Genomic DNA, 144,179 nt, shown 5'->3' on the forward strand with positions numbered 1-144,179 from the left:
CTTAAACATGCGTTGAGTGTAATTTCAGTTAACCAGCTCTTTAAACATACATACAGGTTTGTTCTGTACAGAGAGTGACTCATATGATGAACTGCTCTCATTATCATGCCAGTTTTTTTTTAAACGGGGCTCGGAGCACCGGGAGGCCTTTTAGTCGCCATGGCAATTGATTTACCACTGTTCCTTCATGCTGTGTGTAGAACAGCTAAAGCGAAGGAAACCAGAGACCTGATTAATATCCGCTTGTTGTGACGATTCTGCTATAAGACATGATTCACTTTGCAGCAATGAGGTTTTTTTTCAGTTTCTTGTATACTGAAGCTTTTACAGGAACTGTTGTGTAGAAACATTTAGTTTCAAAAGCTGGCCTTTTTTTCTTTTTGGTACCAGAAATGGCACTTTTAGCTTTAACAAAATTCTGAGTAGTCTAAAAATGACTCCATAGTAATCTCTGGAAAAAAAAAAAATCTTGTTTCAAAATCAAAATGGGACTTTAGACATCTGAATCTGAAATACATGAACCCCAGCAGCATTAAAGTAACCATTGTTCCTTATTTTTGTGCGAAGTGAGCATTTATAATGTCTTAGGCACAGCAGCAAAAATGGCATTATATGACTGCTTAAAGACGTATTCCTTTTGCATAATTTAGTAGATTCCAGAAATGCTGTTATTTGAGGGGGAAAAAAAATGGATATTAAATGCCCACTGCCTCTTTGGATAATCTTTTATACGGACAGTGAGAGCAAACTGATGGTGCTACTGTATATGACCAGTCCTCACAGCCTGCACACCTCTCTCTCTCTCTCTCTCTCTCTCTCTCTCTCTCTCTCCTTTTTTTGTCATTTAGCCTCAAGCTTTTATGCCAACAAGTCCTTCCATCTCCTTACCTGACATTTAAATGTTAGCGCCAGCTCAGATCTAAATAAAAACCCCATGATGCTCTGTGGCAATTCTTAAGCATTTGGCTTTGCACTCACATCTCTGCTCAAGGGTCTCCTAGTTCACCTGTCCCTTTAAAGCACACTTCTAGGTATCTGTGTCCCATTGATGTTTGGTTTAGTGTTGCACACCGACCATAATACATGATACCACATGTAAGATACTGTTTGCTGTTTGTGCATCTGTGGGTACTTCCTGTGGTTCAGTCTTATAACACTGATAAGCAGTAAGGTCTCTCTCTCTCCGTTTCCTTATTTTTCTCTCTGTTGGTAGTACCTTGTGTACTAATAAAGCCAAAGAGTTGCATTTTGCCTTTGGCATATTGTTGTTTGCAATATTCAACATTTAATTCAACATATCTGTTGCCCTTTGTCATCTCTCTCATCCTCCCATTTTAATTTCTGTCTCTGTGCTCCAGTAAGCCTGATGGAGTCATTGTCATGTTGCCTTCCTGTTTCTATGGTGACAAAGAATGGGCTGTATCCAGTGTGGTTTACGTTTCAACACTATCACTCGCTCACACATTCAAACATGTGCACATACGCTCTTATCCCTAAAATCCCTAAAATATGAAATGTGCAAATTGTGAGAGTGTCTTCTGCCAACCGTAACACACTAAACGTTCACACAAACTAATTTGAGATAACACTATGGCTGGGCACTTCCCCTGCAGACCTAAATCACAGGCTTCAATTTTAAACCTGACTTTGCATTCATACCTATTTCCCAAGACATTAAACAGCAATCTAAGCTCTTTTCCCACTTTTTTTCCCCAGTCAAGCAGAAGATGGTCCACAGATCTGTTATATACCAGTTCTGCTTTGTCACAACTGGCATTTGTTGAACTTGTGCATATGTTTTTTTATGCCTGTAAATTGTAACATTTGGGGTTTGGAATATTATGAGAAATTTGAGAAATTTGAAAAAAAAAAGTCAGTCTTTTTATATATTTGAAATAAATCACTTGAACTAATCACCAGTAAAACAGTAAAAACAGTAACATTTTTAAATAGTACTACAATTTAATATAACTATTCTTTTTGAGTATATTTTAAAATGTAACTTTTAAATTTTATATATATATATATATATATATATATATAATATTATTATTATTATTATTATATATATATATATATATATTTTTTTTCGTTATATATATATAACAAGAAAAAAATATATAATAATAATATAATATAATATATAATATTCTTATTATTAATGTTAATGTTGAAATCACTTGTGCCATTTATTTATTTGTGCCACTTAATATTTTTGTTGAAACAGTGATGCAGTTTTTAAAGGATTCTTTGATGAATAGCAAATTCCCAAGAACAGCATTTATTTGAAATTTTTTTTTTTTTTTGTAAACTATGTAAAAGTCATTACTCTAATTTTCCTATATAATTATATATTAAATGTTTTGTTATTATTATTCTGATTTTATTTATTTTTTCAGTAATTCGTGTTTTTCATTATCAAGTATTTTTTGGTAAACTGTGTCCCACTATCAGCCCAGATTGTTAAACTTGACTTTGATTCCAGGTCAACTGGTAAAGTTGAGTAAACTCTTACTTCATGCAATTGTATAAGATCAGCCAATCAGATTAGAGCTTGTCATATCTAAAAAGTAATTTCCAGTTTTGTTAGCACAGAGCAGTATGCATGATCATATGGACAGTCAGGGGATTGTGGGCAGTCCGTGGGTGCACTGTATAATTCTGAAACTAAACCCAAGCTGACTAGCATCTGTGGAAACATACAAATGGATTTTCTGAAGGTCTGTGGGTGCAATTCATGGAAATCAGAGTGCTGTCACTCATGGCTCAGACTATCATCTCTCTGTCCAAATGTAAGGATAACTGACACTCGTTTTTCCCTTGTTATATTAGGTTTAATTTGTAACTCAGTGTGCTCAAATCTTTTCTCATCAACTAATATTTCTTAAGTGTAGATTTTTGTGGGGTTTTTCAGAGACTACTTTTATAGAAAGCTTGGTGGTTTCAGCTATAACACTAAAACAAAAAGCGTCTCCCTCTAGCTACTTTTCATCATAGACAGTGAACTGATGGCTAATGGTACCCGAACCCTTTTATTCAGATATTCTTAGGACATCAGTGTCTTCTGAGGACACGTTCATGTTTTGACTTAAAAGGTCATAGGTCAGAAAGATTACGTGATTTTTGTGTGAGCATGTGAAAAATATTTCCAGACATTTAGATTTTTCAATTGCAATTAGTGTTAGTGTATATACAGTGTATATATATATATATATATATATATATATATTTGTATGTGTGTGTGTGTGTGTGTGTCATTAATATTAATTATATATAAAATTAAGGGATAATAATATTAATTATATAGATTATATTAAAAAAAAACTGTAAAATGTGTGCCAAAAGTTTGGATTAGGATCAGTAGAGCATGTCCAAAATCAGGAGGTAAAAGTCTGAAACTTCTAGAATTCTATATTCACATCCCTGTGGTATACCTTTCCTCATACGCATGTATGAGATACATATGCACATGAATGTCACTTTTCATGATGAAGTTGCGTGGCAGGGTATGGGGAGAGGCAACTCTTCTGTTGTGCTATTATAGTGATGTGGTGGTTTACCATTGTTTTTTTGTAATGAAAATATGTTCCTCCATCTGTGTGTTGGCGGGTGGCAGTGTGTGTCTGTTGGTTAATTACGTGGCAACTTTGACCCTCTGCATTAGGTGCCTTTGGCCAGCGATGATGAGTTCTTTCAGGTCCAGTTCCTCCAGAGAATAGACTGCACAGAGATTAAGACTAAGAGACAGCAGAAAGCTGTTCTGTGATGCTTTTGTGTGTGTGTGGGCATCAGAAAGATATAGAAATGAATGAAATCATAAACAGTACATACAGTCATACAAGCATTCAAATGTTATCTGCAGTATTGCAAACATGGATTATTTTTTAGCAGAAATAAGCAATTTAAAATGATTTTTCCCTTTACTTTACAACGTGCCTTGCTGTTCCCCTGATAAAAACCTTAATGGTGCATATCCAAATGTTTTTTTCTCTCATGAAAGAAATGTTAATGGCTGTTGTATTTGTAGAAGGAGCGATCTGTGTCAGTAGACTATCTGACAGACAGTGGGCCAGTTGGAGAAAAACTACCCTTCTGGCAGGAGTGTGAATGAATGCAGCTTTCCAGGCAGAATCTGGCTTTTTTCTACTTGATTTACTGCAGCTTTGAGGCATTAAACCTCACGTCTGCTCTGATGATTGAGGATCTGTTCCATCTACCTACATCCCACCAGCAATATCTGTATCAAGGAGCATAAAACGACTTCCTTATCTGACCATAAAAACTTCAATTCCTTCTCTACGGATGAGCTTCCAGAGACAAATTGGGCCAGGATCACATTGGCACCTTGATACCTGCTAGTGTTACATGCCAGTTACATTGTGGTGCCTGATCATAGTGTGAAATGATGTGGTTGACCTAGTTCAGGAGCATGAGTTTCTTGAGTTTTCATTGTGCGGTGGAATGGACTCCAGAGTATTTATTTGTTCCAGGTTAAATATAAGCCGAAAATAATTTAAACATAGCATTCAGTTTGTAGAAACTGTGTTTACTGTGCTAAGCTAAGAGAAGCAAACCACCTTAGTCTGTTTTATGATTCCCAAAATGGTTTAAAGTCACTTTTCCAAATGTTTTATTATCCAGGCATTCAATTCTTGGCTGTATAATGAGTGACAGCTTGAAATGAAGCGGAGGCTAAATGAAATGCCAACACAAGTTTACATGGTCAACCCAAAAGCTTATTACTTTACCATTAACTATAAATTTGATGGAGAACGTCCCATCTATTTATCCAGTGAGAGTATACAAAGATTAAAGTAAGTTTTCTGAGGGGAGATTTGCGAGGGCACTGCTGAAAATGAATTGTGTACTAAAACACTAAGTCAAGCTAGGCCATCAAACCCAGCTCTCACCATGACAAAGTTTCCCAAAGCAATCAACGTCAAATTAAACTGGGTCTAATTCATCCCCGTCAGAGCGCTGATGAGCACTGGATTACGCCTCCTCCTTTAGCGGAGAACATCGGAAGGGTATTCATCAGCCGCCAAGACGTCTGTTCCAATCACCTCCCTCTCATTCCCATCATCATCGGCATAAATAAATAATGATCCATCCATTGTGGAGAATAATTATTTTCATTATGCTTAAATATGTTTTCTCAAACGTAGGGCCCTGGGGCCTCTCAGTGCTTTATTGACCTGAGACTTGAATGAGACGCATAGGGTCACTGAATGGAATGGAAATGGAAGCTTGACAAAGATTAAAGCTCCCTGAGAGCAGATGGGTTTAAAATAAGATAATGATACCCCAGGGGAGGATTTGTCTACACTATTTTGCACATCGTCTCCTGTGTGTTTGTTATAATACTGCAAATTTGACAAATGAGCACAGTCATCATTATCTTACAAATAAACCCTGACTGGGTGATCAGGACCCCAACAAGCTACACGAGGGGTTTTGCATCATTTTGAAGGTGTTTTTTCTGACAATGACTGTCTGACTGTACAATATTACAGGTATTAGAATTCTATATATCCAATAAATAAATATATGGACATGAAATACTGATTTAAATATTGTAACGGACCAATCAGAATCAAGTATTCCAGCATTGCGTCTTGACTTTCCTGATTTTCTTCTCAAAGGTGGCAATTTAACACATGAAGAAATAATTAACTTCCATTTTATTTGAAACACTGGGCTGTATAATGCACTTGCAGACTGTCAACCACCTGTAGTGTACCCCTTCTGTTAAGGAGAGAGCTAAACATCTGACAGGAAGACGGAGTGAGTAATACATCTGTACTAGACGTTTGTTGTGACCTGCACCACAGGAAATGAAATGTGGACTTTATCTCGGCTGTTAGGGGCTCCCAATATGAGTTTGTAGAAAGTGAACAGAAGTGGGCTTTTGGAAACCGTAGACCTTCTGTATTAAAGGATGGTTGCACAGTGTTGTATGTTGTCGTCTGCATTAGGATTAAAAGTCTTTTTAAATCCTCTTATACTCCCTGAAAATATGGGGAGGATTTGTTTAATTAATCATGTTTAATTTAGTTTCTCAGGGAAGAACACTTTTCTTGGAAAAAGCAAATGGAGCAGCAAGGTACAGCATCCCCTATAAATGATATAAAAAATAAAAACAGACAAAATGAAACTGTTTTCAACTTTACTAATAACTGGAATGTTTCTGGAGCACCAAAGGCTGAAGTAATGGCTATAGAAAATTCAGCTTCGCCATCACAAATAAATAGAATTTCAAAACATGTTAAAGTAGAAAAGTTGTTTTGAATTGTACAAAAATGTTTTGAAATATTTGTTTTGTGCTGTATTTGATCAAATAAATGCAGCCTCCAAGCTTCTGAACAGTAATTGGTTTCTGTGGTCTGAAAAGCCACATGAAGAATAATGTTTGCAGTTTTCATTTGTTATTAAATCATTAAAATGTCCAGCTGAACTGCATGAGGAAACAGTTCTTTGTGTGTAAGTGTGTCTTTCCTCTCTCTGGATGTGTGAGTACCCAGCTGCCTGGCCAGTACAAATAATGAGGTATACTTGTCTTGGTGAAATGAGGGTCTATTTGGTGACTCGTTCTCAAAGTGTCTTCTCACTTGCAGCACTGAACTATGTCCTCATTTCAAATAGCTGCAACTTTGATGTCTTCCTTCTTTGTTTAATACCAGACTCTTTTTTTTTCTTTAAAAGCATGCTTTTTAAAATGTACAGTATATTTCATCTGAATACTGTATAATCACCCATTTTAGACTTCATGAGCAGCTTTTCTCTGGCTGTTTTTAAGTGCTGTGACAAATTGAGCTCAAAATGAAAACGGCTCTGAGGAGCACAGCTGGGGGAACACATTCTGGCCGATCAGTGGGCTCTCTATTCGGCACTTTGAGGGTTGTGTAATTAAACAGATGCTTTCCGGATCTGGTGTATGTTTGTGCAAGTGTATGGTCGTCTGTGAGGTCTGGAAATGCTTGACCCCCATTTCTAAAAATGATCTGTAATTTTCTTCAAACACTTTTTTGCTTCAGGACACAAATTTTGCCTTGAATATATATTGTTGACACACTAATATAAATTTAAATGAAATAATTCAGTAGATAGACATTAGTCTGGGGGAAAAAAAACAAAAATATAAAACTTTTGAAAATTGTTGTGAGATGTGAAAATTACATGATCTAGGACCTTGTAAATATTGTAAGTCTGTGCCTCAGCATCTTTTTCATCTGTGTTGTATTTGACATCTAAACTAATTTTTCTGTTATCTCTGTTCAGTTTAGTTTTGGTTGTGTATTATTTTACCTTGTGTTGTTTTTTAAGAATGAGGACATAAATGGTGTTGTGTCACCACAAACCTTTAAGCACATTGTCTGCACATTTTTTACTTTTATTTTTTTGTAGAGAATTAATATTTTTGGCTCCAGTACCAAACATCAAAGGGAATTGAAAGAGAATGGCCAAGTTTGAGAAGTTTGAGCAATGTTTTTAATTATTTTGCACATATTCAAGCTTCCTGTACTGGATCCAATGTCTATTGGCAATATCTCAGCAATTTATCAAAAGTGACAGTGAAGACTTTGACATTGCTAATAAGCTGGTCTTGTGAACTTTCAGTTCATTAAAGAATCCTAAATATCCCTAAATATAAAAAAATGCCACAACTATTTGATGATAATAAGAAATGTTTCCTGAGCAGCAAATCAGCATTTTAGAATGATTTCTGAAGGATCATTGACACTGAAGACTAGAATAATGGCTCAAGTGAAATACTTGCCTTTAGACTTTATTTCAATATGTACAGTAAAAGAAACTTGTTCTGCTGACATCTCGGTCCTGTGCTAGTCGACAGGTCATTGCTTTTCCAGGGTGACATGGTCAGCCAATGCTTTTAATTTCCTCTCATCCTGTCCTCCTTGGCAGAGCACTGGGGTCTGTAATGAGGTAATGATGCTCACTGTGCCTCCCCCAAGGCCATGGCATCGCTTTACCACAAATGTGTTTAATATCATGGGACCTGCAATAACCAACAGACTCTTAAAAAAAAAAAACACTAGTTGCCTATGTCTAGTGCTGAGCAGTAAACCATGAATACGTCTTTAATTTAACCAAGCTGAGTGCTCCAGTTCTTTTGTGTTTCAAATCAATTCTGGTTCATTTTGATTTGGATGTGACCGTAAGTGATGATGTCTGAGTGGCTGAGTTGTTTAATTTTTAATCACTACTTTTTTCACCAGTTTGAGCCTTGTCTGTGGATTTACGGACAGATTGCAAACATAAAAGGTGGGCATTATCGCACATTTGTTCAACAGATACTGACTCCTCTCACTGACTTTTTCCCCAATTCACATCATCCGTTTAGTATCTCAGTGAGAATGTAATAATGTTAAAGAGAAGCATTCAGTGGTGTTGCTGTTAGACAGTGCTACATCAGAAATATAGTTATAATGTTTTTTTTGTTTTGTTTTTTTTTGCTCTGTTGGTTATTTTCTCATAAAAAATGTTGAGGAAGCTCTTTTGCCATTGCATCCTTGAAGAAAAGGTTCATGCAAAATGCTAATTTTCCACTCAGTATGATATGCTATTATATAGAAATATATCATACTGAATAATTGTATGCTTCTGTTTTTTTTATAGCTTGTTTTAAATAAATCCATATAAAACTCATTACACACATTAACTGAATTGATGAGTGCATGTTTCCCCCTTCTTTTGACAGAAAGGATATAATCTGCCCTAGTGACCTGTCTGATAGAAATTACTGGCTGATGCATCAGGGCAACCCTAGTCATGACTGAGTAACCAGGTTAAAACAGAAATAATTGTTGTTTCTTTGCATCTAAACACTTCGTTTTTCACAAGAGCAATGGTCTGGCTCAAGTGGATTGAGACCTAGTAATGGTCATTGCTGGAAGTTTGACATTCCTGTGTCCTCTGCATCCAGTTTATTCCAGTCTTGGCAGCCATTTTCATCTCCTTTTGTTCATGCAAGCTGGATGTGACTAATGGTGGAGGGGAATATAGAGATGAGTTTATTTTTTAAGGCATGGTTGTTGGAGTTGAATCAGGGGAACATTAAAGGAGCAGCATTAATTAAAGCCATTTAAGCAGAAATGGATGATGAGAAGAATAACAGGAAGGACTGATTGTGCTACGCACTCTTAGTTTGCTCTTTTAATCATGGCAATTCGGTGCACATGGGAGGTTTTAGCAGCAGTCGCCGATGAAGTGCCAGGAAGACAAATCAACAGAGACAAGGCCTCAGAGGACAAAAACACCTTCCTTTTTTTAGGTTTGTGTGTGTGTTTTATGTGTAATCTGTAGGGCGTGGGTGACGACAGGCTGCTTTTAATGTGTGTGGGCATGTGCGTAGGAGTGTGTGCTTTTGAGCAAGTGTCACATTCGAGTGGATAGAGTGCATCAGTATACAAGTGTGATTCAGTGTGACTATTAACTGCAAATCATTTGAAGCTCACTGTGTGATGCTGGTGCCTCGTGGAAGGCCAGATGACTTCATTAGTGCACTCTTCATGGCCAATCATGGCAATGCAACCCCTGTTTGGCACCCTAAAATGCCCATCTTTGTTGGTCATGTGCCTCCGGACATCTCCACATCAAATGTCTAATGCTGTGACCTTTGACCTCTTCTATTTTGAGCATGGTGCAGTGACGACTTAATGTGAGCTAAGGAAGGTGAAATTGTTGCGGGTAATTCAGAGAGACATGGCAGATGCCAACACTGGCTCTGGAAGTGATCTATGACTAATTGATAGCAGAAGGGCTGTGTGGCTACACTCATTTTTCTACATTAGAGCAATCAGTTGTGGTTGACATTCTTCAAATAATCACTGGAACTTCAGCAGGACATTGAATTATAGAGATTTAGTTTCATACAACATCTTTTTATGCCATCTCCAGAGGATCATTTTGTTGCTCATAGGTTTCATAGCTCATTTATTATATCGTTATAGTGTAATTTCTGTGCTGCTAGCATCAACAAATGGGATTTTAAAAATAATGACTTTTTAAATATGTTTCCCAGTTATCCCAGCTTTAAACAACTAAAAAATATCTGTCTGTCTTCTAATTTACTAGGAGAAATAGAAACTTTACTGTCATACACTAACATTTAAAAGTAAGCATTTTTCTTTAGAAAGAAATCAATACGTTCATTCAGCAAGGATGAATTTAAATAGATCAGAAGCAACAGGAAAAAATTCTACGCGTCTGATCCATAGTCTGATCACGTTTTTGCATTGACTTTGTATGTAACGTTAATCTACTCGCGCAAATCGCTGAACTCGCGTTTGCTATGTATTTAGTTGTGAACCTTCCATTACTCGGATCTAATTCAACTTAATAAAACTATGACAACAAACACAACATTTATAAAACTTTATCTCATCTGGTAAATCCATGATTTATCTTTCCGTCTGATTGATGGCGGTCAGCGGTTGGGTAGAAGACAACAAATCCCATCATTTCACGCTCTTTCTTAGCGTCATCAAACCGCGTGATTATTATTGTTTAGGTAGTGCGCCCTCTAGTGGCATAAGAGAGTCCAAACTTTTCTTGCCAACTCCAAAAGTTTGAATAATAGTGTCAAAAATGGTTGAGTGATATTATTGTCTTCTGACCTAATGTCATTCCTCCAAAACAAGGATTTCAACTTTGCAGGTTAGGTACGGCTCCAACAGAAAGCAACTGTATGAGTGCAACATTCGAAAGCCTGGAATTATACATGCACAGGATTTCACAGAACTGCAACTCAGATCATGTAATGCACACATCCGAGTTTCAGTTATGATTGGGTAAAATAACACGGGACATTCTGCTTGAAACGTAATAAAATGCAAAGATTATTCTGAAATAAAAGTTAAAATTTTGACTTTGCTCTGAGATTAAAATTTTGCTATCTTTGGCGCAACGATGACATTTTCTTTAGTTCTTTTTCTTAACTCTCCATTGGTCTATAGAAGAAAATGTAAACATTAAAGTCATTGAAGGGATCTCATTTGTGATTTGCCTTTACAACAGGTTGTCTAGACTCTTGTGAAGGTGTTCGACTCATAAAATTATAATTTGCTGACAAGTCTTCTGCTTGTGACATCTTCCAGAAACATTTCCCTTTGGATTCTGCTCAGGTTGTTCTCTAGTCTTGAGGTCTCAGTTTTTCTGTTGAGGTTGTAAGGTCACTGTGTGCCCAAGGCTGACTGACAGTTCTCATCTGACACTGGATGATCATCCGAAAGGGATAAGTCTCTTTCTAAAACGTGTGAAAAACCCAATTCTAGCATCGTGCAACAGTAATTACATCACAGCACCCCCACTGAGGGTGAGATTCTCACTCTCCACCGCTGTCTTTTCATCCTGTCTTTCAGTTTGTAGCACTGCTAAATGCAGCGTGACTTTAGCGGCTCATTCAGTCGAGTGCCACAGAAGTCAGCTGCCCCTTCGCCTCCGGAGTGGAAAAAATTAGCAGCTGTCAATCACAAGTGTGCATTAGTTATGAACTGCTGTTATAGTTTCAGTTTTCATGAACAATCAGCCCATAACAGCTTTTCCTGGTTCATCGTCTGACTGCTGTCTTTTGTTAAACTGCTGTAAGTGTTCATTCTGTACTTCTATTGTCTATGGACTGATTGTGTGCAGGGCTAAATATGCCAGTAGCTCATTTAATTGTTTATTTTAGCTTGGGATAATGCAAAGCAGGAGTTGATTGCCAATTTCTCAGGACAGCTTCATATTTTAAAGTTGGAGTTTTGCTTCAGGTTCTAGATTTTACATTGGACTCAAATAGGGTTATTATAGTAAACTACACACACACACACAAAAAAGGTCAGTTTAAGGACAGTTAAATTTGTAAATAAAGTAAATGTTGATTGAAACCTGTGAATTAACAGTTAAGGTAAACCTTAATCAAACATCCCCCTGCTTTTTAAAATGATGTATGTTTGTTTGTATATATTTATTTACTTTCTTGCTTTCTTTCTCTATTGCTTTCTTGCATTCTTTCTTTCTTTCTTTTTTTGCATTTTTTCTTCCTTGCTTGCTTTCTTTATTTCTTGATATTTTGACTTTGGTAGTAAGGCTAAGGTAATAAGGCTAAGGTCAATCATTTTAGTTTATACATATGTTATTGTGGATGTGGCTTTGTGTCTTCATGTGAGGGTGTTTCTCTTTGACCAATAGCAGATATTGTTCCCCGCCATATTTCCTGTGCCCGAGCTTAGTGCCCTCATGTAGAGATTTATTCTGTCATCGATAAGCGGGATATTAAGAATCTCTCCTTTTTGCTGCTAGCTACCCTGCTACATTCAATATAAAAGTTTTTTTTTCTAATAGTCTCTCTCCACCACAGGCACTTATCTTATCTTACCACAAAAATCCTATAAAATTATTATTTAGAAAGCTTATAAAAAGTGAAATCTTATAAGTTCATACTAAGTAATTTTTCCCAATAAAAAGTGAATTAATGTATATTGCTGTAAAGCCCATTCTTGCAGGTTTCCTACTTCAAAAGCGTGAAACATGTTAAAGATACAAAAATGACTTTCAAAAATGTTCAATCCGAAATTGCTAGTACATTTCACAAATAATTAAACAAGACAAGTAACACATTGAAATTAACTCAATAAATAGATTTTTTTAAGTAAAAAGACTGAACGTGTATTTTTTTTTGTTTGTAAAATGTAGTCCAATTATCTTTTATTTACAACTTCTAAAAATAGTTTTTAAATTATTAAACAAGTTATTCATATGTTATTCATATTTATTATACATTTTTTATTCATATTATAAGAGAATCTGCTTATTATAGCAACTATTTATTTTTTGTTACAGTTTTTTTCAATTGCTAACAAGTGCTTAACCACACTTCACATACTTTTTCTAAACTCTTAACACAGACTAACACCTACAAAACACAATTGGCCAAATGGATAATTTTCTTCTCAAAAACACATTTTGTTAAATGTATAGTAAATCTTATTTTCAAAATAGAACACATCTTTCTCGGCACACACCAACTTTACCAAAACACTGGAAATCTGACTCAAAATTAAATTATTCTGTCAAAGAATAACACTTGTTTTCACCTCAAAAGGTACATGCAGTCAATCAAAGTACACCAGGTTTCAAAATACTGGCTATTGTTGACATTACACAAACTGCATAGACTTGGATGTTTCAGTTTTACAGGTATTTGCATGCAAAACATGCAATTCACTGTTTTACACTAAATTTCTTGGTTAGGAACTGTATGTCCAAATGTACAGTAATGTTCACATTCAAAAGCATTCCAGTAAAAAACATTTTTTTTCCTTTACTGTTTACTGCAGGAGGTACAACAATCTCTCACTGCTCCTCTCACTGCTCCTGCACCCCTCACTGCTCCTGCTCCTCTCACTGCTCCTGCTCCTCTCACTGCTCCTGCTCCTCTCACTGCTCCTGCATCTCTCACTGCTCCTGCATCTCTCACTGCTCCTCTCACTGCTCCTGCATCTCTCACTGCTCCTCTCACTGCTCCTGCATCTCTCACTGCTCCTGCATCTCTCACTGCTCCTCTCACTGCTCCTGCATCTCTCACTGCTCCTCTCACTGCTCCTGCATCTCTCACTGCTCCTGCATCTCTCACTGCTCATCTCACTGCTCCTGCTCCTCTCACTGCTCCTGCTCCTCTCACTGCTCCTGCTCCTCTCACTGCTCCTGCTCATCTCACTGCTCCTGCTCCTCTCACTGCTCCTGCATCTCTCACTGCTCCTGCATCTCTCACTGCTCCTCTCACTGCTCCTGCATCTCTCACTGCTCCTCTCACTGCTCCTGCATCTCTCACTGCTCCTGCATCTCTCACTGCTCCTCTCAATGCTCCTGCATCTTTCACTACTCCTGCATCTCTCACTCCTCCTCTCAATGCTCCTGCATCTCTCACTGCTCCTGCACCTCTCACTGCTCCCCTCACTGCATCTCTCACTGCACCCCTCACTGCTCCTGCACCCCTCACTGCTCCTGCTCCTCTCACTGCTCCTGCTCCTCTCACTGCACCCCTCACTGCTCCTGCACCCCTCACTGCTCCTGCTCCTCTCACTGCTCCTGCTCCTCTCACTGCTCCTGCATCTCTCACTGCTCCTCTCACTGCTCCTGCATCTCTCACTGCTCCTCTCACTGCTCCTGCATCTCTCACTGCTCCTGCTCCTCTCACTGCTCCTGCATCTCTCACTGCTCCTGCTTCTCTCACTGCTCCTGCATCTCTCACTGCTCCTCTCAATGCTCCTGCATCTCTCACTACTCCTGCTTCTCTCACTGCTCCTGCACCTCTCACTGCTCCCCTCACTGCATCTCTCACTGCACCCCTCACTGCTCCTGCTCCTCTCACTGCTCCTGCTCCTCTCACTGCTCCTGCATCTCTCACTGTTCCTCTCAATGCTCCTGCTCCTCTCACTGCTCCTGCTTCTCTCACTGCTCCTCTCAATGCTCCTGCTCCTCTCACTGCTCCTGCTCCTCTCACTACTCCTGCTCCTCTCACTGCTCCTGCTCCTCTCAATGCTCCTGCTCCTCTCACTGCTCCTGCTCCTCTCACTACTCCTGCTCCTCTCACTGCTCCTGCTCCTCTCACTGCTCCTGCTCCTCTCACTGCTCCTGTTCCTCTCACTGCTCCTGCTCCTCTCACTGCTCCTGTTCCTCTCACTGCTCCTCTCACTGCTCCTGTTCCTCTCACTGCTCCTGCTCCTCTCACTGCTCCTCTCACTGCTCCTGTTCCTCTCACTGCTCCTGCTCCTCTCACTGCTCCTGCATCTCTCACTGCTCCTGCTCCTCTCACTGCTCCTGTTCCTCTCACTACTCCTGCTCCTCTCACTGCTCCTCTCACTGCTCCTGTTCCTCTCACTGCTCCTGCATCTCTCTCTGCTCCTTCTCCTCTCACTGCTCCTGTTCCTCTCACTGCTCCTGCTCCTCTCACTGCTCCTCTCACTGCTCCTGTTCCTCTCACTACTCCTGCTCCTCTCACTGCTCCTGCACCTCTCACTGCTCCTGCATCTCTCAATGCTCCTGCTCCTCTCACTGCTCCTGCTCCTCTCACTGCTCCTGCTCCTCTCACTGCTCCTGATCCTCTCACTGCTCCTGCTCCTCTCACTGCTCCTGCATCTCTCACTGCTCCTGCATCTCTCACTGCTCCTCTCACTGCTCCTGCATCTCTCACTGCTCCTCTCACTGCTCCTGCATCTCTCACTGCTCCTCTCACTGCTCCTGCTCCTCTCACTGCTCCTCTCACTGCTCCTGTTCCTCTCACTACTCCTGCTCCTCTCACTGCTCCTGCACCTCTCACTGCTCCTGCTCCTCTCACTGCTCCTGCTCCTCTCACTGCTCCTGCTCCTCTCACTGCTCCTGCTCCTCTCACTGCTCCTGCTCCTCTCACTGCTCCTGTTCCTCTCACTGCTCCTGCACCCCTCACTGCTCCTCTCACTGCTCCTGCTCCTCTCACTGCTCCTCTCACTGCTCCTGTTCCTCTCACTACTCCTGCTCCTCTCACTGCTCCTGCACCTCTCACTGCTCCTGCATCTCTCACTGCTCCTGCTCCTCTCACTGCTCCTGCTCCTCTCACTGCTCCTGCTCCTCTCACTGCTCCTGCTCCTCTCACTGCTCCTGTTCCTCTCACTACTCCTGCTCCTCTCACTGCTCCTGCATCTCTCAATGCTCCTGCTCCTCTCACTGCTCCTGCTCCTCTCACTGCTCCTGCACCCCTCACTGCTCCTGCTCCTCTCACTGCTCCTGCTCCTCTCACTGCTCCTGCATCTCTCACTGCTCCTGCTCCTCTCACTGCTCCTGCTCCTCTCACTGCTCCTGTTCCTCTCACTGCTCCTGCACCCCTCACTGCTCCTCTCACTGCTCCTCTCACTGCACCCCTCACTGCTCCTGCTCCTCTCACTACTCCTGCTCCTCTCACTGCTCCTGCTCCTCTCACTGCTCCTGCTCATCTCACTGCTCCTGCTCCTCTCACTGCTCCTGCATCTCTCACTGCTCCTGCATCTCTCACTGCTCCTCTCAATGCTCCTGCATCTCTCACTACTCCTGCTTCTCTCACTGCTCCTGCACCTCTCACTGCTCCTGCTCCTCTCACTGCTCCTCTCACTGCTCCTGCACCTCTCACTGCTCCTGTTCCCCTCACTGCTCCTGCTCCTCTCACTGCTCCTGCATCTCTCACTGCTCCTGCTCCTCTCACTGCTCCTGCTCCTCTCACTGCTCCTGCTCCTCTCGCTGGGCCTGCTCTTCTCCCTGGGCCCCTTGCTCATACTCTTCCTCGTCCATACATTACAGTGTTTGTCTTTTTCTGTTTCTGTTTCCAAAAATATCACTCTTCAAAGTCCTCCTTTTATTGTATAAGTGTCAATGTAATAGAAACAAATAACCCCTGCCATTGAGTCTAAGCCAGATTGGAATCAGCTGTGGTTGGCCCAATTTACACAACATAAATCAGCTAAGATATATTGTTTTTTAACTGATATCATTGCAGAAGCAGAGGTTTTTATACTGTATCTAAGGTTTGGAACATTGTTTTTGCTATTGTGGGATGTTGTGTGTTAACATTTGTAAATACTGCAAAAACGATCTATAAATTTGTTGGGAGGTATAGCTTGTCTGTTCAGAAAATGTAAGCATTGTGGAAATGTGTTCAATGACTCCATATTGTGTGAAAACGACATGAAATGTGTGAATGGTATGGCCACAATAGACAGATGCTGTGCTAATTGTGTTTAGAGTTTTGAAAATGTGACAACTGCTTGGACAAATGCTTGTTAGCGACTGAAAAAAACTGTAAATAAATGTCACCATACCATATATCTAAAAACTAAAATCTTCAGCTCCAACATACATGCATGTATACAGTACACATATATATATATATATATATATATATATATATATATATATATATATACACACACACACACACACACACACACACAAACCTTTTCCTAATATTTTGGGTAGTTTTTTCAACAGCAGCAGTGAAAATATTCACTGTGACATGCTGATTGAAGCAATAACTAACGTTAACGATGTAACACATTCACTATGTCACAGTTTATTTCACAGTTTGCTTTAATGAGATTTTCTGTTTCTCTGGAGTATCTTGGCTGTCCCTAGCATGTATTGCCTGTGAATAATATCTCTGACTGCACCGCTCCAGCAGAGGGCACTGTTGTTGCCACACAAGACTTTGCTTTTCTGTAAAGGTCAGCTTTGTTTAAAAAGAATGTTGAAAACTTTGCTAACTCTTCCTCCTCCTCCTCCTCACTGTTTGGGTAGTGATTTAGATGGATTGTGGGGGTGTTATGCCAGCTCTATCATATTTAATGGGGCATGTCTGCACAGCCTCACAGTACTCTGCATGATCCCTCCACCCCAACCCTGCTGCTACCCTCTCCTCCCTATTCGCTGACATCCATCTTTCTTTCCCTCTCTCATCCTCTTATTCTTCCTTGTCTTATGGGTGAGTCAGATCATATGTCAGTGAAGAAAGACACTCCTCTGCCAAACATAAGAACTGTTACTTTTGTATAAGCCTTCCCAGTCTGCCTGCTGGAAGTGGATGATTGTGATTTAATGGGAAGATCTTATTCACAGCCACATTTGCACACATGACGTGTGGCTGGTTCCACTCCAGTGCTCCTGAGGACACATGGGCTCATGTGTGCTACACCAGCCAGCCACATTGCCTTGGCAACATCTAATGGTTGTCATCTCAGCGGTGTCACTGTGATGATGGGATTAGATTAGATTAGGTTAGGTTATGAATGTTATGAATCTTGATTATGTAACCATTCATGATGATTATCATTCATGCATTATAACCAGATACAGAAAATAATATACAGAAAATAATAATATTATTTATATTATATATAAGATATAGAATAACCTACTATTCATATTGTTTTATGTACTATTTTATTTGATAATGATTTATTAAAATTAATTATCGAATAAAAAAATATAATAATATTGATTAAATAATATTATTTATATTATAAGATAAATATTTCAATTTAATATTTAATGCATAGTATAAATTAATAAAAAGTAAAACATGAATATTATAAAATGTGATCATTATAACAATTATTATTATTAATTCATTAATTTTGAATTAAAAATGGTACATAAAATAATATAAAATACAGTAAATATTATTAGATTGTTATTTTATATACTATTTTATTTGATAATAATTTTAAATAAAACAGTAAATGATTAATAATACTAATACTAATACTAATACTACTACTACTACTAATAATAATAATGTTGAATTGAGATCTTGGGCCCTATTTTAACGATCTGAAACGCAAGTGTCAAAGCGCGAAGCGCAAGTAACTTTGTGGGCGGGTCTCGGCGCTGTTGCTATTTTCCCGGCGGGATAAATGGCTCTTGCGCCTGGCGCAAATCTAAAATGGGTTGGTCTGAAGTAGCTTCATTATTCATAGGTGTGGTTTGGGCGTTACGTGAAATAAACCAATCAGAACTTCATCCAACATTCCCTTTAAAAGCAGGTGCGCAAGTTCCATTATGGATTGCTATTATTATGGCGTATTTACCAGGCGCACGCCAGGAGCGGTTCACAGCCGAGGAGACTGATGTTCTTGTAAGAGCAGTGAAAGACAGAGAAGTTGTGTTGTATGGGGATGGGAGAAACCCACCCAAAATAGCGTCGGTTAAACAGGCGTGGGAGGAAATAGCCACAATTTGTCAGATGTCCTTATATACACATATGTCTTGCCACTATTTGGCCAACAGGTCTGATCCTTAATTACTACAATTAGCCTGAATAATTTGTAAGCTAGATTTATGCCTATTTTTTCTCAACTTGGTGGCACACCACAATGATTTCCGTCATCTCATGTGTTAATATTTTTTTTAGTGTAACAATTTATGATTTGCAAAAATAACTGTTGCATCTGTGTAGATTACATGAGCAAAGTGTATGCGCGTTGTGCACGCTATACATTATGGTCAAGCATGCGCCCTTAAAATAGCATAATGAACAACGCGCAATGCGCCACTGACTTTAGACTAGGTTTTTTCTGGTCAGTGGCGCAATTGTTTAATGGAACAGCAAAATAGCACCAGGGATCGTTTGCGCCAGAACACGCCTCCTTTTTTGCGCTGAACCGCCCAGGGAGCGCAAGTTCATTCACTAGTTTAGCGACGTGCTTCTGTGGAGGGAAAAGCGCGCTTTGCGCGGGTGCAAAATAGGAATGACACATGCGTCGGTGTACAAAGTCAATTGAGCTGGGTGCAAGATAGGGCCCTATTTCTATCAAAGATGCAACTAAATATACAAGATTGGAGCAGGCCAAATGGAATAATTTAAGAATTAAACAACCTGTATTGCTAGGCCACTAATCTGGACTAATCATGTCTTTGGTGGTCCCTGCTTTCTATTGACTTTAGCATGTTTGTGTGTTTGTGACAGGATTTTAACCACATTGGGTTCCCAGTTTGATTTAAGGACATTACGGGCCGTCAGAGTGCTGAGACCCCTCAAACTGGTGTCTGGAATCCCAAGTAAGTGTCTGGCTGTACAGTACACTTCCATTTAAAAATGCCTTATCAGACTTTCAGACATTAGAAATTGTAGACATTAATGGCTATGTGATTAATGTAACCAAATCTGTTTCTCTCTTTAGGTCTTCAAGTAGTATTAAAGTCCATTATGAAGGCCATGGTCCCCCTTCTTCAGATTGGACTGCTGCTCTTCTTTGCCATTGTTATGTTTGCCATCATCGGTGTCGAGTTCTACATGGGCAAATTCCACTTCACCTGCTTTAAAGAGGATAAAGGTTAGTTCCTGTTTTGCAAACACAAAGCTTCTTTGAGAGCACCAAGGAAATAAATCTTACAGTCAGAGATATTTCAAAGCACACAGTCTCAAACAGCCCTTTGTAACACAGAGAGTCCTTATCAGTTCATACTAAAGATAATAACAACACTAGCCGAAAGAAACCTACACTGGTATCATAAGATAAAAACTAAATGTGAACACATAAAGCCTTTAGCCTGACAAAACCTGTTATTTATAGAGAGAGAGAGAGAGAGAGAGAGTATGTTAAATAGAGACAACTCTGGAAGTTTTTTGCAGAGCTCTGTTTGGATCAGAGTTCATCTCAGGCTCTTTCTTGTGTTTATGCAAATACATTTATGTAATTATACTAAATATAAGTTAATTATGCTATTTGCATTTATAGTTTTTAAATATTTCTATTTGTAGAAAGTATTCTACACTATATATTTTTTAGCTGTATTAACACTAGTATCATATCCCAGATATCTATATAATAAATCACCATGTCGCTTTTGATTCCCACTGTGTCCGTGGTGTGAGGGATCTTGACAGGTTGTTAATTTTATATGTGTGTGCTATTTCAGTTCAACATAGTGCATGTAATTAGCTTGTGTTGGTAATGAGTTTTCCAATAAGAAACTGAGTTGCTAACATGTGCTCAGCTGCTGCTTGCTTCACCCCTCAATCAGCAACATCGGCGGCTGATATACCTTAGAGAGAAAAAGACTGTGTGTGTGTGTGTGTGTGTGTGTGTTTGTGTTTGAACAGTTTGGTGAGGGGGTGTGGGCTAATTTACCCTCCAGATGTGTAATGATTATTATTGTAACGTACTAGGTAAACGCCTATAAATATTTATTTTCTGTTTGCTTGTGTGTGCAGGAGAAAAAGTTAGTGAGAACCCATGTGGAACCGAACCTCCCGCAAGATTATGTCCCAATGGAACAGTATGCGGTCATTGGACAGGTCCCAACTTCGGCATCACAAATTTCGATAACATCCTCTTTGCCATCCTCACAGTCTTCCAGTGCATCACCATGGAAGGATGGACCGATGTATTATACCATGTGAGTTGCTAGTAAAATTCCTCCAAAATGTTTGTGCAAGGAATGGCAATGATGACCACCACGTCATTACAAACCTTCATCATTCTCTTTCTTCTCTATACCAAACATAAAATGAGATGCAATGCTGAACATCAGATCAGCTCTTTTCCACAAAACAGTTTATATGCCAAATAACAAAAAAAAATTTAACCAACTTGTTTTTTTGAAGTGAACCTGTTACTGAACCTGTTACTTTACTGCCCTATAAGCCATTGACTTCTCTAGGCTCCGTTTGTATTCAAAGCTACATCTTGAAATCTTAATGGGTGTTACAATGTGTATGTATTTGGTCTTGGAGGACTAGATCTGCTACACAGACTGCTCTAGAGCAAGTATGGACTTGCTACTGCCAATAGATATCTCACAGCAGCATATTTGTAAATGACATATGAGTAGCCATTCATAAATCTAGCAGATAGCAGATCTAGACAGGTGGTGCTGGGGGAGGTGGAGGGTTTTAGAAGAACTCTAATTGCACGCTGCAGCCAGCTTATAGCAAACATTGAACCAGGCTATTAAAATATTGACCAAACAAGTTCACTGGCTGCAGAATTAGCAATTACATTATGTGATTGCTAGCAGATTGCAGGTAAAGGACCTGTTAGCCCACGCAATCCAACTGATTGCCAGAGGTAACTTTCAGATGGCAGTTTTTTCACTTCATCAAAACTTTCACAGATTTGCATGTCATTTTGGAACTTGGCAGCAATCACGATCACATGACATATAAGATAAATGTTAGCTATATTTTCGATACACTAATAAAAGTACTGTATATACTTCCCAGAAGAAAGAATGTTATAAAGCATTGTTAGGCATTCATAGTCTTGAATATGGATGCGGGATATTGTTTGTGCAATCTCAGTGGATTTTCTTTGTTTTTCTAAAAATGTCGTGTTGTGTTTTAGAACATCTGACAGTCTGCGTGCGTTCTGCTTGTCTGAGTGTTGAGCTCAGGAGACTTTCTGTAGAGGTGCTAGAATCTGTGTGTGTGTGCGTGGCGATGTGAATACAAAGTGGTAAAGTGGAAAGAAGTTTGCTTAGTTTAGTTGAAGATAGGTACTTTTATGATACTGTATGCAGGAATTCCGCAGCTATGGAAAACCCTACTGTGGTCATGTGTTTTTATCACAGGTCAGGCAGTCATTATAGAGACATGACGTTCAGAATAAACACTGGCATGGACAGTATACGTAACGCTTCCAGGGAGTGTAGTATAAACCCTGCTGAGTGACAGAAAGGACAGACTGCTGTAGTTTCACCTGATCCCCTTCTCCTCACAGTTTACAAATGTGTACAGAGCATCAAGCTGCCAGAACATGGTGTGGGGGAGCATATGCCACCCTGTTCCCACACCGCTCCCCCTCCCGCCACAGACTGAGACACAAATTATGCTAAGCTGAACTCAAACTGTACGCTGCCAACCTGTTTCTGTCATGTGTGGAGGACTGCTGGTTATGCTGATACCCTCTCTCACTTTCACCCAGCCACCCACTTTTTAACACATGAGCTCTGTTCCAAAACCCAGCGAGCCACATTGCGGTCTACTTCATTCTAGCATCCTAACCATGATGGAACCTCTCAAATATTACACAAATATTAGGTTAAATAATTGTTTTTTAATCATCCTCAACGTTTTTCATTGAAATATAATCTTAATTGTGGGGCTCAACTGTAAGGATGATTTCTGCTTGCTATATTTACAAAAAAATTAAAATAAATTACAAATATATGCTTTATATACATTTATGTAATTATACTAAATAGAAGTTAATTATGTTTTAATTTGCATTTATAGTTTTTAAATATTTCTAAATATTATTTCTACTCTTCTAAATGTTAAATTATTACATTGAATTATGTTCAGTATTATTACTTTAAATATTATCATTTTCCTAAACTTATAAAAAAGTTTTTTATTTTTTCTTTAAATGTTATATTTTCCTTGCAAAGAACATTTTTAATTCACATGTAAACGATACAGTTATTGTAATGATGAACACATTTGTTTTATACACAAAATGATGGCATACATGGCTAATTATCACTAAATAGTTTGTAATTCACAACAGATTCTTACTGATGCTACCATGATATTCACAAATATCTGTCAGCAATTTTATTTAAAATAAAAATAACATTTTGTAAATGTTTTTTAAATGTCAAAGAAAAACTGTCAATTGTGCATTTATTGTACCAAGACTGTGACAAATCTTGCAATTTGGACAAAACCTCATCTGTGTCGGACAGTTTGATAATTTTATGAAGCAGACCAGCTGAATTAATGTTAAAGAGCAGTTTCTCTACCAAGGTACAAAAAACCTTTTTCACAAGGCAAATTTAGCAAAGCTAAAATGTGTGAGTATCTTATTAGAATTGACTTAAGGGCCTCATAACCTCTCGAACTGCATCGGTGGCCCTTCTGGCATCCTACAGGGCCTTTCAAAACAACTTTTGTTCCCAGAATACTGTAAAAACCTGTCTCTGGGAGACCATAGCCAACTTCATAATTGTATTGCCAATTTGTAACTACTGGAGCTTGCAGTTAAACCCTTCCTTTTAGCCCAGGGGCTTCAATCCTATTTCTCAGACACTGACTCGTTTATAAAAGAAGCTCAGTGCACTTTTTAATCCCACTGCATTGACAAGCAAAGACCTATAATTGGTGACAAATAGAGAGTAAATCAATATATACAGTGGGTATTGAAGAGACTTTAAAATAATCACATTTTGTTACTTTGCAGTCTGAAATGAAAATGGGCCAGTTTTTGTTTTAGCCTGGAATATTAATCAGTACAACTTATAACATTTTAATTAAAAAAAAAAAAAAAAAAAAAAACAGAATCAATGAGTTGGTTTAACCACCTTTTGCTTTACTTAAATGTACAGCCTAAATAAATACAGCTGGATAAAACAAAACTGTGTGCATCTTCATTTCATGTTGCAAAGCAAAAACAAGTTATTATTTTAAAGGGGGGGCGATTTCTTGTAAAGAAGTAACCTGTATGAGTGACATTTCTCAACGGCGAGCCAGAAGCAAGTTTAAAGTTTTCTTCCATCTTTAAGATGAATAGAAAACCTCTTGTATCATGCTTTTGTTTTTACATTTAGTACAGACATAAATGACATTTTATATATAAAATTTGCCACTGTAATTAAGTTAATTTAGAGAAAAACGTCAAAGTCTATAATCAGCCTTTCTGTTAGTAAGTCATAGAAACTGGTTTTCTGAATATATTTTTAAGGCCAAATGCTATGGAAGACATTGTGTGATATGCTGCTATTTGAGATGTTATTTATACTTGGAATCCAGGATGTATCACATCATGAAATAAGAAAAATAACAGCATTCTATTTTGTAGATTGCAGTCTCAGAGTAGCTGGATAGTGACTCATTGGATTGATATCTTTATGGTGCTGGGATGGAATTGCACAATGGAATAATGGGATTGTCTGTAATATATTATATGCATATTTTTTTTTTCTTTCATATCCCATATGTTCATCCAATGCAGAAAATCTGTGATACTCTGATATAGATCCACATTCTATGATTCAAATCCCACCTAAACACAACCGGTTGTGTTTACGGTAAATTGAAAAATATTTTCTCTGTTGAGCATCACATTGTAGCTCAATAAATGATAGACAGGCAGAGGGCCAGAGGTTAGTGTAAGTTTCTCAACCTAAGGCGCTCCACTGGTACACTATCCCCACCCAAAATGAGCTCTGGCCCACAAAAGTTGGCTAGGGCGGAGTACTCTGCTAATGACATAGCAGTCCTCATTTCATGCCTGTTAGTTTTATTACTCTCTCGCTGTGCAAGAGATTAATCGCTTTCTGCTTAATTACCACTGCTGTGTCATGCTTGTTTGGGGATTCTGGTCAGATCCCCTCTGATGGAGCAACACTACCTGTTTGATGAATGTTGCTGTTGTTGCTAAGAATAAAATTATTGATTTATTGAAAATTATTGAAAAATTTTAATATTGAGAAAATTGCCTTTAAATTTGTCAAAATTAAGTTTGTAGCAATGCAAATTACTAATCAAAATTAGTAAAAAGTTTTAATATATTTACGGTAAGAAATTTACAAAATAACTTCATGGAACATGATATTAACTTAATATCCTAATAATTTTTGGCATAAAAGAAAAATCAATAATTTTGACACATACAATGTTTTTTTGACTATTGATACAAATATACCCCAGTGACTTAAGACTGGTTTTGTGGTCCAAGGTCACATATAAAAACATGCTTGCTGCCCAAGATGAGATATTATGTGTTCTGTACCCCTGTGTGACCATCAGTTAATTATTATGTTACACTAAAATGTATAGTCAGACAGTCAGCAGCTGTCATGCTATTCTAGTAGGCAGTGTGTGTGTGTGTGTATGTGTCGGTGTAATCAGTGTTTTTGGTCTTGTTACTGCGGGTTGAGTCACCAGGCCTCTGTGCACCTTGACCCTGTCAGCCGGCCGTCCTGGGCTGTCAGACCCATGCCTGAGCTCATTAAACATCTTTAAAAATAGCCCATTGTGAGCAGGATAGAGTACAGCCATATCTGAATGCATGCAACATTGACTCTATTTTTTTTCCTTCTTTCTCCCTTCCCCTTTTTGGATATAACTTATTACAGTGCCAGTGAAAAATATTCACAGATGGAAATAAAGCTGTGCAATTAATCGAAATGCAGTTCTGATTTCAATTTTGGCCTCCAATGGTTATAAAAATGCTAGATAAAACGATTATTGCATCTCATTCCGCACCTGTTTTAGTGGTGCCCTTTTGCTCCTCTATAAAAACTCAATTGTTCATGCACATCAGTAAAATCATGAAACATGACTTCTGCAAAATGGGACATAAGTTATTTTTTTTGTTACTGACTGGACTTTTTTTGTTATTGTTGTTATTTTTGCTATTATTAGTTACCCTAGTATTCTGGTATTCAGAATTGTGATATTTCTCTAAATCTCTAAATGTTTCAAAAATGTAGATGTCATAGCAACCTTATTTACAGAATATGTATTTTCGATATATATCGCTATTAAATCACTCATATAAAGTTTTGGTCATGTGACTCACTCATAATCATGTTAGGTAATCATGATTACAGTATTGATCAAAATAATCATGATTATCATTTTTGCAATAATCGAACAGCCCTAGATGAAAATGCATGTCTTTTTCGATCTGCAGTCCAGTTGAACCAGGAGTCCAGTGCAGTTAAATAATAACATACTTGTGTGCCCAAAAAAGGTGCAGCTGCAATAAACATTGAACAATGATCAAATGATGGAGAAAAACATATCTAAGCATACATCCGGACCCACAGTGCAGTCAGAACAACTTTCAGCCTTTTAAAGAGTGCTGTGCAATGCTGTGTAGTTTCAGTAAAGTACACCACATTATTCATTTAATGAATTAGATGCTAAATCAAATAAATGATGCAATTCATTCTTAAATTCTGAATGCATGCCACAGCTGGGAATGATCTTGAAATGAGAGGAAGCGAAAGAAAAATATATATTGTCATCATGATATCAGAATAGCTTAGCTTATAATATAGTTTGTCCTTCTAAGGACTAAATGTTCATCTTAGTCTGAAATCAGTTGATCTAACACTTTATTCAGTGAATATAGCTTTATGATAATAAATGTTGAAAGTCTGAGTAGAAGATGTATGTCTGTGTGCTGTGTTTTAAGGAGGTGTTATAAAAGCATTTAAGGATGGAGTAGATTAAAAAAGATAAAGTACAATGTCACATTAAAACAGATTATGGGGAATATGATTTGTGTGATTTGTGATTTGTGTTTTTTTTTTTTTTTTTTTTGCTTTTTCAGTAAGTCTACCTGCTTGGCTGCTTTTCCTCCCTGCTGCTGTTTGTTAAGTAGCTCTGGACTATGAGCATATGTTGTTATTGGCCTATCTCAGATATGCTTCATCTAGCAGAAATGATTGACTTCTATTTTCAAAACTGCCTTGGCTGGAGTTTACATAAACTTTCGAATCCAGTGTTGTCTCTTTCACAGTCGTTTCATAACCCCTAGGGTTTGCTCTGCCTGATTTCTCTGCAGAACCGCACTTTAACCAGACGAGACATCTGTCAAAGGCAGATGCTTTAGTTTTACCGCATGGGCTGCTGGTAAATACCTGTTCCCATTGTTTGAAACAGAAAACTAGAATACCTAACTAGAATATTCTTTTTCCTCTCTCCTTCTGGATAGTATAGTATATAAATAAAACAATGCAGTTGTTGAAATACTGTTATGTACCTCAATATTTGATTGCATAGCATATGATAAATAAATATTCTGGTTTGTTCTTGTTCATAATGTCTCTCCTGTTTATTCTGTTTATAGATACTAAGCCACTTATATTCTGTCTTGTAACTCTGCATTGATGAAATGCTTTGACATTCCTGAGAAATGTAGTTCTCTGAGTAGTTCCTTCTCGAGTACAAGTGAGTATAGGCGGGCTCATCTGGGTACTGAGCATTAACTAAGAGACTGTTTCACACAAGGTTCCCATCCTCCCCTCATGGGAGCTTTTACCTCACTGTTGCTTAATGAGGAGTGAAATGACTGAGTGTAGGTCTCAAAACACCAGCATGCAGCAATACTGAGAGAATCTGATGGTGAAGGAGAAAGAGTATGTATCCTAACAAAAGACATCTGGTCATTCTTTTCTTTAATGTAAAATCAGGTTTCTTTGTCCTTCCAATAGCTGACTTCTATACCTGATGGATGATGATGCAAGTTTTTAGTAGAATTATTTTGTGGAGGACACACACACTTGCTTAATCAAGCTACTTCGCCAATGAGCACACCAAAGTTGAAGTTAAGATCTCAAATTGTCATATGGCTTTAGAAGATTTGAATAAGCGTCTCACGCAGGCAGTCTGCAAGCTCTAACCTATTAACATGTGAGCCAAATTAAAAACGGACACAACACACTGCTTAGACGCTTGCGCCACGCATCCAATGTGTCGCCGGCCTTAGAATCAGCTGCAGGACGGGATTTGCGCTGAACGCGGAGACTTCAGCCACTTTATGTGTTCGTTTGGAAACACGACAATGAACCTACATTCCGCATACAAAATATTGCATTCAGTCATTCGGTACACCCATGCACCGTACCGAAAGCCCTGTACCGAAACGGTCCGGTACGAATACACATAATGTTACACCCCTAATGAACATGTTTCCTATTGCATTTTGTTAAAGAAGGAAAAGTAAAATAATGCAGAATTTTGAGTTTTGATTGAATCAGCTATTGTTTGTTGGATAGTATTGATTGTGGAACTCTAAAATACTCCTTTACAATACTCACTGTATATGTTTACACACAGGCCAATGATGCCTCGGGGAACACCTGGAACTGGCTGTACTTCATCCCTCTCATCATCATTGGCTCCTTCTTTATGCTTAACCTCGTCCTGGGAGTCTTATCAGGGTATGTATGCATTTGTTCTTTTTCTCTCTATTCTCTTTTGTTTATTGTTAAAATCTAGTTTTGTAACAAATATTACTGAACTTTTGTATTCTAGAAATGCCTGGCATTTCACAGTAATATTATTGTGGTTTATTTAATATAATCTTTTCTTTCGTTTCCTTACAGTATGCTACTTAAAATAATTGTTTCATAATGTAAAAAGTGCATTATTGTCTTTGCTCTCAGGGAGTTTGCCAAAGAAAGAGAGCGAGTGGAGAAGAGGCAGGAATTCTTGAAGCTTCGCAGACAGCAGCAGATTGAGAGAGAGCTCACTGGCTACCTGGAATGGATATGCAAAGCAGGTATGTCTACACTCCACTGTATTCATATTTTTGAATTCTTTTGATATACTTCTGATTCTGACTAGTTTTCGACTGTTATACCTACATTTCCTGGGATTTACTTTATAACAGACAGGATTAAGAAAATCTGGAATCTTCAAACCATATGATAATTCTCAGCATTTCCTTTTATTTTTGCAGAGAATGGTGCAACATGGATTGTGAATAAATTTTGTGCCAAAAAAGTGTACTTTTTTTATTTTTGTCGATGTTGTTGCATTAGACTTGTACATGAACAAGCCTTACATATTTACAAAATACTGCATAAAGGTTTTACTGACACTCTTGCTGATACTTATTCTTTTCAGAGGAGGTGCTGTTGGCGGAAGAGGATCAGAAAGCTGAGGAGAAATCCCCTCTGGATGGTGCGTGGTACAGGAAGAAACAGAACAACTCAGGTGAAAAGAGGTTTAGAGGGCTATGTCCCTGAGGCTGGTTTACCATAGTATCCTATGATAAACCAGGCCCTTATATGTGATCATGATTTTGTGTGTGTGTGTGTGTGTGTGTGTGTGTGTGTGTGTGCACATATTTTGTTTTCAGTCCTGAAAAGAACGAAGAGCAGGAAGGGTAGGAATGACCTCATCAGTGCCGAAGAGGGAGAGGAACGTTTCACAGACATCTCCTCTGTTGGTAAGCATTGACCTTTGACCTTCAGGTTATCAGGTGACTTAAAAGCAGTTAAGCTTGAGAAGATACTTCCTTCTATTTGAAATGTAAAAGGCTGATAATCCTAAACACTTATGTGTCTTAGACTAACTCTTTGATGAATAAAAAATGCATCACCACTGAGCTGTATAAAATACCGTTCATATTCTTGTCTGTATTATGCATTGTTAGATTAAAGATGAAGTTACAGTAGTAGCTGTGTGATCACAGTTTGGATATCTTCCCTTGTGTTTTGAATGTATTTTTCATTTTTCTAGCACCACCTGGATCGCCTTTTGCCCGAGCTAGCCTGAAGAGCTCTAAGAACGATAGCTCCTCGTATTTTCGGCGAAAAGAAAAGAGGATACGCTTTTTCATTCGGCGGATGGTGAAGGCGCAAAGTTTCTACTGGATCGTTTTGTGTTTGGTGGGATTGAACACAATGTGTGTGGCCATGGTTCATTACGACCAGCCAGAGTGGCTCACCAGGGCCCTGTGTAAGCAAAGCAAATACAACATTTATTCATATACTGTGTAAAAATGTTAGAATTTTGGGGGTATTTAGTTTGGCTTTTTAGCATGTCAGTTTTTCATGCAGCATTACTTGCAAACATGAAAGATTTGAGATAGACGTTTAATAGTGTCTCATTTCAGTTTCTCAAACATAAAACTACTTGGTCAGTTTAATTAATTTCTGTGTGTAGTTTAAAGTAGTTGAAACTGTCAGTTTCAGTGAATAAATTCAAAACTGATTCACTGTGATGTGTTTGCAGCATCACTCAAAACGTAGTACAGTATGTGACATTTTTGTATATTTAGTGTTATTCATTTCCTTTTTTTTAAATTTGCTTTTATTTTTAAGATTTTGCTTCATTTTAATTTTAGTTTATTTATACATTTTATTAAGTGTTTTGTCATTTTTATATTCTTTTTAGATATATTATATTTATTTATTTTATTGTTATTTTAGATTTACTTTGAGTGATTTCAGTACTTTAGCTTATTTATTTTTTATATAATATTTAATTTAATTAATTTATAAGTAAATAGTTTAAATCAATAGCAGCAACACTGCATGTATTAAAATGCTTTAAAAGTATTGTAAAAGTTTAAATATATGCCGGTAAACATTGATGTTCATTATTGTGTATTTTTGAATTGTAATAAATTGAAGATTTAATTAAATATTTAAACCATAATCAAATAAGATTACATTTGTATTAATATTCATTGGTATAATAATAGATCCTCTGAACATATTCGTTTTTTTTATTAATTTAAAATCATATGATGTAAATAAATATTTAGATGTAAATGCATTTCAATAAATATTACTTTAAATTTTGAACCTATATATAATTTATTTAATAATAAAAGCTTATACTGAAGATGACAAAAGGCTGAAAAATATTGATATATTTTTTTTTTAGCTGTGTTGTCCAGCTCTGCCTTGTAAGAGCATTAGTTTTGAAGGTTTGTGTGGGAAAAGCTTGGGTGTTGACAGATAACCTAATCTCTCCTTTCATTTCTGTGGGCTGTTAGACCTGGCAGAGTTTGTATTCCTGGGTCTGTTTCTGACAGAGATGACTCTGAAGATGTATGGCCTGGGGCCCAGAAACTACTTTCACTCCTCGTTCAACTGTTTTGACTTTGGGGTGAGTCACAGCACTCATGATTCAGACGGACCTGTGCGGTTGCATCCAGTCAGTCATTATCAGCCACTGTGATACTTATGTCTACACTGAATCACCACAAGGCCGTTCATGAGTTGTAGCCAGCTTACTCACATTCACTCCAACTGTGATTTTCTTTATATATTTTATGTGTATTCTAGTTACCTTTTAAGATACCGTATTTTCCGGACTATAAGTCACACTTTTTTTTCATAGTTTGGCTGGTCCTGCGACTTATAGTCAGGTGCAACTTATTTATCAAAATTAATTTGACATGAACTAAGATAAAACATTACCGTCTCCAGCCGCCAGAGGGCGCTCTATGCTGCTCAGTGCTCCTGTAGTCTACACTGAAAGCATAGAGTGCCCTCTCGTGGCTGTAGACGGTAATGTTTTCTCTTGGTTCTAAATAAATGTGACTTAAAGTCCAGTGCGACTTATATATGTTTTTTTCCTCATCATGACATATTTTTGGACTGATGCGACTTATACTCAGATGCGACTTGTAGTCCGAAAAATACGGTATATATTTTATTTCTGGTTAATATTTTAATACATTTTATTTAAATGAGACGCTACACGAAATAAACTTGTTTAACTGAGAGATCCTTGGTGATTTTTGATGTCTCAGGTAATTGTGGGGAGTATATTTGAGGTGGTGTGGGCAGCGATCCAGCCTGGTGCATCTTTTGGGATCAGTGTTCTGAGAGCCCTGCGCCTGCTCCGTATTTTTAAAGTAACCAAGTAAGTAGATGAATACACTCCTGTATTGTGAATGCTTTCAAACCTGGGTTAGGTCAAAACAATCACACATCTAAATATTGCAACTGATATTGCACTGATAATTAAGATCAGGAATTCCTGGTGGTTTAGAATAAACCACATGACCAACATTTTTAACATAAAGTTTAATAATACCTATAATAAATCTTGACATGATATCCATCACAAATGTGTAAAACTAATGAGTACTATTTTAATATTATTGATTTTATTAATAAAAAATAGAAAATCAATAATATTATAATAGTATTCATTACTTTTAAACATTTGTGTGTGTGTGTGTATATTTATATATTTAAAACATACAACATTTTTTTAAAGTTAATTCTATGTGTTAATTTTCTCTCTCTCTCTCTGTAGGTATTGGAACTCTTTGCGGAATCTTGTGGTTTCACTGTTAAACTCCATGAAGTCCATCATTAGCTTGCTCTTCCTCCTCTTCCTCTTCATCGTAGTGTTTGCCCTGCTAGGCATGCAACTCTTCGGGGGCCAGTGAGTGATTTCTAAAATTTTCCTCCATTTTTCCAGCCATTTCTGTCCATTTCCCCCTCTGGAATTAAGAACAAAAAGTTATTTTACATGCCCAATATTCTTCACCAAACAGTGTGCAGATTAAAAGGTATAGACAACCTGGGCCATGCACTTTTTAAATAATTAATAGGCATAACCTTTTAAAATGCTTATGGTTCATATAACTACAATCACTAAGTGACTGTGCTTGAGCAGAGTCTGTAAAGATGCTGGAATTGTAAATCTGCATGCATCCTTATGCCTTATGACCACAGCAGGCCTACCATGAAGCTCTGATAGAAGTTTCCATAACACCCCTGTGGCATCTGCTGCAGAGCAGTTTTCTGGAGCTGATCTATAGTCTAACAGCGTGTCTGATGTGTTCTTCTGTTGGACTGAGATCAGCCTAGGCTCCATCTGCTGGGGTACTGCTGATTTATCCATGAACAAAACTGGTCACAACATGTGCTTAACTGTGCAGCCTCATTTATGTAATGGGGTTGTAAAATGTCTCCTACTGTCAAGTGCAGTTTTGGGGACACGTTTTAATAATCTTACATTTGAGTCGTTGTTGAGAAGAGAAGCTCTGGAGAGATTAGTATTTTCCTCAGACTTCCTGGATACTGGCTGCATCAAAAATCTGAAAATTCTTTTAAAGAAGTGATTACTGCTTTCCCATAAAAAAAATAATAATAATAATAACAAGAGATTTTTTTTCACATTCATTCTTTATAGAATGAATGTGTGTAGTTTGAATGTATTCTGGATTTACTACATTCGTCATTTTTCATTGTCAAGTGACCTACCAGCATCATTTGTGTCACTTCACTGCTATTCCCAAATCCTCTCCCGTAGCCTCCTGGAATAGTAAAGTGTCCATCAGATGCACAGTAATTCATCTGGGTACTTTTTGCCTCCCATTTTATGAATACTCTGAAAATAGATGCTAAATTGATTATACACATAGCCACTAAAAGCATTTTTGGTATTATAATACATTTTTTATTTAGTGTGTTTCTGTTGCCATCTTACATCAATTAATTCTAACGGAAGCATTTTCAGAATATCAGTACTTCCATCCATCATCTTCTCCCTCCTTTCTGCAATCCTTCTGCCCTCGTGCCAGCTCTTGTGAACAGAGAGAGTGATTCAGCGTGCCAACAGGGATTTAAATCTACGCTCAGAGAATTGCCGAGCTGATTATGCAGCGTGTCTGCTTGCTTTAATGAAGGGCACCCCGCTGACAAGCAGTGTGATGAATGAAAGCTTTAGTCATCATCCTTCCTCTTTCTCTCCCTTTTTTTTTTGGCATTGGGCTACACATAACCAATAAAGTGTAGCTAGCAGTCAGTTATAAACTGTATCTGTTTAATACATTTTGCTGACCAGCCAAACCTCTTGAGCACAATGGATTGATGTGACTGGATGAATCTGGAGTATAGTGGTAGTGTTAATTTTAGCATTGCAGTATGGATGTTCAGCGACTTATAAGTGTGAGTTCTGCACAATTCTGTTGCGCTCCATGCAGCTGCTTTTAACGCCAGAACGCGTTCTGTGTGAATGGCTGTTAGTCATCAGAGCCAGACCCTGTGTCTTAAGGAAGAAATGCATATTCAAGAGTCAGAAATCGTACTCATGAGTCACCTCTGCCCTTCCAAATAAAGATCACTTGCACTAGTAGAACTATTTTTAATTTGACAGCATTTTTGATCTTCATTCTTGTTGATGTGTTCTGATAGGTGGTCATCTTGTGCATGTTGTGACGTCAGTGTACATGCACATCTCCCATTCCTATTTAAAGCCCACAGGGTCTGTTGGCATTAGCTCACCTGTCTGTGTTTGTCGGCTGTGTTTTTAAAGTCTTGTCAAATGCCTTCAAATTTGTTAAATTACTGTCACGCAGATTACCAGTGAAAGGGCTGAACATAAATATTAAAGTGATTTAAAGAGACTTTCTAATTTAGTCTTTGCTCACTAAGTTTTCTGACCGTCTGTGCCTGTTAAAATGCTTTAAGTGAAGTTGATTTTTTAATTCTTGTGGTTCAGAGAAATGTCTACGGTTGATATAACCAACTTGGTTATGTAAATTGGAAGAAGTGTTTGAGATCTTACCCTCCAGCAGAACATCCTGTCAAATGAGCCTCTGTCAGCATTTTCATCTTTTTTTTTTTTCTTTAATTTTAAGGGCCCAAGAGCACTGAGGCACAGAGTTGCTCAGGTTTGTTCTCTGACGTGTTTGCATGTGTAGGTATGAAATACATTTGCAAAAAACTGTTAGACGCTTCACTGGCAATTACTAAATCAGTTTTATTCTTTGTTAATTTTAGCTTTTGCAGTTCTGTGTGATCAAGCACATTTTAAGCTTCGTATACTCTACGAGTGTACAGCCTTTTGTTTGTGCGAGGATGCAATAATGCATCTACTGCAGATTCTGTTGGAAACCTCTTTATGTTTAAGATGTAAGGCTAGTTCGCACATCCCATGACAAGCCAGGACTGAATGATAAATCCTTTCCACCATCATTCACTGTTGTGAAATCAAGCGTGCTCTGAATCTCCTTTATGAATGGATGAGTCACCAATGTGTTCTCGTGTTTCCCTTGAAGACCAGACTGTGAAAGGCAATTTGGAGAGAGTTAAAGATGGCAGGACTGAAAGAGAACTCTGAAATCTAAAAATAAAATGCTAGAAAGAGGAAGAGAATGATAGGGATGGATCAAAAAAAGAAGAAAACTGATCCTCATGGTCATTTCATCTGAGGCAAGGACAAATATTTCTTGCCTCACGTGCAAGAGGTCGTGAATCTGAGCCTGGCTTGAATGACAGTTTGTCATTATATCAGAAATGGAGGCATTTGGCTGAATTTTATTTGACTTCAATGGAATTATGGGTGTGAGAGCCTCCATTTTTGTATGACATCTATGCTATTAAAGTTTTTATGGGGATGAGATGAAAGACAGGGGTGCCAAAGCCCTCCTAGATAGAGATTAGGGTCTCTGTGTTTAACGTTTTCATCCAGAAGGTGAATAAGAAATTAAAATAAATCTAAAAACAAGCCGTATATTATTTGAGTATGATTGTTACACTGTTCTTAACATTTAAGCCCACAAGTAAATGAAGATAAGTGCTGTGCTCAAGGGTACAAGTGATGGGAAAAAATATTTTTGATCCTAGTAACTCAGTATCTTTGTTTTGACAACCCTGCACTTAAAGGAAACTAGAAGTGACATAAAAAATTTCAGTGTACCTCTGAAGCCTGTTTTACACCGAATGCACTGAAGCTCTCTCTCTCTCTTTTGTCCCAACCAGGTTTAACTTTGAAGATGAAACTCCCACTACAAACTTTGACAGCTTTCCTGCAGCCATAATGACAGTCTTCCAGGTATACTTTATTTTAATTTTTCCTTGTGAATGTTAATGTGTTTTTTCATGTATTTAAAGTGTTTGGTGTGCTTGATCTGTTTATGCCTCTTGCAGATTTTGACAGGAGAGGACTGGAATGCAGTGATGTATCATGGGATAGAGTCCCAGGGTGGCGTTCGGGGTGGAATGTTCTCCTCTGTCTACTTCATTGTTCTCACACTGTTTGGAAACTGTATCCTGTTCTACATGTGTTCACATTGTTGGAGCATCAGGAACAAGACTATTTACAATGCATCTAGATTAAAGAGTCCAACATATGGAAAACCAAATAGTGAATATTGTCTGAGGCAAAGAAAATTGTTCAAATTAATATTGTATATTCATTTCAGTCCATTTATTCAAGAAAGAAAAATGTTTTAGACATTTTAATGGAAGAAAGTAGATAAAAATTTGTCAAATTTCTTGGAATTATTGATAAAATGTAATCAATTTTTAATGCAACTTGAATTTATATCGAATGAAATGCGATATGAAATACAAACAGTTCTCTAACCTGATAACTAGACACACTTCTCAATGTATTCTTGGCCATCGCTGTGGATAACCTTGCCAATGCACAGGAGCTGACAAAGGTAACCTGGCCTTAATAAAAGCTCCCTGTCGCCTGATTTATGATCATTTTATTTAGTTTTTTTGGTTATCATGCTTACATTGTCACAAAACACCCTGAGGATGTAGGTTTCTTTTATCCTAATCTTTTATTTCTGCAATGTCTATGCTTTTAGGATGAAGAGGAACAAGAGGAGGCAGCGAAGAAGAGCATCGCTCTTCAGAAGGCCATGGAGGTGAAGGAGGTCAGCCCCATGTCTGCTGCCAACATCTCTATAGCAGCGTAAGTGTCTTGACTTTTTTAATAGGCTATGGGACTTTTCCTCTAATGTGCACTGTAGCTGTTATTTGTAACTTCTCTATTAAGTTTTGTGATCGCTTGATTGTTTGTCCAGTCAATGTCAGTGTGACCCTGACCTCCCCTTAAACCTGCTCTGTGTAGTCTGTTCTTCATAAATGTGTTGCTTTAGGGTAATGAGTTATACCAAATCAATGTTGTTATAGTTTAATTATGTCATCTGCAGAGATTATTATGGTGCCATATGTGTTTTACATATGCTAATTTTGCCTGCAAGCTTCTGCAAGGTTAAAAACCCACATTGCTGACAGGTGGACAGACAGAGTGACATCACCCTGACTGCCATCTGCGCCCTCTGCACTTCTTTAATTTGTGTTTGTGTCTCATTCTTTTTTTTTTTTTTTTGTTTCACATGTGCAGTTTTGTAAAGCAAAATCGAGATGCAATCTCTCGCAGGTCTTCAGTCTGCAGCGTTCACTCACCGTGAGTTTTGCTCTCACTTACAATATTCCTCTCCTCTCCTCTTTCTTTTCCTATATTCCTGTTCCTATTCCTATATCTCTACCTATTCCAGTCACTTTCACCTTCAGCTTTAATCCTCTTATTGTTTTTCCTCCTCTGTCTTTTTGGTTGTAGCTCATCTCATTGGTTTTGGGGGATGATCATAGCATCAATTGTAATAGTAAACAAACATATGATTCATACAGAATCATATACATGTCTATATGGCTGGTGTTAGTATGGTTAGTAGTTGATTAGTTTAGTGCTCTTTAAAGAAAACAAAACTCTTGAAGTTAGAACTAGAAAAGGAATTTTTGTCAAGGCAAACTTTGAATGTCGGCTTGACAGATTGTGTGAAAAAAATGTTGTCTGTTCTGTTGTTTAAAAAAAAAAACTTGTGCAAAAAAGATTTAGGGTTTATATAGTTATATATATAGTTGATATTTGCTAGCATGCTAAACAGAGCAGTCTGGGTGTGCTGTCTGCAAGCTTCAGTGACTATTTGGATCAACGGCCTTTGTACTGTGTGGGTTTGTTCTTTTGTGTGTGTTTGTGTGTGTGTCTGTGTGCATGCAAGGGATAGAATGTCACTTTTTTCACCAAGAATGTCACTTTTTTCACCAAGAAACAGCATAATCATTTGGTGCATTGAAAGTATATTTAAATCTGTTCATGTTGTTTGTCTGTGTTACGTTTTCCTTTCTCTCTAGTTGTTCTTTCCTTCTCTCTTGACCTCTTTTCATATAGTGTGTTTGTCTTTAACATGTCTGTCGTTTTTGTGTTGTGCCACCCTGAATGTATCTCTAAGGAGTTATGTCTACACTCCATGTCGTCGCTTTGTGAGGTATAGTGACACGACTCAGGATGCTTTTATTATTTTTGTTCGACTTTAGTTGTTTTTCTCATTATCACATGCTATTAGCACATCATTAGGGCTTCTGAGTCACTGTAGTCCCATGATGCTCTTTGTCCTCTCTTAGCAATGGAACAATGGTGTTGGACATAAGTGAAATGCATGAGTCACAGAGCATGACATACAGATTATGCTGAAACTGTATTGTTTATAGAAAAACCTCTATGCCAACCACTGTTTCACTCGAATGCTTGAGAACAACCAATAAGAATTTCTCCTTATGTGTTCCATACATTAGAAGAAATAAAGGTTACAGGCTTGAAACAGCATGAAGTGGAATAACCGTGTGACAGCACTCTCATTATTGGGTGAACTTTCATTTTAAAGTTGCCATAACTTACAAAGTTTAGTTAAGCTTAGTCATTTATGTTTATTATTTTATCCCTTTGAAGTCCCTTTTTTGTTATTATTATTTTATCCCTTTGAAGTATACTATAGCTTTAAGAATTAAAGAATGACCCGTCCCTTTAAGATGTACAACCTATATTTAGATCGGTATTACTATTATAGTATGTATTAATGTTTTAAATTAACATTTTATTTTTGTAATTTTATGTGCTTTATCATTTATATTGGTTTGTGTTTAAATATTTCTATAAAGCTTTATTTATTTGTATTTCTATTTTAGTACTTTTTAATACTGCAATAGCAACAAGTTGTAGTCTAATGTAAAACTCTCATGATGTCATGAAGTTTAAAGAGACAGTCCACCCAAAATGGAAAATTCTGTCATAATTTAGTCATATAAGTAATAAAAGAAGATATTTTGAAGAAAGTTGGTAACCAAATGGTTTCGGTTCCCATTGACTTCCGTTGTACGGGCAAAAAATGCATTACATTTCTATAAGAATTCATATGGTTACCAAAGTTCTTCAGAACATCATCTTTTTTACTCAGGAAAAAAAGTAAGTCAAGTTTGGAACAACATGAGGATGAGTGACATAATTTTCATTTCTGTGGGTGTATTATCCCTTTAACCATGATCAGTGTGATTTAGAGTGGTCAACAGTGGTGGGCTCGTGGATGTGGGTGTTATCGGAGGTAATACCAAGTTACGTGCGTAATTCAGGTGAATATTCTCCCGTCCCTCAGTAAAGAGCAGCAGAGGTCACTGCAGAAGTTGTCCATATGGGAGCAGCGCACCACCCAGCTGCGTAGACACAACCTGCGTAACAGCAGCGAGGCCCTTTACAATGAACTAGAGCCTGAAGAGCGTCAGCGCATGTCTTCAGCGCTGCATCTGCGGCCCGACATGAAGACCCACCACGATCGACCGCTTGTAGTGGAGCACAGAGACGGCACAGTGGACAATTCCAGGACTGACACAGATGGAGACACTCCAGACGTTCAGCTCTCCTCTAGCCACCCAAGAAAGCATCATCAATTTCGAGGAGAGAACGGAGATGCTGGAGAGGGGAGGCACCATAGACACCACAGCCAAAATAGGGAGCACCAGGACACCCTGGAGCACAGCAGCAATCAGGATGGAGGACACAGGAACCACCACACAGCTGGTTCTCCTGAGGAGGGCATAGGGTTGGAGGAAAGAGAACGCAGACACCACCATTCTCGCCGATCCAGAGAGGTCAACGGGAATGGCAATGGCACGATTGGTAATGGTGGCAGAGGCGAAGATAGGATACGAGATCACAGAGATGGCGAAGGAGGGAATGGAGAAAGGAGGAGACACCGGCCACGTGTTAAAGCCCAGTCCACACTGGATGGAGAAGAATGCTGGGAGAACGGTGGAAAACACAGGTACATTCATTTCTCAGACTGTATGGCGGCCTCAGAAACTATTTGGACACTTATAGGGATAGTCCACCCAAAAATAAAAATTCTGACATCATGTACTCACCTCTCATGTCTTTTCAACCTGTATTGCATTACTTTTTTCTGCAAATAAAAACAAAGAAATACAATTCTGACATCATGTACTCACTCTCATGTTTTTTTTTTTTTTTTTACCTGTATACATTACTTTTTTCTGCAAAAAAATAAAATAAAAACAATTCTGACCTCATGTACTCACCCTCATGTTTTTCAACCTGTATGCATTTCTTTATTTTCTGCAAGTCTCTGCTTGAAAAAATCTCTGCTGTTTTCTTTCAAATACATGACATTGCTTTGAAGTTTTGTTTTATAATGCAGTGCCATTCATCATTTATTGTGAGACATTTTGAAGCCATGGACATGCTGAATAGACTGACATTGAATGCATGATCAGATATGGCATTTTTCCTACAATTTCATTTTTGCTTTGATTTGCATATACTTTGCAAACCATTAGGCAGCACTTTGAGATATATTGAGTATGCATGTTGGATATATATATATATATATATATATATATATATATATATATATATATATATATATATATATATATATATTTATTACAGGGGCAGACCAACAGGTACAGACAGCTTAGCGACCAGCCCTCTCCAGTCTCCTACTGAACAGAAGCCAGGAGACAAAGATAATCTTAAGAACAGCACCAGAGTGGGCCCAACCGGAGTCAACATTCCTGTCACCATAACTGCCCCACCAGGAGAGACTGCAGTCATTCCCAGTAAGTATTTTTTTTAATCTCCTGCTTGCATTGTGCCAAAAATAACACATCAATTGAATAATTTGACTAGTGACTTTTTAAAACAATTAGTCATACATACATAGTGTATTATACATGTATCATTTTTTTTGCAATACAAAAGGAGTTGTCAAGAAAAATGTCCAAGCTGCCACCATTGGATGCAAAGATACCATAAAAGTGTTCCATGCAACCCTAGAAAATAAGTTCAGTATAACAGCAGCCTAGGCATTATGCTGAATCACTCCATTCATTTCGGATGGGTCCCACAGGGGAAAAGTGGGTTGCACCTTATTTTACAGTACGTGTACTTACATGTACTTATAGTGTACTTACAGTGTATTTATCGAAGAAAGTTCTGGTAATACAAGGTAACTACATGGGGTAAGGTTAGGTTTAGGAGTAGGTTCATTGTAAGAATCTAGATATTACATAGTTATTGTAATTAATATAATAAGTACATAGTATGTACATGGGGAACAGGACTGTAAAATAAAGTGCTACCGAAAAGTGTTTTGAGTGACATGAGAGTAAATACAAGGTATATTTACAGAATACATGGTACATATACAGAATATTTATTTTTGGTTGCATTATCCCTTTAAGTATTATCTTCTAATTACATAATCATGTAGCGCCGCTAAGAAGATGGCAGCATTGAATGGTTATTTGACACTTGTGACATTCTCTCCTCATCTTTTCTCTAATGATCATCTGTTTGACAGTGAACAACATTGATGGTGACAGTCTACTGCTGAACGAGGAAAAGAAGGATCTTGATGAGCTTAATCAGAATGCACCCAAACACATTCTGCCATACAGCTCCATGTTTGTGTTTGGTCCAACTAACCCGTGAGTTAAACTCTTGGGGAGAGATTTTAAATATGTATCACATATATAACTTGCCTCAATTTGCACAGAATTAGCATTTGGTTGTAACGTACCTGCTAAATACTGTGAATAAGTGTTGATTCTTCATGTTGTCTCGACAGAGTGCGACGGTTGTGTCATTATGTGGTGAACCTACGGTACTTTGAGATGTGTATCCTCACAGTCATCACCATGAGCAGCATTGCCCTCGCTGCTGAAGACCCTGTGCAGGCCAATGCCCCGCGCAATGATGTAAGACACACAGACCTCCCTGGAAATGTCAGGAAATGTAAAATCTATAATATACAAATCTGGAAAAGTCAAAAGTCAAAAAAAAAAAAAAATTGTGCATATAGTATTTTTATGTAAGTTAATACTAAATAATACTGTTCATTTATTAAATGTTATCTATAAAATCCAGCAAACACTGATCTCATTGACACTGTCTTTCACTGTAAGCTTGGGTTATGACATCAGTGGTGTTTACATATATATATAAATTAAAATGGGTTGCTTTTGGTGCTTAAAAGAATAAGGTCCAAGGTTAAGAATACGCTAGCAGTTACTTAAATGTAAAATGTTTTTCTCTCTTTAACATTACAATAGTGAAAGATGACTTCCCTTATTGATCACATCTTCCCTCATAAAAATAATCACATTGTTTGCATTCGCCAAAATGACCGGATTTGCTGAAAACAAAAACACTGATGGTGAGGGTAACTGGCATTAGCACAAGTCCTGCTCGCTGTGAAATGGTAGCGACCAGCCGTCAGAGGATTCCACTTTTTCTTAAGTCTTCCTCGAACTGTTATGTTCACAGTTTGTGATTTATTTAACACATACTGATAATGCGTTTGATTGGACTGTGACTTGGTGATGACGGGTAGCAGTCAATAAATGGGACAAGTTAGGTCACGTACAGGACAAATCAGTTCAGCCCAATATACAGTATGGTTGGCAACCCTATTTGTTTCTAGTCCCACTGACTGGCTTTTGCACCATATTTTTTATTTGGGACAGCCTGTGAGCAGATTTAACACCTATTGCCACCGCATTAGCCATAATCATTGCTAATTAAGCATTGTTCTTTGAATTACTTGTACATTGAATCTCTGCTTTCAGTATTTCACAGCTGCTCATGTGGAAGGATTGAAAGATAGGAAAAAAAACTTGAGTGTTTATTTGAAACATCTATTTTTGTCTCTGAAAAAATACAGTGTACGTCATGTCTGTTCTGTTTGGGACATTATTGAAGTACTCACTGAATCATAGCTGCAGTGGGGACAAACACTGGTTTATTCTGAAATTCTTATTTTATTTATGGCATCATCCACTTTCCTTTGCTCAAATGGTCCGTGGGAGTTATAAAGAAAATATAAAGAAAATAACTGCTTATTTCTAATTCCTTATTTCTTGTGGTTTCCTCAGGTGCTGAAATACCTAGATTACGTCTTCACTGGTGTGTTCACATTTGAGATGGTTATAAAGGTAAATACAAATGCCTTTTTATTTTTTATTTTTATTTTACTTGCAGTATTAAATGTTATTGATTTAAAAAACATTATTTTTATTTTTTTTACAAATTATTTAAAAAAATGAATTCACACTACCCTTCAAAAATGTAGGGCTTCCATGATTTTTTATTGTGTTTTGAAAGAAGTATCTTATCATCGCCAAGGCTCCATTTGTTTGATCAAAAATACAGTAAAAGCTTTAATATTGTGAAATATCATTACAATTTAATAACAGTCATTAGTGTCACATGATCCTTCAGAAATGATATGTCATTTGGTGCTTAAGAAACATTTCTTTAAAAACGTATAAGTGATGTTGAAAACAGTTGTGCTGCTTAACATTTTTGTTGAAACTAAGATACATTGTTTTTAGGATTCTTTGAATTTTTAATATCTTTTGTAACATTACAAATGTCTTTACTCTCGCTTTTGTTTAATTTAACGCATTTCTGATGAATAGATGTTCACCCTTTTTTTTGTCTTTTCTCTTCTAGATGATTGATCTTGGGTTGCTGTTGCATCCTGGGTCTTACTTCAGGGATCCGTGGAACATACTGGACTTCATTGTAGTCACCGGTGCTCTGGTGGCCTTCGCCTGCTCGTGAGTGGCTGTTTTTGTGATTCTGTCAGAGTGCAGCAGACACAGCGGTCACAAGAGCAGGCTGTCAGTTCAAATCCAGCAAGAGAGCATTCAGTCGAAAATGACGGAAACAGGATGTGACTGTCTGCTGTTTAGTATCTGGTGTGAGATGGAGCTCTGTGATGAGGGGAAGTGTGGCATCTGTGTATAGTTTGGTCTTTGGAACTGATCGGTTTAATGCGCATCTGTTTTTTTTTTTATCTCATAATAGTATTGTGCATAGCGTGCACACTTCTGCTAATGATTCGGGTGGGTTTAGTATTTCCCACAGGAGCTGAGCCAGACAGTTGCATTTCCCAGCAGTTTGCTTTAATTCTTATTGTTCATGACCCACCCATGGTAATTAGCAGTGATTTCCTCTTCTAGTTGAATCAATTTATAATTTTCATTGTGAAATGAAACAATAAAATCCACTCACGTATAAATAAAATAGACTCACATTACATCAATTGTTCACTTTACTCACCCTCAAGTCCTTATTATGTAGATGAGTCTGTTTCTTCATCAGAACAGATTTGGGGAAATGTAACATTGCATCACTTTCTCATCAATGGATCCTCTACAGTGAATGGGTGCCGGCATGTGTCCAAACAAGATTCGTTTAACTTGAAACCATTATTTCCAGCAAAACAAATCAAGTCCACTGTCCATAATGTTTCTTTCTCCAGTTGAAAAAGTCAATTTGTCTGAATCAGGAGAGAAATATGCAAAATGTAAAAAACAAAACAGATTCAAAACAGATCTAAACAAATATGTCTATGGATTTTGATGTGAAAGGACAACATTATTATGGATTATGGACTGGTATTTTGGCCAGAAGCCAAATAATTGTTTTTATAAACTGTTTGAACTTTCATTCTGAAGGCACCCATTCACTGCAGAAGATTCATTGGTGGACAAGTGATGTGATGCTTCAGTTATTTCAAATCTTTTCTGATGAAGAAACGAGCTACATCTTGGATGGCCTGAGGTTGTGCAAATTTTCAGCAAAGTTTCATTTTTGTGTGAACTGTTCCTTTAAGGTAGGGACCTGACCATATTGAGAGACCAGAATATTGTAGAGTCATTTTTAGCGATGCCCTTGCAACCACCCACAACCCTCTAGCATTGGTATACCAACATGCTAACAACCACTCAGAACACTTAGCAACCATAGAGCACCACCATAGCAACCACCATATCATCACAGTGGCTAGTTTTACACATGCAACGGCCAACATAATGTATTTTATGAAGCCCGGTGGATACAATTTCCAAGGTTTGACAGCCTGTGTGTTTTGTGTAATAAATGCAAGGTCTAGTTTGAGTGTGGCTGAATCCTCTTAGTTGTCATGTTCAGATGCTCAGCTGTCTTTCTCCACCTCTGCGGTTGACAGAAGGACCCCGGGGTGCTTTAAAATAGCTGAAAAAGAGGTGATAGAAAACTGCTCGGCTTTTGAAACCAGCTTTCTGTGTGAGTAGTGCAGAAACTGTCCATCAGCTCCAGCTGGCTCCTGTTCTTCTGATGGTGGCACTATAGCATATCTAAGCATTTATTTGTTCAGCTAAGACTCTGTTTATATATATATACTGAACAAGTGTAAAACCAAGATTTAAAAATAAAAAGAATTTGTTTTAAAGGGGTCATATAATGCGATTTTAAATTTTTCCTTTCTGTTCGGAGTGTTACAAACTTCTTGGTACATGAAGAAGATCTGTAAAGTTGCAAAGTCTCAAATGCATCAGAAACAGGTAACATGTTTCGTAGCTTGGCAGTGTTTCTGAAATGGAAGAATAAGACTCATTCACACTAAAATGGCTCGTTCTAACACAACCCAAATATATATTTTACCAGTGTTTTTTGCTAAAAATTATGTAGGAAAAGTAATCGATTAATTTATGACAAGAGTGCACCCTCAAAAATCTAAATTATAACAGGAATTTTGACCTTTGTTTAAAAAAGAAGACTTCTTTGTTGCCTTTTTCTCGATCACATTTTAGAAATCATCAGAAGTTATATATCGACTGAAAACTTAAAATCTCAAAATTCATCCTTTAAAACCCATTTTAAAATCAGACATTGCATTTCCATGTAAATGGTACATCAATACCATGTTACAAAATATTTTCATTCATGAATTATAAAAATTTAAGTTTGGATCGTGCACTACAAAGACAATTTTCAAAAATATGAGTGACAGTTAAGGGGTTAAACAGCATAAACACCAAATAATGTTCTTTTTAGCAGCATCATATGACCCCTTTAATAAAAAACAATGCCTAGTACATGAAAATGTCTGTAGTTAAAGAAAGGAGTACTTAGGGTGGTGTCGGCTCTGGTATTAGTGCACTGTTGTATATTGATTATAAATGAATCTCATACCGTGTTCTGCTCTTTCTGATTCTCTTGTGTTTGTCTCACTTTAACTGTGTTGTAATCTTCCTCTTTCTCCTGTGCTGAGTAGTGGATAGCAAGCTTTTGTCCTGTGGGCTTTAATGTCTCTCATTTAGTTTTTTTCTCTCTCCATCTTTCCATCTTTCTCTTTCTTTCTCTGTCTCTCTCTCACTTTCTTTATCTGCCCTGTCCTTCCCTCTTGCTTGCATTACTTTCAGGAGCTTCATGGGGTACGCACTTGTTATTGCCTGCTTCCTGTGTATCTGCCTGAGTATAAGTGTGTGTTTGTGTGGATAAGAATCGCCAGACCAGTGCATCATTTTCAAGATTTGTGAAACTGCACTTCTGTAGACCACGATTGGGCATTAATTCTTAAACTCATTACACTTCATCAACTAACTAAACTTGCCAATTGTTTGTTATTTTAATCTGATTCCATAAAGAAACCCAAAATAATACATATTTTAAATGCAATTGTAAGAAAGACAAAATAACACTGGCTGATGTAAGATAAAAGACATGCATTACCAACTGTCTACTAAGAAAAACATCTTTTGTTTTAAAATGTTATTTTTTTTTTTCATTAAAAAAAAAATCTAATATATTTTACTTGCTGTACACAATCAGCATCTATCACAAGGACTTGCATGAACCTTTATGCATGTACTTTCTTTTAGTGTGTGTGTGTGTGACATTTGCCAATATGTAATCTTTTCACTTTTGTGATTTTTATCACAGTTCCATGTTGCGACGTCTCTATATTTACAGCTAAATGTGATTTATCTTGCAGAGATGTTACAAACAAACAGTAACTAATTATTCCTCACAGCATCATGTCTTTGATTATTATAATGATTTATTGTGCGCTGGAGTTGCTTTGATGCTTTTTAATCTTTCTTTGCTGTGCCACAGTGTTTCCGCTCACTGACAGCTCTCTTCTATTCTGATCTCATTTAATCTGTATTTACTGCTTATTCTATGTCTGTGATGCAGCTTATTATGTGTGTGTTTCTATGTTTGTGCATATGTGCATGGTTTTTCATCGGTTTCCCTCGTCAGATCACAACAAAGCGTGACCAGGTGGGGACAGTCTATATTGTATGAAAACAAACTTTATCCCCCAACCTCCCCGCGGACCACTCCAAACTCACAACCCCTCGACTCTTCCTATCTGTCAGCCTTTGTAGAAAAGGATAGACCTACTTTTAACCATGACTTGACCTCTGACCTTTGAAGGGGCTTATAGAAACTACTACTCCTACTGTATCCAGAGGACAGCCACCCCTAATGCTCAGTCAAACAAAAGCTCAATTATTAGTCATTAACCATAAAAAAAAAAAAGATTTTGATCCTGCATATCCTTCATATATAGTAAATATATTTTTGCATTATATATATATATATATATATAATAACATATTTGCTCAATTATCCCAAATACAATGGGCCCTATTTTAACGATCTAAACACAAAGTTTAAAGCGCACGTGCAGGTGTACTCAGGGCGTGTCCAAATCCACTTTTGCTATTTTAACGACGGAAAAATGGTTGGCGCGCCCGAGTGCATGGTCTAAACGGGATGTCCCTATTCTTTTAATGAGAATCTTCCATTCCCTTTAAGAGCCAGCTGCGCTCGTGCCATGAAGGAATTGCTATTTAAACGGCAGAATTTGGCAAGTGCAAAGACAGAACGCGTCTCCGAGATGAAACGGAGCTGCTCATGTGCGAGCAAATAGATAGCCTAATTCTGATACATGCGATGACTACCATTGTAACATGTAGGCATTGCTCCAGCAACGCGCCTGAATACACCTATTTTTTAGACCAGCACGTCCATGGGCGCAAAAATGAGCGCAAATGCATTTGCTAATTAAACAACAATGGCGCCGGACTGAAACTAGCAAACACACTTGCGCTGTGCCTTGCATAGCATTGCGCCGGGTGTATAATAGGGCCCAGTGTCTTAGGATTTTATATAATTTAATTTTGGGCTGCAATTTGACCTGGATTTGCAATTGACCTTTGTATCAGGGTGCATCAGGTGGCTTTACCCTGTCACAAACATTAGGCAGAACTACTTCAGCACTGAACCTGTGTGGTGGGTGCATGGAGACAGATGGTCCTCTGAAATCTATGGGAGTATAGTTGAGTGTCTCATTGGGCAGAGATCAACATGCACCCCTGGGGTGTGTGTGAGACTTACAGACATTGCATGGACATTGCATGCCAGTGCGATAGAGAAAAAGTAAGCAGACAAATCACAGAGCTAAGCTATTACTCCCTAAACCTGGCTTTTTCTCTTTTTCTTTCTCTAGGCTTATTTGCCATAGCGGGTATTTGAAATATAGTATTTTGAATGATGAATGTTTCTTTATGACACACAGACACAAAAAAATAATTTCGTAAAGCTTGACAACCTATTTCAGCTGTCAAGGAAATATCTCACCGGTCAGAAAGGACCACTTTTTTTTGGATTAAACAAGGTTGTAATGGAAATTGTTCTTGTTCATCAACATGTCTGGAGAAGTTTAGAGTAAAAGAGTTTTAAAATAGCCTTTTCTTATCTTTTCAGATGAGTTCCATTCTGTTGAGCTGTGTAATTTCAAATGCCATTCATTGTAAACCTGTCTTAGAGCAGCTGAAACATTCAGAAAACATTGATGTCGACTATCTTCAGTGACTTAATTTAACTTCAAGTCAATCCTGAAAATAAAGTTAAACTGTATGGAACGCGAACAACAAAGCGGCATTGATTATTAAAACTTGATTATTGAACATTGATTATTTATGTTCTGTTCAGTTCACTTTATTAGTGTTTCCTTCTAAGCCAGGCATCACATTAATGTTCATACTTAAGATTTGAGGCTTTTAGCTTGGGCCAGTAAGCAAACAACCAACTTGCAACCAGATCATAACACCCTGGCAACCACCACCAACACCTTAGCAACATAGTGACGAGTTTTGCAAAAGCAGTAATTAAAAAAATTGAATTCTCATCATCAGAATATGACTTGGCCAACTGTGGTTTTTACAAAGAGACCATCCCTGCTGTATGGATTGTCTCTTTGTATCTTTTTCTACTGAATGAATGTTATTTTACAGAAATATTCAATGTTTAAATGATATTTATCATCAATCTCAGAGGTAGGTTTGTTTCTGTAGAATAACCTCCCCTTGAAGGCATGCTCTCCACTAACAAAATAACCTCTAGCTAATGTAATTCTGAATTACATGACGGGCTGGAGGAAGTGATTACTTCATTAAAATGTAATTGAATTGCGTTCAGGCTTTGTGCATGTGCTGGCAGATGACATCAAAATGCATCAGATGTGTGTTCAAATGTGTGATCCCAATCATGTTTGAAATGTCACTTAGTCATTGCTTTTTCCTTACAGAGGAACTAAAGGCAAGGACATCAACACTATCAAGTCCCTAAGGGTCCTTCGAGTCCTCAGACCTTTGAAGACCATTAAACGTTTGCCTAAACTGAAGGTAATGTCCTACTGTCTGGTTCTTAGCCTGCTTAGCTCTTAACTTACTCCTCTGAGAGCATGCAAGTGGAATTAGAGGGTTTTAGTTGTAAAATAACATGATCTGATAAAACAAAGTGAAAGATTATAATTCTTAGAAACCGATAGAAAAATCAATTAGGCTCAATATACGGGATATCCCGGCTAATAAAGGACAGTTGGCACCTCTATTACCTAGGTACATTATGTGGTGCTTGCGTGGACGTTTTACAAACAGGAATGATGCCCCTTGTGTAGACCTCCACATTAACAGCCTTGCTGCATCTTTCTGTGTAATCAAATCACACACTTAGGCACACAAACAAATCCTTTCAGAAACACTCTCCGTTATCTCATTACATGGCTGAATTATACATGCAAACTTACATTTCACATCATCATTTATTCGTTTGGCTAATGATTCATCACCAGTAGCATTAGAGCAAATAATAGATTAATAAAACTGCAGTTTAGCTTAGTTACAATACTAATGCATAGATAAAGCATCATAGGGCCACAGAGACATGTATCCTACCTATATTCAATTCAATTCAATTCAATTCAAGTTTATTTGTATAGCGCTTTTTACAAAACAAATCGTTACAAAGCAACTTTACAGAAAATTATGTTTCTACAATATTTAGTAGTAGCTAGTAGTTTGTGCACATTTGACAGGATTTTAGAAAAACTAAAAAATAATAATAATACAAGACGTAGTCAGCTAGACGATGAACTATCAATATTATTAATTAAGTTATTATATGATTAAGTCACACATTTAGGAATAATTGTTAGTTCTGTTTGTTGATTCAGGGTCAGCATCATCTGAGGTCCTCTGAGGGTCAGCATCATCTCTTCTCAGGTGTTCTGGATCCAGACTGGAGCTTGTGTAAATCCTAGTTACCACGGGATGTGAATCCCGTGGCAAAACATAGAAACAAAATACAGACATCATTAGCATAGCTGCTGATCCAACAAAGTAAAATTAGTTTAACCCAAGCTAATGAATAAAAATGCACCTTTGATCAGATGCAACTACACTCACAATTAAAAAGATACATTATTCGAATGCTTGGCGAAAGAGATGTGTTTTTAATCTAGATTTAAACAAAGAGAGTGTGTCTGAACCCCGAACATTATCAGGAAGGCTATTCCAGAGTTTGGGAGCCAAATGTGAGAAGGCTCTACCTCCTTTAGTGGACTTTGCTATCCTAGGAACTACCAAAAGTCCAGCGTTTTGTGACCTTAGGGTGCGTGATGGGTTGTAACGTGGTAGAAGGCTAGTTAGGTACGCTGGAGCTAAACCATTTAGGGCCTTATAGGTAAGTAATGATAATTTGTAACTGATGCGGAACTTAATAGGTAGCCAGTGCAGAGACTGTAAAATTGGGGTAATATGATCATATTTTCTTGACCTCGTAAGGACTCTCGCTGCTGCATTTTGGACGACCTGTAGCTTGTTTATTGACGAAGCAGGACAACCACCTAGAAGTGCATTACAATAGTCCAGTCTAGAGGTCATGAATGCATGAACTAGCTTTTCTGCATCAGAAACAGATAACATGTTTCGTAGCTTGGCAATGTTTCTAAGATGGAAGAATGCAATTTTTGTAACATTGGAAATATGATTTTCAAAAGACAAATTGCTGTCTAATATAACACCCAGATTTCTGACTGTAGAGGAAGTAACAGTACATCCGTCTAGTTGCAGATTGTAATCTACAAGATTCTGTGTAGTGTTTTTTGGTCCAATAATTAATATCTCCGTCTTATCCGAATTTAATTGGAGAAAATTCTTTGTCATCCAATCTTTTACATTTTTAACACACTCTGTTAGCTTAGATAATTGGGAAGTTTCATCTGGTCTCGTTGATATATATAGCTGAGTATCATCAGCATAACAGTGGAAGCTAATTCCGTATTTTCTAATAATATTACCAAGGGGCAACATGTATATTGAAAATAGAAGGGGACCTAGGACGGATCCTTGTGGCACTCCATATTTTACTGATGATAAATGAGATGACTCCCCATTTAAGTAAACAAAATGGTAGCGATCGGACAGGTAGGATCTAAACCATCTTAGAGCCTGCCCTTGAATACCTGTATAGTTTTGTAATCTATCTATGAGTATGTCATGATCTATGGTGTCGAACGCAGCACTAAGATCAAGTAAGACTAGAAATGAGATGCAGCCTTGGTCTGACGCAAGGAGCAGGTCATTTGTAATTTTAACAAGTGCAGTTTCTGTGCTATGGTGGGGCCTAAAACCTGACTGAAATTCTTCATACAGATCATTTTTATGCAGGAAGGTGCTCAATTGAGCAGACACAACTTTTTCTAAAATTTTAGACATAAATGGAAGATTTGAAATAGGCCTGTAATTTGCCAGTACACTAGGATCTAGTTTTGGTTTCTTAATAAGAGGCTTGATAACCGCCAGCTTGAATGGTTTTGGGACGTGTCCTAAAGATAACGACGAGTTTATGATATTGAGAAGCGGTTCTTCGGCTACAGGTAACAACTCTTTCAGTAATTTAGTGGGTACAGGATCTAATAAACATGTTGTTGGTTTAGATACAGTGATAAGTTTATTTAGCTCCTCCTGTCCTATGGTTGTAAAGCACTGCAGTTTATGTTTGGGTGCGATGGATGAAACTGAAGTGTTAGATGCTGTAGAATCTACATTCGCTATTGTATTTCTAATGTTATCTATTTTATCAGTGAAGAAATTCATAAAGTCATTACTATTTAACGTTGGTGGAATATTTGAATCAGGTGGCGTCTGGTAATTTGTTAACTTAGCCACTGTGCTAAATAAAAACCTTGGATTGTTTTGGTTATTTTCAATGAGTTTGTGTATATGCTCTGCCCTAGCAGTTTTTAGAGCCTGTCTATAGCTGGACATACTGTTTTTCCATGCAATTCTAAAAACTTCTAAGTTAGTTTTTCTCCATTTGCGTTCAAGACTACGAGTTACTTTCTTGAGAGAGTGAGTATTACTGTTAAACCATGGTACAGTACGTTTTTCTCTAACTTTTTTCAATTTGATTGGGGCAACAGCTTCTAATGTATTAGAGAAAATAGTGCCCATGTTGTCAGTAATTTTGTCTAATTCATGTGTATTTTTGGGTACAAATAGCAGTTGAGATAGATCAGGCAGGTTATTTGCGAATCTGTCTTTGGTGGCTGGAACAATAGTTCTGCCCAGACGGTAACGCTGCGACATATAGTTAATATCAGATATACGCAGCATGCACGATACAAGGAAATGGTCTGTAATATCATCACTTTGAGGTACAATATCTATAGCAGTAAGATCGATTCCATGCGATATAATTAAATCTAGTGTATGATTAAAACGATGAGTGGGCCCGGTGACATTTTGCTTGACTCCAAAGGAGTTTATTAGGTCCGTAAACACAAGTCCTAATGTATCATTTGTATTATCAACGTGAATATTAAAATCTCCCATGATTAGCGCCTTATCAACTGTAACTAGAAGGTCTGAGAGGAAATCTGCAAATTCTTTTAGGAATTCTGTATACGGCCCTGGTGGTCTATACACAGTAGCCAGAGCAAGAGATACATTAGATTTCTTTTGCATGTCTGACAGAGTAACATTTAGCATTAGTATTTCAAAAGAGTTAAACCTGTATCCTGTTTTCTGGGTAACATTGAGAATATCACTATATATTGTTGCAACACCTCCGCCACGACCAGTCTGACGGGGCTCATGCTTATAACAGTAGTTTGGTGGAGTAGACTCATTTAGACCAAAATAATCATTTGGTTTTAGCCAGGTTTCAGTCAAGCAGAGTAAATCAAAACTATTATCTGTGATCATTTCATTTACAATAACTGCTTTTGGTGTGAGTGATCTAATATTTATGAGCCCAAACTTTAAAAATTGTTTTTGTTCATTTACTTTACATTTTTCTGGTTTAATTACGATAAGATTTTTTCTAGATCCTACATTATATTTCTATTTATATTTTGACCTCACTATTCTGGGAACAGACACAGTCTTAATAGGTTTTACAGCACAAGTACTTTTATCATTTAAGCGGGTGGAACAAAACTCATCATAATGGTTATTTGAGAATTGACTTACTAGTCACATGGAGTGAAGTGTCCTGGAGATGTTGTCAGAGAGAAGCTCCGCTCCGACTCGACTGGGGTGTAATCCATCAGCGCGAAACAGCCTAGGACGCTCCCAGAAAAGATTCCAGTTATTAACAAATAGCAGTTTCTGTTCTTTACACCATGACAACAACCATTCATTTAAAGCAAAAAGTCTACTGAACCTTTCGTGTCCTCGTCGATACGTGGGCAGTGGTCCTGACACGACGATCGTCGCCGCGGGCCTATATAGATCTTATTAGCATTAATGCTGAAAATATACTGCTCAGTGCTAATAATGATACCCTGAGGACGTTAAATGAGCAGAAATGACAGAAAAGTGAGAAGATTTATATATCCCCCCACTCCTGTTTTATCATTAGCCTAAGTGCAGTCATGTAGAGAAGGGGAGCAGTAATCAATTTAGACTCTGACACAGCCTACAATGCTTTCACAAGGGCATTGTGATATTAACACACGACGACACATTCTACACAGATGGATTTAATGAAGCTGTGCATTATGGTCGGCTTGTGTTAGGGAGGCCGTCCACTCCAGAAGATGTATGCAGGAGATCTGATTTGTGCTGTTTGTGTGTCCCCAGTCCGTGTTTGACTGCGTGGTGAACTCTCTGAAGAACGTGCTCAACATCCTCATCGTCTACGTCCTCTTCATGTTCATCTTTGCGGTTATTGCTGTGCAGCTCTTCAAGGGGAAGTTCTTTCACTGCACCGATGAGTCCAAAGCCCTGGAGAAGGACTGCAGGTACAGCTGTCTGTCGGGATATATTCTGCATGAGGGAGGCAGGGTGGGTGGGATGGAAGAGAAATAATGGACAGAGAGAAAAAGAAAGAAGTATGGTAGGAAGGCAGAGAGAGAAAAAGACTAAACATGGGAAGGAAAGGAAGAGTGAAGGAGGGCAGGCAGGTAGGAAAGACAATAGGTAAAAAGGAAAGAGAGTGATGGTCTGGATGGAAGGAAGGAAGGATGAAAGGAAAGAACTGGAAAAGAAGAACAAAGAAAGAAGGTAAGGGAAGAGAAAAGGGGCAGAAGGAAGTAAAGAAACAAAACAGAAAAAAAGAGGAAGTGGGAAGGAAGAAAGAAGGAATCAATGCAGGAAGTAAAAGGAAGTAAATAATAATAAGTTCGATTTTGATGTGTTTGTACTCAGGGGTCAGTTCCTGGAGTACGGCAGTGATGGAGTGGCCATGACACAGCCACGCGAGTGGAAAAAATATGATTTCCATTATGATAACGTCTTGTGGGCCTTTCTGACCCTGTTCACTGTCTCCACAGGAGAGGGCTGGCCAACGTGAGTCCACACACACACACACACACTGTGATCTTACAGAGACATGTTAAAAACATGTTGGTTTTCTTACTCTGATCTCTTTCTCCTTTTGCTCTGTCTGTTCTGATTAAGTTTCTCTTCTTGCTTAATTCTCTCTGGTGTGATCTATGTTCATCTCCACTCTGTTTACTTTTAACTCAATATTTTACTTACTTTTAACTCCAGATTTCAATATCAATCGCTCTCCCAAATGAGTTTTTTTAACTTTATGGCTTTTTATAGAGAGTGTCAGTTAGAAAAGAAACAAAAAGGGATAACATTCAACAGTTAAAGAGGAAACTGACAGAAACTAAATATGTATTGTGCTGTTAAGTTAGTTAAAGGAAAAAAATCATTGTGAAATTAAACTGGACAATTCTTATTTTTTATACAATGTCGTTTTTTACACAATGCAACACTGTTTATTATAAAATATTGACCCTTATTTTATCTTTTCTCATTATTTATTAAAAACCACTGCCTGAAAGACAAAATCAAGTTCTGTCCTGTTTTGTTTTCTCATCCGAGAAGCCGTTTCCTTCAGATATACATCACAGAAGAGGAGAAAAAATTATCTTAATTTCTAAATCATTAGTTCTTTAAAAAAAATTTTTTTACTTTAAAACATGAATCTAATCATTCAAAATGTTTTTATTATTATTGTTTTTTTTTATTAAAATTTTATTTACCATTTTTTGTATATGCTGTCGAGGAAACCCTTTGTAGTTTTGGATGTAACATCACACCTTATTATCCTTAAAATGTCTTTTAAAGGTCTGTTCACTGTGCATCAAAGGGTTATAATATGAAAAATGTATCTTGACGATCTTATTTCTCATCCTCCTTGTGGTTCTCTAGAGTGCTGAAACACTCTGTTGATGCCACATATGAAGACCAGGGTCCCAGTCCGGGTTACCGCATGGAAACCTCCATCTTCTACGTGGTCTACTTCATCGTATTCCCTTTCTTCTTTGTCAACATCTTTGTGGCTTTGATCATCATCACATTCCAGGAGCAGGGAGATAAAGCCATGTCAGATTGCAGCTTGGAAAAGAACGAGGTAGGACGGGACAGTCGGAGGCGTAAATAGTCAGTTAAAATCTACGATTAGCAGGCGAGTAGATGGGGTGATGGCAAACTGTAGGCACCAGTCACTGTTGCTTAAAATGCAGTTTCAGTGTATGCTAATTCAAGGTCAAAGTCTTGTTTCATACATGCATGGACAGTTGTGAGATGTCTGGAAGAGAAGCACTCTTAAGAGAATTCCTCTTACCTGTGTGAGGCCAACGCACCTGTCGGTCTACAGCTTCACTTTCTGGACTCTAAACTCTTTTGACAAACACATGCTTACACACACAAGCACAGATTTAAACCCCGGGAGGGACTACAAGACCAGTCAGACAGGACTCTTTCAGCTCTCAGACTTTGTTCTAAACCTTTTAAGCTACATTGTTATCTAAACCGTGACTGAACCTCCTAAATTATTGATTTGAAGTGCTCTACATAGGCATAGATTCTACCCAGCTGGTTTTCTTGTCTGATTAACTTAAGTGCCCAAAACTTCTCTAAAACCAGCTAACTGACCAGTCTATCCAGGCTGGGAGACCATCAAACCACCTTATGCTGGTTTAAGATGGTTTCTAGCAGGCAGTGCTAGTTGTAATTACCGTATGCAATATATTAACTTAAATTAGAAAACGGTACAAATATTTAAGTACCATTTTAGCATATGTTTTCCTTGTTTCTCTCTTTTTCTGAGTTCTCTGTATTTGTCTCTATTATATCATCTCTCAGAGGATATATTAGTCTGTGTTTAAATATTAAACTGCTGTAACTCTGTTTGTCTTCTAGCACTCATTCGTTCAGTCATTCATTAGTTTGGTTTCGAGAGCTCTGGTAATACCAATGCTGTTCTGTTAATCAAACATGGAATGTTATGGGTGATGAATAGGTATATGCTTGTAGACATTCACTTCTACATTTTGTTGAGGACTTTATGTTGAAATAAGTGTGCTTTGATGTCATCTACAGCGAGCTTGTATCGACTTTGCCATCAACGCCAAACCTCTGACTCGCTACATGCCGCAAGACAAGCAGTCTTACCAGTACAAGATATGGAAGTTTGTGGTGTCCACTCCATTTGAGTACTCCATCCTGAGCATGATCGCCATCAACACAGTGGTTCTCATGATGAAGGTAACAGCTGTCATTTGCAGAAAATGTAGAAAATTTACTATTAGACATTTATATATGATACTTTTTTTTCTCCATTGCTGCTTGTGGCATGACAGTCATACAGCAATTTTTCTAAATTAAAATAAATTTTTACAAAAAGGGGGATTTTAGATTAAGTCTGTGCATCCAGTTATATAGCATAATACTTTGTTCCTTTTAGAACCAACTAGTTCAGTTCATCTGTCAGTTGTCCATTTGGTAAACTGCCAACAGGAAGTACCCTCTCTCTTATGACTTTACACACAAAAAATACAGGTTCTCAAAATTGTATGGTTCCATGAAGAATCTTAAACATTCACAGAATCAAAGTGAAAGGGTCCAACACAGAGATTGAGGTTCAGCAATGCTGATTATTGCATGATGATGTGTGAATAGTCAGTTATGAATAAGTCATTTCTAATTTGCACTCCTGAAAGCCTATTTTATAGATCTTTTGAATATTTGAGTGAGTGCAGACATACTCAGTTTTTTCTTCCTCTGTAGTTCCATGGTGCTCCTACACAGTATGAAGACATGTTGAAGTGGCTGAACATCATCTTCACAGCTCTCTTCACGCTGGAGTGCATTCTCAAGGTCATCGCCTTCGGCCCACTGGTGAGAGTGCAGAGTCTTATATTACTTATCTTTTATCATTACAGTCAGTGTTTGATACTAAACTAGGTATTGTGTCTATGTATAACACTACTATGTACAGCAAAACAAATTAACATTGCACTCCAGTCTTTTCAAGCTTTACCAGGTGACATTTATGGTCTTCCAGTATGCTATTATCAATGCATTTCATCATTTTTCATTTCATTTGATTCACTCATAATTATAATCAACAAAACATCATGTGTTAGGATGATGTGTGGTTTACTGGAGGAGGGTAACATCTATCAATGTTTGTTTTCTAGTTCTTTTTCTTATTGCATATATATATATATATATATATATATATATATATATATATATATAGACATGGTCGCTGCATCATAAATCTCATTTTGGTGCTGGCTTGTCTGACCTGCAGCAGAAGGTCTCATCTCAAGCTCCATTTCCATTTATGAGGGTCATTTATTAAGAAGCTTTTCTGGTGCTTGACGCTTGCCTTTACCTCCACCTGTTCTGAGTTGATGAATGGGTCTCACTTGTGTTGTTCCATCTGGGATCCATGTCTAGCAGCAGTCGACTAATCTTTGCTCCATTCAGGAGAGATATGAACCCAAGGCTAGGACACCTGACGGACGGTCCTGCCATGAAAGATCTGTTACACCACTCGCCAAAGTCTGCATTTCAGGCTGCCTGTGTTTGTGTGTATGAGTCTTTGTATTTGTAAGAGCAACATTGTCCTCACTAGAATAGTAAAAGATTTTAAAACGGACTTGTGTCTTCACAAGTAAAAATGGACCATACTTCGAAATGTAAAAATGGCAAAAGATTTCTCTAAGGATTAAGGGTGGCATTAAATTGGGGTAATTATAATTAATTTATTCAGAAAATGCAGCTCGGCTGAGAAGCTCTTTTAAAAAATGTACAGCACCTGCCTTTTAATGCAACATCATAACTGAAATTAAACCTCATTTTGAACTAATTTGAAAGAAGCATGTTTCTAAGCTTTTAAAATATTAAATAATAATAATAATGGTACTCAATAAAAAAAAAATGTAGCAGTTATTGTAGCAATGTATTGCAGCAATGATTTGAAACGGTTTAAGATGTTTATGGTGGAATTTGATGTTAATAGCTGTGGTTTTATATTTTTCTCAATGTGTCCAGAACTACCTGAAGGAGGCATGGAATATGTTTGATTTTATTACTGTCCTGGGGAGCATCAGCGACATCCTGGTTACTGAGATGAAGGTGAGTCATCAAAGAGACACATCAAAGCGTTTGACAATAAAAATTCAAAGGTATTTAAATAAAATCCTTTTAAATCTCAATTTCTCAATTTCAAAATCTCAGATTTGAAATAATATAACTGACTTACTGCAGTGGTTTCAGATTAGAACCTCTAAAAGCTTACAGTAACTTTGTCTCTTTGTGAGCTTTCAGCGTTTATTTTTTTGTGTTTTACCTGTAGTTAAAATCATGGGGACAGTTCGACAGAGTTCTATGGAAAAACTAAGAAATTTTCAGTTGTCAAGTCATAAACAAACAAAGTTTTATTTATATATATAATACTCTACATAGCACTGCATGCATATGTAAATATAATACATCATTAATTAAAAACTTTCACTTTCAAAGCACATTTAGTTGATTGGCTCAATGAAACCTTTGCTCTAAATGATTTTAAATGAATTTGGTTCAGCCCTTTATCATTTAACCTGTTTATAAGACCAAATCATCTCCACCAATGAGTGTTGACAGCTGCGTCTCTGTGTGTCAGAGACGGACTACGGCCTCTGCCTAATGATTTCACTGTGACTCTTATTTCCATGCTAAATCTCTGTTGGCACCTGTCCCCCTTCCTTTCCCCCAACGGACTGCGCAGATGGTAAGTGGCTTCATCGCTCCTGCACTGCCTGTCTCTGTCCAAGCCTCTCCTCCTGTCAAACATCTGGAATTCTCACCTTTATACCTGCTGAGATCAGACTTTGATTATTCCAGCACCATTTAAAGATGTGAAGTTTTCTTTTTGTTGTTGTTTTTGGTTTGTAAGATCTATTCACAGCGACGAACAGACTTTCCCAATCTTTTCCCCCTTTTCCAGTATTGAAAGACTAGGGATGGGTGGTATGTATATGGGCCATATACTGTGAAGTTTTGTTTTTAACTTGGGTCTTTGTTTCTCAAGTCAGCTGTTATGAATAATCTTTCATTGGTTTGTGTTTTGTGTCAAGTACCCATACATAATTTTTTGTAGAATTTGTATAGATATATACATTTTTGTTAATTAATTAATATAATACTGAAGTTACGTTTTAATAGTTTTATGTGTGTTTTTGTCATTAGTTTTATTTAGTGGTGGGCTGTTATCGGCGTTAACGTGCTGCGTTAACGTGAGACTCTTATCGGGGCGAAAAAAATAATATCACCGTTAATCGATTATCAAAGTTGTGTTGGTAGCTGGGTCTATACTAGGCGAGCTATGATGACTTTCACTTATGTCGAGAGCGCATTATTGTAACACGAAAGTACATTAATATAATGCGCGATTGCGAATCTCTCAGCTCTCAGATAAACGTTGCTCTTGTAAGAATTTTCTTACAAGAGCAACGTTTATCTGAGAGCTGAGAGGTTCGCGCTCATGCATTATATTAATGTACTTTTGCGCTACAATAATGCGCTCTCAACTTTTGACAGGGAAATAACGCCGTAAAATAACGCCATATTTTGGAAATAGGAGATGGAGTCTAATGCACCAACTGTCTTGAGAAACCCGTTCTCAAAGACTTAGCGTTACTTTTAGTCATTATTTTAATTGGGTAACATATATTCTGAATGCCTTCGGCAGAATTCAAATTAGCCATTTTAATCTAGATTAATCTAGATTAATTCCAAGATTACAGTGAGATTAATTTAGATTATAAAAAATAATCTATGCCCACCACTAGTTTTATTTTATTTAGCTTTTTTTTAGTTATTTTAGTATTTCGGCTAGAGTCAATAAGAAACTTTGCGTTGGAATATTAACTAAGAATATGTTTAGTAATATTTTAATGTTAATGGGAATATTAGTTTTATATCAAGTAATTGTTTTTTATGGTTTCAGTTTTCGTTTCCAGTAATAACCCTGCTGTGATATAATATTTTACACTGTGGTCATACTGCCCGTCCCTAACTAATTTGTTTATTTCTTTTTAAAAGCATGTTCCTGCAAGACTGTTCATGCATCATTACCAAACTATCCTGCATGAGACTAAATAGTTTTAATACCTTATCAATAAATTTAACAGATCTAACAGAGGCCATTGCAGACACTGACTTACTGAGAATGTGTCCTTGTCTCGGGTTTAAAAACAGTTCCAGTGATGCATCTCTGATCTCTCTTTCTTCTTGTATCCAGGATAAGAGGATTAATCTGAGTTTCCTGAGACTCTTCCGGGCTGCTCGTCTCATTAAACTCCTCCGGCAGGGCTACACCATTCGCATACTGCTCTGGACCTTCGTTCAGTCCTTTAAGGTCAGAACTTGACCTTTGGCTTTACCTGGACAGCTTAGACAACAACAGTAATTGTCAGCAGTTCTAGATAATTGTTTGTCTGTAAAATAACTGTGTTTTGTCCTCAGGCTCTGCCGTATGTGTGTCTCCTCATCGCTATGCTCTTCTTCATATACGCCATCATCGGGATGCAGGTGAGATTTCGAGAGCTTTAAAAGCCTCTTTAGCTCTCTCATGAATGTCACCCTTCAAGCAACTTTTCCATCTGAGATCTCATCACCACAGCTGCTACAATCATCTCACTTAACGTTTACAGCTTTAACGTGATAGATTATTGATCTTGGACTCATTGAGAACGTTTTACATGGGCAGGTGGTGTTTTTCCATCTGAAAGCTCCATAGTCTTTATGAAAAAGAAGCCATTGTTCCAGTCTTACGGATGGATCTCATCTTTAAGTTTGATTGCTCACTTAAGGCAAACAGGCAATCTCCCAGATTGTGTTGGAAATGATGGCGTCTGCCATCTAGTAGATTAAGACTGCATTGTAAATCAATGCTAATTGTATCCTGTAAGACTTGGGAAACAACATCATCAGTGAGCCATGTAATCAACTGTACACTTGGAACTCCTACCACGAACTCTACATTTGCTTCATCATTCAGCGTAAAACATCATTTCGAACCAGTTTTTGACATCTTTCTAGTAATTTATAATAAGATTTGGATATATACAGTCATGGTTCAAGTTAAGCTTTATTTAATGTGGCATGCTGTTGATTAGAATCCTCCTTCATTCTGTAGGAAATACATTTACATTATAAAAAAAACATGTGACAAGAAAAGGTAATTTGTCTGTTAGTGCACTTAAGCTACTGTTCTAAAAGTTTGGAGTCAATAAGACTTTTTTATTTATTAATTGTTTTTAATTAATATTTTTTTAATGAACTTTTATTCAACTAGGGCATAATAAGATGATCTGAAGTGGCTTCAAAGGCATTTATAATGTTACAGAAGATTTCTATTTATCTGTTCTAAAGAAGAATTTAGAAAAAATATATCACCGTTTCTATAAAAATGTGAAGCAGTACAGGAACAAATGAAATGTTAAATATATCGAAATAGAAAACAGTTATTTTTAGATCTAACATTTCACAGGATTACTGTTTTGAAACGATTGAACAGAAGTGAAGACTAATACTTTCTTACATATTTGAGTTATAAAGTCATCTAAATGGCAATTTTTCTATTAGGTTAGTTCACTTCGGGTTATATGTTACCATCAAATTCCCTGTGGGTGTAAATATTCCCTCTATGCTATCCTTGCATACATTGTGCAAGTTACAAAGTTCAATGCCTTTACATGAGCATGAAAAGACGAGTGGACATAACTTGGCACAGAATGTTTTTGACAAACTTACAGACAGGTCAGTTATTTCAGGAATAATAGAAAGTGTATTTTAAGCACTGGATTTAATATGTTATTGTTATTAACAGCAGAAATGTGTATAGATGTCTTACTTTTATTATTATACACTTTTGTAGATGCCATCTTAAAAGCTTGTGTCCATCCATGGCCACTGGATGTGATTCTGTAATGTGTGTGGCTTGACAGATTATTGCGATTTGTTTTACTGTCTGTTAGTGTATTGCAGCTCTAGATTTGAGTCAGTATGTTTGTGTGCGTGTCTGACATAGTTATGAAATTCATAAGCATGAGTCACATTTTATGGAAAATGTGTATGTGGCCTTGTTAATACTGCAGATGCTTACTCTAACATACCCTGGAGGCAGTCTGAATTATTGACAGTCCCTTCAGGTTTTTTCATGCGGCCTCAATAGGAAAGTGCACACATTGCACTATGTAATTTTCAGCCTATCTCCACCAAAAATGCTTGCATTGTCCTGTAACGTATCCAAAATTAGACTGCTGATGTGATTTTTTTTTTCTCTGTGTCAGGTGTTTGGAAACATAATGCTGTCCGAGGACTCGGCTATCAACATTCACAATAACTTCCAAACTTTTTTTCAGGCGCTCATGTTGTTGTTCAGGTAAAGCCATTGTTTGATCTATGTTCAGTATTCTTAAAATATTTCAAAAGTTTCAAAGTTTCTGATTTATTTTTGCTGTTAAAGGAGTGCTACAGGAGAGGCTTGGCATGAAATTATGCTGTCTTGTCTGAGCGACAGGCCATGTGACCATGACTCTGGCACTACTGGAAAAGAGTGCGGCAGTGATTTCGCTTACTTCTACTTTGTCTCTTTCATCTTCCTTTGTTCCTTCCTGGTTAGTGGAACAAATCTCAAATTCAAACAGACACACACTCAAAAATGAACACTTATAATTTTCTCTCCCAACTCATGTGGTTTCAGACCTTTATGACTTTCTTCCATGGAACACAAGAACTATTTATAGCAGAATGTCCTAGCTGCTCTTTTGAGTACAGTGAAAGTGAATGGTGACCACAGTGTGATTTTCAACAAATAATGACAATTTCCTCTGTTCCTTACACAAAGCTGTTTTATGGCTTTTTTTAAATGAAATGCTCTAGTTAAGGTTTTGGGGTGCCTTCTTGTCATTTTTGGAACTTGTCATTTGATTAAATATGACATAAATGCTGTTCTTTTCGACATTCTATTCATCAGCATCCATAAAACCTGTGATATTAGAAATATTATTTAAGCAACAAGCCGGCATGTTAGAAAATGTAGCATTGCCATCACAGAAATAAATTACTTTTTAAAGTGGATTAAAAAGAAAAAGGCTTTTTAATTTGTAATAATAATTCACATTACTGTTTTGCTGTATTTATGATCGAATAAAGAGACCAGTAATGTATTTGCACTAATTTAATAGTACACAAAACATAAAATCACACAGAGTGCAGCAGCTTTAATGAGTGCAAACATCCTTTGAGTCTAGTCAACAAGACACCACACACACACACACACACACAAACTGTGATGATATTTTACATAATTCTGATTTCTTCTCCTGTTTTTCGTAATTCTTCCTCTATCCTACAACAATCAGATGCTGAATCTGTTCGTCGCCGTCATCATGGATAACTTTGAGTACCTGACACGTGACGCTTCTATTCTCGGGCCTCATCACCTCGACGAGTTCATCCGTGTCTGGGCTGAGTACGACCCTGCCGCCTGGTGCGTATCACTCCTCCACGGTGTCGCTGGCAGTTAGTGCCACTTTTAAAAAATGTGACAGCTCGAGACTAATGGTTGAAAGACGCCAGCTTAAGAGGCTACGCCACCACCGCTGTGTCTGATTAAGTCAAGGCCTTTAAGTCACAAGAATCCCATTTTACTGTGTGACCGTGGTTAACATCAAATCCTCAAGCTCTGTCAATGCTGAGGAATCCAAATCTTATCCTCTGCATGCCATCCACTTTTAGTCTATCTTGAGCAGAACGGATTTGAAGCCTATGCTCTGTGTTTGTGTAATCCATTTTAACTTGAAAAAAACACAGCTGAGCATAGTTATCTCAATAAGCATGAAGTCTTTAGATGCATATATTGACAGAATGTTGAAACAATTTATTAAACTCTGTCTTTTTAACCCATATCTTGTTTTTTGCAGTGGAAGGATACACTATATGGATATGTACAATTTGTTGCGCATAATCTCACCCCCCCTTGGCTTAGGAAAGAAGTGCCCTAATAGGGTGGCATACAAGGTTTGAGAACCTACACACCTTCCCTCTAGGGGGGCGGTGCTGTAAAAAAAAAGAATCCCCATAAAATGCCTGAAAGTGCTGATGTCTGATTGGATTATACTCCCCCTCCCCCTCTTCCCTTACTAATTTTAATATGGGTGACCATGGTATCCAGGAAACAAAGCCAAATGCTAAATCCCACATCCCAAACTCATCCCATATGTTCATTCATTGTAAATATTGATCTACTAGAGCAGCTTTTATTTGCTCTGTTGATACAGTGCATAAAATTAGGCCAAATATTAGCTTTGTTCCTGAGTATCTGATTGGTTAGCCGTGGAGCGTCCTAGCATGAAGCTCCAGACTACAGTCCCCCTCCAGCCCAATCCCATCATGCCATGTTCTTCATTCCTGATTCACCGGCAGCCTCTATCTTTAAAAGCAGGCGTGATCCTTCCATCCTTCTGAGACGGGATGGTATCGGATACCCTTGACCTTCCTTTAGAATCCTTGATAACTGTTTTTTTTCTTCTTTTTTTTTTGTTCTTCCATTCACATCACATTTACTTCATGTTCTCCACTACTCTTCCCCCTCCTTTTCTTGAACTCTCCGTGTCACCCCTGTGAAGTGGACGCATATCCTACCTCGATATGTACGAGATGTTTCGCCACATGTCCCCTCCGCTAGGTTTGGGAAAGAAATGTCCTCCACGAATCGCCTATAAGGTAGATCCCATCCCCCTGACTGTTCCTCGGCTCTTCCTCTGTCCTCTCATTGGCTGATGTCGCTGTCAGTCAGTGCTCTAATTGTGGAAGTGTTTTTTTCATGTTTTGTGTTGTGCTCTTTTTTTATGTGCTTTTTGATCTTACTGATGATAGTAAAACTTTATATTTAAACTGGCAGTCTATGGTCACCAATGTTGCAATAGAAAAACAGTTTCTTAGAAGGCAGAATAACTGATAGAGAACGTTTGTCTTGAACACCCTTAAAATACTGTCTACATTGGCAGCTCAATATATTTTGAAACAACAGAAGTAGACAGTAGAATAAATACAGTCAGCACAGAATTCCCTTATGCATTTACCGCAGTGCTACAAATGGTTGTCTTGCAATGTATAAAAGAAACTAAGGAAGTAAAGAACTGAAAGGGGGAAAAAGTGACTCTAAATATCACAACTGAATCTCAAGCGTCTCCAGGCTGCCTGTGTTAGTCCCAGGCCATTCTGCCACTTTGAGAGCTGCCTCAGAGTCAATAAGTTTACACACGCTGTTCCAACTGTCTGAATGGGTAACATTCAAGAGACGCGTGTTCGTGTCTGTCTGCTGAGCTACTCTCCGAGGCCATACAGTCTGTGTGCGTGAAGGCTTGAGGATGCGACGTTCTCCAGCGAGCTCTAAATAGAACAAGCCCCCACTTCCCCATGAGTTCAGAGCACTGAATCAACAGGGAGGAAAGAAAGAAAGCTTGCTGTAGATGTGTGTTCAGTGGAGCGTCCTTTCCCTTTTTTTTATTGGTAGCTGTTGTGGAAACATGTCTATGCTGGCCTACGCACTCTAATGAAGGCAGAGTGTTGTCCCTGTGCATGATGTTACGCTCTACACCACAGAAACAGATCCATTCTCTGTTTATTTTGCATTTGTTTTCTTTTAACCTCTAAATTGTTCTTTGATTAACATTGCATGTGTTAATGTGTGAAGCATCTGCTCTGGCTTAAACTTGCGTGGCATGTTTGTGTGGTGGGTGCTTTCATTGCTCTTGGTTTTGGTTGGTCAGCATGTTATCTTTTCTCGTTCTCTGGTCATCATCCTTTCTGAAGGTCATCGCTGATTTTGTGCAGCCCGTCGGCGCCTCACATTACAACTAGTGCATTTGCATTCTCTATGTGGACAGTAGTCATAGTTCCCTACATGCAACCTGGCAACATTTTATATTGTTACCTCAAACACAAAGGAAAAAGGACTTAATAAGTTTGATTTTCCAAAAAGTGCATCTTTTACCCCAAAATCAAACCAGTTAAAAATACAAGGCCATTAAAACCCCATCAAATGTCTTTAATTGCAAATTGGAGTAATGGTCAAAGAATTTTTTTTTTTTTTTTTTTTTTATCTTAAGATGCTTACATGATATTGTACATTGTCAGGTTATTAAGCATAATCAGTAAGACTGTGCATGTAACCGCATTTACTGAGAAACCTGTAAACCTCCAATAATTGCTAACGCTCACACTGTTCTCGGTGTGACGAAAACCGCTTTACTGTCTGCTAACTGGAGAAATGCAGCAAAACATCATCCATCCTCTGCATGAAGTATAAACACACTCCCTCTTTCCTCTCATGCAAACTCCTCCTGTCATTTGTTATAGTCATTTCCATATCCTGCAGTCATGTGTGATATTAATCACATACTATGTGTTTCTATGACTCCACAGCGGTTGGTGAGGATGAACATGCCTATAGCTGAAGACCGTACGGTTCATTTTACCTCCACTTTAATGGCTCTCATCCGGACCGCCCTGGAGATTAAGCTGGCATCAGGTGAGTGTCCGCTTGAAGCCCTCAGAGTGAGTCACTGGCATTTATCAAAAGCTCCTTTTAACTGTCTATCAGCTCAAGCAGCGCTTTGCTTTTCACCGGTCACTACTTTTGTTCTGTCAGCCACATTTAACACTCCACCATCATTAAAAACGTTAATTGAATGATGCTTTCTCAAAGACTTTGACTTTTATTTAACCTTTTACTTGGGGCAAAATATGATTAAAGAATAAGATAACATCCATTAACAGCTTGACAAGAAAAATAAAAAATCTCACATGGGGATATTAACAATGGCAAGAATTACAGTAACATTATGAAAGACTCTGTTAACGTTATTGCTTCTCACAGACTTGCTTTCTTATCGTTTTTCTAGGAGTTCTGGCTCAGCAGCTATGTGATGCTGAATTAAGGAGGGAAATAAATAAAATCTGGAGTAACTTGTCGTCGAAAACAGTAGACCTGCTGGTGACACCTCATAAACGTAAGCCCTGCATTTAGAAACTCTTGCCAAAGTAATGTTGATTTCTGTTTAGAAAGCAATTAACATTTATATGGAATCTTAATTCAATTCTAATGAGAGTTTGGGTTTTCATTTGGAAAGAGTATTAATGATATTTCCACCCGAGTGATTCAGCCTGGTTTTGCTTGTGAGTTTTTGGTGCCACCTAGTGGACATCAGTTTTCTCCCTACACTTTAATATCTAGTGCATTTCACTCTCTTTCTTAGATAATGAACTGACTGTAGGGAAGGTCTATGCTGCTCTGATGATTTTCGACTACTATAAGCAGAACCGAGCCAAAAGACTCCATCAGCAGCAGGCTGCGCCAGGCACACAGGTAGAGGAAACTTATATCTGCAGAATTATCATTAATATTAGGTATATATTGGCAGATATAGATTAAAGCCGTATTTTATTATCAAACAGTTATTAATGTTTGATAATATAGTCCTTCTTAAACTGTGGTGTTTTGTCCTCAGAGTAAAGCTGGAATTCTCTTCAGACCAATGCTTCCTCTCACACACTTGCACAATCAGGAGCCACTAGTTTTGAAAGCCCCGCCCTCTTCTCAATCAGATACCACACCACAGCCAGATGCCCCGCCCACATCCTTTCACCTGACCAATGGGGATGCAGTGTGAGTGTTAAACCATTCTGGTCTTCTAAGTACTACACTTTTTCCATTTGAAAATGTGTGGTTTTTTGTTTTTTGAATTCAATTGTATGTATATCACAGACAAAACCAGAGCAGTGCCATGAAAAGGTCTCCGTCGGGAGGTATACCTCAGGAATTCGCACAGGAAGTGAACAGAAGGCCTGTCCAACGGGGCCAATCGGAAGATGTGACAAACACAAACAGATCTCAGGTGATTTGACCTCTACTAGTGATTCATAAATAAGTCCTGTATTTTTAATTACATGTGTCAGAAATTTACAGCCATTTACTGATCAGTTAAGCCCTAGTTTCTGTGTTATTTATTAAAGCTACAAATTGTCTGATCCATCAGCAACAATTCCAAAAACTGTTCACTGTTCAAGGATTGTGCTTAAAGGGTATAGTTCATTTTCTGGTGTAGTGTACTTCAAAAAATGATCACTACAACTGCTTTTAATATAAATTGAAACTTTTAATCAATTTCCTTTTAGATCCAAATAACATGCAATTTAGTGTGCAACAACATTATATTCAGTTCACACTTAAGTATATTGTTTCCTTAATAAATACTCTTTTCATAAGTATGCTAAAGTGTGCTGCTTCTTCACAATGGTTCCATTTGTGTGGTTGTTTTGTCTGGCTCTGCGTACGTTGTAGGAACTAGTTGAGATGACAGACATGGAGAATGACTCTGATGTGGGTGGGTATCCTGTGCTGGAGGGTCACGGCAGAGCTGCCTCCATGCCCAGACTCAATGCTGGCTTTCAGGTAAACATCTCCTATCCATCGTGGCCATATGAGTTCATTCTGGGGAGAGCTGGAAATAATTACTGTACAGCCTTTGTTTCTTATTCTGACTAAATGAATTCCTGTAAAGAAAGAGGCAGCTGGGGGATGACTGTGCATAGATAGAGTGAAGAGGAGTGAATGGGCAGCTGTGTGAGAAATGGATGAATGGAGGTGATAGGGAAGACATATTAATGAATGTAGAGAGGAGTTGAAGGATTCAGGCAAATGAACTGGAAGAAGTAAGGAGTGGTTAATTTACTGTATACACCTGTCTTCACTGAGAGGCACATTTATTCTCTTCAGCTCAATGTGTGTGTGTGTGTGTGTGTGAGAGAGAGAGAGAAAGAGAGAGAGTAAGAGTGAGAGAGAAAGAGAAAGAGAAGTCTATGTACAGTATATTTACATTATACAGAACTATATATGAAAGGTTTATTTTTTTTTTATCTTTGTTGGAATTAAATTTTTCAGTTTATTTTTAATTATATTTATTTCATATACACTGGCATAAAACGGTGCAGAGACAACTTTCACTCGGAATTTGCCAATTAATTTCACAATTAATTACAAAGAATGAAACTTTTTCTTGTAAAATGTACTTCAATAATCTTTGTTTTATTTTACGACTTTAAAAAATCGTTTTAAAAAAAAAATCAGATTGTAATTCAGTGTTGTTTTTGTATTTTTATGTAGTATCATAATATTTATTAATATTTTGAATGAGCTTTCTTTCTTTTTATATTTGGTATTTTCATTTTAGTATGTTTTATTCATTTTATGTGCTTCTGTCATTTTAATTTGTTTTTGTTGTTTAAAAATGTCTATTTTCAGTTGTAGTTATTTTAGCGATTCAACACTTTATTCAATTTTATTTTACTTAGTCGCTAAGGCAACATTTATAAATGAAGTTTTTTATATTTAACAATATAAAATGAACAATATAAAATTTTTCAATTAACAAAAAAAATTCTTATAGTCGTAGTTAACATTAATAATATGAATGTTTTTTTTTTTTTGTATGTTTCATATTGAGTTTTTCCTCATTAGCTAATATAATTATTTGATGTTGTTTTTTAACTATAATTTTATTTGTGTACATACTTTGTTTCTTTTGATTGGGTATTTTTGCCACATCGCTAATAGACTCACACTGTGTCCAGCATTCTTGTTATAATGTCTTGTTTTTAGTCTTGTCCTGTCTTGTCTTGTTCTGTCTTGTTTGTCTCTTCTTTCTCTCTATCTGTCATATAACATCAAACTCACTGAACTCTCTTTTTCTCTACCTTATTTTCTCTGCACAAACAATCTCTAATCTCTAATCCACCATTCCTAATTTGTTAGGCACCTGTTTTCTTCTTTACTCTGTCCCTCTCTTCTGGTCTCTTTCCTCCTGTCTCACTCTGTTACTGTGTCCATGAGTGTCACAGCTGTGTGCCCTGCTCTCCTCACCTATGTGTCCTCTCCCTCTTCCCGTCCCAACAGCGGAGCCACTTACGCCACACCGCCGGAACGTATCTAGCAGTATGTACAAGTGTTCCACCTGCAATCACTCTCTCTTTCTCTCACTCTCCTTTTCTCCCTCTATCTATCTCTTTCTCTCTCTGCCAGCCACTCCATTTCTGTGTGAGCTTGTGTGTGCTTTATCCATTCCAGCTCTTTTAGAGTTTATACTCTTTTAGCAGGCCAATAAACTTATTCAGCCACAATTCATATTAGCCCAGTGAGGTAAACACAAAACTAACATGCACTACAAAAAAAAAAAAAAAAAAAAATCATTTTTAGTAGTTCATCACTGTTGGTAACTATTTTTACAAATAATGGAACAGTTTATAGCAATACGAAAAGCAAAAATTAAAATGTAATTCTCATTTTATCTTGGATGTTGTGTGGTGCTAACTGTAAGTAGGAGTGTGTTTTATTTAGTGGGTTGTGTATCATTTTGATTAGTGCAGTCCTCTCTTCACATGTCTTTCAGCCATGTACATGATTGCAATCACATACACTAATATTTGTGTAAGATTTCTAATTGTATCAAGTCATTTAATCAGAAATACAATATTATGAATTAATATTGCAATATAAAAAAATTGCAATTAGTCACTTTAAATGAAACTTTTCAAGCTGTTAAAACTATGAGAAGAAGGGACTCACTGCTTCTTAGAGGTTCTGAGCGCTTTTACCATTTGGAGGCACTAATGAGTCTTTGTAGAAGACTTACAAATTCTAGTCATCACCAAGGAGTGGTCACAGATTCTCTAAAGGATCTGGTCTAAAGTGACTGTTTTGGACAATTTAAGATTTATTTATATCTTTTTGAGACTGTAAATGCACATGTATGCAGACTATAGATTATCTAGAGATTAACAGCAAAGGTTAAGCAAATAAGGGACCAGTGAGTCTTTATTGATCAGTGACCGCTGCTTGGCTGTGGATAGTTCATGCAGCAACTAATCCAGCCGTCCAGTCTGTGTGTAAGAGACGGTTCGATGACAGCATTCAAACAGCAGAGTGTTTGCATCGAGCGTGACGGTGTTCCACTGTTCTCTGATGCGTGCGTGTGTCCGCAGGAGCGGGCTGAACGACGATCTTCAGTGGAACTGTGTTTTCATGCTCAGCTGGTGTTGTGCGTCTGTTGTGACAGGTCTAGTGCTCTGAGACTCTTGTCATTCTAGTACTGTGCGAGATGTGTGTCCTCTCCTTCACGTCTTCCATCTTTCACATGGTAACACGCTTTATTTCCACCACACAGCCTATCGCTGACGTGAGTCCCATGCGGCGGTCTACGTCCTCGTTGACTCCTCAGAGAGGGGTGCGAGAGGTTAATCTGAGCGATTATGACCTGGAGAGGCCCAAGATGGCCTTGGACCAGACCCTCGCTCAGGAGAGAGAGATGGGGCGAGAACATCATCATCATCACCATCATCATCATCGCTGCCAGCGGCGCAAAGACAAGAAGCAGAAATCGCTGGATCGAGCCATCAGCGAGGAGCAGCCACCACCTGCAGGTGGGCCTGATTTTAACTTCTTATTCATTCACAATTCATTCATTTCAGCATGTCCATCTGAAAGAAAATAGTGAATTTCATGGATCACAAAAATATTATAGAGACTTGATGTGGCCTTGTTTGATTTGGCAACCACCTAGAACAATGCATCTCAAAGCGAAGGCCCCCCTTTAAATGTTCGACACAATATTCTATATATATATATATATATATATATATATATATATATATATATATATATATACATACATTGTTAACAAAAACTGTAAATAGGAGATTTAAAAGTTTCAAGAACAAAATGTCAAATATTTATTGAAGGGAAGAATAAACAATTCTTTTGCATTTTAATTAAGTTTGATTGCTTTAATATAATATTAAGAAAACACAATAATTTAATTATATATTGTTATAAATAATTATATATATATAAACACACACACACACACACAAACTGTATGTATTGTTTAATAAATAATGAATACATATATATATATATATATATATATATATATATATATATATATATATATATATGTAGGTCTGTGCAATCTATAAGAATTATGAAGAAAAGTGGAGTACTAGTTGAAAATCCCAGCTTCTTATGTTTAGCACAGTGATGTAAATTCTTTTAAGGATTATAGTGATCAGGTTATCAAGGAAAAGACTCTTTATTGCTTCCAAGGCACTTTGGTGTAGGATTTACTTTCTGTCTTTGACTGAAAGAGGGACTTACAAACCATTTCTAGAAAATGCACTTTGGAACTGATTGAGCTTGTGGTTGCTCATGAGAAGATCTCAGGATTCTTTACTACAAGATTCATGCTCCTCTCATTCTTTTCTTAGAAACACTGGAACATAAACCTGCTTCTCAGCCAGAGTCTGACTCTTCTGTTAATAGATCAGTCAACATGGCAATACATCACTCGTCTGAAAGCTCATGTTAGTTTGGTGTGTTTGTGCTCAGATTTCATACACATACATCATTCCCTACATGTCTTTGTTTCTTTGTAGTCAAAGATCACAACAGCACCAAACAGCAGGGCACACATGCACACACTCAAGTCACCAACACTTTCGTGGCGATATATAAGTGCACTCTGGTGTTTTGAGTTCACAATGGTTTCAAACTGGTGTTGGGGGCGGCTGTGTCTGGTGTTTACAGCCCAGTTAAAAGGCCCCAGTGCATGGATGTACTCAAAAGCTGAATTTCTGGGTTGTTTATTTACTCAAATGTGAAATTTCAAATTAAATAATTAATTAATAATTTCTCATTTTCATTGATTTTAGAAAACAATTATTTTTAATTGTAACAATATTTTAAAATATTACAATTGTATTGTATATTATAACCAGCAGCCTTGGTGAACAAACAAGACTGTAAAACATAAAAAATATATATTAAAAAAATGTACGTTTTGAACAGTAGTCATCTAAGTGCATCTAAGCTGATATTTAATAGATGCGGTAAATTGTTTTTAATAACATTTTTATATTTAAAGTGCACTTTGTCATTTTTGCACTACTTGAATCACAAAACAGAACCTCAGAAAGTACCTCACTCCGTCTTCCATTGGTTGGTCAAACAGATCCCACCCATCTGTTTCATGGTCAGGACCACTTTAACTTTCACACAACGACTGTTGCTATGTTGGGCTGGTCGCAACACTCAAAAAACACAAAAAAAAATATTCTGAAAGAGCCATAGAACATCATATTTTAACATTTAAAAAATGCACGGTTCAGCTTTGAATACGACATGACCGATTAATATACGTGATTCATTTTTATTTATTACAGCAGATCCAAACACTGAGTCGCTGCCTAGAGAACGAGCACGGGAGCGAGATCGCGGCCGCTCCCATGAGAGGAAGCACCATTCATCCTCAGCGGTGGAAAGGAAGCAGCGATACTACTCTTGTGATCGCTACGGCAGCCATGAACAAGGCCACAGCGTGTCCGCCGGGCCCAGCAGATCCACATCGCCAGGAGAACCCCGTGACCCAAACAGGCTTAAGCAGGTCATGTGGTTTCCCTCAGTCCCTCTAGCTTCCACACATGATGTGTAGCAGTGACTTACTCTTTCTCTTCTCTCCATTGTGTTTCAGGGAATTAACACAGCTAAAGGAAGTTCATTAGCTCATACCTCAGGCACCAGCACACCCTGTCGCGGGCGTAGACAGCTCCCTCAGACGCCCCTTACGCCTCGGCCTGCTGTTGCCTACAAGACTGCCAACTCCTCTCCGGTCCAGCTCAACACCGCCCAGTCTACAGGGCCCTGCCCCACTCGCCTTAGTCGTGGCCTGTCAGAGCATGATGCCCTACTCAGCGGTAGCAACCACCGCCAATCTCCTGTGCCTGTCACTCGTATCGGCTCTGACCCCAACTTGGGTCCCCTCCAGCAAGACTCAAACTTGTCTGAAGCGGACGACTTCCACGATGCCTTGAGCACGTATGGTACGGGCCGCTCCCCCAGGACTGCAGCCTCCATCGGCCACACATCATCAGGTGCGGCCCCCACATCCACAATGCTCTCACGCAGCCAGAGCGGAGTCCCTAATGGGTATCACTACTCCCTCGGAGTGAACACGGCACCTAGTTCAAGCGGCAGAGCATCTGGAAGCTATCAAAAAACTGAGAGAGATGATTGGTGTTAGCATGATTCGATCTAGCATGAATTTTATCATCTTTGCCCCGGGGGAGGAGGAAGCCGTGTTTTGGAGGAGAGCAAGAGTTATGTCTGCAGTTTACACTATTACAACTGTTTACCATCAGCTTGAGCCAATATGGTTTTATAAAGGTGTTCTTCTCTTGTTTAAAAAGTAGAGACGTCCTTGTCACTGTTACGAAAGTTGCGGCGAGATGAACAGCGCTTGGAGGTCTCGATAGGTTTCAAACTGAATAGTTAAGACTGAAGTGATGCTCCCCACCTCTTTTAATTTCATAAGGACTAATTCCACAAGGGTCACATGCAGGGAGATGATCACATCAGCTGTGCCTGTGATCAAGACCTCAGAGAGGAAGACGACCAAAAACACAAGCTATGGTGAAAACAGTTGTGTGGAAAAAGTAAGACATTTAGGTGTTGGGATTTGAGAGGTTCTTTAGACTCTTTCCACAGGACACAATGACTGAAAAGTTATTTCTAGGGATTTTGGCAGTGTGTCCACCAACAAGTTTTTTTTTTCTAAAGCCAGCGTATATTTTTAATCGTTTACAATAGGAGCAGCAAGTACTAGCGTAACGGGGCAACAGGCATCTGTTCTTTGCTAATTTTTTGTCATTGAGAGTTGAACAGTGTTCATCTTTGGATAAAATGTTGCACTTGTCACTGTAAATTTTTATCTAACCATCCATTTGCATTGGAGGATGGGTGGGACAAATACCATACTGATCAACCATCACATTCTACTTGTACAATGATTGAATAATCATCGTCTGACACCTTCAGATGTCAAATTTAATGTAAAAAAAAAAAAACACTTGAATATTTCGTTCGTCATGTGTCTGCCAGGTAAACAGCTAAATGCTGTGCCTCCAAATCGCTCTTAAAGGGTTAGTTCACCCTAAAATCTGTAATATTGTTACAAAATTATGTAATAAACTCACCCTCATGTCGTTCCAAAACCGTGAGAACTCTTCGGAATACAGCAGTTCAGTCAGTGTACTGTTTGAGTAAATGAATTACTCCGGGATACTGGTTTGTTTTAACTCTGAGGGAGTGTCAGCCACATTAAAAAAGTTAACCGCTTAAGTCATTTGTGGATTAATGCTTATTGGAGACGCAAATCATTTTAAGGATTCAGTTCGATTTGGTGAACTGGTTCAAAAAGATCCGGTTACATCGAATGATTCGTTCGTGAACCGGATATCACTAAACTGCAGTGTTTTGAAATCTCACAACAGACCTGGAAGAGAAGACAATGCTGAATAAAGTCGTAGTTTTTGCTGTTTTTAGACTAAAAATTATTTTTGATGCTTCAAAACATTCTAACTGACCCTCTGATGTCACATGGACTACTTTGATGATGTTTTTCTTTCCTTTCTGGACATGGACAGTATACCTTGCACACAGTTTCAATGGAGGGACTGAGAGCTCTCGGACTAAATCTAAAACATCTTAAACTGTGTTTCGAAGATGAACGGAGGTCTTACGGGTTTGGAACGACATGAGGGTGAGGTATTAATGACATCATTTTGATTTTTGGGTGAACTAACCCTTTAAGTGCCCACAACTGGCCTTTTTTAGAAGAGCGACTGGCATTTTTAGTGGCTAAAAACTCTTTGGTGGACACACAACTTAAAGGTTTGCACTGCTGCAATTCTGCTTCTTTCTTTAGCATGAGTGGAATAGTTGGTCTGCTCCCATCTACTGAAAAAAGACCAAATTTAACTCACTTTTCTATCAGACTGCGGTAGATTGAATATCTTTTCCCAGTGTTCCATTTTGTACCTTGTAAATGATCCGAGTGTAGCTGGACATTATGAAAGGTCTAATCATTTTCTTACACTTTAGAGGTAAGATACCAAGTGCCTAAACTTTGAGATTTTATTGCCACATTGGTGCGTGATGCATTATGAAGCATTTGGCCTAAGAGAGGTAGTGAACAGATGCTGTACCCTGTAGGTTAAATGTCACTGATTTTTATTTCTCACATGTACAGTACTTGAGCATGTATTTGAGGAAAGAAATTGCACAAAACAAAGACTGTAGCGTTGTAAAGTTCAGGAGGATTGTTGATGACGTTGGTCTATTTAGAGTGTGTTATTGAAATGATTCAGGGAAAAGTAGATGACATATTAAAAATGCTAATGCAGTTAAGTTATAAAAGACTGAAAGGTTGTATTTGTTGGTTGCTGTTGATGTCAGTGTTGTTTCCAGAGGGCTTATTATGCTTATTATCATGCCTTTCTCTTTCTGTAACTGATTAAAAGAGGAAGAAGTTGAGACAGATTAAAGCACTTAGTTGACTTCCTCCTGTATCTATTTTTTCACCATACAAAAAGATTCAGCGTGACCTATGTGAAATTAAGAATATGTTGTATTTTCTCAATTAGTGAGATACTTTAATGTTTTGAATGATCGTTAACAAATCAAGGTTAATTTATTCAGAACATGGATTTTTCTCTGATCCTGCCCATGTATTCAGTTTGTCGACTGTGTCCTTTCTGTCTGAAGGGTTTATTACATGGTTGTAATATTATGGGGAGCCTGCAATAGAGCGCAACAGTGGCTGCCTGCTTTTTCAGTGGTCTTGGTTATTGGTCATTATCTTCGTGGGAATTTCATGCAAAAATGTATTAGAAGCAAAACAGAATACTGAAAATTTTGGGAAACTAACTTTCTGATTTACAGTATAAAGCTACTGGGGCAAAATAAATAAATAAATGCTTGGCAAATCTCTTTACAGGATTATGATTGGTTCAGTAGTTCTTTACAGGAATGTTTGCTTAAGAATCTCAACAATTACGATGCTAATTCAGAAGTTACATTTAATGGAATTTTTACCTGTGGAACCGGACAGTTGTGCTCTGAAATATCTAAGTGCAGGGAAATGTTGACTGTTGAAGTACAGTAGAGCTATGCAACAAAATGACATTTTAGGACTGCTCCCCATCCTGTAGCTTTATCTGAACTCATCACACTCTAGTTTTAGCACCGGTGGGACCAATTCACCACTTCACAGAGATCTTTGTATATACAGGATGTGTAGCTCACCTAAAAATGCCAGATTTTAATGCAGATGCACTGCTGATTGTGCTTGATACTGATGTGCCCTCCGAAAGTATAACAATTAATATAGTATTTGTATTTGTACTGGTTGCAACTTGTCGCTAAAAGGAAGGTTAATGTACAGAAATTTGATTTATTTATTTTTTTTAAAGTATGTGATGTCCTAGTGAACTGCCTTTGGCCACCATTTACATTTTGGGATGGAGATGATTGTTGTGAAGACAATAAATCTTTGAGTTCCCTTTACTCAGATATTACCTTTCCTCTTTAAAGATAAGGAAAAAACAGAAGAAGAATGTGTGTGTATGTGTATGTATACAATATATATATATATATATATATATATATATATATATATATATATATATATATATATATATATATATATATATATATATATTGTATATGAGCCAGGTGCCAAATTCTTTACAGCACTAGTCTGTCTCTGAGTGCTGTATACTTTGCCCAGCTGACCTGTCTCAATCTCTTTGGATGATGTCATGTTTGCATGTTATGATGACATACTGTATGTGCATGTAGGAAATTGTACACCTTCATCCATGTTTTTCTATAAGGAGTTAATTGGCTGGTGATTTTCTTTATTTTTATTAGAAATAAAGATCTTTGATACACTTAACCCTGGATTTCTGGGAGAAAACTAGAAGACACTTCACTTCTCAGTTTGTTGGAAAAGAGTTGTTGAAAATAATAGAGTGATGCACAGAGATGACTGCTTCACTCCTGTGATCTGATGATGGCTCTGTAATGCCATATATTTCAGCTCATTGACTCTTGTCAGTCTTATCATTTCTACCATTTACATGTTGTATGAAAAAGCATAACTGAACTGAGAGATATGAAAATAAAGCTTGGAAAAAATGCCTTAATTTAATATTTTCTATACAATTTCTATACAGTTTTAATTTGGTAATGAAATGTTTGTGTCATGGACAAAGCTGAACCTATGTATTTTTATGATTTTTTAAAATGATATTTTCTCCAACAGAAAAACTAACTTTTTTAAATAAAAAATTAAAATTTTAAAAAATTAATTTTTTTTAAAAAAATTAATTTTTAATTACTATTATTTAAAAAACTATTATTAAATATTAATGTTAATATATTAACGGATTTTTTTCAGTTTTACATCATTTAGCAGACACGTTTATCTAAAAGTCACAATAATTTAATAATTCATAAAACACACTAGTACACAAGCTATAGCGCAAGTGCAGTGCAGAAAATGTTTGCTCTAAAACACACACATACACACTTTAAATGTATGATATTGTTATGTAATATATATTACAATATGTTAATTATATACTGATAATGACTTTAATTTATTTCAAAATTAGTACTTCGATCCAGCAAAGCCATTGTCATGCACTGATATGTTAATGAGCCTTGAGATGCTGCCTCTCATTGGCCTGTGGCGATGGTGTGGGCGGGGCCTCTCGAGCAAACACTGTACAGATGAAGGTGTCTTGCGGCAAGTGGCGGTGTTCACAAGGTAAGCACTAGCAGAGTACGCCATCAACGGTAGACACGCGCCACACTATTGTTATTGTCCTCAGACCATTCTCATTAACACCTAAGCTATTAAAATGCGATGAACCATCACAGTGCTTGTCTTGCAGCATTATAAGTGAGGCAAACATGATTCTTTCGCCAGTACTGTGGACAGCAGTTTTATTTACTTTCGTATATGGAACACCAGATATGGAGAGCGGTTCGGGGATGCTACTGACAGGTAAGACGTCAAAATGTAATTAATAAGTGTATTTAATTCGTATCTAACAGAGTAATGTTCATTTGTTTACATTTCTTGAGAATAGCGTAAGGTGCCTGACAGGCTATTACTGTTGCAAATTTGCGTATTTAAAAAAGTTGATCATTTTTGTATTTAATTTTTAATCTAAGATGTGAGCTAATAAGTGATGGAAATATACACTTTCTCTCATACATAGGAAATGTTAACCTGTCTTTATGTTGGAAGTTAATTCATGTAAATGTTTGATGTTCAGTGTTTCCCTGTGGGAGCCGCTATTGCTTCAAGTTTTACTTTATAAAGAAGCATGTGCAGGTACTTAAGCAATGAAATATTTTGACGCCCTGCCTATTATAATCACACTACTGCTGTTTTTCTAAACACGAAAGTTGAACAAGTGTGAACCCACACACACGTTAAACAATATGATTGCTGCATGGCTATTGCCATTTAACGATGAAGGATATATTGATATCAATTCAATTTCAATTTGATGTTGAATATTTATAAAACAGTGCTGCATTCAGATTTATTCATGTTCATTCCCCTTCATTCCCTTTTACTTGTAGCATTTAAAACGATTGACCTTAATTTAATTGATCAGTGTGTGACCAGAAAATTAATTTGTGACCATCTTGATTATAAAACAGCTATGCATATATACTGTAAATGTTATTTTGAAAATAATATATGCTGCAAAACAACTCTGTATAAACATAATTACATAAATACGTACTGTATTATTAAGAAAAAAATTATATATATATGTATTTATTGTTAGAAGTATGATCATTCAGCTTTTAGTGTGTCAGATCAAAAAAAAAAAATGATAAAGTGTTCATTGTATTGGTGTTTGCTGTATTAAAAAAAACTGTATCCATAGCGGTCATTACCAAGCAATTTCAGGTCGATCTCTACTGTATATCATGAAAATTACCCAAGTTACTTTATAGTTTCTTTAAAAGTGTATAGAGCTTGTAAGAGATTCATGTGGGAATTTCAGTTGTATATGGCTCTAAACAATTTTACCATACCACAAGGACCATGTTAGGTACCAAACAACTGTTTTCTAATGTTTCATCCATCTCGTAAATCCAAGAACCAAGACGCACAGTCCTTGAGCTCATTAAGAGACTTCATTGGTTTTATCTCATTCTTCTCAGCTGTTTTAATCAACCTTCTGATCTCAACAATCCAATAGAAAGGTGGGCTTGGGTTTATGGGCTCAGATTTTACGGTCAGACTGACAGATGAAGGGTATATTAAATCCAGACCGTAGCTGAAAAGTGATGTAATTGCTGAGAGTCAGTGTGCTACAGCGTGCCATGAAAAGCCCATTTAAACTCAACAGGTTCCATTGTATTTATTATTAAATGCCTTTGAATTCAGGATTGTTGTGACTGAGGATAAAGGGAAATAGGACCATATGTTTCTATATGAATAACGGTTTGATTTGATTGTTTAACATGAACCTGCCAGGTTTTGTCATGTCATCTTCATGGGGTTTGAATGGAGGTTGGCACTGTTTACTTCTGAGGCCCCGTTATGCCTCCAGTGAGATTTGTGATTTATTACCACTTACGTTACACTCAATCACTGTTGTAATGTAATCTTCCATGTCAGTGTCAGGCAGACAGACAGCTGGGGGTAAAACTATAAATCAAGAAATAGCCTAATCATCAAATCAGTTTCTTTGGTGTTTCTTTATCTCCAGATAGCTTTGCAGTAGTTGTGAGATTCAGATGGGATGTCTAGATATAAACATGCCACAAAAATGAAAAAAAAAAAATTAATTTAATGGGTTTGACTCTCCTGTTGAGGCCTACTGAGATTGTAAACATACCCAGCTGTCACTACTACTTGCTCTCCATTGTTGTCTCTCGTTTTCTCTACGAAAGTAACATTCTCCTTTGTTAACCGCATCTGAAAGCTTTAATGGCTTACCGCATCAAGGCTTGGAAAAAAAACATTTCAGGCATCCGAGGAAAACACCCGGCATGAGTTAGGAGTAGTGCCTGTCTGCTGGCTGGCTGACAAGAGCAGGCCTGTTGTAGATTTGGACATAATGGGGCTCTTGGCGCTGTTTTGCCTTGAGGGAAACCTTAAAACTATCATGATATTGTAATTTATCATAAAAAAATAAATAAAAATGGTGGGTATCTGAGACTAGAATAGCAGCCCCAACATTGCTGCTTGTATTCCGCACTGAAACATATGTCAGATGATGTCATGCTTGTTCATGGGTACTTAAACACACTCCTGTATTGGACTATTAAGCCGACAGTGCAACCTGTTTCGTCTGGCACACACTGGGAACCATTGACCTGTGGGCACTATGAATGACATCACCACCAGCCAATTAAAAAATAAATATCCCATTGGAACATATGGGCCAAATATGGCACACAAATTACTGTTTAAAGAACCTCTATTATAATACCTGTGAAGGACCAGTGGTGGATTTAATTGGCATGAGTTATAGGTGAAGCTGTTAACAGATTGTTTCAATTTGGGATGCTGACACAATGCAGCCTCTCATACTTTATTGCTAAGTATAATGTTTGTAATTGACTCAGATTATGTCCGGAGATTTAGCATCTTTTTGAGATTGAATTTATAACAAATGATTAAATAGTGTTAGAGGTCTTTACACACACACACACACACACACACACACACACACACACACACACACACACACATATATATATATATATATATATATATATATATATTTATATATATATATATATATATATATATATATATACACACACTCATACATGCAATTGCATAATAAATGAAAAGTAAGTAGAATACAAAAAGATTATGAAGGTATTTAGATTAAATTATTTGACTGAGAGATTGTTTTTCTTTCTTTTCTGCTCACAAATCTTGCCTTAATGTGACCCTGCCTGTGAAAACCCAGCATACGTAATTTTTCTTTTGTGATTTACTTTTTTTTTTTTTTTTTTTTTTTTTTTGCTTTTTCAGAATATCCTTCATAAAGATGTAAAGAATATTCTGTGAAATAACCTTATATCTTTAATATTGACTAAGGCCATGTCAAAGTTTGAAATCATAGTGAAATTAATTGTTGAAATCAAACTTTGATGCTTGTCAACTCATATTAGATTTAGACTTGTTTTAGTTCTCAAGTTCAACTCACTGACTCAATCCAGATGGGTTAACTATTCACTTGGTGTTTTGTATGATAAATAATAGCTGTGTAAGTCACAGCTAGATGCCCTTATTAAGCTAGATAAACTTGTTTTATTATATGCCTTTCAACTTTATAATAATTTGATCACTAAAGTATATGTGGTTCTGTTGACACACACTCATAAAATAATATAATGCCTTCCAAACACACTTTAAAGACGTTAAAGCATGTATTACACACAAAACTAAAAGACAACAAATGCTCCACTATACAGAAACACATTCAGCCTTTTCAGTTCTCTGAAATAGTCTCATCCCAAACCAGATAAGCAAGGTGTGATTATTTATTTGCAAGGCATTGTCTGAATTTTCATGCAACAAGCTGTTTGTTGTGCCGACCAGCAGGATCTCAACTCTTTATCCTTTAGACTTTAGTCGACACCATATTTAATTTGATACAAATTAAGAAAATGTTTAGTTTTTTCTTGGTAAAACAAGATTTATGTGTTTTAAAGAGTGTAAATGACACCTCTTTTATTAAAGAATACTGTCAATGTCAATGATTAGTCTAGGCTATTTGTGCGCCAATATCATACTTTTAAATTTGATAAGGCCATGTTGTTTCAGTCCTAACACCGTATTTCACTCAGTTTCATCAAGTTGTTCCTGTGCGGCCATGACATAAGTGTGTTCAGACTGCAGGTGGTTTATGTTCTTATATCGGGTTGAGAGTTATTGTTTCTGGCCAGTTTAAAACCTGTGAATTCACAAATGCTGTGGTCAAAAGAGACATTTGTCCACCAGCTGGTCCAGGTTCTTGCTGTTGTTTGGTCTCTGAAGATCTAACTTGAACGCTGGCTGAGGTGGGGGGTAGTCGCAGCCCAGCACGGTAAAACCCTGTAAAAGAATTTACAAGAGGTTTTTACAAGATACTAAACAGCCATGGTGGAGCAATTTCTGGTGTTGTCTTTCCCTTTTTGTGGCCTTTTTTGTGATAAGGATGACCCAGATGTCACGGAAACGCTACATTTGTTAAGAACAAAGTGGATTGTGGATTCATTTGAGTTATCAGTGTTATCTTCACCAATTAAGTCCAGTCAGACCCAGAGAGTTGCTGGACTTTGAGTGTGAACACTGAACTTGAGGTTGCCTCTGTAACTTAATATTTGCAGTCTGGTTGGAATGTGATCGTATATGATGTCAAATAAAATAACACAGTGATGTATTGGAATGACATACACAATACTTCTCTGTCCGTAGATCCCCTTGAAGGGTCTTGAGTCTTCCCTAAAGGCTTCTCTATATATTTTTTGGCTTTTCTGCATTTTTTTTTTATTTTTTATTTTTTTTTACTGTAACGCTATCATTTTGTGTCTTTTCCATCAATTTGCTCTTCCTCCTAGCTTTATGCATGTTCACAAATACCCCATCAGCGGAGATGTTTATCTTGGACCTTCCAACATCTTGTGATTGTGCTTTTTAAAAGAAATTAAAATAATTTTTCTTTGCTTCAAAATATTTTCTGAAGATGTATGTTTTCCCAAGTAAAATAGATCATATATATATACTTATAATTACGCAACATAGTTCATGTTAGGGTCTGTACTGTTTCCCAAATCTTTGTATAGATATAGACTGTGAGCTACATCTGTCAGTCTGTTTAAGTATAGGTTGATATAAGACAAGTGGTTCAAGTTAGATCACAAACCCAAACACTCCTATTGTTCTATGAATACAAATGAGATCATGATGTCAATGTTCATATATTCTGGAAGATTCCTACTTAAAACAAAAAACAGCAACAACAGCCCTTTATGTGAGTTTTGTGAAACCCATAGCCATCTGATGAATATATTTTCTTGATGTGAAGGCTGGCATTCTATAATGTTTTCTTTGCACTGTTTGTGCTGGCATTTTTTCATTCTCTTTCAGACATGTTTAACATTTCTGCTCAGCTTGTAACAGGGATCTGTAGTCTGCTGCAAGCTTGTGTTCTCTGTTTTTCCTCATATGGTGCAGAACACATGGTACAAGTGGTCACCTCCTGACCTACAGATGAACACAGCTCCCCTCATGGGCTTTCACACATTCTCACAATCACAAGCACAGGGTGATCTCGGTTTTCATGTCCAAACTTTATCACAACACAAGCCATAAAGTCAAAATCGACATGTTTCGATTGGTATATACTGCCCAAACTCAATATGGCGTGATAGTTTAGTAAATGTTTTCGAAAAACAAAATTTACTGCATGAATATGACAAAGAATTGTGTTGATTTTCTAGAATATGATGTAATATTGCTATGTTTTGTTAATAACGGCCCTTGTAATGATATCTGGAAGGAAGGACACAAAAGCTGAAGAATGCTTAACTCCAATTTATTGAAGCACAATAACAAACAGTACAAGCAAAACAGCTTGAGACCAGTTTTTGACCAGGAGGAGACAGGAGAATGGTTAGGCAAGAAAGGTCAATGTCTGGGGCACTCCACCAGCAACCAATCCAATTTATAAGACGAGAAGGTCGAGAAGGTCGGGCAGACGAGAAGGTCAGGCAAGACTCAGACAGATCAATCCAGGCAATCTAAAACTCACAGTCCAGAACAGGCAGATGATCATTACAGCGAGGCAATCCAGAAATCCATACTCCAGAGTAACAGTCCATTATGTCAGCAACACATAACAGTCCAGGATCAGTGAGTTCTGAAGAAAAACAGGGAACTGCAACACAACTGGCAGAAAGAAAATTCATAAGAAATACAAAAACAACTGAATAACGAGACTTCAGAATCAAACTAGTGAGTGGCAAAGAATAAGAACACACTAGCAAAAAACAAATAAAGAAACCGCATAGATATAGAGAGAAATCAAGCAGTAAAAAAACAGGTGCGCTCTAACGAGCAATCACACTGATTTTGAAACATTGTGTGTGAACATACGTGGAAGAACAAAAACAGAAAAAAAAGAGAGATATCACACCCGAGTCCTGACACCCCTTTAAATGTAGGCTCATATGCTATGACAATAAAAATCTTCATTATTACATATCTAGACTAAATCTGTTTTTATAGACTGGCTAGATTTTAGGGAGTTTAAAAAAGATGTACAAAAACCTAATTGAATTTCAAAATATTTTTCTATCAATAATGTTTTATACTGCATTTCTTAACAATGTTATTATGGGTTGTATTCCAGCAGGAGGTGCTATAGCAGACATTTCTTTCTCTTTTCAGGTCAGCTGTCAAAGCAACAGTTCCCTGGTAAACCAACTTCACCACAAAGACCACCATGTTCAACCAACATTTCTCGTTGGTGAATGGCTTTACAGATGGCTAAACTTGTCCACCAGCATCAATTCATGCTGGTCTAAGGTGGTCTTTACAACAGTGTAGACTATTAAATCTTATAGATGTTTTTGAAATAACATTGGACAAATCATTTTACTGTTTGATAGCTGCTACGAAGCCAAGGTTTGGCAGATATTTGATAGCCGACTAACTCACACATGCTAGACATGTCTGACCTCAACTATAATGCATATTTACCTTTTGTGATGATTTCAATTCATGTTTACAATAAACCATGGAGAATTTAACCAGGAGCTATTTCAGTCATCTGTCTCCCGTTGTTGTCTGCTGATGGGTTTTGAGATGCATCACTTTTAAACTGTTGACACTCTTGAATGCCAGTTTCCAATTCGGATATACTGAGTTCACTATCACTTACATTTTAGGTCAAGAAAGCTGATAGTAGAATTTTAAGCTCTTTGCAGATGAACCACTGCACAGAAGCTATTACAAGTAAAATATCTTACTACAGTGGGTCTTTTTAGCTTTTTAGCTCCAGAGTGTTCTCTTAGGAACTTGCCTTTTTTCTCTGGAGTAAAAATCTGCCAATTGCTTTCTATTCAAACCAATCCGAGAAGGTTAAACAGAACTCTAGATATGCCTGATTTAACTCTTTAAAGTCTCAGTGTTTTGAAAAGACCGAACTGATGCAAGAAATATAGTAAGTGTAAGATCATATTGTTCTTTACTGAGTGTCTCTTTCCTTTTTCTCTCCCTTGAGTTTGAGGTTCCACTGAAACCCAGTTGACAAGTTGCCCCACTGTATCCGGACATTCATTTACAGCCTGATGTCTTTCATTGATTTTCCATATCAGCAGTAGAGTGAAGAAAGAAAAAAAAATCTGTTAAAGCATGTGTCAGCTTTTAGACAGCCCTAATGAGTTCAGCACGGTCCTTATTTATCAGGCAAATATCCCAGCCCTAGAAGAAGGTAAGATGTTAAGTCATTGGAAATTTAATCTAAAGATGTTTTCGTATTACCTTTGATTTGTTATCTGAGCGCAGCCATGGGGGATTAGACCCTTCACCTGCTCTGTGGAAAACAAATTTGGACTGGACTCACTGGAGTGAATTTATCAAACTGATCATATTTTGGGCTGATAAGAAGCAGTGGTCTTCCCATGTGGAGGTTCAGCAGGTTAGTGGAAGTCTTTAATCACTGATTATTATGCCATCCAACCTCAATCCCTTCAGGCTGCCCTACATAATTGGGGTACAGTAATTGAGCTATCCTCTGGCCCTTCCCGTGCCATTAGTGTAATGTGATCCTGGAGGGAAGACGCTGTGGCCGGCGACTCTACTTCCCCCGATTATGGAGCTTCACAGGATCCAGGCGAAAGGGGGCCAGGGTGGATTTCAGCTGATAACCATGCATTACTGTTGGAAATCTGCCATTTGGTTTGGGTTGGACATTTTCAACCAAGAACAGGGCCTGACAGGACCTCGTATGTGGTGGTTAAGGCTAAATAATCCATTACCTCGAGGTACAGGCTGGTGACAGCTTCCAGATGAAAGAAGAGTTATCCAGGAAATGCAGGGGTAATGTAGTTGGGACTTGGGAAAAAGGTTAAGAATTTGTCTTTTGTCTACAAAGGCTGATTTGGCTGCATTTAAAGTTGAAAGTTGATGTAGCAGTGTCTTCTGCTATTTTTCTCTGTTTTTAATCCACTAACAAGCTCCAGATCCATAAGCTCTTTCTTTAGACAGCGTTCGTGCACACTATAGAAAAAAATCTGCTTTGGATGAAGTTTTGTGTTTTCATATATAAGCTAGGGAGCCTTTGAATAATTTATATAAAAAACAGCTCTACTAGAATAACTTAAGGGAATCAAACACATGAGGAAGAACCCGATAGATTGGTTGATTCACTTTATGGCAGTGCCTTGCATAATCGAAAGCATGATAATCCTTTTATGTTCTTTAAAATAAAAAAAAAACTTGCTCAGTGGGATTAATATTCTGTGTTCAAGTAAAATTGACTTTGTAAAGCAGATGTTTTTCTCGTTTGATGATATGTGTAAACCCCATTACGGAAAATTAGAGAGCTGAGCATTTTGAGTATTTTCAACTGCCTCTGATCAGTCATCACTGCAAAGCGTCAACGTGTCACATGGGATCAGTATAACCTCTGACCTCTCACCTGCCTTTCAGAACATGAGCTCCAGTCTGGTTTCTCATCTCCATATCTCCTCCGAGAGCTTTCATGGAGTCTGTATCACTGCCCATCAATCCAGTCTTTGAGGCAGTTTTAACCAGCTTTCAGTCGCTTGGTAGGTCCTAGTGAGACGTTTTCTGGACCTTAACATCTGTTTGGATGATTCAATAACCAGAACCTTCTCACAGAATCCTAAAAACAACTTTTTAAGTGACTATTCCAAAAGTTGTTTTAATGGATAGTTCTCTTTATTTTTCACAGTTTCTTTCTTTATTTTTAGCCTATTCTCCTCAGCCTCCTTAGGATGATTTGCTGTATTTTCCTAAAAATTTTAATACGTTTAAACGTGAAGATGTTCTACCTTTCTGTCTGTTTATAGAGTTTAAAAACGTTGTTTTTTTGTTTTGTTTTTTACTTAAAACACTGCTTTATTAAGCCAACCTTCTACATTACATTTGTCTACAATTTAATTCTGTTTCTTTAAATTCAAATTCGAATTCCAGTTCTGCCTCATCTTCTCAAAGTCTGAATGAAGTTTCAAAGTCAGGAATTTAAATTGAATTGAAAAAGGCCTGTTATTCACTCTTTTGCACATCCATGCGGCAGTCGTACAGCTTGCAGACATGATGTGTCCTAAAAGAATGCTCACCTTGGCTTAGTCCATGGTCTCCTGCCATGTAGCCATGTAGACCTGAGCCTATGGAAAATGTTTGACTCATGAGAATGCACCATCCACAGCCCTCACAGAAAGTATTCAGACAGTATGCATTGTGTGAGCCCCATAAATCAATCTCCCCTGTCATAAACACAGCTTTAAACATGAGCCGTGTTTTGAAACCCGGACACCACGCTGCCCTCAGGATATGGCGGTAGTTTATGAGTGCATGTGTTTCAAGTAAGAACGATATCAGGCGTCTGGTTTATATGTTTTTTTTTTTTTTTCTGTGTGTTGTCATGTCTGTGTCATCAGAAATTGAGGGGAAACGCATCAGTTATTTTGCTGGAGTGAATTTTGGTTAGAGCTGTTTAACCTTAACCCGTCCTTAAAGCGAGGAGTGTATCCTTTCTCTAGCCCCCTTTGTTCTCTCTTCTTCTTCATTTATTTCTTTCTTTTTCAAAGATTTTTGATGAATGATACCATATTGCCATGGTGCTTCATAAGCAAATTTCTCTATAAATCTCTAGTTTATAATCTAAATGAGTGGAACATCCTTGTAGGATCTTTTATTCCAATGTAATTTAAAATGACAACATCTCCACATCTGGACTAAACTCCGCATCATCTGAGCTTTGATGTGAGTGTGATGTCATATCCACAGTATTTATGGATCTTTTTGTTAGTCTAAAGCAGGTTCTTCTTTTGTTTTCAGCCAGCAGACTCCGTTTGTTGATATATCATTGTAAGGACAAGACATGAGCCAAATTCTCCTAGAATATCAATAAAAAATTCCATTGGATAGTTCATGGATGGGTTAATATTGTTGGCTAATGGTTCAGAAACAATCATAGTGTTTTGAGAGGTTGATTTTAGTCTGTTTCATCAGATAGTGGTCTGCAAATGTTTCCAGCATGTAACTCTGTGACCGATACAGCTTGACTAACAGCCGCAAATGATGTGACAACCACCATGAAATTGGCAGGAGTGCTATGGAGAATCTAGGTGTTCAATTGGAACTGTTATATTGCAGCAAAAAAAGATTATATTAAAGAATATATTCGTATTTCAAGAAAATTCTAGTAAGAACTATTGATCTGGTGATCTGGTAAAAAAATCTGGTGAAAGTTTTGAGCATGTTCACTTTGGAATGTGTTTACTATGAGACTCTCCCTTGAGTAAGGGAAAAGAAGGATGTGTAATCCTGTTGGAACAATTACATGTTCCTGGAAAAAGGCTTGCAGTCCTGGTGCAGTGCTCATTACACAGTGTGTATATCAGCTGTGCTTCATGTGCATGTTCAGTCATCAGAATCCTCACTTAACCTGTTGATTCACTCTCCTCCTTGTTAACAGTGTCGGAAGAAGCAGTCATTAGTGTAGTTTTGTTAGTTTTGTCGATGTCCGTGTGATATCATGTTTTTGAAAGCTCATTTCTCCTATTTCTGCATTTAGCTTACATTTGTTGATTGCTATTCACTTAAAGCTAGAAATACTAATAATATAATAACATTTATTGTAGGCTAATCTTTCACAGATCTTAAAATTGAAAAACTGAAAATTTACTTGCAACATTTAAAAAAATGATTGATTTTAGCTTTTATATTTTTTTTATTTACTCACAATGGTACAAACAATATCACACACACACACACACACACATATACATTATCGTTCATATATTTGGTATCAGTAAGATTTTTTTTAGAAATTAAGGATTTTTTCTAAATGAAGTCTGCACTCCAATCCAAAGCCTATGGTGATGGATCAGTTCTTCTCACGGTGTAAACTAGCTGCTCTGCCAGGTGTGTTTTAGATCTGCTCATTATAAACTGGGAAGTCGTGGCCTACTGGTTAGAGGGTTGGACTCCCAATCGTAGGGTTGTGGGTTCTAGTCTCGGGCCGGACGGAATTGTGGGTGGGGGGAGTACATGAACAGTGCTCTCTCTCCACCTTCAATACCACGACTTAGGTGCCCTTGAGCAAGGCATCGAACCCCCAACTGCTCCCCGGGCGCCGCAGCATAAATGGCTGCCCACTGCTCCGGGTGTGTGCTCACAGTGTGTGTGTTCACTGCTCTGTGTGTGTGCATTTCGGATGGGTTAAATTTCTGAGTACCCCTCTCTCCTTCTCATTTGATTAAATGCAGCAGTCAGCAAGATTTATTTGTCTCATTTTGCACAATGCTGCACACTAAAAGGCATGAGATATACACACACACATAAACATTAGCAAGCACACAGTATACTCTGTAAATTAAGTCATTCAGCACCCACAGGAGATGAGCATGTTAAAGAGGGAACACAGTGGTGGGCACTGGGGGTTTGACTGCACCATTTAAGACCAGCTGACTTGTTATGACCCTCTCAATGAAAGGGATGTACAGGTCTGTTTCTCCATGCAGTGAACTGATTTCCTAAGTGACTGCTCTCTCACAGACTTACCTCAGAGTTGCTAAGACCTCAACAGAGCTAATGATTAATACTGCAAAAATGCACCTAGACAACAGAGCCTTTTGTTTACAGGCTCGGTTTTCATCCGTACCTGCTGAGATGCACAAAACCCATGTTTCAGGGATCCATTTTGCAATCTAGGTTAGACCTAGTGCTCCTGTGACTTACCCACCCTCTTGTCTTTCAGGAAAAAAAGTTTAGTTAAAAATGTGCTTAATGGGCCTAACTTTTTTTTTTTCCTCTTGTTTTGCAGAACCAATAGACCTTCTAGATCATCTGTGGCAGGTGGCTAATCACAGCAATGCATCAGTAATGCAAGGAAACCAAAGATGTCCAGTCCTACATGTAGGCCAGTACTCAACCCTCTCTATACCACTACGGCAGGTGTTTGGACACAGGTATACACAATTACTTTCAGCTGAATTTTTGAATCCATGTTTTTCTGTTTAGATACTGCAAACTTAATGCATGTACATAGACAATATAGAAATGTTGTGTCCTTGTGGGAATACCCTCAAAACCACTTTGTAATTGATGTTATGAAACTTGAATTGTATATTTGATGGAATTTATTCATTATTAAGTCAACGTAGGCATGTAATTCTAAGTCTTTTTCTCTCATTTCTTTCTCAGGTTTGGTGAGGAGTTCAGTTTGCTGTTGCATCTGCGAAGCTCCCAGTCTGAAGACCGCAGTGTGCTGACCTTCCTCTGCCCAGACGGACATATTCTCCTGCAGATTCGTATTAGTGCCTACACCCTTACCATCATCAGCACTCAACAACGACACTACGAGTGAGTCTTCAGTTCAGTGACAGACAGGGAGAGTGTTTGGGAAACACTTTACCTTTAATTGTATCTATTGTATTTACCATGTAGGAAATATCGGGGAGTCCCTGTTCTTCTTTCTTTTCTTTTCTTTGTTCCTCTTCCATGATGACAAAACCATCCCCATCGTCTCCTCATTCTTATGAAAGTATTAGTTTTGGCCAAGGGTTAATTTTAAACACAAGCACTGACCCCGCTGTGTTGAGGAGCTCTGTGATATATTAAACCAAGATTTCTGGATTTGGCTTAAACTTAAGCAAAGCCTTACTGTCGAGATGTGTGAATGAGGCATGGGATTTAGCTCATGGCCTCTCAAAACTAATATTTGGACCTGTCGCCTAATTATCCACCTGCAGGACAAAATAAATGGAACTTTTACGCTCACATTTTACTTGTTTGTGATTCTCATTTATGACATAACAATGCCATAATGTTCTTACTGTGTTCTCATCTGGGTTTCTGTTTAGTTTAAGCTTGCGTATACCAAAAAAAAAAAAAATTTACATGTTTTGCCAGGAAATTTAATGGCCTCCGCTTTCCTTGGGTTCTCCCAACTCTCTCATGACTCTCCTGTTCTCCGATGCTTTAGCATGTGATTTGACCAGCCCACCCTGTCAAGAAAACTATATAAAGTAGTTTATTTTTCAAAACCCGTCATTTTCAGGTTTCCCGTGGCAGTGCTGTCTGATAGGGGTTGGCACCATGTGGCGGTCAGCATCTCCTCTGGCCGGTTGGCGTTGTACGTGGATTGCTCCATGGTTGAGAGCGTGGATTGGGCATACAAGGACGTTTTGGGAATCTCCACTGATGGCCTGGTTATGGTGGGCGGAATAATTGAGGGTTTTGAGACGCCTTTTGAGGTCAGTATGTAAAACAACATTTTGTTTAGGTCTAAACATGCAAGGTTGTAGTACCCATCACTTACTGTGTGATGAGAAACGTGCATCCTTCATCAACACATACTGTAAATACATCTCCAAAATGTTGCCAGTTGGCACTTAAACCCAAAGTCTCTCTGTGTATAGGAGTTACTATACCCTGAGCTGAACATCTGCATTTATACTCATCCAAGACTCCAGATGGTTTTGGAAATTCTGTTGCTGACAAGCAGATATAGATTTTTATATTTTTTATGTGCAACTATCTGTTACAAACTGCCAGCGTGGTTTCTTAAATAAATAATATCTGATGCAAAATTGAACAAGAGTATGATTTGTTGGTTTACAAAAATTGCATGGCATAAAACAAGGCTTTTTTTTTTGGGGTTGTTTTAGACGGTGAATTAATACAGCATGAAGTCTAAGCTGAGTCTCAGAAAATGACATCATAGACTCCAAACATCCCATTTACATACTCACACACTTAACTCAGTCATGTGGTATGGTTATGTATTTGTGTGTGTGTGTCTGTAAGCAGGCATGCATGTATACACTGTATGGCTGTATGGGTTGTATGTATGTGTCTGTAGGTTTAATAGTTTCATTTGTCTCATTTGTTTAGGGTGATCTGATGCAAGTGACGTTTCTGATGGGAGAACCAGATGCAGCCCGAGATCAGTGTACCTTTTTCCAATCTCAGTGTGGAGGAAACAGACACAAACCTCCTCGCTCTCCTCGCATACACACTGAAGAGGTAAGAGAGCCACACTGTACAGGGAATGTCATTCAGCCTGCCCACACTGATGTCTTCTGAGTTAGACTAGTTTCTGCCATGTGACTGATGAATTCACTATGACTTAAACAACAAAATATATGGGAAGTGTGTTTATACTATTGTGTGTGTTTATAATATTGTGTATTATTGTGTGCACTAATATTGTGCACTTAGTTTCCTATCTCAGTATACATCTTTCAAGAGTTCTACTGTATCTACATACATCGTCTTTTTATCAGTCATCCTTTCCATTTCCCTGTCCAGGAACTTTTGCTGTCCTCAAATGACCTGGAAGACTTATTAGAGACAGCAGAGGACAGTGACTTTTTCCATGCTAAGCAGACTGTAAGTATCAATACTATACTGCTGTACCATAGTTACTAAGTTACTTGTCATATGAAGTAAAATTCATAGTTCACCCAATAAATGAAAATGCTGTTATTTACTCACCCTGATGCCATTCCAAACCTATATGACCTTCTGTAAAACATACAAGGAGACATATTGCAGAATGTCCATAGTCGTCTCTTTTTTATCACAAAAAAAAGATGAAGAAAAGAGGACTGTCACACTTTTAAAAATGACGAAGAGCACCATAAAATTGGTCTGCTTATTCTCTTCATCACTAAAAGCTTTTTACAACTTCAGAAAACTATATATAGAAATATTAATTTAGCAGACAAGTCTTATGGACCACTTTAAATGAAAAACATTTAATTAAATTTAAGTTGCTTTTTGCTAATTTTGTGCACTATATGAAGGTGAGTAAATGATGACAAAATTTTGGGTAAAGTAACTCTTTAAATATTAATTAAATTAACATTAAATCACCTAGCAAAAGATCAAACATCCTAAAGACACTATTAAAATATTTATATTGGTATTCCCCTAGAGTTTCAATTGGATGTCTTTCTTTCTTGTAACTCAAATAGTATACATGTGTATCTCAGCAAGTTTATTTTAATAGTTACCTCCAAAGGGTTGTTATTACTATCTGTCTAATGCTGAAAAGAACTACGTTTTGTTAATCATATTTTTATTGCATGTTTGATGTGGATACAACTGCTTGAAATTGTGGCCTCAAGCATTACATGCGAACTGTCCATTTGTGTTTCCACACAACATATTTTTGACCTGGTTAGAAGCTGTATTTGTATTTGCACACCTTTCCTGTCAGGCTGATAGTAAATTAATGCCTAATCTGCAGTTTTTATATGTACAAAATCAAAAGAAATTCCAGATTACTTCCAAGTCTTCCAGTCTTCCAACATACTGTGAACCTGTGATCACATATCAAACCCAAATGGGCTTTCCAAATCTTATGTCTTTTCTTTAGCCAAATAAAGATTGTGTGTGGTGTTACTGAGCTATAGCAGCCCAGTCAGTTCATGTGTGTTTGGCAGCTGTGAGCTGGGTTTAGAAACTGCTGATATGAATAACAATGGACTCCATATTCCATTAGATTCAAAACCAAATGTTTCATTCGTTCAGAACGTACCGTATCATGTTTAGACATCTAGTGCCTCAATCAATCACCTGGACTCCATTATATTATGTCAAAAAGGTGGTGGATTTCAAAGTCTAAAGAGTACCAGATATTTTTTTTTAATTACCTGTTTTATTTCTCCAGTTTCGGTCTCTCTTGTGGCATAACCTCTAGCCTCTGATCTTTTGTTGGTGTGTTTCGCTTTGATGCTCCATTTTCTGGTTTGCCAGTTTCCTGTACTCATTCTCCCAGTGGAACAGATTAAAAAGAAATTTAGGGCTTTCTTTGATCTTTTTAAACCAACAGGAGGGGTCAAAGGTGATCACTAATTTAGCTTGTCACACAGCTTTGAGGACTAAGTCATGAATGTGTAGTTTGATGTGTGTATGTATGCATATTTTTGGGTTGACCAACTGAGATTTCCAATCCTTGTCCAGTATTTCTTGTTAATTTACTGATACCTGAAATCATTATTATTATTATTATTATTATTAGGGATTTTTCTGCCAGTTTAATTAGGCTGGCATCATGGCTTAAGATCTATTGAGACATGGGGTTTTATGTGTTACTTTTATAGTACATGTTTGCTTGACCCACTGGCTGACATGTGTGCGATTGCCAGATTTTATAATGGATTCCTGTTTTTGTCTGTCTCCTCAGTCTGCAGGGGCATTGTATATGTTTAAGAAAGCTGTCGGTGCGTTTAGAAATAGCCTCGTTCTTCCCATGGGGTTTCGTTTGGCAGAGGTGGACACAAGTCTGTAATTGATTTACTCTGAGTCTGCACTAAATAAGAGTTGAGTTGGAAGGAAAACTCCTCTAGGTAAGTGTCAGAAGTACTCAGACGGGCTGTGAAGCATTCAACATCTCCTGACGTGCCTTTGAACTCCACTCTCTCTGTGAGTGTAAAGTAAGAAATGTGAGATCTATTTGTTTATGGACAAAAGCGTGGACATGAATGAGACGTTTCGAACTTCCATTAAACCAAACACTTTGGAAATGTTGTTTATACAAGACGTTTACAAAGAACCCGAGATGCCAAATTTCTCACCTTTTGTTCTTCATTTCAGGGACAAAGGTCAAAGAGTAGGTTTGAGTGCATTTCATCCGTTTTATCATCTTGGTTATTTTCTGCACTAAGGGTAGTTATTATTAATGGCTTTTGAGAAGGCAGGGATTTGAACTAATGGCTAAGTTGTTACATCACACCCAGGCGAGCCATTCGGACACTTCCTGACCTAAAATGGTCATTGTTTTACTGATTTATTGATACTGAAATACAGTACAATGCTGTTCAAAACTTCAGGGTCAGTAAGATTTTTTTTCAATACAATAAATCATTTTTATTGAGCAGGAATGCATTAAAAGTGACAGTAAAGAATTTGTTGGAAGATATTTCTATTTCAAATAGAATCTTTGTTGATCAAACTAAGAAATGTTTTTGAGCATGAAATCAGCATATCTTGAAATTTCAGCTTTGCCATCACAGGAACGGCATTTTTAAAAATATGTTCAAATAGAATACAGTTATTTTAAATTGTAATGACATTTCACAATATTACTGTTTGATATCTAATAAATGCAGCCTTGGTGTGCAAAACAGACATGAAAAACATGAATTTTTTTTTTTTACTAACCGCCATCTTTTGAACAGTATTGTATGTTCCAGTTTTTCTTTCCTTCCAATCCTCGTGCCTCACTTTTTGATGAGCAAGACTTTACAAAGATGTTTACACATGCATACTGACACTCAGAACAGAACCTTGTGTTAAAAAAAACTACTTAAGATGATGAGCCTATGAACACATCTGTCATCTTAGTATTAATTGAAGCAAAGAGTTGTTTTCTTGCCTCATTTCTTTATGTAGCTATACCATTTCCATGTCTCAAGCTTTAAAAAAAATCCCTCTCAGCAAATTACACAAGCACTGACGCACTGAACTGAGAAGCATCTCTTTCAGATGTCAGATTCACAATGATCTCATAGTAAGATAATTGGAGTATGCCAATGGGTTGAAAAGTAATGTACTTAAATATCCAATAGCGGAAATATATAACCCGATTGTATGATAGTTTTATCAATTGCCACATGAGACAAAGTCGGTTTAAATGAGTAGAATTCTTTAAAACCTTTTCAGCCTAGAAATGTGAATGCAGATTATATTTAAGCTCTAAAGAGTTTTTACAAGCTGAATCATAGGTTTTGGTTAAGACAGCTGCTGAGAATACCATCCATAAAACAATCTGCTTGATCTGTTCAGATTTATCTCTTTCCCGCGGCAGATGTCATTTGTTTAGGACAACAAATATAAATGTGTTTGTAATGAAGTTAATATCTATTTATACACATGCAAATATTGTGTCCCATTTGGATGTCACAATGACAGTAAACAAGAGGAACAACAGCATGTGATTATGTGACATTCAGCTTTTTGGTGTGCATGATGGTTTACTGAAAACTCCATATTTAGATGTCATTGTGTAGGCGTCTATATCACGCCAGCTCTCTTCCTTACTGCAACTCTGTCCTTGGGCAGACACAGACTACTGCCGGTGCCCTCTGCTCCAGCACCACTGACTGTATTTATGTGTTCTGAGACAGTTATTTAGTGCATTCCACCCCCAAACCCACAATAAATCACATGCAGTGAATGCAAAGTGACTCTACCATGCATAAATATTACTATTTCCCATTATGGATGGATGGACAGATCTAGGTAGATGTAGCTAGTAGGGGTGTAACGGTTCACAAAATTCACGGTTCGGTTCGATACGATACACTGATGTCACGGTTCGGTTCGGTTCGGTTCGATACGTTTTAGATACAGCAAAATGTAAAAACATCTCAACTTTTCAGAATGCCGCAAGCGCACCGCGGGTCATGTGACAAGAACCAACAAATCAGCTTCATCCTTTCCCGTAACAACGTTGAGAGCTCAGCCAAGATGAAGGAACAGCTGATCATAGTTGTATATGGATTGCAATTTTGAAATAAATTCAGTAGCAGAGCTACTGCAAGCGATTTTTAGAGCTGCAAATCCATTTATCCTTCGCTGAAATTTCCGCGTCTCATGGAGAGAGCACGTCATTGTTGCTTAGCAAAGACAGACGCCTCAGGAGAAAGACGCGCTTAGCGTTTTCCATGCGTTTTTAGGCACGATATGTGAACGGCCCCTAAGGCGCTCGCTCACTCAGCACGCGCTGAAGGCTCGTTGCAAAATGTCTAATGCATTTAACAGACCAGAAATATAAGATCCTAAAATAACCAACAGGTCTGGTGTTTGGGTTGGATTCCCTGTAAGCTATAGTGTCTAAATGCTGCAGGGATAGTTTGCTGCGTGCATGTTTCTCCTTTTTTTCGTCTTTTCCCAGATAGTACTGACGCATATATCCCAGATATTCCCGCTGGTTTTTTTTTTTTTTTTTTTTTTGTAATCCCGCTGGTGTACCCTGTCATGTTGCAGATGCGACATACCGTTGTTTTTTTATCCACCACTCTCTTGCCATCACCATTATAGCTTAAAGGGAATCCAAAGTGCACCCAAACACCAGACCTGTTGGTTATTGGAGGATCTTCTCATTTCTAGTCTGTTAAACGCATTGGCTATTTTGCAACGAGCCTTCAGCGTGTACTGAGTGAGCGAGCGCCTGCTGAGTAGCCTAACATAAACATATAAGATGGTGTTTTTTTCTTCTTCGGGAGTGTCAGGGGCGTTGCCTGTTACGTTGTTTGGGTTATTGGGCTACCTTGTTGAACGCATATCATTATATTTCTTTCTCTCTCTCTCTTTTTTTTTTTTCAAATATAATTAATTACTCCAACGAACCGTTCGGTATACATAATGCGTACCGCGTACCGAACCGAAAGCGTCGTACCGAACGGTTCAATACGAATACGCGTATCGTTACACCCCTAGTAGCTAGATAGAATAAGATAAATAGAAGTTGATAGATATAGGTAGACCTAGATTGGTAGCTAGATATAGATACGATAGATAGATGAATGGATTGATGGATGGACGGATGGTCCAGTTGTCCTTATTAGCAGAGCGTTACAGTATAAACCGCATTGTTTCTATAAATTAATTCTGTTCTACCTAGGTATCCATGTACAGTAAGTACTTGTATCTAGACACTACAAGCTCACAAAGACAAGGGCACACGCTTACACCCACTTAGTTTGTGTCTCATTCTGTGAAGTAGATGAAATATGTGTGTGTGTGTGTGTGTGTGTGTGTGTGTGTGTGTGTGTGTGTGTGTGTAATCTTTGTGTACAGTATGTGGGTGGATTAAGAGTTTGGGGGTGTGCTAGTATTTGACTAATCTTGACTGTGAGTTTCACTGCATTTTTGTTGCAGGTGTTGTATGTATGAGTAAATGTGAGTGTGAGGATCTGGATGTGTTTGCTAGGATGTTTTCTGTTGGATTTAATGAAATTTGGAGTACAAGGTCAGAGGAATCACATTCCAAAGGTATAGGTTCATCTGGCAACTATTCCGAAATGTGTTTGTTTGGGAAAATTGTTCTTACAAATCATGCATCAACTTGGGTTTGGTGGGGCACACTAATCCAATAGTTTATGAAGCTCAAATTTTATTAGGTTTTTTTATGGATTCTAGTATGTATATACATATCAGTGTTGAAAAACAAGTAATGTGTGTGTAGCTCAATTAGTGTTCCTGTAGCTTAATTGGTAGAGCAGTGCGTAATCAAGTGTAAGGTTGGGGGTTCGATTTTTTGTTTTTTTTACTATATTTGACATTTTTTGGTTGTGCAGTATTTTACATTTTGTAGTAAATTTTTTGCACCACTTCTCTCATTTTTCCCTCAGTTTTATTTTTTTGATGCTTATTTTAGTATACTGTATGATAACCATTGTTCTTTATAGGATTTTTTTTTATTTTCATATTATTGTAACGCACAGAGCTAAATTGAATTCCCAGTCTGACATTGGGTCTCATTCATGAAACACGAGCAGAACGAATTTTTGTGTAAATCGCGTGTAAAGTGGTTTTGGCGTAAATTTTCGGATTCATTAAAACGTTCGTATTTTCCAAATGTTAGTTGGTACAAAAGAAATGTACACCTGCTCCCAGCCACGTGTAAATAGTGCGTTTAACGTCTGAACGTTTTGCTCATTAATACGGCTGCATTTTAATTCACCTTAATCGGGTACATATTTACACAGCATTTTGAAAAAATATTATATATATTAATTACATACGGTTTTTCTTTTAACTTTTATTATGAGAGCCAGTAATAGGATCTGTAATATGCTGCCAAACTTCCTTTTTTAGGACCTGATACGCCACTATGTACGCTTGAAAATTAAATGGCGTTTTGAATGAACTTCTGATAATAAAACTTCAATTTCTGCAGCTGAGAAATGTTTGTTTTTCAGTCGCTTTTGAGAAGACATGTTGAAATCCTTCGTTTGGTGTCATAATATGATGCTCATATATAGTTGTCAGTCGGATTTAATGAGAGGGATTTATGGTAATTGAGAGTGAGCGTGCACGCGCGTCCCATTTACGACTGATTGGAATTCATTAACACACACACACATTTCACTATCACATCTGACGTTTACGAAGTTTTTGTGAATCAGGAGAAGAGTTTTCGGGAAGTTCTCTTTACGCACAAATCACTCAGATATTTACTCGTATATTTACGAATGTTTCATGAATGAGACCCATTGTATTTAAAAACCCTCAGTGACAGAAAAACAACAACTTTGGCAACAGTTTTATGACAAGACCAAAATAACATAATGCATGAGACGGAAAATTAATTCAGTTATTTCGACAGATGTGATTGGTGTTTTCTTACTTAATTTAGTTTTTTGCACCTAGCCATCTTTTTTTAAATGTGTTTAGTTTAAATCTGTTAATCTAGGACATCGCACTATGAAAAACATTTTATGGGAAGCTGTATTTAAATCAGTTTAAGTGCAAGATATGGCTTGTTTGTTGTTGCCCATATAAATACCTGTGTCTCTGTGATAGATTTACAGATAGTCGCTGTCTTCAAGTCAAATCAGCTTTTTCATATAGACTTCAAAATGTGTGTGCACTCGAACACTATTTTTTTTTTTTTGACTTTCCACTTGCATACAGTATTACAGATCCAAACAGTAGATGCAATTTTGTACCTTTCAGAAATGAGCTATTATTAGAAGGTTTTTTTGTTGTTGCCCTGCAGCAGTAACGTTACAGATATTTTCACGTCGGGATCATATAGTTTGGGGAAGTCGTGGCCTAATGGTTAGAGGGTTGGACTCTCTCCACCTTCAATACCACGACTTAGGTGCCCTTGAGCAAGGCATCGAACCCCCAACTGCTCCCCGGGCGCAGCAGCATAAATGGCTGCCCACTGCTCACAGTGTGTGTGTGTGTGTGTGTTCACTGCTCTGTGTGTGTGTGCATTTCGGATGGGTTAAATGCAGAGCACAAATTCTGAGTATGGGTCACCATACTTGGCTGAATGTCACTTCACTTTCACTTTCATTTTCATGTTGGTCCTTGTAACAAGAAGCCCCCTGGTGGCCAAATGGTGTTAAAACTAGAGCCTGGGTGGAAGCTGCTCTTTGCTGTGTGACTGTCTGTGTGTTCAGACCCACTTTAGCAGGCTAGATGGATATCAGACCAACAGCAGGAAGATAAGCTGGACGACAGCCCTTCATAGCCAGGTGGATATCAAGTACCACTTTATCAGGCCATGGCTACAGAAAAAGCCATTGTTAGTGATAGTATTAGGGCAAGGGGGTCTGATTTTACCCAGGTTTTCTTCGTATAAAGGCTTTTTACATCTGATTTTTACAGGCTATGGTATGGTAATGATATTGTATATTTACACACACACACACACACACACACACACACACACACACACACACTTGTTTATTTATATATAAAAAATAATAATAATTCTGTATGTAATGAAATAGACCAACCTGGAAACCCAACGCCATATAGTTATAATTGGGCAAAATATCTTAATGTATAACTTTCTTTGACTCATAAGTCTCTTATTTTTAGTTTATCCACTTGTAAACCTTGCAGATGCCATCAAGAGAACTGAAGCACTTGTATTGTCCTACAGAAGTCACATTACAGAAACACCTAGCTTAGACTTCATGCAAATAGAGCAACTAGACAGAATCACAGCAGATTTTAAGGAGACACATGTTTCAATTTTGTAAGATGTCTTTTTGATATACAGCAACAATCCTCTGGCTTTGACATCATGATCACAGAGAAAAGGCTGTTTTTCAATTCCCTTCTCATCACTCAGGACCAACCCAGATCATGTGGAATCCAGACCACTATTCTTTGTGATTTTTCTTTTACTCTTTTTATAATTTTTTTGTCTCTTTCTTTAGAATTCATTGACTTTGTCTCAAAATAAAGCCTTTGTGTGTGCGTGGGTGTGTGTGTGTGAGACATTGCATCTAATTTGCATGTGTGTTTTGTGTCACTGTCACTGTTTTGACTCACACTTTCACACTCATGTTGTAACTCTTCATCTGATCTTTAAATGAGGTCAGATTTCAGTAGATCATTGCTGATTCCTACAAGATGCTTAATAGATTCAATTATTGTTGTTTAACACCTGAAATAATTGCACTCTTGTATTTACCTTAACATCTGTTAGCATATGCAAAAATGGAGATTACAGCTTTAATCATATCGCATAAACATTCTCAAAATTTATTTGACGTTGTGATGAAGAGATCTTCATTAAACATATTAAAGTAAACATAAAGTTCCCAGATGTAAAAGAAAAATAACAAACAGAATTGAATAATAGCTTACACTCAATTCTTGGTAAACATTAAGTAATTTATTTTTGTTAATAGGGTCTCCATAGACGTGGGATTATACGTGGAGATGGTACTCTTCCTACTGGATCCAAACGTCCTGGCCTTGTGGAGCGAGGTGATGTGTTTGAGGATACCGACCTGTTAGACCAAAGCATCTTATCTAAAAATGGTGGAAAACCTTACAAAACATTCCCAACTGACTCAACAGGCAGCCGTGACGGGAAACCAGAATCTAAACGTCTAGATGAAAACTTCACCACTGACAAGCACAAAACAGGCAAACCTTCAACAAAGAAGCCAGTGGATACCATAATTATCAACCTGGATGTTCAGATACCCGAGAAACCTACCGGAAGTATTGAACCTAGCAGTGAAATTCACCCGAAAACCACCTCCAGTCCTGAGGATCGAGAATCCTACTTGTTAAAAGAGGATTTGGGGGTCACCACACAGGCTCCTGTGAGAACAGCTACTTGGGAGGGCATCTCAAAAGGAAGTGGAAGAAAAACATTCAAAACTCCAGATATCCCTGTAAGACCTGGCTGGGGATCTGAGGAGCACCCAGGTACCGTTATATTTACAGAAAGGCATGAAGATCTTGTGCGTGGCTCTGATGGGAATATGTATCGCATTCAAAGAGGACCCATGGGGCCAGTGGGGCCACCAGGTGAGCCTGTGAGTATAACTTAAGTATATATCAGTGTTGTTATTGTTAATTATTTGCTAAAACTAAATCTGATTTAAAAACTCACGCAAAAAAAAAAGCTGAAATGAAATACAAATATTAGATAAACTTGAAAAGAAAAATTCTAAATGTTGCATTGGCAACTAACTTAAATAAAATATTTTAAGCTGAATGCTAACATTGCTAACACCAAACCTGGAAAATTAATTAAAGCTTAATAGAAAAAAATGGCATTACACATGAACTGAAACAAACTGAAATTGAATTTTAAATGTTTATAAATACTAAAGTACTGTAGTAAATAATTATACAAAATAAAACTAGTACAGTTTATATATATTGCAGAAAGTTCTGGTCTCATGTCACATTCTGTTAACACAAAATTGAAACCAGTCTCCATCAGAAAAAAATGGACACAATGGCTGAAATGAATTGCTGTAGTGGATACATCACACATACACTAATATAAGTAAAACAAGACGTGTAGATTCTTGAAATAGGAAACGTCTGCCACAATCTGCAAAATCAGTCTGATGCAGAAAGCATAAGAGGAAAAAAATAAAACAAGGGATTTTTCAGTAATTTAATGTTGTATATGTATTATTTCAGCTGTTTTAAGCTGCACAACATACTGCATATATCTCACTTCCTGCCTTGGCATGATTCATATGGCTCTCAATAATTGACTGTAGGAGGACCTCACCCAATCAAAATGCATCATTCACCTGACTTTGCAAATGATAAGTTCTAACAGAAGTAAACCTAGATGTGGTGCCCTCTGGAGGCTTCTGGCTGAGCTCCAGTGGGCCAGGCACTGTAAAAGGACTCCATTAGATCATGAAGGGTTAGCTGAAAACATTAAGGAGATACTTGTTACCCTGCATTTCTGTCTTGGTTGTGGTTAAGCATTTAGTCATGTTGAATAAGGAACTGACTTTATCATTCCAAGGAGTTAAAGCCTGTTCTGTTTAAAAGCTAAGCATTTATATGTGTTTATATAACTCTTAAGTCTAAAACTGTAACTTTGGTGCCATGTTGTAATTGTTACCTAAAACAGAAATGATTAAAAATGGTTTCTGTTAACTGAAATAAAGCTGAAAAAAATATAAATGTGTGGCGAAAAACTTAAGCAAAAAAATGTAGAAATGGTAACATATTAAGCTTTAATAAGCTTAGATAAGACTAAAATTACTAAAAGCTAAACATAAAAAAGCACAACCAAACTACTAAAACTTATGCTCAATAAAAACTTTTTTTTATTATTATTATGAATAGTACATTAGTATATAAATTGTGGTCCAATATTTTTTTATTTTTTTAAAGCTTAATCAATTGTTTAGCTCAGATGAAAAAAAGATTGTCACAAACTGTTCAAAATGAAAGTTATGTTTTATTTTGGTCACGCTCTGTGCTGTGGCTTTGTATGTTTAAGGTTTTTATTGTGCGTTTTACTATTACTTACTCCTTCTAGGGATGTCCTGGGAGTGATGGCTATCCAGGAGCCAAAGGTGATAAGGTATGATAATCAGAATGTTTTTTAGTGAGAAATGGACAAGAGCATTCAGTGTGAATCTCTGTGTCTGCACTGTCATGGTGAACGAAGGCAAGCTGAAGTTCATGGAAAGTTCACGTGCCTGTGGTCATGACCGGCTGACCCTTGGGAACTTCTATGACCTTTGTCACTTCAGTTAAGACTGCTCTTATGTGTTCAATCTCCAAACAGAAGTCCAAATGCCAACAGTGTGTGTGATGCAGTCTTCCATATTGTTGTGATTTTGTGTAGGGCTCCAGTGGGCTTAAGGGCCGTCCAGGTCACCGTGGAGTCCCAGGACCTCCTGGGCCACCTGGGCTGCCCACATTCTACCTGTGGGGAAACACACCTGAGGAATGGGCTGCATTTCAGGTAAGATTTCTCTTTTTTTCAGTTTCTCCATTCTCCATGCTCCATCCCTGTCTGTGGTCTCCCTGTCTACAAAAATGAAACTTTATCCCTCATCCCTTTAAAGTGACTGTCAGTGCAAAGCTGTATCTTGTATAATGGCTCAGATGAGCCGTGATTGAATAATGATGCCCTCAGAGACAGAGAGGAAGGAATTCTCTCTTGTTGCTGTAATAGGGTATTTGTTTCCTACAGTCTTTGAACCATCCCTCACTGTACATCCAGCAGAGGGCAACGACTTTTCTACTCTTAGTGCTGCATGATGTCATAAGTTGTTCATGTAACTGAAGGGGCGATATTCCCTTTACTCAAACCCAGAACAAGGTCACCTCAGCACAATCAGTCAGTCTCGCCATCCATGTCAGTTTCCAGCTTGGTATGAACGCATCTGCTCTGATAAACGCAACCTCGCCAGCATGGTTTAAATAAAAGCAGCCTGTGACCTTGTAACTCATTTTGGGATATGTGTCCAGTGTGCAGCATGCTGTCTTTGTGAATGCCTTAAGTAGTTTACACGGCAGCTTTTAATCTAGAGTCTGGTTGGATGAGCATGGATAATTAAGCCTTTAATAAGACCAGAATAGCACAGTTATGGCATTTGCTTTATTAAAATGACTCCTCAGAGTAACAGAAAGCAAAGCTTCAATAAGAGACCAGAAATGACAGAAACACACATTTTGATTAGAGACTAATTGGTGGTTAGTCTGAATGACTAATCTATGAATCGGCACAAGGAAGCTCTGTATATAATTAGGTTGGTTTTGAGTTCTCCTGACCCCAATCAGTACGGCTGCACAATATATTGAAACAAAGTCATTATAAAGACATGATAGGCCATAATGCAATAGTCAAATTAAATAAGTAAATATAAATAAAAAATAATTCATGTGAGCTATGAAAATAAAAGCTTGATGGTTTAAATTTTGAAAATGTAAGATGTAGTTAGTGTAGTAAAATAAAAGTATATAAAAAATAATAGTCATATTGAATGGGTAAAAAACAGTGGGAATGTGGCCTATAAAAACTTGAGTGGAAAAATTGTTCTTAATATGTTTTTAAAACTCTGTTCAGATTATGGTTGGTAAAATGGGTTTGAGTTGGTTCTTGCCCAAGTATGAACAATCAGCATTTCACTTTCCCCCAAATTGTTTAACCCTATGGAAATGTGTTGCATTCCAAAAAAAGTCTTCAAAGTTAGGCAATTTTTCAGCTTTTTAAAATCATTTTATTTTCCATGCAACTCCACTCCCTTCTAGAATGCTTGATTCTTTCCAAATATAGCTATTCAGGTAACCTGGAGAAATTTCCTGTAATTTTTCACATCACGGTATATATTGCAGAAAAACTAAATATCAGAATGCCATTTTTTCCAACATTGTGCAGCTCTACCAATCAAGATTCAAGATGCATTTCAAACGTTTGTAGCTTCTGACAGTCTTCTAAAATACAGCATTTATGGCATATAAGAGACTAAAAAAAATCTGTCTACATGCATATGGCTGTATCTGTGAAAGTCATGACTTTTCAAAAGAGTTGTTATCTGATTGTGTGACAACAAGTGAACCCTTCCTTATGACAAATAGAGCAGTTTTATACTAATAAACCTTTAACAGTGCGGAAGTTTAACTTAATAAAGTATCAGATAAAGCTTTAATATCAGCTGTAATTTTAATAATGTGATAAACATGGATAGTCATGATGCTCAGTTAATTATATTTTTCTCTCACTCTCTCCTCCAGCAAACTCCGTTCTTCCAGCTTCTCCGTGCAGGTTGGCCTGTAAGTATGCAACACATATTTGTGAAATTTGTTATGTTTCTGAACACGTAATATCCCTGACTTTGTTCTGTTTTCCATGAGCTTGTAGAGAGCGCAAGGGTCACCTGGTCCGGAAGGAGAGATGGGGAAACCTGGGCCGCAAGTGAGGTTTAATACAATTTTGATGAGGCTCAGCAACACCTGTGTTATGTAGTATGTAGTACTTCATGAGCAAAGATGACAACACCTGCTCTGCTAAATCATGATCTCTCTCTCTCTCTTTCTCTCTTAACTTCCTCTACAAGGGGCCACCTGGGGAGCCAGGGGAACAAGGACGTCCAGGACGTTTGGGAGACATGGTAATATATCATATGGTGCAACGTTGTCATTTTTAGTGATGCTTATAAAGGCAAGCTTAATTATTATTAGTGATACTTGCTAAGGCAACACTATTGCTCTTGTAGTACTATTAACCTACTAACTGCGCACCAAAATGTTGTGTTGTGTCTTTAATGATAATGTTATCATATTCGTAATAACCGCTGTAAATAATGTAATACTTAAATAGACCAATATTTGCTTTTTTTTATCAGAGCAAGACATCATATCACCTCAAATTAGTGGCAGTTAATTTTTTGGGGTTTAATGTGTGTGAAAGGGAGACAGTTATCACTGCTGAGATTTAATCGCAAGATAATTGCGGTTTGTAAGATTTAATGTGAATAGTATATCACATCTATGCCTCTCAAAAGCATTTCGTCAATCACTGCTGAAATGAGCTTCTGATAGCATTTAATGTACCACTATGTGAAGGAGCAGGAAGATAGATAGATGTATGGATGGATGGATGGATGGATGGATAGATTGATTAATATTAACTCATTTTAATAAAAACTCAATCCTTGGATTCTTTGGCTGCATTTACGTAGCAACACCTGATGCACAGATTAGATATTTTAACAAATATGATGAACAAACTTTTTTTTTTTTTTTCATTTATTTATCAATTTTTTTCTGTGTGCTATTCTTGCAGGGTGACCGTGGCCCAAAAGGTGTGATAGGCAGAGCAGGGGTCTTTGGAAAGGATGGAGAAAACGGGTTAGATGGACCTCAGGGGCCTCTGGGGATTCCAGGACCAAAGGTTAAGTGGTATTATTATAAATGTTACAGTGACATTGGATGTTTTGAAGGTAGATAAGCAATTCATTTTAGCGTCCTGGCCTGAAAGTGTTTTATTGTGTCATGTTTTCTGTTTCTGTTGGTATTTTAACAGTACATTTTGAAAAACAGGGTCCTCTAGGCTATAAAGGAGAATCAGGCTCACCTGGAGAGAAAGGAGAGGAGGTAAGATAGATATGGTGAAGACGGTAACTAAAATAATATAGATCAAATACCATGATGAGGCATGAATTATTATAATTTTTTGTTATTTATTTTATTTTTGCTTAAGGAGTTACACTGTTCTTGTTGCAGGGTATTGCTGGATCAGAGGGTCCATGTGGAGATATGGGAAAAGGTGGAGAGAAAGTAAGTTAAATGATTAAATCAATAGTCAATAAATACGGGCAACTCAGGTTTACAGTATAGGGGGCATTCTTTGAGATACATATAGCCATCTAGTGGTCAGGCAAAGAACTACATTAAATAGGCACTTATTTATATTTTTTTAATGCATTTTTTATAATCTACAGTTGCATGATACTGGGAAAACTGCATAATAATTCTAAGTGTTTATGAAAATATGTAACCTGTAGTTCACATGTACAGGGTTCCAAAGGAGCACCTGGCTCTCCTGGTCCTGTCGGCCCTCCTGTAAGTTACAGCAACATTAATGAACAGAATAAACACAATAAAAATTATTTATGCTTTAATTACATCTGGTGCTTTGTTTAAATTTACAGTTTTATTATCCCTAATAACAATATTAACCCTTTTCAGCATGTTGCCTGATTCTATTTGAATTCTTCTACAGGGTCCACAAGGAATGAGAGGGATGGAGGGCCCTGAAGGTCATCCAGGGCCAGATGTAAGTGAAAACAAAATTACTATAAAGTATTAAATGCTCAACATTTATTTATCAAATAAACAAGTGTACACTTATTTGATTTGCGCATTAAAGACGTGTCTAAAGTATTGACTATATATATATATATATATATATATATATATATATATATATATATATATATATATATATATATATATATATATATGTATATATATTACATACATAACAAAAAAGTGTGAAACAAGCGAAAATATGTCATATTGTAGGTTCCCATTAGCCACCCTGACTGGTTCTTGGTCCCCTCTGTGCCACCACATAAAAAAAAAAAAAATCCTATAATCGCTCCTGCATCAAAGTCGATGTGAACTTTACCTACTTTACTTTGTGATGTATTTCCAATTGAAATTGAATACTGAATAGTAGGGGGGGGGGGGTATTTTAGCACACCTCCATCTCTTGCTCACAGCAAACTAATGGTTGGAGGGGGTCCACTCATGTCATCAGAGAAGAAATGCCATTCCAGAGTGGGATTTTGATTAAAAATGATCAAGACAAACCATTTTTTTCAGTGGATTAACTTGCACTGATTAATTGTTCACCTCAAGACCAACAATGTGCGCTAACAAAATAAATAGTGTATATTTTGATTTGAAGCGGACTTTAAAGGCATCAGTTGATATTTATCTGTTAATGGTAATGTTTACAGGGGGATGATGGGATGGAGGGACCACCAGGTCTTCCAGGTCCACCAGTAAGTAATACAGAACAGCTGAAATTTCAACAAAGTTGAAAATAATTGTGCAGCTTAATATTTTTATTGAAAATGTGTTACATATTTTTGTAAGGATTGAACAATAAATGCATCTTTCAACTCTTTATAACTCATCTTATTTAAATATTTGCAGGGAGCTCCTGGCTGGACAGGTGTGGTTGGTGCCCAGGGGCCTAATGGCTCTCGTGTAAGTGTTCCTCATATTTGTTCCACTCTGTTTGTAGGATGTTGTTACATATCAATAATTTCTGTTTTATTCTCTAGGGAGAGCCTGGACCTCCAGGACCTGTTGGTTTTCTGGGGCCACAGGTATGGTATTTATTATTTGGGACATCATGAAGTTGACCCCTACATAACCTATATGTCATCATTAGGGTCCCCAGGGATTAGAGGGACAGATCGGGCCTCCAGGACCACGGAGCCTACAGGTGAATATTTGTCCCACCATAATGAATCTAACTGCTTGAATAAAGAGATGGTAGTCAGGGATTGGATCATTTGAGGTTATATCTGCATACTAATATATGTATACTAACTAGCCCATGACAGACTCAAATAATTTACTTCATGATCATGATCCATATTATTATATTCGTATGTTTTTCCACTAGGGACTGTCAGGCCGGGAAGGTTTACCTGGTCCCAAAGGAGAACCTGTAAGCACTCTTTTCTTACAAAGTGAAGAATCTATCTTTAAATTGCTTTGATCTTCTTATTCATTAAATATTAAGACTTCATGCTGTTCAGTATCACAAGATATTGAATATGAACGCATAGTGTTCAAAAGTTTGTGGTCAGTAAGATTTTTTTAAATGTTTTTGAAGTAAGTCTCTTATGCCCAAATGATGCCTCTTATTATTACAATTACTACTTATTTGCTATTTAATACAAAGTTGAATTTGTAGTATCCATTACTCCAGTATTCAATTCATATACATAATGGTTTCCAAAAATGTGTGTGTGTGTCTGTGTGTATATATATTTTTGGAAACCATTATGCATTATTCATATCCAGATTATTTGATGTATAATGGTTTATTAAAGCATTTATTTACAGAAAAAAATTACATAAGATTATGTAACATTATAAATGTTTATACTCTCTTGATCAATTTAATGCATCCTTGCTGAATTTGTACCTTCTTATCCCTGTTCATTTACAGGGACCTGCAGGGCCAGTGGGCCTCCGAGGGGAGCCAGGATTTGAAGGATTAATGGTAAAAGCCAAATTCAGTCTAAAACTTTTTTTTTTCCTAATGAGAACATTCAACTTTAGTTCATACCACATAGCAAAAAAAAAAAACTAACCCCAATGTTGTTGTTTTTCCCCCTTTTTTCATTTTTAATTTTTTGGTAAACTTCAAATTTAACCAGTGTTATTTCCTATTTCTCACATGTACTGGTTAATTCGTTAGTTTTTTCTTCATTTTTCTTTAGGGTGTATTAGGAACACAAGGTCCAAAAGGTTTTACTGGTATCAAAGTAAGCTCATGCCATTTCTGTTTTTACCTGTCTTGAATACAGAGTTTAATTTAGGATCTAATGGCTTTACTGACTTTTAAGGGTAACAGAGGACCTGATGGAGACCAGGGAGACAATGGACCTAAAGGAAACAAAGTAAACATACAACTATGAATTAGTTTAGAGTATATACTGTATATTATCTACATTTTAGCACAAGTTGATGTAATGGGTTGCTATCCTCATGATAACAGATGTCACTTGTGAATTGTATTTTCCTCCCAGGGTGTTAGAGGAGCCCAAGGGGTACAGGGCATTCAAGGTGAGCAGGGACCAACAGGCTTTCCTGGTTTCCCAGGCATAAGAGGCCTGCCAGGACCTCAAGGGATCCAGGTATGAGTTACATTAATATTGCTTCACTGATATATTAAAATAGAGTTGCTTTACTAATATACTAAAATAGACTTACTAAATATCCTCACACAGGGAGAGGACGGAGAAGCTGGTCCATATGGCAAAGTGGGAAAGGAGGGGCAAAAGGTCAGGGTTGCCCTGTATTACATGCATTAAGATTTGTAGTGTCTCAAATTGAGTGTAATATTCTCCAATGTGAAATGTCAATCTTGATTTTACTGAAGGGGAGCAAAGGTCCCGAAGGCCTCTCTGGAAAGCCTGGTCCTAGAGGCCTAAAGGTAATACACTTCATGGTACATTGTTATATAATATGGTTCTAAGCTTTAAGATATTATAAACAGATATTTTCAACTAGTTGTGCTGTGTGATATTGATTTTAATAAGGTCTCGATACATGTCTAATTTTCAGGGTCGAACAGGGCAGAGGGGTCACACTGGCATCCCTGGACTTACTGTAAGTGTTCATACACAAAAATGGGGCTAATGTCAATCTTTTTGTAGAATATTGATGATGTCAGTAGGGATGGTGTTTATTGCAGGGTTTACCTGGCCCATCTGGATCTGTTGGAGCTGAAGGAAAGCCTGGTACACAGGTTCCCATTCTATATTCTAATACCATGAACCATGTAAAAAAAAAAAAAAATTCAAAAAGAAATCTTTGATGGATTTCTACATCAATTAAATATATATATATTTCCAGTAATAAGATAAAAGGATATAAGGCAAAAACATTAATAAACATTATAATTCTAGATTTTAACCTGTTAACTGTCACTCACGTTTTTGAAGATAGACTTGAATGTGCATGATACAAACCTAATGTCTGATTTTAAAATGGGTTTTTAAGGATGAATTTTGAGATTTTATGTTTTCAAGTGATATATAACTTCTGATGATTTCTAAAATGTGATATAGAAAAAGGCAACGAGGAAGTCTTTTTTTTAAACAAAGGTCAAAGCTCCTTTTGTAATGTAGATTTCTGAGGGTGCACTCTTGTCATAAATTGATCTATTACTTTTCCTACATAATTTTTAACAAAACAAATTGGTATAATATATATTTGGGAGTCTTAGACCTTTCCAACGATATATAGTTTGTCAAGATTAGATTTGATTTGATTGTAATATAGTATAGTCAACGTAGGCGTCCGTATACGGGACGGGGTGACATTTAACAGGTTAAAGAACGTTTAAATTGATTCTCATTGCTCTTTCTTGTGCTACAGGGGCTGCAAGGCCTTGTGGGTAATGCAGGAAGTAAAGGACTAATGGTGGGTTCAGCTCTCTTAATAGATTAGCCCACCTTCCAATTGTTTAAAAATCTATATTGTTTTTATTAAGTCATTAATGTAGTATTTAGCTACTAGGCTGAAACTAGGCTAGGCTGTTTTATTTAGCCGTCACTGCTAAGCTTTCATATCAAGCACCTCTAACAGACTTTATTTACTATTAATGTGCCATTTTTTGCTGTAAAAGGAGCTTTATAATACAGATTGTTGTCATGAAACCAGCAGACTGAGCTCCCGGTGCAGAGCCAATAAAAAACGATGTTCACATTTTATAGCGGATGGGCTATGCTTTTTATGAATAATAAAGAGGTTATACCAACAAAGACAGCCTTTCCAGGAATTTAGTGGGCACCAGTGTTTTTGCGCAGTTTGTCAAAGTTTTATTTGCACCCTACCAGCCATAAATGACTCTAGTGAAATACAGTAGGCGAGAAGAGTAATGGTCAGTCGTGGCAGCAAAAAAACACTGGTTCACACATGAACACACAGGCTTTTAAGCTCTTGGTTGGTTTCTCAAACCTTAGGGACTGCAAGGTATTCCTGGAGAACGTGGTCAGGATGGACCCCAAGGATCTATAGTGAGTTTTCTTCTCTATTCATGTGTTCAACACACATCTTTAAAATCCCTTAAAAGTTTATTATTCAGCTGTGCCTGAAGCTGAATATCTTATTCATAAGTGCAAGAATGTTGACTGACATTTCAGCTGCTTGCAGGGTAGACACCTTCCTGACCCCCATACTGAAATTACTTATCGGACTAGCCAATTGTATTACCTACAGTACCTACATTTTTAGAAAACAAAAATAAATTGAATCCATATTACTGTACATATTACTTTTCAACAAACTGAATTTGTTACACTGTGCATCCAAATCAGGGCACATGCTGTTAAATATTCAAAATTTATTCTTGGCACATCAGCTTTTCAATATCTGACTGAAGCATGATTGTTCTTGAGTTGAGGGTATTAAAGTTGTGTGTACGTGTTCTATTTTTTTTTTTTTTTTTTTGTAGCATTGCATTTCTGTGTACATAATGCAGATGATAACACTCACATATATTCTACTATATTTCTCTTATACAACAGTTGAGCTCATGCAAATTGAGATGAACGCTTATTTAGGTATTTCAGTCAGTCATTGTTCAGTTTAACTTGTCTTGTAAGTATTCTTTGAAGTCTGTCTTACTTTCTTGAATCCTGTAAAGCAACTACTGTTGTGTCCGAGCCGATTAACTCAACTCTTGACCCCGTGCTATGGTATGCAGTCATACAAGGTTCAACAAAGGGCTATCAAGTGGTTTCCAATGAAATCTTATGACATGGTAGTATTAATTTTAAAGTATATCAAAATGTATATCAAAATTAGTTTTTGTGCTTTTGCAAAGTGTTAGTTAATCAGCATTAAACTAGTACTTTTATTCACTAAGGACTGTAATGAATTACATTTTAGAAAAAAAAATCCATTAAATTATTATATTTGAACTTTATCAAAGAATCCTGAAGAAAATTTTGTTTCCAAAAAATTATTAAGCAGTAAATTGAGTAATGACTGCTGAAAATTCAGCTTTGTCATCAAATTAATAAATACATTTAAAAAACTATTAAAATAGAAAACGTTTATCAAATAAACTCAGACTTTACCTAATAATAATTATTAAGTACCTAATAATAGCATTTAGTTATTTGCAGGTGATTGATTTTGCCTAATCAATGAACTTTCTTATGATTAAAGAGGTTATGGAGAAATGTTATAAGATTAATACCACTTCAGAAACTTAACCATAAAAAGCAATGCATAGTGATCTGCATCTGTAATCTGAATTGATAAATCTCTACTGATGATATTGTTTCGACTGACAGGGTCCACCTGGACAGGAGGGGCCTGTGGGCCATCCAGGACCATCAGGAGAGAGGGTATGTTTGTGATTTTTTTTTTTTTTTTGTATACTCTCAAATTCAGTTGTTCATAGAATCAATAAATCAAGCTGCTGATTTTCAGGATGTTTTGGCATGTATGCTTATTTCTCTCAGGGTTTCCCTGGAAAGACAGGAGCTGTGGGACCGCAGGGCCCTGTTGGCATGTATGTAAGTGACCCCTTTATAGAGCTTTTACAGAGAGAGAGGAAGCAGGATGGGAATAATAATGTTTAAGGTTGATGTTTTTTTTGACATAGCCAGCTAACTCTGTTGTATTCTCTTAAGGGTTTTCCAGGAAACTTGGGTATGAGAGGAAGACTCGGCCACACTGGAAACAGAGTAAAGACAAATTACACTTTACCCATCTTACATTAACAGTTATAATGTCATTATTTGATGTTGTTGTACATTGCAGATATAATGCTGAAGTTCACCGACAGATAAAACCTCCATTCTTATTGTTTTTGTGCTGTCTCACAGTCTGCATAGGCCACTGACTTTTAAGTCAACATCCTAACCAAAATGAAACCTCATACTGTAAATAACTGCATTCAGGGATTCCCTATTCCATTACAAGGCTGGAACAACCTTCCTATTAGGATGATGCCTAAAAATCTAGACAGCTCACTTGGGTTTAGAGCAGAGCCACACTGTTTTTAGCCTTTATAATAGTAGCTTTAGGTAAAGGAGGACATTTGTTTTCTTATAGGGAGAGCCAGGTCTAAGAGGGCCTCCTGGACCAACTGGGAAGTCTGGAACACCTGTAAGTGTGTGTGAGGAAATCAAGTACAAACACTGGTATCTATATCAAGCCAATCATTTTTATTTCACATTTTGTGAATCTTTATTCAATTCTATGGATCAATATAGTTTGGTTTCCACTGCTATGACACTGTCATTTACATGTTGTGATGATGACTAATATTCCCAAACTTTGTGTGTGTTATTTAGGGTCCCCCTGGTCCAGTAGGAAAAAAGGGCCCACCAGGACCCCAGGTGCAGTATATACAATTTCTCAAGAAAATAGAAGATCTTGAACTTACTAGTACAGTGGAGTTTATTCCTCATAAAGCAGTGCTAAAATATAAAGTGCTTGAATTATTTCCTTCAACTGTAAACCATGGGTTACATCTCAGCAGGGCCGGCAAGGAGATCCTGGGCATCAGGGAACAGATGGGCCATGTGTGAGCACACAATCAGCTCTTTCATTTACATTATATCTCTATTTGGCTGATCATTTCTAAATACTTATTTATTCTAAATAATTGTCTACTATAGGGTCCTCCAGGACTTCAGGGGATCAGTGGGGTCATTGGAAAACCAGGACCCCGTGGAAGTATTGGACCCCCAGGGGACCCTGGGCCAAACGGGCCCCCGGGGATTTCAGTAAGTGATTCTCCCTACTATACTTGATGAAAAGCTTCGTTACATGAAAGGTACATTGAAGAACATCAAGTTAAAAGTGCTGCAAATCTGTCTTCAGGGTCCGCAGGGGGCAAATGGACTGCCAGGTATAGATGGGGAGAAAGGAGAAAAGGTGATTTGAAGTGATTTATGAGATTTGGGGAATCACAAATTGTGCTTCTTTGTGAAATCACTGAAAGTTTCTATAATTGCACAGGGAATGATGGGCACTTCTGGTGATGCCGGGCCTTTCGGACTGGGAGGGCCACAGGTTAGATCGGCATGGAGCTGCAAAACTTTTTGGTCTTGGTTCAGTACAAAACAACAAACTTTACAGAGATTTTACCATGGTTATGTATTATTTTAATGAACCAGAATACAATTACGGTTACATACAACATTGTTTTTAGAAATTTAAGAGATGTGATGAAAGCTCTCTGACCTCTGCAGGGTCCACCCGGTCCGTCAGGTTTGGAAGGGCCTCCTGGAAGGAAAGGTGATAAGGTATGGTGAAATAATTATAAAATGATATTTGCTTGACACAGTTACATTTATACAGGATTTTTTTTACATTTTTAATTTTTTTATTTTTATTAATACAATGAAATTTTTGTACCTGCAGGGGGACAGAGGTCCCTTTGGAAAACCTGGTTTTCAAAGACCGAAAGGAGACATTGGCCCTCCAGGTGCTAAAGGTCTAATGGGTCGACCAGGCCCAGCCGGCAGTGAGGTGTGGAGATCAATTTCTTATTGTCAGCATAACTGCGTTTTAACAATTTAACCCTAAAGTCATCTGTTTCAAATGCAATCAGTCTCATTGTCACTGTAAGAGCAATATTGGTGTATTTGTTCTAATGAAGGGTGATGCTGGTCCAGTTGGAGTTGCTGGTGACCCCGGCCCTAAAGGAGAGAAGGTCATTTATAATTTACAGCTTGTCATTTCATAAGGGAAAATGCTGTTGTACTCTATATACATATATATCATTTTTATTTTATTTTTTTCAGGGTGATATAGGCCTGCGAGGATTTACTGGTTTAGAGGGACCATGGGGAGAAGTGGGGGAGCAGCGAGAGAGGGGGCTCAAGGGAGACAAGGGGCAAATCGGACTACACGTAAGTGCAAATTAGCATTTCACGTTATGTATTTGTTTGTAAAATTGTATGTAGCCTGATTTTTTTTTACAAATCATTTGATATACACTACAGTTCAAAGGTTTGGATTCAGAAACGGTGCGTTAAGTTTATCAAAAGTGATAAAGTAGTACAAATGTTTTATAATGCTACAAACGTTTTTATTTAAAAGAAATGTACAGTAATGTATTCGTTAATGAATCCTGAAAATGTATCACGGTTTCCACAAAAATATTAATCAGTACAACTGTTTGAAACATATAACCGTTTTGGTGTATATTTGATAATGTAAATTCAGCCTTGATGAGCATAAGAGAGCATAAAAGAAAAATCGTACCTACCCCGAAGATTTCATTGCTAATGGAGGTATTTTTCCTAATTTAAACACTAAAATACATAGTGTCTTGTCAGCACTTGTTTGTGTCAGCTTTGTTGCATCTGTTTGTGATTGTGTGTGAACGTTGGCTGTTTTTATGTTAGGGTGAGTCGGGTCTCATGGGTGGTGTTGGACCTCGTGGCCTAAAAGGTGTAGAGGTGAGTGTTGACCTGAGAATGGATGACCCCTGTATTCATGCGTGATATGGCCGCATAGTTGACGTCACTAATAAACCGTTCCTTTTTTTTTATGTTTCAGGGTGGACCAGGCCAACCAGGATTGGTGGGGCCAGATGGACCTCCAGGAAGCAAGGTAACAAGTTTGATTGTACACTTTTTTTGGATTATTTATATTTATGGACTAAAATTAAGCTTCTTTTTAGGGGAAGGTGGGGCCGAGCGGTTTACTTGGTGAGGCAGGAGAAGCTGGGCCTGAGGTTCTGATCCACTTGAAAACATATTACTGTATATGATGTGCATAACATGTAACGTCTTTTTTATATAGGATTGGAATTCTTTGGAAGTGAAAAAAATTGCTGAATTGTTGTGCTCTTCTTGTTTTCATTATTCCTATCTGTGCTTCAGGGAATTGCAGGTCCCAAAGGTATGCGAGGTGATGCAGGGAAAGCCGGGACACAGGTAGATAAGATAATTTCTTTGCATTCATATTCCTCCCCCAGATAATCAGTTCTTGATAGTTTATTCTTATAGGATCTCTTGGGGAAACCGGGAAACACCAAGAGTAGCATTAATTTTCATATCTTTGCCTACAGGGAGGTGTTGGCTCAGTAGGTCCCCAAGGTCTTTTGGGTCCTAAAGGTCACCCAGGGCCTGAAGGGGAGAAAGGAGACTCAGGAGATAAAGGAGAACCTGGGGTGAAAGTGAGTTTGTAATGAACTCCTCTAAGATGGAAACTCTTGATTGCTTTCCTTATATAGCCTTTAGATCCATTACATGTTAATTTATTTCCTATAGGGTCCAGACGGCCTTCAAGGCATTCAAGGACCACCGGGACTGCCTGGTTTGGAGGTACAGACCATTGAAACCCAGAATATTGCATTTGTTCAATGAGATGGTGTGGTGCTTTGGGCTTGTTTGTGTAAATAAATATAGTACATTTGATTGAATAACCCAATTTTATCATTTCAAATCTACTCTGTTAGGGTCTACAAGGTGAGGAAGGGGTACATGGCTCACCAGGTCTGCCAGGAGCTCAGGTCAGTGCCCAGTGAGATAACATATTTACAGCAAAGAGACAACAAATAGATTTACCTTATCTTAATTCTGTTTTTGTTTCAACTCTGCTGAATCATCAGGGCCCTTAATGAGTTTTGATTGTTGCAGGGCCGCGTGGGTAACCCGGGACCTGAAGGAAGAGAAGGCATGAAAGGAGAGAAGGTAAGGTCAAAATGTTCTTTTCTGTCTCAATCCTTGTCAGCTATCTAAAATAAAATCTTCTTCCTCTATGTCTTTGTCCTTACTGTCAAATATGAGAACGGTGTTTGAAAATCCAGATTTCCTAGGACTATTATTTGCAGTTTTATTTTAAATTTGAATTTGCTTCTTGATGCATTTTTAGGGAGGTCAAGGCAAGGATGGAGCACCTGGAAAAATGGGTCACATTGGACGGAGGGTAAGATGAGATATGCCCTTTTAGGACCCTCTTAGACTATTAAACGTTTCCAGATCTCTAAGTCAAAGATGTGTAGCCATAAAAACTTATTTTAGACTCTGATGTCATGTATGTCATAATTCCGGACAAACATTTGGAATATAGTGGTGATTTTTTTTGTTGGTGGTTTATATCTAAAGGGTAAAAGAGGCAAGGCAGGGTTGAGGGGGACCAGAGGACCAAGAGGAGAAAAGGTCAGAGTTCAGAGATGAGGTCAACTAAGACAACATGGGATTTAAATACATGACGAGTTGAATTTTTGAATTCCATGGCTTGAATTGGACGTACATTATTATGGATTTACTTCTTGGCTTCTCCTTGTCCAATAGGGAGAGAGGGGAGATGTAGGAGAGAAAGGACATCCTGGATGGGGAGGAAGTATGGTAAGCTTGCTACGCTTGATATGACAGTCAAATTTATCACATATTTTGAATTCAATAAAATTTTTGGAATTAATTAACTGGGAAACTATTAACACAGTTCGAAATCATAATCATGCATAATCATGCAACCTTTGTTCTATTCTTGACAGGGAATCCAAGGGCTGAGAGGAGAGCCTGGGGAGCAAGGTGTCAAAGGAGCAGAGGTGCTTTTATAGTTTTACTCAAACACGATTCCTTTTATGCAGATGCCCTAGAAATACATTATTAATATTGATACCTTAACTTGTCCATACCAGGGTGAGAAAGGAGATCAGGGACCACTTGGTCCACCAGGGAAAGATGGCTTGAAGGTATAATGTATATCAAGCACATCCTATGAGTCTGCAGTGTAGCCTATTCCGTTCTCTTAGATGAGTATTTATTTGTTCTTTTTAGGGGAGTATGGGGCCACATGGTCCTCCTGGACCCCCTGGACCAAAGGGGGATCAGGTAAGGTTTATGATTAAATCTTCTTTTCCTTCAGTTGCTTTGGTGAAAATCATCTTCTGAATGATTAATTATAAAATGTGTGCCCTTTTCCTTAAGGGGAATATTGGTCCTGCTGGGCCTAGAGGGGCACCTGGAATACCTGGACTACCGGTGAATGTCTTTTTCGGCATTTAAACTAATTGCAAGCCGTACCTATTACACCTATTAATTTGCATTAACCCAGCTGCTGCAGATACATGTGCTCTGTCATTTCAAGATATGAAACAATTGTTAATTCATTTTTAATGACAGAAGCAAGGACAGTGGAGTGCCTTATCGCAACCACAGCCTGTTTTTTTTTTTTTTTTTTTGGAAAGAGCATGAAGATCATTTATAATTACTTTCTCTTTTATCTCTTCCACCCTGCAGGGCTTGTTTGGAGACAAGGTGTGAAATCAAATTTTCTAAGCTTTCTTTACTCAGGTTAAAAGGAAGTGTTGCAGATCAATAAAAATAAAAATAAAATAAAATAATTGAATATCCACAAAATAAGATTAGTTATTAAATATCTCCTTTTCACTTTAATCATAGGGACCTAAGGGATTTCAGGGGAATCCTGGACCCCCTGGAAGGAGGGGCTTGTCAGTAAGTTTACACCTTCACATTTTTTGGAACAATATGACAATTAATTTCTTTACTTATTGATTTAATTTCTTATTTTAGGGGTCACCGGGGCCACCAGGGCCTGCTGGCGTTTCTGTGAATCTGACCCTGACCCAGATCAAGGCAAGTGTTTTGTTTTTGTTTTTTTCTTAGATGCCCTTTTACTCTGATTTGCTGTGCTGATCATTAAATACCAAACATCCCGTGCTTATGGTCACACTGCATACACTTGAATGAAGAGAGTCAACATTTTATGTATTGATATCATGGCAGAATTAAAATATGTGCTATTATCTTCAGCAAACCGCTGTGGCAGAGCATCACCAAATCTAACCTTCTTATTCTTGGACCCACACTAAAAAGCAAATCAATTTGAACTACTTTGTATTCTCCAACAGGAGCTGATGTACAGTTCAGACAAGCCCAATTACCCTCTGATTCAGTCACTATTGGACTCTCTGTACCATGACATCAGGCTGCTGGTGGACCCTCCGGATGGCAGCAAGCAGCACCCAGCATCTACCTGTCTGGAGCTGTGGCTGTGCCATCCCAACTACACCAGTGGTCAGAGTCCTATCTTTCAACTTTCTGTATTTCAAAGACATGTATCTGTTTGTTCTTGTTTCCCCTTGTGCTATCGTTGAGAAAACTTTGCATTAAGATTCAGAGATTTAAAAGCTTTTGAAACACGTAGACTAAGTTATTTTGACCCCATTTAAAAAAATTATCTGTTAAATAACGACTTTTGTAACTTTTCCAGGATTCTACTACATTGACCCAAACCAAGGCAGTCCGTTAGATGCTCTTTTGGCCTACTGTAACTTCTCCGAGTCGGGAGCAGAGTCCTGCCTTCACCCGAGAGATGCACATGTAATGTTCTACTTAATACCTCACCACTGTGTTTCTTTAATGTTAAAGAACATCAATATCTTATTATCGCTCTTCCAATTTCTGCAGTTTCCCATAAGCACTTGGCTGCATGACTCGAGGAATAACAGCGAGTTCTACTGGTTAAGTTCACTTGAGGGAGGTTTTAAAGTAAGTATTACTCTTTGTCTATGTAATTTTTACTTCCTTATGGATCAAAGCGTGTACTATTGACAAGAGATGGGCTGACTGTGGGATAGTTGACCTAAAGTGAAAATTCACAATAGACAACGGATATACTGTATACACTAAAAAAGTTTATTGTTTACTTTTATGGGATTTTTTTATGTTTTTCGGACCTCAACAGCCTTATTTACTAGCCATATTTGTTGTATGGAAAACAAACTAAATGATAATGAAAGTTTGTACATTTTGCTGAACTGTCCCTTTAATGCTTTAACATCTTTAATCCATTAACCAGGTTAATCGCCACTAATAATGTTGTTCTTATTACCCATAAAATTCTTGCTCTTTATTGTTTTATGTTCAGTTTCAAGCCCTGATGTTGCACACAGTAAACTGTCCTTCAGTATTGTCATCAAAACCCATCTGTCTGTCTTTGGTCAGTTTGAGTATCCAGCGCTCAGTGTGGTTCAGCTGCGGTTTCTACGACTCCAGAGCAACAGAGCAGAACAGAGAGTGAGGTACTCCTGTTACCCTGGACATCGATTGGGCCAGACACAGCGACAGGTCCAGTTCCTCACAGACGCCGTCAAGCAGAGCTATATAGGAGAAGTGCAGGATTGTGTGGTACGTGGTTTTTAACAACACTAGTCATAAAAATGTGTTATTTTTATCACATTTTTAAAAGGTGAATGGTCTGTATATGGTTCATTCACTGCACTTGTTTGATCAAAAATACAGTAAAAAGACTTGAATGTGCATGATACAAACCTACATATTTATAATTCATGACTGAAAACATTTTGGAACATGATTTTGATGTGCCATTTACATGGTAATGAAATGTCTGATTTTAAAATGGGTTTTAGAGGATGAATTTTGAGATTTTATGTTTTCAAGTGATATATAACTTCTGATGATTTCTAAAATGTGATAGAGAAAAAGGCAACGAGAAAGTCTTTTTTTTAAACAAAGGTCAAAGCTCCTTTTGTAATGTAGATTTCTGAGGGTGCACTCTTGTCATAAATTAATCTATTACTTTTCCTACATAATTTTTAACAAAAAAATATTGGTAAAATATATATTTGGGAGTCTTAGACCTTTCCAACGATATATAGTTTGTAAAGATTAGATTAGATTTGATTGTAATATAGAATAGTCAACGTAGGCTTCCCGTATACGGGACGGGGTGACATTTAACAGGTTAAAAAACATCATCCGTGTTTAAACAATTGTGCTTTATCTTTAACAATCATTTTAAAACAATTTATGTTTGCTTTTGTTGAACCAGTCTGCAAAGGAAGTGGATCCCGGGCCGCGTGAGGCTGTGTATCAGTTTGAAGACATCGACCTGCTTCCTCTACGTGATATAGGAATGTTGGGCAACAGTAGCCATGAGTTTGGCTTCACCATCAGCCCTGTGTGCTTCAGCTAGAGACACCTTGAATGATAACGGTACATCCTGTGCATTTAAACTTAAATACAAGCACCAAAGAGAAGACAAAATGGGACACTCTGAAGACACATGCAGCATCTACAGCTCGTGGTAAGGAAGCACTCTACACAGTGTCCTGTCTATCCCTGTGCTTCCAGACAAATGGACAATATCTTTGTTTTTGTTTGTTTACAGGGACTTTTGTCTTTGTAATTAATGTACTTTTTTATAATAGTATTTGTTTTAGCAATGGTCTTGTAATAACATTGTAGAAGAAGCTTGGATTGTATCGAGTGTAATGACAGGGTTCTGGCGTGACCACTATGTGGTTGCATGGCTCAAGTTTCAGTTTACTATTTAATCATGTACAAATGGGTATCATGGATGAATTGGTTGTTATTCATTATAAGGCGAGTGTATGAATGACCCTTTTCCCCCTCTCGTTTAAGTGTCTAACTTGAATTGTATGACTGATAGAAACGAAGCAAAGGTTCAGATATCAGGACGTCTGTGCTATCTTTCTATTTTTTCTGTTCATGTCACGATTTGATTTCAGAAAAGGTCGTGTTACCTAAATATTGTTTAAAAATGTATGTTCTATGATTTAATATTTACAATACAGAAGTAACCGTTGTTTCAAACAGAGAAAAATAATACAAACAGCTGCAAAGCTGGTTAATAAATGTACAAGCAGTGATCTGCATTATGGCTCTGATACTGAAAGTCAGTACACATGCATAAAATCATAGAGACAGATTTCCTTCAGTTCACATTTACTGTATGTAGGTCTCAGGGAGCACTTACAAATATGACATAAATATTTAAAAGAATACACAAATGATATAGGTAAAATAGGTTAATATGTTAAGATTAATCAATACAAGCCAAATACAAGTGTATTTCATCGTTATTCATTTAGACACGGGTGCTTTGTTTTAGAAAACTTTTTGCTACAAAACATTATGTACTGTATATTGTGTTTTCTATGTATTTGTGGTGACATCGGAAATCACATGCTGGTCATCTGTTTGAGCATCAGCTATAAAAAGTACATTAATGTATCATTTAAGTCGTGTTGGACAATTTTGTGTCATTGTGTGAAACATAAACATTTCTTAAAAACTGCTTTGTGAAGTTGTTTTTTTTGTTTGTTTATGTAACAGCAAAACATGCTAATGAGGAAAACTGCAACCCAGGTGTATCTCAGAAGTAGGGACTACTGTATGTACTTTTGCACAGCGGCCCCTAGAAGTGCCACCCTTTGCCTGTATTTATTTTCTGAATGCAGTCATTCGTGTCCTGTAATCCGTGTGGAATTGGGACGAAGTGGGAAATCTACTGTACACTGCATGCCTGAACCTGCCATGAAAGTTTTCAAAAGTTCAGATCTGGTCATTGGGAATGGAATGGAAGGTGAAAGACTTTTGAGTGTCTATAAGGACTTCATCCTATTTTTTTGGCTAAACATCATGAAGTAGGAGGATCGTCAGTCCCAGATAACAGAGATCAGTAAAGTGTTTTCATTTCACAACACCTTCTAATCTTTATATATATATATATATATGGTAAAACTTTAGTATAGGGTCCAATTCACACTAATAAGTAGTTGCTTATTAGCATGTCTATTATTAACATATTGGCTGTTTATTAGTGCTTATAAAGTACATATAATGCATGACATCGATAATCCTACCCAATACCCTAAACTTAACAACTACCTTATAAACTATTAATAAGGAATAAATTGAGGCAGAAGTCATAGTTAATGGTTAGTTAATAGTGAGAATTGGACCCTAAAATAAAGTGTGACCATATATATATATATATATATATATAAACACACACATTTCATTATATAAATTCATTTATAATTAATTTCAAGCCTCTGTATTTTCAAATGTACTGTAGCAAAATTCTCTAGCTGTTTATTTTACATATATACACTATTATGCTATATATCACATATACACTATATACAGTATTTTTGATATATTTTTCTATTTGAAGTACAGCTAATGTTTAAGCATATTAAAATGCTTCATTTTTCATATTAATATATACTATATATAAATACATTAAAGTACTATCCAGGAGGATGGATGAGTGTATTTATGTATTTATTATAGGTTTTAGTTTAGTTTTAGTTTTTAGTAAATTAAACTTATATTCAAGTGTATTAAAATACTTCGTTTACCCCATATAACATTAAATTGAGATTTTTTATTTGGTTACTGTACGTACACCAAAATTCTACATGGGACGATTGAGTTCCAAATATAGGTCTTTTTTATTTGTGGTAACGTTTTTGCAATTTGATTTATAATCAAGCATTATAACAATATATGTTTAAAAAAATTGTATAATCAGACTATGTAGTATAATCATTAGTATAATCATGTTTACTGATATTGTTGAAGCGAAATATCACGTTTTTTAGCTTTAGTAAGGGGCAATGAACGTGTTAATAAAAGAGGGCGGAGTCCGAATGAATGACGCTTGAGGAAGGATCATGTGACATAGTAAGAAGCCGTCACATAAACATTGCCCAGCACACAGCTGTTTAACTAGTAACAGTTTCCGTGCTTATTTTCCTGAAGATTGACATATATTATGAGCAGACTGCATGTCAGCCTAAATGAGCGTTTTGTGGGAAGAACACGCGGTTTGTAGATGAGCAGAGTTATTATGAAGGAGAGATAGAGATCTGCTGCCACCTACACACTGAGTATACTCTATTAATACATGCACAGTGGATGGGAAGCATTGGCTGTGACCTCCTCCTCTTCATGCATATAGATCCTCCTCCTAACCAGGAGCAGCAAGTTGTCCAGAGAAAGGTAAAACGAAGATGCGTCTCGAGGCCAGTTACTGCCTTACCTGTGCAGATGGGTTAAGCTGAATGAATGGATTGTTCTCTTTCTGATCATTTAATTTTATTTTACTGTACTTTATTGGTATACCAAACATTACATTATATTTTTGGCAACATATATATGCACACTGTTTTTAAGAGAAGTCTCTTCTGCTCATCAAGGCTGCATTTATTTGATCAGAAATACAGAAGAAAAAAAATGTATATTGTGAAACGATAACAGTTTTTATTTTAATATACTTTAAAATATTATTTATTCTTGCGGTGCAATATTGAATTTTCATCATCTTTGCTACAGTCTTCAATGTCTGTGCATGATCCTTCAGAAATAATTCTGAGGATCTGTACATCACAGAAATAAATTATATTTTAAAGTATATTAAAATATTTTTAAAATGGTCTTAATATTTTGCAATAGTGTTTTATACTGTTTTATATATATATATATATATATATATATATATATATATATATATATATATATATATATACATACATACATACACACAGAAGTATTTTCTAAAGTAACTTTCCATCTGATAAAAATAAAAAAGATTTAAAAGCCTTAACTACAATTATTTAATATGCAAAAGCACTGTCACCAAATTGAAATGACGTTGTCAGGACATTTATTTAAAACATTTATTGCATGTGGTACAAACTTTTCAGTTACCTCAGGACATGCTGCCAATTTTGTGACAAAATTACATTTTACAGCAAAATTCAAAATGGCTAAAAGTAAAAAGGCAAAGGTTCAAAATTCTATATATATATATATATTGGCAGGCCTGTTACTTTAAATCTGTCCCATCCAGTAAGCACAGGTTGGTATGATAAAAACCAAATGGACTTAAGCTAATGTTCCTATCCCCTCTTGGCTCTCACAGCCCTGGGACAATGAGGTGAATGGCACTGTCCCATGGTGTTGTTCTCAGATCAGATGGATGTCAGTGTGCCTTGGTTTACTCCAGATTTAGTCCGGTGGTAATTAATCTTGTGAACAGATCTGTATTTTACACCTTGATTCTCCTCAGGGACCTGCAAAGATCAGCGTTGCTGGAGCAATAGACCTTCGTGTGCTCAGCTCATGTTACAAATAATGCTTTGTGGGAAAAATCACTTGATATCTGTGTCATTCTTGTCTTTTTTCCCTCTCTCACCTATTTGATCCAGTGTCTGAGTGGTGGCTGTATTAGAGATGTACTCGCCACAGAGGAAGGACTTTGTCTCTCTGACGCTGGGAGAGCAGCACAGCCGCAGATACACCAACGCCAAGCACCGGAGACAGTCCTGCTGGAGGGTTAGTGGCTGGGGATTTTCTGCTTAGAATGCCATCTAAACTCTTTACCTTGTTTTGCAGGACAGAAATGTGAAGCATTATGTTTTTTTCATTCATTAGCGATGATGTTCGAAGGCTGATGGCTTCTAACTCTTTATTTGTTTGCATAAATGAGTGCCATTTCCCTGTCTGCGAGACGTCTTGACATCTATTTAATATTCTGAGAACAAAATGCTGCCAGTGTAGATGTCGTGTTTAGTCCTAGCCAAGCCAGAGGTGTCAAAGCCCTTGTTTCTTCCCCTCTTTTATTTAATCTACTAATTTGTGTATACTTAATTATCTCCAAAAAGCAGACATGCACTCCCTGCTTAGCTAAAACACACTCGTTTTGCTTGAAAAAACTCACCTTTTAATTAAAAAAAAAAATCTTAAAGGAACAGTTCACCCAGAAATTAAAACTATGTTATTCTATTATTGAATCACTGTTATGTCTATCTAAACCACATGCTGTTTTTTTTTTCCCATGGGAACCCAGAAGGAGGATCTTGTTCATGCAACAGCAGTTCAATGTCATTTAAGCTTAAAAATATGAAAATAAATAATTATGAATGCAAATTGTTAACACATTTTAACTTGGTCTATTCCTCTCACAAAGCTACGGACAGCATTGCTAATGATAATAAGTGTTTTACTTTAGCATCAGATCAGCATGTTAGAATGATTTCTGAAGAATCATGTGAAGCTGAAAGCTGAAGTAATGTCAACTGAGAAATCAGATTTGATCATAAATTACAGTTAAAAATATAACAGTTCAAGTTGTAATGTTTCTAGTACTACAGTTTTTACTGTATTATTGATCAAACAAATGCAGCCTTGGTGAGTATAAGAGACTTCTTTCAAAAACATTACAAAGTCTGACGGCTGGTTCAAACAACGTGGGAGAGACAATGTAAGACTTTATTGAGGGAGCTATACCTTTAATGTCTTCCATTATCTAAGACTCATGGCAGTTGAATTAATTAGGCTGATAAATAATCTTTACTGAATAAAATAAAAATCTTGAGTGAGGGGAAAATCTTATTTTTGTTTCCATGTTGCTGTATTTTTATTGCAGTATATTTGGCAATCATTGCAATTGCCACATCAAGCCATAAAATATAAAACTGCTGCACTTTCCTCCAATTGTCCTCGAATTTTTTGTGTTTGTTTTGGCAGAAATGGAAGCAGCTCTCTCGGCTTCAGCGCAGCCTGATTCTTTTCCTGCTGGCCTTCCTGTTTATCTGTGGGGTTCTTTCCTATCCCAGCCTGACGGAGCAGTGGAGAGGTACTTCATACAGTCCCCTTTAATGACATTTCGCAGGATATGAAAGGTGAAAGCACAAAAGGTGGATGATTGGTACAACCTCTCTGCCTGTTTACATTAACTGCTGGGGTAGACGTTTTATTAAACATCATGCCTTTTGCTATTAATAATTCACATGGGATGAATTTATGTGTGTTTATTCTCCAGGACTCTCTGATAGATCGTTGAAGGAGGACTGGGTTGAAACGGATAACCGAGGTCTCAGGCCCATTCCTCCTGTCTTCATCCCAAAGCTCCCACCAGGAGTTGTCCCGGGGGTCCAGGACATCCCACCAGAAGTGATGCCGGAAATTCAAAGACCAAGCATTCCATTACTTCCCAAACCTCCAGCTATGGTTAGTAGGAAGACTTCTCAGATATTATGGATATGTAAAATATGTAATATATGGTTAATTTATAATTTCTCTACTCATTTGCAAAGGATTTTACAGCCCCTGTTGATCTTTTCAAACAAGAATTGGGCTGTAAAATATGTAAAATGTAACATTTTCTTCATTCTAAATATTTTTTCTCCAATAAATAAATATTATTAAAAGTAAAAGCATATATATATATATATAAGTTAATATTAGAAGTAATAAAGAAAATAATAAAAAAATATAGTATTTCTAAATTCTAAATAAAAAATATAAACAAATATTGTTTTGATATTAATATATTTTAATATTATATTAATAAAGTAAACCATAACGATGCTGATCTAAGCACATTAATTCACCTAACTTTTAAGATACTAGATTAAAATGATAGATTTGACTAGTTTCTTCACCTACTCTTGTCTTTTTATGTTGTGTGGTTTGAATGTGCAGAGGAAGCCCCCTAGCAAGCGTGGTCCTCCAGCGCTGCAGAAGCGAGGGAATGTGTCAGACTGGCAGCTGAAAGATGAAGAAGAAGCCACGGTCAAGAGAGATGAAGATGGAGGGAACGAAGCAAAAACAGTCATTAGGTTTGCTCTGATTGCATTCAAGAAATGAGGCCACTTTTTATTAGAGCGTTATGATGATGATAATTTGCATAGGATCAGACATTGACATTTATTTATTTTTGGCTTCGTATTTAACCCTTTGAATAAGTAGAGGTATTAAAGCTCAGACAGTAATTATGGCGCTTTTTGCTATTACGGTTGATGAATCACTGGGTTGGATGATAGATGAACTGCTGTAAGAACTGATGCCAGTTTTTGAATTCCTAGTTGGCGTGGGGCGATGATCGAGGCGGAGCAGGGGACGGAGCTTCAGTCTACTGCACATGGAAAAGAAGGAACCGAGGCTGATGCCGAGGATGCTTCCAACTTAAAACCAGGTATCAGAATTCACCCCACAATTTGAGGTATTTGTCTGTCCAGGTTTACGTGCTAGAGTTTAGCTTGTGCTTAAGATCAACCGTCAAAGACATTTGATCATCTTCTCAATATTTGTCTGTGACTTATTTGTTGTACTCGTTCACAGTGAAGGCCGTGGATCGTGTTGAGGCAGTGCGGGAAGCCTTCAGGCACGCGTGGAAGGGCTATAAGGCCTTTGCGTGGGGTCATGATGAACTGAAGCCCGTATCTAAGACCCATGGAGAGTGGTTCGGCCTGGGCCTCACTCTCATAGATGCACTGGACACCATGTGGATCTTGGGACTGAAAGACGGTGAGCCTTATAATTAATAGTTATAGTTTCGTGATCACTGTATGCAAATTTCAAATCTGTTCTTTGTTTTCTTTCCAACTGTCAACATGAGGGTGAGGTTTATTCAGAGGTTTATTCACTTTTAATTCCCAGAAGTTGAGTATTATTAAAAGTGACCGTTTTAAACATTTTTTTTTTTTTTTTTTATGCTTTTATGTATGGATTTTATTAATTTTGTCTTGCCATTTTAAAATAGAAAAAGATGAAATATGAGACGTAAAAAAAAGAAAATAAAGAAAATCCAGGCAAATATTTTTACTTACATAAAATGTATTTTTTACGTGTCACAAAGCAGCAATTTATTTTATTTGTTTTCGTATTTTTTTAAAGAAAACTTTAGGATGACCATTGCACTCTTTTAGACTAAAAGGCCTTTATGATCAGATGGCCACATACAAAAAAAAATCTAAAAAGCCTTATTTTCATATTCTTTATTGGGCATTCTTAGTAGACACATTTATATAAACTAGATAGTGTGTGGAAAGTATAGTAACTAAGCAATAAAAACTTCAAATAATAATGGAAAAATTATATTTTTTCTTTATGTCCCTCCTTTTGTATTTTCCTCTTTCTCTCTCTCTCTCTCTCTCTCTCTCTCTCTCTCTCTCTCTCTCTCTCTCTCTCTCTCTCTCTCTCTCTCTCATTCTTTCTGTAATAGAGTTTGCTGAGGCCAGAAAGTGGGTTGAGACAGAATTGTCCTTTTCCAAGAATGTGGATGTGAATCTTTTTGAGAGTACCATCCGTATACTGGGGGGTCTCTTGAGCACATACCACCTGACTGGTGACACTCTCTTCCTGGATAAAGCTGTAAGCACGTAATATCATCTCCATTACAATTTATTTTTGTGCTAGTAAATGCGAAAGTATAGCCATAAAGGTTGACAGCTTTTGGCTCATACAGCTAGGTCTTGTGATGTAACATCAGAATCAGAATCAGAATCAGAATCAGAATGAGCTTTATTGCCAGGTATGTACACATACGAGGAATTTGTTTTCGTGACAGAAGCTCCGCAGTACAACAGAATGACAGCGACAGAACATAAAACACATAATAAAAGAATAAAAAATACAAATAAGTAGATAGTGAATAACAATATACAAATGACAATTGTAGGCAAGTATATTACAAAATGAAGTTATGTATGTACATATATATTGTGTTTAAAATTTAAGTGTATACTAAGTATGTGTGTTAGATAAATAAAGTGTGTGTGTATATAAATATAAAGTGTAGTGTGTCCGCCGTTATTATAAGCTGTTCATAAGATGGATTGCCTGAGGGAAGAAACTGGTCCTGCGGTACATTTTTAATAGACCGCAGACCTCAATACATGTTGTGTCTCTTTTCTTACAGAAAGACATCGGGTCCAGATTAATGCCTGCCTTCAAAACCCCGTCTAAAATCCCCTACTCTGACGTGAACATTGGTGAAGGAACTGCTCACCCTCCACGCTGGACCACAGACAGCACAGTCGCAGAGGTGACCAGCATTCAGCTGGAGTTCAGAGAGCTCAGCCGACTCACAAAGGACCCGCAGTACCAGGTACTTAATTTTTTGTATTTGAATTTTAATGTAATTTTTCACATTTCGAAATATTTAAAAGCTTTGCCTATTTTATTACTTTATTTTATTTGAGATTGGATGCATTCCTCTGTTTTCAGAATGCAGTGGAGGAGGTGACCAGACAGGTCCACCGATTGGAGGGAAAGCGTGACGGTCTGGTGCCCATGTTCATCAACACAAACAGTGGGAAATTCACACGTCGAGGGGCCTTTACGCTGGGGGCCCGTGCGGACAGCTACTATGAGTACCTGCTCAAACAGTGGCTACAGAGTGGCAAGAAAGAAACTGAGTGAGTTAACATCAGATACAAATGCAGCTTTGACTGACCGTTCATAAATTCAGCACTTAGACTGAGTGTCAATACCCCACTGGTGCTTTTAGCTAATGGGTTCCAGGGAACTGGCGATGCTTACTGAGCCTAATGTACTGAGGTTATGATCCTGGTCACAGATGGGGTGATATGATTGATTCCCATTGTCAGTCACTGAAAGGGTGAATTGCACTGAGAAAGAAAAAAAAGACTGAGCATGTTTTAATGCGTCACTTCTCATGGTTAAGTATTAAGTCGGGATGCACAGTATATATCTGTATATTCTGTCTTCCTGTTCTCTCTGCCAGTGCGATTCAGTCTCTGTTGAGCTTGATGTCTCATTGTCATTCACATCAGTGTTTCTGTTCACACCTGAGTCTCGTTTGCTGTGTTGACATCATATCCACTTGCTTCTAGCTGATGTTATTTTTTTCATTGGGTTCGCTTTTGAATAATTCAATAAAAGGGTGTTCACTGGGGTTCAGTAGACACTGACTTTTAATGAGGTTTGATAAATATCTCTGGCCTGGAATATCAAATCCAGTCAAGACCAGGTCAGTGATGGATATACTAGCCATTGACGGGGAAGGTGGTCCATTTAAATGAGCTCTGCATCTATCCTGTCTGACTAATCTCACTAAGACCTTGATGGGGTTGAATTGCACCCCTAGCTTTCTATATGTTGGGTTTTATACATCAGAGACACGTATGAGGATCATCTGAAGTCTGGGATGCTCTCATGCACAATTAAAATGCAATGGTTTATTTTGCCTCTAGATGGCGAACTTAATCACTGCAAATCAAATGCAGAGGACGATGAGTGTGTGTCTTTCTAGGCTGCTGGAGGACTATCTTCAGGCTATAGAAGGTGTCAGAAAGAATCTCTTGAGACAGACCTCTCCTAGTAAACTGACCTTTGTTGGGGAGCTGTCCAATGGCCGTCTCAATCCCAAAATGGTGAGTCATAACTTCACCACATGTCTGCCACCAAGTATCGTTCTAAAAGGAATTGATCACCAAAAAATAAGGAGGTATATCTGGTATTATTTGCTCACTCTCATGTTATTCCAAACTTGCATGCTTTCTGTCTCTCTCTGTCTGATCTAGGATCATTTGGTGTGTTTTCTTCCTGGCACGCTGGCTCTCGGTGTTCACAACGGCCTGCCCGCTGATCACATGGAGCTGGCTCTGCAGTTGATGGAGACGTGCCATCAGATGTATGCACAGATGGAGACGGGCCTGAGCCCAGAGATTGCTCACTTTAACCTGCAGTCCAACAACGGACGGGACATAGATGTGAAGGTACATTAACCTATACAGTCACCACTCATTTCTGACAATAAACTCCCTGGGCGTTTGGAGCCGTGGCCTTAAACTGCTGATGCAGGTTTTGGAATGGATCCATCTTTCATTTTCTCTCCTTTTGCTTGAAATAAAATGGTAATAACCCCCACAAATGGTGCAGAAACTGTATTCAGATTGTGCAGTCAAGGCCTTTATGTTTATTTTTTGTAATATAATATTGTCATTTATTATCTGCTCTGAAGAACAAAAAAATATTTCTGCTCTTAGCACTGATGAGGATGACTTTTTTTTTTTTGTTGGTGCCCTTTTACATGAACGGATATTTTTTTCCTCTCTCATTATGTGTGTGCAGCCTGCAGACAGACACAACTTGCTGAGACCTGAGACCGTTGAGAGTCTGTTCTACATGTACAGATTCACCAAGGACAGCAAATACAGGGACTGGGGCTGGGACATAATGCAAAGTTTCAACAAGTACACCAGAGTGAGTGAGAAATGCACAGTCATTTTAGTCTACATGCCAAAAAGTCCAAAAAGTCCCATTTTATAAATAGCTGATTTTTCCAAAAAATATAACAAGGATTTTACAATTGAAAAAATGTATATTAAAAGGAAAATATATATATCTTTTTTTATTTTTATTAAATTTTTATTTTAATGTTATTATGCCATTATAGTATTTATTCATATTTTGAATTGTTTTTATTTTCAGAATTTTGTTTTGTGCTTTTGTAAAATAAAAAAAAATTATGTAGTTCTATTTCGATTTAATTTGTTTTTATTTCAGCTCATTTTATTCTAGTTGCCAAGGTATATATATATATATAGTATCAGTATCAGTTGATTTTGGAAATCTATTGCACAGTATTAGATTATTTATTTGTGCAGCTACATTGGGTGTCATTGCCAATGAACACAAGCCTGACTTCTTTACTCTGTTCCTATCCCAGGTCCCCAGCGGTGGCTACACCTCCATAGGTAACGTCCGTGACCCATTGAACCCTGCGCCCAGAGATAAGATGGAGAGTTTCTTCCTGGGAGAGACGCTAAAGTATCTTTTCCTCCTGTTCTCTGACGTCAACGAGCTGATCAGTCTGGATAAGTATGTGTTCAACACTGAGGCCCATCCGCTGCCCATATGGCCCTCCACCTCGTGAGGGCGGAGGACAGAATTAAGCCAATCCTGACTTGCAGTGATGCAGGCTTCAAAAGGAAGTGACCTTTCAGAGTTTCTCTGCAGGAATGTTTCTGCTCTAAACTAAGGTGGCGGGTTACACACCAATCTTTAACTGTGCATTTGAGAATTATTTGAATGCGGTGACGCTCTTTATTCAGCCAGAAGATTTGGATTCACCCAAATTTGGTGGCGGTTTTATGGGTGGTAAAATAACATAAAAAAATTTTTCCACTTTATATTTTACAAGACAAGAAATTTACCTTGGGATGCCTGAAAAGTGTGACACTCCTGCATGTTGGACAAGCCCATTTAGCTGCCGCAATTTTTAGATGTTCCATCTTCCATATTTGGGAAAGAAACATTGGTGTCAGAGTGTCATAAATCACATGGCAGACTGCTGAAATCACACACTGTAAAAAACACCAAGCACTTTTGTAAAAAAAAAATGGACATCATTTTTTCTATGCGTACAGATGGATGATCTCAATGTGAGTGGCTCGCCTTTATTTTTGCAGGCTGTTACAAAATGTTTCCCTTTTGTGGGAGTCAGGATGCATTAGGGAACATATTGAGTACTTTACAGATCATCATCTTAAAGTTTATTTGGGAACTCTCTGGGATTGTGTATTTTTCTGTTATTTATGTTGACTTTAGTGTGCGTACTTCAGTGAATGGTAATGATTTGATGTACTGGATGCCGCCCAAAGCCCTGCTTGAATTCCTGCACTGTAGATTTACTTTATTATTTACACTATTTGGAAGCTGTTGTGTGGCAGCGGATGCTACATTTAGCTGTACTGCATTCAGATGTGTATAAATGTTCATTTGTTCATTCAGATTTCACAGCAAAACTACACTGAAAACATTGTTTGAAGGATAAACTGTGTCTGATCAACCGTCAAGATCACATTGAAGCTACAACATTTCCCTTGTCATATTAGAACACAGTGGTAATTTATATCCCCATGCTGCCATCTGTTTCAATATTTTAGATGATTGTAGACATTAAATGAATGAAAACACCATCATTTACTTAATCCAAACCTAAAAAACGTACTTCCTAGCCATTTCTGAATGAATTTCTCCTTTAATGTTCCACAAAAGAAGGTTTAACAGGTTTGGAATGACATGAAAGCGAATAAATGATCACATAAATTTCATTTTAGGTGAACTGTCGGTGTACAAATCCTTTATTTAGTCATATTTTTACAGTTTTTTTTTTTTTTTTTAAATGCTTGAAAACTCATATGCACATCACTGTTCTGTATCATCTGTTGAGAGTTCATCTGCAATTTATCCAGGTTTCTCCTATCATCTAATTTCTTTGGTCAAACAGCAGTCATTCCAATCATAACATTCAGGCTTTAACAAGATGTCAAACTAGCGCAAAATGATCCTTTATCTGAAACAATCCATTTTCAGGGTGATTGGCATTTGCATTACAATATGTCTGTTCCGTGTCACATACATCTTGGTGCTTCTAGTGATACGGTGTCAAAGTCTGCATCGCATGTGCCTTTCGATTTATAGAATACAGAGTGATAATGAGAGATGTCTCCCTGATTGCTTCTCTCGTCTCTTTGCTGCAATCAGCGGTTTGTGAATACCGTTTGTGGTGGTGAGCGGGTGTTAAATGAAGGAGCCCGGAGTGGACACAGATCTGATGAGGGTTTGGGAAGGTCATGTTGTGTTAGATGTATTAATATCCAGCACAGCTGAGCTGGTTTTCATAAAAGTAACGATAAGTTTGTTGACATCTGTAAAGTATAAAAATAAATCAAATATGAACTAAAATAGGTTAAAATAGGCACTAGTTCACCCAAAAATGTAAAATTGCTTAAAATGTACTCATCCTCAGGCCATCCAAGATGTATATGAGGTTATCTTCATCAGAACGGATTTGGAGAAATTTAGCATTACATCACTTGCTCACCAATAGAGGAATGGGTGCCATTAGAATGAAACTTCAAGACAGGCCCGGCATCAAGAGGTCGCTTTGGGGGGCTTGGCAAAACATTACTAATTTTAAATTGAATCGAGTTTAAATCATACACCATAACCACAAGCATCCAACAGCAACTCGCAAGACACGCTAGTCTACAAGACACCAACACCGATTGATCCTCTGCCCTCATGCTTCAGATCATGCACCCCTGGATCGCCAAGAGTGCCTTTCAACCTTGCTGAGGATAAACCGACTCAGGTTAAGACATTTTCCGCTCATTTGTTGCGTCATGGTATACGTCACGGGAGTGGTTGGAATACTCCATGGAAGCAGATACTGGTTTTTGTTTTCCATGCAGGAAATACTTAATTTCTCCATCAGACTCTGCTTTCACTATAAGGGGCTTCAGTGATTGGAAGCACGCTGTAGAAGCAGGAAAAGGCCTTAAAAAACATTCAGCATCAAATGAACACATTACAAGCATGGCACCCAGGAAAGACAGAGAAAAAACGGCCTGAATGTGGCCTTGAAATTTCCACCATGGTTAACCGTCCTGCAGACAGGAATCGCTACCACCTCTCCTCTGTAGTGGACATGATTGAAGTTCTTGTAGTGAATCATTTTTGTTCCTGTAGCTCAATTGGTAGAGCATTATTTACAAAATAAAGAATCTTCATGGAACATGATCTTTACTTAATATCCTAACGATTTTGGCATTTTGACCCATACAATGTATTTTTGGTTATTGCTACAAATATACTCCAGCAACTTAATATGCCATTCTTCTAAATATGTAGTATCATTTAAACATTAAAATCTATATCTAAATTCATTAATTATGGTTAATCTTGAACACAAACTTTTGGTTTTGAGAGCCAGTATAATATATATATAATTGCTGTATAATTGCTTCCCTTCTCATCAGGACTGTTCTTACCTCTTCAAACATGATGGCCTCTGTTGGCTCTACTGATAAAAGGGCACCAACTTAAAGGAAGATGACATTTTTTTCTAAACATGGTTCACATCTTTTATGTCTTGGCTTGCTTTGTTGTTTAATATTTTCAAAATGTTCAAATGAATAGTTCTGTTTTTGCTTATTAAACAGTGTTTGATATGTGCATATATCTCTTCTGATTCAGACAAGACAACTTTTTACTGGAGAAAGCTATATTATTGTTAAAGGAGAGCTGAAAGCAAGTGTTTTAAGTTAAAAGTCTTAATAATAAATTTGTTTCTGGAAAACATGCAGCATTTAACTTCACAAGACTTTGATGGACTGGAATCGTGTGGATTACTTGTGGATTATTGTGATGCTTCTGTCAGCTGTTTAGACTCTTATTCTGACGGAACCCATTCACTGTAGTCTGTAGATGATAATAATAATTTTTTTTTTTCTCTAGACATGACTGTCATCTGTGAGTTACATTCACCTGAGTGGAACACAGGCATTTGGAAAGGGAAAGGGAATTATTCGGCATTCTCCTGATCTGGCCCTTAATAGCGACAGCTAAAAGTCCTCATTAAAATGATAAATGCTTGCTTTTAGCCAGAGGTTTACAGCTGTGTGGGTGTGATGAGAGGGACTTAGACAGACCCTAGGGTGCGGTTATGGGGTAAACACAAAATTCCGCCAATATTCCAGCTGGTTTGGGTTCTGGGAAATCCGTGTGGAGCTGAGGGTGAAATGAGGGACACATTAGTGAAAGCTTGCAAGCTGTCTAAAAGCCCTGGGCTAATGAGCGGAACTTTTTTAAACGTCAGGGAAGTAGCCTGGAAGTAAAGTGTGTTTAAGTTGTTCTCTTTGGCAGTCTCTCTGTTAAAGTCTCTTTCTTCTGTTGAGCACAACAGAAGATATTTTGAAGAATGTTGGTAACCAAGTTGATGGTAGCCATTGACTTTCATAATATGGAATTACCAGCATTCTTTAAAATGTATTCATTTTTGGGTGAACTATCCCTTTAAATTATTTTGATTTCAGACTCACTTCACATCCCTGCTATGCAATACTCAAAATACATGCCTTTAATGTGAGTCCAGAAGTATATGCATAAAAAAATAAACTACAGTAAACTGTCAGGAACGATTAAACAGAAGGATAAAAATAATCAAATCTGGTGTCCTTCTGGGAGTGAGTGTTAATGGGCAACTAGCACTCGTAACGTCGGGCTAAAAGGGTTTTGGATATTGAAATGGGAATCTTCCAGACAGAGGGAGGAGGAGGTGCATTCAGATTTCAAGGTGAATGGAGGGAAGGACAGAATGAGAGTATGAGACTGACAGAAGATGGAAAGAGATGTTCTCACCTGCCATGTAAGGAGGTGGAAATGAATCCAAAAAAACAGTTCACTCATGCAGTGAAGCACCGACTTCCTCCTCCTGCTGCAGGTACGGCTAGATTAACTGTTTTTTTTTTTGAAGAGGGCCTTTGGTGCGTGGGCTGTATGCGTCACATATGGTCCCCGGTGGTCTGACAGCAGCTCCACAGGGACGGCCTGTCGAACTGATGATTATAAGCTAATGATAAACACACAGCAGCTCTCAGCTGAGCTGGGGAGCGCGGAGGTGCACGCAAAAAATGAGCTGACAGGTGCGCCCACGCCATTCGCTCTTTGAAAGAGCTCCAGCTAGACCCATAAGACAAAGACAGATGCAGAATGACATCCACAGTAAAAGGGAAGTTCAGCATCAGATTAGAGCGGCCTAGGCAATACAAAGAGCAACTTGCTGCTAAAAAATAAATAAAACTATTTGGAATTCATATATTCAGCAGGTGATTACAACTTTGGGCTGTGAAAGATATTTGAAATACGTTTCGATCTAAATATTACTAATTTTGCCTTTTTAGGGGGGGTGAAATGCTATTTTCATGCATAACTTTTACACTGTTAAAGAGTTGGATTCCCATGCTGAACATGGACAAAGTTTCAAACATTAAGTTGTACGTGTGAAGGAGTATTTCTGTTCCAAAAATACTCCTTCCGGTTTGTCACAAGTTTCGGAAAGTTTTTTCTGTGTGACGTTAGATGGAGCGGAATTTCCTTATATGGGTCCTAAGGGCACTTCTCCCGGAAGAGCGCGCGCTCCCGTATAGCCGTATAGCCGTATTTCACACTGCCGGCAAATACATGTGACGACTCGTAAAAGATGAGGAAGCAAATGCAGGCAATAAGAAATGGTATATTGAAGATGGTAGCAAAACACAACAATGAGAAAGATGAAAACTGAGTCCAGAATGTAGGCAATGGTGATAGAAGGTCTACGGTGGCGTGAGAAGTGCTGGATGGTGAAGTCGGTGGTGAATGTGAAGACGGTCAATGGATGAAACCAGAAACAGACCGGGACACTCACACGAAGACGACAACACGAACACAATCCAGAACACGAACACAGGAGACGGTAATCCAACTTGTGTAGCTGTAACATGAATGAGGATCTGACAACAGACAGAGAGATGGGTGAGTATAGTAGCTGAGTGGAGATGAGGATCAGCTGGAGCGAGACAATCAACACCCAGGTGACAACAATCAACCAAACGAGCACATGGAGACTACGTGAGTACAAATACAAACACAAAACATGACACGGAGGAAACAATGGATTTCCTACCGTGACAGTACCCCCTCCCCTAGGACGTCACCTGACGTTCCCAGCCTGCTTTACCTGTAGATTGTAATCATCTATAAGGTGGTGATCCAGTATGTCCCGAGCAGGAACCCACCTTCTCTCCTCCGGACCGTAACCTTCCCAATCCACCAAGTACTGAAATCCGCGTCCCCTCCGTCTAGAGTCCAGAATACGATTAACCGAATACGTGGTTTCCCCATTAACGATACGAGGCGGGGGGGGGGACCGGGGCAGGCGGGTTAAGACGGGAAAAAATCACCGGTTTAATTTTGGACACATGGAACACGGGATGAACACCTCCTTCAGGTCGTGGTACTCCGCGGGCACGTTAGCCAAATCCACTGCTTCCCCCTGAAACACAGACTCCGAAACATTAACACCAGCAGACAAAAGACAAGACAAATGACACTCCTCGCTCCAGCTAACCACAGATCCGAGACGCCAATCGATCCTGGGGTTGTGTTTATGGAGCCAGGTGTGACCGAGAACAATGGGAGATAGAGGTGAGTCCGTGATGAAAAATGAAATCTCCTCCGTATGGTTACCAGATGTGATGAGAGAAACAGGTAAAGTGGTCTGTGTGATGACTGGCAGTCTGTGTCCATTGAGTGCAAAAGGTGCAATGGGGTGTTTGAGGGAGGTGAGAGGAATGTTGAGCTTACTAGCAAACTTGAAGTCCATGAAACTACCCTCGGCCCCAGAATCCAACAAAGCGTGATGATCGAGTGCGTGGGTGGACCACCGTAGACTCACCGGAAGGAGTGTCAATGTAGATGAGGTCTTCCTAGCAGAGATCCCACCCGATAGTAGCCTCAGTTTTACTATCGGGCTTGGTCTTTTACCGGACAGCGCTGGATGTGATGTTCTTGGCTGCCACAGTATAAACACAGTCCCAGGGATCTCCGCCTGATCCTCTCCTCCCGGGAGAGCCGAGCTCGCCCCACCTGCATGGGTTCAAGATCTCCAGGTGGGCTGACCGCAACCTCTGAGCGCTGACGCTGAGCCTCCGGTCTGGTCGCGAGAACTGCTCTCCCCCTCCGTCTGTCGGCTTGGTCGAGTCGGGTGTCTACTCTGATGGCGAGGTCAATCAGACCATTGAGAGAAGTGGGGAGTTCAACGGCGCGGATCTCCTGTTGGATGCGGTCAGCCAACCCATGCAGGAAGTGATCCCACTGCGCCTCTTCGTTCCACTTACACTCCGCCGCCAGGGTGCGGAACTCGATAGAATAGTCAGATACGGACCTGTCTTCCTGACGTAGGTCCGTGAGAAGTCTAGCCGCCTCCCTCCCGGCGACGGAGCGGTCGAAGACCCGTCTCATCTCCTCCGAAAGGGCGTGGAACGAGGCACAGCAGCTGTCTTGGTTCTCCCACACCGCCGTCCCCCAGAGGGCAGCCCTCCCCGTCAGTAGTGACAAGACGAATGCCATCTTCAACTCCTCGGTGGTAAACGTTCGGGGCTGTAGGGCGAAGTGAAGAGAACAATGTGACAGAAATGATCGACAAAACTTTGGCTCACCCGCATATTTCTCAGGAATGGGGAGGCGTGGTTCGGACTGGGAAAACCCCCGGAGACGATCGGCGGTGTGGGTGGCGTGGGAGGCGCAGCGGGTGGCGGTTGTTGTTGTTGTTGAGCCTGGAGAGCGAGCTCGGACACCTTCGTCACCATTGCTTGGAAAGCTCGACCCATCTCCTCTATCGCCTTGTTTTGGCGATCCATACGACCAACGGCTCTCTGCAGAAATTCCTCCAGATGAGATGGGGAGCGATCGCCTGCTGCTTCCATGATGGTCAGATCCTACTGTGACGACTCGTAAAAGAGGAGGAAGCAAATGCAGGCAATCAGAAATGGTATATTGAAGATGGTAGCAAAACACAACAATGAGAAAGATGAAAACTGAGTCCAGAATGTAGGCAATGGTGATAGAAGGTCTACGGTGGCGTGAGAAGTGCTGGATGGTGAAGTCGGTGGTGAATGTGAAGACGGTCAATGGATGAAACCAGAAACAGACCGGGACACTCACACGAAGACGATAACACGAACACAATCCAGAACACGAACACGGGAGACGGTAATCCAACTTGTGTAGCTGTAACATGAATGAGGATCTGACAACAGACAGAGAGATGGGTGAGTATAGTAGCTGAGTGGAGATGAGGATCAGCTGGAGCGAGACAATCAACACCCAGGTGACAACAATCAACCAAACGAGCACATGGAGACTACGTGAGTACAAATACAAACACAAAACATGACACGGAGGAAACAATGGATTTCCTACCATGACAATACAGGGGTAAAGTGTTCCTGTAATTGTTCCCTGGTCGCTAGATTTGGCACTTTCACACTGCCAGTGATGACCCGGTATATGTGCGTGCTTTCACACACAACCCTAGAAGATCCCGTAACGACATGTGACATCAGCGTGTGACGTGTAATGTACGAGTCGACAACGCTTGACACGTTATACTTTAACTGAAGCAAGCAAACGATCTCGGCGTCAGCGCGGAAAGTGAGGAACTAACTGATCTCTGCTTCATTACAGTTTGCACATATGTTTACGTCGCGAATGTTGATCTTCCTTCAAAACAGCCGGTTTAAGAGTCGCGTGATAACGCGCGTCATCACTTCGATACGGAATTAGATCTGGCTTTTGTTCACACAGCACTCGTTCTGGATCGATT

General features: G+C 37.8%; 3 protein-coding genes across 10 annotated transcripts; all 3 read left to right on the plus strand.

The window, feature by feature from the left end:
- Nucleotides 1-19,471: 19,471 nt before the first annotated feature.
- On the plus strand, nt 19,472-76,118 carry LOC113064115 (voltage-dependent N-type calcium channel subunit alpha-1B). 8 transcript variants are annotated; one of them, XM_026234684.1, is made up of 47 exons: nt 19,472-19,563; nt 19,686-19,838; nt 20,720-20,904; nt 28,298-28,401; nt 28,627-28,742; nt 29,090-29,179; nt 29,325-29,414; nt 29,708-29,926; nt 30,972-31,084; nt 31,734-31,846; nt 32,246-32,377; nt 35,704-35,776; nt 35,872-35,989; nt 36,322-36,389; nt 36,543-36,649; nt 37,085-37,147; nt 39,171-39,836; nt 40,481-40,650; nt 41,394-41,520; nt 41,661-41,790; nt 42,967-43,026; nt 43,547-43,653; nt 46,285-46,296; nt 49,461-49,557; nt 54,301-54,461; nt 54,868-55,008; nt 55,885-56,086; nt 57,058-57,222; nt 57,745-57,855; nt 59,020-59,103; nt 59,738-59,740; nt 61,253-61,369; nt 61,477-61,542; nt 63,306-63,397; nt 63,482-63,632; nt 64,380-64,507; nt 64,941-65,037; nt 67,447-67,552; nt 67,926-68,033; nt 68,280-68,389; nt 68,532-68,689; nt 68,789-68,918; nt 69,365-69,475; nt 70,976-71,014; nt 72,243-72,498; nt 74,296-74,516; nt 74,604-76,118. In XM_026234684.1, the coding sequence occupies exons 2-47, from the start codon at nt 19,712-19,714 to the stop codon at nt 75,150-75,152; spliced, it is 6,393 nt and encodes a 2,130-aa protein (XP_026090469.1). In that variant the 5' UTR covers nt 19,472-19,563; nt 19,686-19,711; the 3' UTR covers nt 75,153-76,118. The 8 variants fall into 8 exon arrangements, with proteins under 8 accessions (XP_026090469.1, XP_026090468.1, XP_026090470.1 ...); XM_026234683.1 differs by lacking the exon at nt 64,941-65,037 and adding an exon at nt 65,646-65,742; XM_026234685.1 differs by lacking the exon at nt 64,941-65,037 and adding an exon at nt 65,646-65,742 and having other exon boundaries at nt 74,299-74,516.
- A 3,635-nt stretch (nt 76,119-79,753) lies between these two features.
- Nucleotides 79,754-125,498, plus strand: LOC113064118 (collagen alpha-1(I) chain-like). The gene is made up of 68 exons (XM_026234703.1): nt 79,754-79,982; nt 92,026-92,170; nt 92,406-92,564; nt 93,262-93,457; nt 94,098-94,229; nt 94,515-94,595; nt 103,595-104,233; nt 105,715-105,759; nt 106,027-106,146; nt 107,922-107,960; nt 108,049-108,102; nt 108,245-108,298; nt 108,973-109,080; nt 109,230-109,283; nt 109,413-109,466; nt 109,707-109,751; nt 109,912-109,965; nt 110,654-110,698; nt 110,853-110,906; nt 110,984-111,028; nt 111,094-111,147; nt 111,331-111,375; nt 111,883-111,936; nt 112,157-112,201; nt 112,283-112,336; nt 112,466-112,573; nt 112,667-112,720; nt 112,819-112,872; nt 113,004-113,048; nt 113,134-113,187; nt 113,820-113,864; nt 114,407-114,460; nt 115,745-115,798; nt 115,916-115,969; nt 116,087-116,140; nt 116,511-116,564; nt 116,753-116,797; nt 116,941-116,985; nt 117,080-117,187; nt 117,285-117,338; nt 117,423-117,476; nt 117,656-117,709; nt 117,828-117,935; nt 118,066-118,119; nt 118,211-118,318; nt 118,817-118,870; nt 118,971-119,024; nt 119,095-119,148; nt 119,297-119,350; nt 119,485-119,592; nt 119,687-119,740; nt 119,875-119,928; nt 120,056-120,109; nt 120,291-120,344; nt 120,524-120,577; nt 120,713-120,766; nt 120,916-120,969; nt 121,063-121,116; nt 121,202-121,255; nt 121,352-121,405; nt 121,664-121,681; nt 121,826-121,879; nt 121,958-122,020; nt 122,296-122,461; nt 122,658-122,767; nt 122,855-122,935; nt 123,392-123,574; nt 124,239-125,498. Exons 1-68 carry the CDS (start codon nt 79,889-79,891, stop codon nt 124,380-124,382), a joined length of 5,412 nt encoding a protein of 1,803 aa, XP_026090488.1. The 5' UTR covers nt 79,754-79,888; the 3' UTR covers nt 124,383-125,498.
- A 1,384-nt stretch (nt 125,499-126,882) lies between these two features.
- On the plus strand, nt 126,883-136,446 carry LOC113064119 (endoplasmic reticulum mannosyl-oligosaccharide 1,2-alpha-mannosidase-like). Its single transcript, XM_026234704.1, has 14 exons — nt 126,883-127,219; nt 128,428-128,554; nt 129,749-129,857; nt 130,044-130,231; nt 130,706-130,842; nt 131,089-131,198; nt 131,345-131,530; nt 132,228-132,376; nt 132,924-133,112; nt 133,232-133,422; nt 134,280-134,400; nt 134,551-134,745; nt 135,101-135,232; nt 135,699-136,446. The coding sequence occupies exons 2-14, from the start codon at nt 128,453-128,455 to the stop codon at nt 135,903-135,905; spliced, it is 2,016 nt and encodes a 671-aa protein (XP_026090489.1). The 5' UTR covers nt 126,883-127,219; nt 128,428-128,452; the 3' UTR covers nt 135,906-136,446.
- The last annotated feature ends 7,733 nt before the right edge of the window (nt 136,447-144,179 follow it).

This window comes from Carassius auratus, chromosome 46, assembly GCF_003368295.1.
Source record: "Carassius auratus strain Wakin chromosome 46, ASM336829v1, whole genome shotgun sequence".
NCBI classification, from domain to species: domain Eukaryota; kingdom Metazoa; phylum Chordata; class Actinopteri; order Cypriniformes; family Cyprinidae; genus Carassius; species Carassius auratus.

What these genes read in the sequence shown, in the direction of transcription:
- LOC113064115 (XM_026234684.1), top strand. Translation starts at nt 19,712, where the DNA reads ATGAAGGCCATGGTCCCCCTTCTTCAGATTGGACTGCTGCTCTTCTTT. An exon ending in ATGCACAGGAGCTGACAAAG is followed by an intron (nt 36,390 to 36,542) that starts GTAACCTGGCCT and finishes CTATGCTTTTAG; the next exon opens with GATGAAGAGGAACAAGAGGA. An exon ending in GGAGATTAAGCTGGCATCAG is followed by an intron (nt 67,553 to 67,925) that starts GTGAGTGTCCGC and finishes TCGTTTTTCTAG; the next exon opens with GAGTTCTGGCTCAGCAGCTA.
- LOC113064118 (XM_026234703.1), top strand. Translation starts at nt 79,889, where the DNA reads ATGATTCTTTCGCCAGTACTGTGGACAGCAGTTTTATTTACTTTCGTA. An exon ending in CCGGCCCTAAAGGAGAGAAG is followed by an intron (nt 118,120 to 118,210) that starts GTCATTTATAAT and finishes TATTTTTTTCAG; the next exon opens with GGTGATATAGGCCTGCGAGG. An exon ending in CAGGGAAAGCCGGGACACAG is followed by an intron (nt 119,351 to 119,484) that starts GTAGATAAGATA and finishes CTTTGCCTACAG; the next exon opens with GGAGGTGTTGGCTCAGTAGG.
- LOC113064119 (XM_026234704.1), top strand. Translation starts at nt 128,453, where the DNA reads ATGTACTCGCCACAGAGGAAGGACTTTGTCTCTCTGACGCTGGGAGAG. An exon ending in TTCCCAAACCTCCAGCTATG is followed by an intron (nt 130,232 to 130,705) that starts GTTAGTAGGAAG and finishes TTGAATGTGCAG; the next exon opens with AGGAAGCCCCCTAGCAAGCG. An exon ending in GCCGTCTCAATCCCAAAATG is followed by an intron (nt 134,401 to 134,550) that starts GTGAGTCATAAC and finishes TGTCTGATCTAG; the next exon opens with GATCATTTGGTGTGTTTTCT.